Below are 144179 nucleotides of genomic sequence, written 5' to 3' on the forward strand. Positions count from 1 at the left end.
CTGCTGTTGTTATCACTGCTGCTGCTGCTTAGGGATTGTTTTTAGCATTTTCTTGGCTGCATTTCATTTCTTTATTCTTTTGACCATAGCTTGTCTCTGCTATTAAACCTTTGTCACTGCCTTTTGGAGTTCTAACATGGCTGGGTCACTGAAACCTAACCTGAGTCGGAGCCGTGATGTGGTTGGTGTTTTTGTTCTTATACCTCTGCGCTGTGCACAGGATATTAAGCTGGAAAAACAAGCCTGGGATGTAATGAAGGCATCCGAAATTCAGCCAGTAGTAGGCAAGTGGGATTTGACATCCTCTAGCCAGAGCCATTATGCTGTAGGTTTGTACTTTGGAAAATGTACAAAAATGTATGTTATTATACAGGTCTTTAATAACACATATAGGATCTGAGATTCAGTTTTTATCCTGCTAGCTGTCAGACTAATATGTTGCTATGTTGCTAGGCTGAAAGAATAGATTTTTTATTTATTAATCAGCTGATTGTTGTTTTTATTAATCAATAATCAGTTCATCTGCATAATGTCATAAGATATTAATTCAGAATGATGTAAAGAAGAGAAAATCAGCAAACTCCATAAGTTGAGAAGCTCAACCAAGCATTTTTTAAGCTAAAATTTGCATTTTTAAAAACTAACAGTGGCATTTTTAAGCTAAAACTGACACTTTTACTTTATTTTGTATTTTCTTTTGCATCTGTGCATCTTAAATTACTTCAATGTTTAATCAATCATCAGATTAGTGTCTCAAATGTTTCCGTTGATGCACTAATTGTGTAATAAACTAAACATTTAAGCACTAGACCATATATAAGCATCTAACTGCCCACGCAAATGCACTTGATTCATCTGTGATTTACCCTGTGCACATGCATAAACACGTTTGTCCAGTATCTAGTATATTTGTGTGTAAAGTGCGGGGTACCCTTCTGCGTGCAGACGGCCCGTTCCATGTAGCTCGAACCCCATGTGGTGAAGATATCTTCCTGCCACGCTGCACAGGGTTCTGACTGTGCGAAGCCAGAGGCAAGAGAGTGAAGTGTGTCAGCCTGTGCAGCTGATAACAGCGCCTCTGTCACACTCAGGCCAAAGAGTGTTTGCTGGGGAGCCAAAGCGCGTGATGGGTTTGTAACGCAGTACGCAGTGGCATTCAAATAGTGAAATTGTGGTAGGCACCTTTTCCTCATCCCTTGAACTAATGTCATGTCATTTATCTTTTGCCACATGGAGTTAACAGCGATTCCTCCCGAACGTCTTTTCCATCAGAATGTTCTGCCACTTGACGTACACCATGTTTTATCCCACTGGAGTTTTTTTTTTTTACACTTTGTTGACCAAATGTGATTTCCACATTGTAAAGTGTGTGCACAGAATGTTTTATTCAGCTAGCCTTGTTGTTTCTTTACATCTGTGTGACACTCTACCACATTGGCAAGTGCTTCTCTAACTCCTTAGGCCTTCCCGGTGTCTCTTTCATGGGAAGAGGCCCTGACAGAATAAAGAAGAGCTCCTTGAGAGCAGAGTCTCTTATCAGCCTCCAACATCTGGCCAAGGCTGATGGGCTCTTGGAATAGCTCTCCAAATATCATTGAGTTTGAGCTGCATAATGCTTGTTTAACTGCGTCCTTCCTACAATACTAATTCACTCCCTATCATTATGTGTCTTTCACCAGAGGAACTCATGTCTATGATGACTATGATGAATTTGGTTTCTCAGCAGGGTAGAATTGATGTGAGGCAGTGCACTAAATGGTAGGAAAAAGAGAGATTTGAAGGTTGAGTCAAGTCATATGCGAGCAAAGGAACCAAAATATGATGTGACCAGTCCTGATCAGACCGGAAAAAAATAAGAAATTGAAATTTCAAGCTGGTAAGTGTTTAAATCTTTGACACGAAAAGCAATTCCCTCTGACGTGTACACATTTGTTTGCAGGAAATGAGTCTTGCTAAATTGAAGTCATCATCGTTGATTAAAGACGTATGGTCTTGATGCATTGCAACCCATTAGATTAAAGCTCTGAGGTAATCTGCAGCTGATTTAGGAATTTATCCGAAACACCTGGTTCTGTATCTCCAAGCCACTGCATGCCAAGCGTCTGATCACACACGAGGAAGGTTAGAACAGATGTGTCACACAGAGCCCGTTTTGTTCTTGTCTTACAACGGTATGACATGGGCAGGATGGACCAATCAGTTATGTTCATCTTTTCTCTTGATCATGGAATAATTATTTTCTTATCTTTACACAACGCTCTTTGTTTTCTTGTGATCATAAAATAACAATTTCATAACCTAACATAATCTTTTAGATTATAAAAAGGTGATGATTCTTATGTGGTTAACAACTAATCTTTGGTCACTTTGAGATTGCGGCAGGAACTTTACGGTCCGTTGCAGCGGCAGTCTTCTCTAATATCTGCTGATGTTTTATCTAATTTATTTGTTTTCTTTTTTGGCATTTTTCCTAATTTGTTAAGGCCAAATCCCCATGCACCGCAGAACCTGCTGCTGCAACACCCACTGTTCTCCTAGGGAGGGTGTAGACGGCCATGTGCTTCCTCCTATACACATGGAGTCACCAGATGCTTCTTTTTCACCTGACAGCGAGGAGCCTTACCCAGGAGGGTGCAGCACATGCAGAGGTTCAAAGATCTTTTTTTTTTAAGATTATTTTTTGGGGTTTTTTATGGCCTTTACTTGACAGGATAGCTTGGAGACAGGAAAGGAGGGAGAGAGAGGGGTGGACGACTTGCAGCAAAGAGCTGAGCGTCGGTTTCGAACCCGGGCTGGTGCCAAGGACTCAGCCCATATGGGGCGCACACTCTACTGGGTGAGCAAGAGGTTGCCCCCCTCCTGTAGATCTTAATGCAACTCCACCCAGACGCCCCGACCAACCAGCAAGAGTCATCACTGCGGCTACAAGGAATGCTGCCAGTTGGGTTTTATGGAGCTGGAAACATCGGAGCCATGGATTAAAGCTAAACGATGCAGTGGTGGGCAAGTGTTTTCAATCTGCACCACCCGGGTGCCCTGCCTATGTTAAATTTAAGCATTAACATGGGCTTTTTGTTTCCCTTTGGACTCTCAGCACTGATTGAACGAAATGTACTTTTTCTGAATGTAATGGAATCAAAGATTTTAAAGGAAGCATTCTACAGTGCTGCAAGTCTTTTTGAACTAGAAATCACTGTATAGATTTGTGGCACCTGGACAAGACAGATGTATTTTGCACATTGATTACTTGAAAAACATGAGCTCCCAGGATAAATCTGAGAGGTCAAGATGAAACAAAGAATGAGTAAAAAAAATGTCTGTTTATTTTGTACTATAATTCAATGTTTGCTTTACTTATTTTCGAGAAATACTAGATACTTTCACTTTCTTAGGCCACGAAGGATTGTACTGTTTTTTATGTATTTACCTTTATCTGACAGTCACAGTATGGAGAGAGACAGACAGCATGTAATCATTGCAGTTATGTGGTATTGTAACCATTAGGCAACTCCGGGCATGCTCACTCTCACGTTCAAACACACATTCACATTAACTGCAATAATCTTAGGTCAGGTTAGGTCACAATTAGACATTGCTTCATTTTAAAGAGTCACCACCACACCGTTACTTGATTTGCCCACCACCAGAAAGGACTGACCAGTTTACTTTTCAACTATAAAATGTCCCACTCAGTACATACTGTGGTCTCAAACTGATATCCATATTGGCCTTAAACATCCAGTATCAGTCACAAGCCATAAAGGTTGGGAATCACTGTCATTTGGCTGTGGCAAAAATGTCCTTCCACCTGCTGAGAATAGATGATTACACATGTTTTTTTTTGTCGTACAATCACAAGAAAATGCGAGCTTGTTATGTCAAGGGAGCAGCATAATTATCCAGTTATCATGAGCAAATCAAACCTAAAAATAATAACACCCATGACCCCTTGACTCCCATAGAGACAGACTGTTATTTAAATGTTATAGTTTCTACGTTATGGCTCACGTATCCTCAAAGAGGCAAAGATGAAGATGTAATCCTGTTGTGTTAGGAAGAGAAGTCAGGGAGCAAATTAATAATTCTTGCTGGTGAGGCTTGCAGTGCTCAGAGCTATAGCCTGTGAATCATCATCATCATCATCATGAGATAAAAGGCAACATCTTTTCATCTATTTTTCAGTCTTTTTCACGTTGCCTGCTCCAGTAACACTCCTGTGAGTGTTTTCAAATCCAGGAAGACATATCATATAATTATTTGTTTTCATGTAGATCATATCTGTGAATTTCTACACTTGTGACAAAATTGAATTTCTGCAGAGGTTGAGCTTAGATGATAACGCAGCATGGCCAAAATGGTCTAATTGAAAATAATGCAGCACAATCATCACCATTTATAATCAATTATATTGAGGCTTTATCACAAATACTTGCGCTCCCCTTGAAGCAAATAATGTTTTTTTTTTATGATTAGCTCGATTCACACTGAGTACCCACATGCACTGTAAATGGCCAATTAAATTGCTTCTTTAGTATGCTGCCAATGAATTGTTCTATACAACGTTTTAGCAAACCAACATCACAAGGAGGCCTCTTATTATCCACTAAGACAACCATCAGCGTTTCAGATGCAGGTATGATGTGATGAGAGTTTGTGGAAATGGCAGTGAGTAACAGTTTGACACGGTCCTTATGACTTCAGCCATAAGGGTCAGGTGACCCGCATCCTATACAACTTTGACAGGGAGGCGGTGGAGACCAGAGAATCAATGTGATGCCATCCCAGATTCATCCCCAGAGAGCCAGTGAGTCGTCAACAATCCACTTTGACCCCGCTTGGAAAGGAAATCCACCCCTGTGATGGCTAGGTCATTCCATATCATTACTTGATTGGCATGAATGATTAATACCACTCTTTCAAACACATGATCCCAGTTACACTTTATTGACATATATGTGAAACATGATCTTCAACTCATCAGCCTAACCTCTCAGATGGTAAACATTAAGTATTTTTCTGGACTCTTAGACACAACACCATGGATGTATAATAAGAACTGGATACAGTGTTCGAGGTGGAGCCCCGTTCATTTCTATGAGAGTTGCTTAGTGGCACATGAAGCCTTCGTGGAGCCAAAAATTACCCGGATGACCGGCACTACTTCCGCATTGTGGGGCCGAGCAGGCTACTTTTACAGCGGTTTAGTGCTCCACTAACTCGAACAGGGATTAAATGATTTCATTGTGCGACTCTTCTGGACTTTCCAAATGTTATCAGACCAAATGGATCAAATTCTCATAGTGAACTGAGTCATTTTGTGGGGGATTGTGATGCTTAAAAAAAATTATCCACTGATTTACAGACGTCTTTTTTGCCATGTGAGTCTATGTACAAAAGTCTTTTTGGGCCAGAGGGCATCACGTGACGGGCCCGCTATGTTGAATATGCTTCAAAGCCCGGCTCACTTCCTGGGGGCCTGCACAACATGGTTGGATATACATCCCTGTGTTTGACATTGATGCTTGATCAGCTGTGTCACTGTAGCAGAGCCCTCACTACTGGCTCTCACACTTACCAGTCATTCATTTTTTTTTAGGAGCAGGTTGCACATGTTACCGCACACATCTTTAAGTTTAAAACATGACACAGTCTGTCACATGTTAAAGAGAACTCGGTGCATGGCAGTATCAATAGCTGAAGCCTTAGCCATTTGCAATGCAATTAAAAACTCAATTTTCAAAGCGCTGTGCTGAGGGTAATGAATAGGCCAGTAATCCCTTAATTGTTCTCTCTTAGGCAGAATCACAGGAATGATAGATGTTTCATTAGAGACAGAGTAAAACTTAAAGTAAATAAAATAAGAGATATCAGTAAGTTTATAATGGTCAAACCTCCAGAGAAGGCTAAATGTGTTTCCGGCGAGATAAAAGCAAAAACAAAAATTCAATGAGCCAAAACCATTTTTTCAGTCACTTTGAGTCTTTTCATGATCATTTTCAGGACCATAGACAGTTCTATTGGTTCAGTGTTCCCATATCCCTGTGTTTGAGTGTGTGTGTGTGTGTGTGTGTGTGTGTGTGTGTGAGAGGGTTATGTGGTTTTAACTTTTCTTCTAATAATCCCTTCTTTACCTCTCTCTTACTTTAAAAATCTCATTGCTACCCTGGAGATCAACACGGATAGAGTAAGGTTGCAGAATGAATGAAACAAACAAACAAACTTCCCCACTGTTGGAAATAACCGCAGCTCTCCATGTTCGCCTCTCCGCGGTTTCTCGAGATATATGCAGCAGCTGGACGTGGCCAGGCAATTCAGAATCATTGGCCACCTGAGATTGCAGTGTTTCTATTGATTCGGCCAACAGAAGGCTAATATTGACAAGTGCAGCGCGTATTCCAAGCCGTCGTAATGTAGCGGGCTGAGGCTTTTTTAATTTAGCGTCAGATCAAGTTTGACCAACAGTGGCCCGCCGCGACGGGTCCAATCGGAGTTCAGATCAGCTCCCACCTCCCCACCCCCCCCCACCAGCCCACCCCTCCTCTTCCTCTCTCTCTCTCTCCCTCTCTTTCTCTCTCTCTCTCTCTTTCCCCCTCTCTCTCTCTCTCTCTCTCTCTTCCTCTCTTAGTTGCAAAAAAAAATTTCTGCAGCTGGGCTGCACCTCAATGAACCTAATTGGTGCACTGTGAGCGACCATCATCTATCCACTGGATTTCCATCGCGGCCGGCTTCCATCCAGAACATATGAATTTGCTTAGACAGACCCTTTTAAGGAGTTGAACAGATAGGTCGGAGAAAATGGCACAACGCGTGGTTTTGTTTCTACTGTGGCTCTTTGACAGATCATTCGCAGGATTTCCCAATCAGATCAATATCGGTAAGTGTTTTTGCTGTTAAAAAAAAAAAAAAAAAAAGGCTGCAGATTGTGGTTTGTATGGGCAAAGATTGCAATTTCTTATACCGGAGAGATGTGCACGGAGCGCGGAGCTCTGCGCAATGACAGAGGCTAACTTGATTTTATGTATGCTGCGATCTTAAAGCAGCTGATTGTGTTAAACTGTAGATTAAAGCGTCATCTAGTGTTGTCTGTGTCAGTGTAATCATTGGCGAAAAAAATCTAGGTGTTTGATAAGGAGTAGGACGGGAGACGGTCAGTTCCCCCGCACGATCTGAAGAGTTACAGACTGGTCAAAAATGCATGATATTCTTTCAAATACCAATCAGCCTCCTTTCTATTTCAGTCGGACGTAGCCTATAGAGTTCTTCCTCACTGAATGAAATGGTCCACCACTGACACTAGACTGAAAAAGGCACAGATGAGATTGTCTGATCTTGCTTTTCCTCTCTTTAAGGGGGGCTGTTCATGCGTTCCACGGTGCAGGAGCACAGCGCGTTCAGGTTCGCTGTCCAACTCTACAACACCAACCAAAACACCACTGAAAAGCCTTTCCACCTCAACTACAATGTCGACAACCTCGAGTCGTCCAACAGCTTTTCAGTCACCCATGCGTGTAAGTGTGCTTCTATTTCAGTCATGTCCAGATTCTCCCCCACTTCTGTCCACAGCACAGCGAGCAGAATTATTTATGTCCGAATCATCCAGTATGGAGCTTATATAGAGGCCACATCTCAATCCAGGGGAAGCAGTCAAGTCCATCTCACTTCACTCTGGGTCATAAAGTCTCAATGGGAATTTACAAATACAGATTTGTCTAATGCACATATTTATTTCCCCATATTTATCCTACATAATCTCTTGTCTTTCCTGCCTTTCTTTTTTTTTAATAGAAATGGGTATTAATTTTGACAATAACATTTTACGGACAGTAGCTGTGGTTGGACCACCACATTCACACAATGTGTGTCTGTCATGAGTTTTACAGAGGTGATATTTCATAAATACAGGCATTCCACATAAAATAAGTTCCTTTGGCAACATGTTGTATACATGCTGGCCTTGGGAATGCAGCCAATAACAAAGAGCCTGTGTCAAGGACTCAGCGCTGGAGGAGCTCATGTGTTATGGATCAGAATTGGATGTATTTTTTTTTTTTTTACGTGTTTTATAAATTTATTTTTCATCACATAAATGATTCACTATTCGAGAGGAAATTTATCTATATATAGTGTATAGTATATACACCATTTTTTTTTCTTCTCCATGGGTGCTGATATGTGGTTATGGTTATGGTCCATCCCACGGTGCAACTGGTGCAGTGGCTTATCCAACAAATTACCTTTTTTTTCTCCTACACCCCCACTGGCTTCATTTTCTTGAAATCAACAGAAATGTAATGGACAAAAGGGGAAGAAATTGAGTCGAGAATGCCATTTAGTGATGTCATTCTAAGTGATGAGTTTGGCTGAATGGCCGACTTTGGAGACACCAGGATGTTCTGACTGGCGCGGTTGAGTCCCTCTAACCCCATGTGTGGCACGGTCATAATGGCCCCTCAGACTCTCCAGAACATCTCCCCCTGCACCGTCTTCTGACTCCCCCTGTGTTAGGGAGCATCTCCCCCAGCATTGCAGAGTCAGCTCATTAGCACCCAGCCCTCATAGCACCTCACCGTGCTGTCATTGGGTGAAAGGGGGAAAAAATCCATAGCTCCCCATCCAACGCCAACAAATGAGTCGGGCTCAGACCTGCAGGGGAGGTGGGTCTGAGCAGTGAGGGAGATAAAGCAGAGCGTCATATCGCACGCAGCAGAGCTGCAAGTGCCCCAACCAAGGCATCCGTAAGAAACAATAAGCAAATGACAGTGAATAAATAATAGATAGTGCCGTGCAATTTCACGCATGTTGAAGAGGAAGGGAAGCATAGGAGAAAAAAGCTTGATATCAAAATCTAATTAAATTCAGGGGCAGACAGAGCTTTAGTGAGAGGAAGGGGTTCCTGTGGGAGCCGTGGCCCCATTTCTTGTTTCTCGCTGGCACGTCTTAGCATCTCCATCAAGAGCACTGTCTCAGGACTGCCTTCAACTTCAAATACAAGAAAACTATGAGCTTTTAATGATGCAAAGAAACCAATGCTTAAAAGAAATGTATCGCTCAGTGATGCAAAAATAGGAGAGCGATTGTCAAATGTCATTATAATGTTTGGTGAGAGCATCTCTCTTGCTTTTATGTGTGTATTAATAATCTGCTCTGCTTGAAATTTCTCTTTAGTGCTGAATCTTTAGCCTGCTACATTAAACAAGAAGGAGTTTTATACGTAACACGCTAAAAAGCCCTCTTCGTACTGGTAAAATAATCAACACAAATTCCAATCTGATTTGTGTAATGTATGATCTGAGACTTTTTTCAAGGTAGTGCCCTCAGACTGTTGTCAAGCTGAGCTCGCAGACCGCTCATGGCTGAGCTGAGCTCACAACAGTCCATAAGCAGATTGTCTCTACCAATGTAGTTAACAAAATAGAGATGACAGTTATTAGATATCACTTATCTGCTGACTTCCAGGCCTTTGAGGCTTATCCTCTGGTGAGTGAAGACCTCCTGTGTTCTGAGTTTCAGATTTGTCAGCACTGTTGTTTGTTTTGCAAGCTGTCACAATTATTTAGTGGACATTCAAATTTACTTTGTCATCAGTAAACCCGTGTGGGTGATTCAGACCTTTGTCAGCAGTAGCACACATCTATTTTATGATCGGGCAATCTAAAACTAAGATTCAAAAGTAGCGTTTATGCGGGTTTGGGGAGGCAAGCTTCATTGCTTTGATCAAGATGAGTTCTGGCTGCCTAAGGCCTTGCAGAGTGGTCGAAATGACAGAATTTGTTTCGTCTTGTTCGGACTCCTCTTTTTCTTGAAGCTGATGTTCTGCTTTCGTGTGCATTCTCTCTTTACTCTGGGACGGATACTGCCAAAGCCCTTTACTCTGACTCATCATGTAGATCACTCCCCCTCATTTGCTGTACATCCTTTAAAAAGTAATATAATATAGGCAGAGGAACAAGAGGATGTGCATACAGTAATTCAAATTAAACTTGCTGGAGTTTATTTTGCTTTTCAGAAACAAAATGTGTAAATCCCTAGGTGTGATGAAGGCACAGGCTCGTGTCAGAACAGTTTCTTTCAAGTCTGTTTCAAACCATATGCTATTAATTGAATTAGTGGCTGGCAGCAAAACAATGTGTGGCATTAGTAATCCTCAAGGCTTGGCTTTGTACTGCAGAGGCATGGTGTGTGCTTTGGTGACAAGACTGTTGTTGCTTTGAAGTGACATCAGAAATTGTGAAATGTGTAATTACCAGTGCGGGGTCCATAATAGCTATGGAAACCAGGAGTCAGGTGTGCTCACAGAGAAGACGGGAGTAGTTGAAAGCAAAGGGTACCAGTTTGAAGAAAGCAGAGTAGACAACATTAATGTTCCTTACGGTCACGGCTAGCAAACTTAATGACACCGCCATCCTTTCTCTCCTGTGTACCCTTCTTCTTCTTCCTTTACCTGAGGCGAAGAAAACATCAAGCCCCCCCCCATCTCCTCGCCACGCTATTTATTAGATTACTCGCCTTGATTCCTGTTAAAGGAAAATATTGAAATGCTTGGCTTTTGAATCTCATCTCCCTATTCCTCATTCCTCATTCTGTCATTAAGCTAATGGTGTGTGTCCCCTCTGCCAGCCTCTTTACATGTGCTTACCCCTCTTTTATCGAATCCTCCAGGTCCTTAAACCCTGGCAGTAGCAGCTGCTTCTTTGGCTGCACAGTTCAGCCACAGTATTAGCATCAGCTAACTGTAGGCAAATCTGCTTTGCTCCAAGATTGTGGTGAAAAAAACAGATAAACCAACCACCTTTTCCCACGGTAAGAAAGAGGAGGGACAAGAGAGAAAAGCAGAGTGACTGTAAGGTATTATGAATCTTATTGTGAATAGAGAGAAGATGAGGTTAAAGGAATAGTTTGACGAGTTAGATGAGATGATTGATACCACTCTCTTGACTGTATGGTATGTGAAGCTACAGCCAGCAGCAGGTTAGCTTAGCTTTGCTTAGCTTAGCTTAGTATCAAGACTGAAATAAGGGCATTTTTACACTTCCAGTTTTTGTATGGATTAAAGAGATAACACACATGTTAATTTGCAAGCTTCAAAGGTGCTGATAGGCATATTGTGTTGCCTTGTTGCTACCAGGATAGCTGTTTCCCCCTGTTCCCAGTCTTTATGCTAAGCTAACCTAACCGGATGCTGGCTCCAGCTTCACATTTACCATACAGACAATAGAGTGGTATTAATCTTCTCTTCTAAATCTTAGCAAGAAAGTGGACAAGTGTGTTTACCAAAATGTCAAACTGTTCCTTTAAAGGTCCCATGACATGGTGCTCTTTGGATGCTTTTATATAGACCTTAGTGGTCCCCTAATACTGTATCTGAAGTCTCTTTCCCGAAATTCAGCCTTGGTGCAGAATTACAGCCACTAGAGCCAGTCCCACAATGAGCTTTCCTTAGTATGTGCCATTTCGGTGTCTGTAGCTAATGAGGAGGAGAGACGGGGGGCAATGTGGAGAGTGGGGGTGTGGCCTTGACCAACTGCCACTTTGCTTGTGTGAAAGCCATGATGTCTCTCTCTCATGGGTGGGCCAAATTCTCTGGGCGGGCAAAGCAGAGAAAGGGGAGGTAACCTTGCTCCTTATGACCTCATATGAGAAGATTCCAGATCGGCCCATCTGAGCTTTCATTTTCTCAAAGGCAGAGCAGGTTACCCAGGGCTCGGTTTACACCTATCACCATTTCTAGCAACTGGGGGACCATAGGCAGGCTGGGGGAACTCATATTAATGTTAAAAAACCTCATAATGTGAAATGTTCATAACATGGGACCTTTAACACTGCTTCAGGTGAATAGCAGTTGACTTATGTGATGCTAGACGTTCATGCTGCCTTATTGTCAGTGTGAATCAGTTTACCGAAAAATAAATGATGGCACATATTCTGCGTAATGCAAACTGATTATCAGTGGTGATAATGTGTGAGCAATATCAGCATCACAAGGTGTGTGGAGCCCATCAAGACTCTTGGCATTTCATCAAACTCCAGCAGATGGTTGTGTTTGGATGTGAGATGTCAACATCATTCATTAGGATTATCATAACCCCTCAATAACACAGTGCACAAGCTTACTTTTTTGTCTAGACCCAACACATTCCTAGAAACAACTTCTGCACTGACCTTTACGCCCACCTAGAGAGTGCTAGCGCTGCACATGTTGCCCAGAAACACCAACAGTCTCTTTACACCGGCGGCCCACACAATGACAGAGCACATGTGGCAAATGGCATATGTTGTGAAGCACAGACGAAAGGGCCCTTACCAAATCTTCACATGTAATGTTTTGCATAGCTTTTGGGGCTGTTGTTGTTGTTGTTGGTGGCGTGTGAATGGATGGTAAACAAAGCGACAGGCAGGCAGCGAGTTTTTGCAGAGCATGGCCTGACAGATACAGGCTATGGTCGAGAGGAGCTCCTCAGGTGATTGCAGTAGTGCCACACTTCTTGTCCTTGCAGGCTGTAACTCAGCTTGAAAGGTGTGACCAGGGAAACATGGCAGGGGAAGCTGGGTAAAACGGAGTGTTGGGAGGATAGAGACGCAGACCGCAGTAAAAGAAAGCAAGAAGAAAAGGAATTTGATTAAATTATGTTTTAGATGTTGCTTATGTGTATGTGTTGAGTGTGTGTGTGTGCGTGTGCGTGTGCGTGTGCGTGTGCGTGTGTGTGTGTGTGTGTGTGTGTGTGTGTGTGTGTATGTGTGTGTGAGTGAGTGAGAGTTCTCCAGGCTATGGGGGTTGTGTCGGGGCATGCCATCACAGTCCAGCTGTGTAAGAAGCACAGATGGAGGTTTGTTTATGGACGCACAGGCATGTGCATGCGTGTGTGTGCGCACATATGCACAGGGCCACGTGCACAGACACTGTAAGCGTTACATACACATGCTTAGATAGACACATCCCATCCTCCCTCTTCACATTTCTTACTGACTAAATTTCAGAACAGTAAACCAAAGCTCCCGTGACACACTTCATCATTCATCCAAAGTAAAGGTCACGGTAAAAAAAATAATACCACGTGTCTCTTTGTGCAAACACAGTTTTAGTAGATTACCATTTTTGAAATGTATGCAGGCTCAGATTTATGTGAAATGCGAGGAAAAAAACAAGCGTATTTGATAGGCACCATGACTGTGCAAAAATCCTCTGAGAGAAACACGAGCCACCACAGAGTAACGTGATGGTGGGATTTTAGAGGCCAGCAGGCCAGGCGGTCTCGGAGGGCTGTCGAGCTGGCTGGGTCTGGGGCCTCAGTCAGATAAGTGGTACAGTAACAGCCACGGGTGAGGTTAGATGCTTTGGGAATGGCAAGGCCTCTAAGAGAAGAGTGGGCTGTCAACAGAAGGGAGTGACTGACAGCGTGGCTCAGATAAAAAAAAAAAAAAAAAAAAAAGGATGAGGCAGAGAAAGGGTGGAGTTTCTGTCAGATAGAGTCACATGTTTTGATCTGACTCAAGCTTAAAAATGTCTAACAGAGTTATTGTCATTATTATTTCAGGAACATTATGACTAAATAGTCCACATTTCCATAAAACTAATATTACTTGTTACTACAAGTGCTACAGTAATTGCTACTGCATTACAGCAAAACCATTGCATGTCTTGCTGACATTTAATACAGATGAAATACTAACACATAATCCTACATTTTTTTATCATTTTCTTGAAGTCTTGCTGGTTTGACTACAATCACTGGTACTGTTAGTTATGGCCAGATGAGTGTAAAGCTTTTTCATTCAGCAAACACATAAAAGGCTGGGAAAATTCCAAAGGCCAAACATTCAAATGGAACATTATTTTGACCTAATTTTCTGGCCATGAGATGCCCTCTGCTGTATTTTTATTTATGTATTCTAAAGTCAGGCACACAGCTGAAGCTGTAATGAGATTCAGACTAGAAAACAAAGTACACACTCCGAGGCAGATTCCACACAATGAATTTTTAATCAGAATATCAGAAGATCCTCTTAAACCCAACCTGAGGAGGTGTTGCTGTCGGAGTATTATTTGTCTTGGAATCAATGACGCTGGCAGATGTTGTTTGATAAAACAACAGCTTTCCTCCCATCGCTGCTGTGGTGGTGGCTTCAAATCTCCATATATCTTTCACAAACACTGGGCATTTGGCCACTTTAGCAGCTATGGAAAATATAAAAAAAAACAAAAAACAAATCGAGTGTAGGGACAGATTTTCTGATTTGGAAGATCAGTAACTCACATCACAGATTTCCATTGGCACTTTTAAAGATTTCTCTCAGCTTGACAGTTAACATGAACATGATTATGAACGGACCTTCATGGCCCCCTGAAGATATCATCACCCTACAGCCCGCGGCCATTTCAAGCAAACACCCAACATAGAATTACTGTATGTGTTGTATTAACATGATAACTGATGCTTTTTATATAATGCATACTACAGTAGTTCTAATACTGCCAGAAATGATTTACCTGTATCAGTGACGTTACATGATTGCTTTTAAAGCCTTACCATTTAAATAGATTTTGTTGACAATAACATTTCCACAAGTATGAAAACAATTTACGCCACAGCAAAGCAATACAATCCCCGATGTTATAGTTGGTATGATATTAACCAACCAACCAAGAATCGGCTTAAGTATAATTTGTGCACTACTGACGCATATGTGAGCTTAATGGAAAACCAATGAATGCAAGGCGTAGATCACGCCTCCTTTTCGTCACTAGATATGATGCAACATGACAGCCCATCTCTGTTCCGCACATCTGTTTACCACAGTTCAAATAATAGGGTGGTCTCTGAACTATAAGTCAACATTGACAGGCGAAGTCTGTCTTCCCTTATTGAAGATGATATCAGCGCTGCATTGTGATGAACATGAAGAGCTGACCATATAAAAAGCAAACGATAAAGACTATGAGGGACAAGAGGAGACACACCAACAACTCTGTGGTGCGTTAGACACATTCGCTGCAATGCTCTGTGTGAGAAAAAAGGGTTCATGATAAGAAAAAGCCTGCATATGTTGTGCATTTTAAGTCAAATGAACAGGGGGCAAGCTGCCATTGTGAGCTATTCATCTCAGGTGCATCAGGGGTATGTCAGCCAGCAGCTCAGCTCCATGGGCTGCTTTCCATTTTGTTTTCCTCAATGAGCAAAACCTCACAAGGAGAGTGGAATACATCGTTTGTGGCAGAGATTATTTTTCATTTGGAAATGCTATTCACCCTTATGCACCAGTTGAAAAGGCAGGGATGCTGAAGGTAAAGAGAAGAAAGTACGAGCATTTTTTAAAACTTATCTCCTGTGAAGATCTCTCACATTGCAGTCAGCATTTTTTACTCCCACCCCCCTTCTCTTTTATATATATTTAAATGTTCCCACAGCCATTGCAGTCACACTCAGCTAGCTATTGGCCATTCACTTGGCTTCCCTACAATATCCGTAATCATTGAATCAGTAATCCCCTACTTGAGCTGGAATAGCACATCCGCATCGTGCCTCATCGGAAGTTGCTGCATTGGCCTGGCTTCACTGGGTGCAAAAGAAAGAGAGAACTCTGAAGTCCTCCTCAACAAGAGCCGCTGACTGCAATGTCCTATCCAAGGTCAGACAGCTTATTGAAAGAAAACACTTTTGAGCCTTTTATTATTTCTGAAGGGGCCCACAAAGAAAAGCATTAATTGGCACCTATGCGCTGTCTAATCTTGTGAGTCCACTTGGACTGCGTTATCAGCTGTTTATTGTTTGGGTTCCCCTCTGTGTGTGTGGCGGAGCTTGATTTCTGCGCTAAAGACAGTCAAAAATGTCAGGACATCAGGGTGGTGTGGTGATGAATACAAAACATCAACAGGGAGTGTCACAATGTACTCTCCCAACTAGTAAATATTGGATCACAGTGCAACGGGGCTTCCAGCTCCCAGCTCTCCGTCTGCCGACTGAGCAGATTGATCCGCACGTTTCTGGCCTGTTTCAAAAGAGGCAGTCGCTAGCAGAGCCCTGCCAAAGCTGCATGTCTGTGCCGAAACAAGGGCTCCATCATGACTGATTGCTTGTGACAGTTCACAGTCGCCGAGCCACTGGAGCATCATAACCTTGTGAAACTAGTGTATGGGCACTCTAGCATACAGGCTGAAGAAGAGGAGGAAGAAAAGGAAGATATTAGCATATTACTTGCAGTGACACAGAGATGCAAATAAGACATGCCGTGCCATGAATAGCCTGTGTGGTTAATGTGAAACACATCTTATGCAATGAAAGACATAATGCAGACCAACACGTCTGGAAACAGGGAATTTATAGACAATTACTGCAACTGTGATTGCAGTTGCACATTGAAGACCCACGCAATGTCAGAGCACGATCTGTTGACTTGTTGGAATAAACTGCTGAAGCAGAAATATCTTGCAGCAGGCCTGAGGAGCCACTCAAATGACTTTATCTGTGTTGTCACCATAACGAGCGCCAACATATTTCTGATTGTTCACTGATTCACATTGAATGCATAAGTTTAATGAAATCTGCATGAACGCAGTGAAGAGCAGGATGAGAATCAAGTGGCGATGAGTTACATGTGTGGAGTTATTTGGTTGTTGTCCACTACAAAGCACCGAGGTGCTTTGACTGATCTGCTGCTCGGTCATCAAAGGAGTTGGTCGCCATTGCTCTCCGTCAGTTTTTCCAAGATTTAGTTGTGATGCGGCGGTGTGATCTTACTTTACACGCGTCTTACCTCAGGTTCTTCTGTCTTTTGTGCTCACAATCCCCATGAGTGAGAATTAAGTGAACATGATGTGCTCGCTCAACCATAACCCTCCTCTGTTTCTCCCTCCAATGGTTAATTCTAGGAGTGTGCTGTTGTGTGGCTCTTGCCATTTCACACATGGCTACATTAAACCTGTGGGCGTTTTCTCCCAGGCCACTGTCTGTGTTTGTGTGTCCATGCATGACCGTGTGATGAAATATTGAAGTGTTCTATCATCGGCCATTGGATTGCCGCCAGAGCGATTGCTGTCCCTTAATTTTATTTTTCCTGCAATTCTTTTTCTCGGTGGCATGGCGTGCAGATCAGGAAGGCAAACCTCATCTGGACCCATGACAGAGCTAATCCATCGCAGCTGCCGAATGAAAAGGCAGTTTGGAGTGAATCCATTCCAAAGGCCTCAATGGGAAGCTTCTCTCAGATGCCGGTGCCCTTTGCAGCCCTGACAGTGCTAGAACATGATGAAAAAGGACTTGGGAGGGTTCAGTGGCTTAGCTATGTTCTTGATAGAAGGGAATAGTGGAGGAGAGAGGCACAGTCAGGGGCGTAGCACAAAATTCTGGGCCCTGTAGAAAGGCATTCTCTATGGGCCCCTCCCCGCATCCGCAGCTATTCATTCTAGCATCTTTTTGGGCCCTCCACACATGAGGGCCCTAGGTACTCAGTCCCCTTTTTCCCCCACGGTCCGACACCCCTGGGCAGAGTGCTGGAGATGGAGAGATGAAGTGACCAGCCGCTGTGTTTGCGTGTGCCTGTGTGTGATGTGAACTGGATTGTAAGTGCATAGCACAGTAGCTCTTCTTTCATCTCTCCACCAACCTGTCAGGTCATACAGTGAGCTGAAGCAAGCTGAATATCCAGAATATGTATCTATACAGTGTAGACCTTTGTAGATGATCTGTACACATTCAATAGCAGACCCAAAATGATGTCCAGTTTGAAATGAACTAACCATTAAGGAACGCTCATTGTGTGTGAACGGTGGAAGCGAAATAGCATGCAAAGGAGTGCAGAGAAGTCTCACCAGTTCTCTTGCTTTCTTTGTGCAATGTATTTGTCCTCCTACCCATTGCCATGCTGCTGCTGCTGTACCAAGTCCCATCCCTGAGCTGTAAGGGGATAGACTTTGGGTCTTTTATGCATAAAGAAGCTTAAGTTTGGAAATTGCTCTCGAGTGGCCAAAGTTTGTAAAAAGTCAGTGAACACACTCCCAATTTCAGGGGTTTGTCTCAGAGAAAAGCTGTTTAGCCCTAGGATGCCCCCTGTAACTGAATGAAATATTTAGGTGTAGAAATTGTGCAGCAGCCATGTTATTTTCACAATCCACCAAAGGATGGGATAAGCACAAAATGCAGATACAATCTTAAAAACTTGTATAACACAATCTTAAAGTGTCAGCGTACCCCCTTACTTACCACTAGTGGTATCGAGCCTCCACCTACCTCCACTCCAATACGATGTAGGTAAATGCATTCAGACAGTCATATAGGTTTAAAAGGAAATGGGATTAGTCAGTTTCATTTGGAAGAGGGAATGAAGTTGAACAGTAAAAGTACAATCCAAACTGTTTGTTGTAAAGATCCACCACACGTTACAGCCTAACTTCCTGGTTCAACTGTATCTCCCTGTACTTGCACACTCAGGTTTTTCTGTGTAATAATGGATTATTAGTGTCATTACGGGGGCACTTTCGGTTTTAACTCCAAAGAAAGTTGTAGCTAACCTTGCACAACTGTTAGCTTGTTACCTCTCTGTATGATCGTCTGACTGTTGTGCTTGTTGCCCCTTTAGATGTATTTTTAACAGAGATCTTAGCAATTACTTTAGTGAGTTTAATGCTATTATATCCAATAGAACCAATGGCCCAGAGTTACGAAAAATATAACCTCAACTGTGATAAGCCATAGTTTCCTCTTAACCATTTTTATTGAGACTTTTCTTTTTGGGCTGAAAGAAGTTTGAGTTAAGAAAGTTAAAGTGAGGCCTGTGGATTATCCTGAGTAATCAACACATTGATATGATTAGCCTATAGTGTGACCAATAAATGGAAAATCATTATTTATAGCAACTTCATCACTCTAACTTTGAAGGTAATTCAAACATTGCAGCACAGTGATCATATCAGACAAGATATCCAACAGGCACCAAATTAGACAGAATTTATTTTTTTGTGGCGTTAGTTCCCAGCACATATCCAGACAATGGAAGGTCCACTGAGAATCCATCTTTTCATCTAATATGAGAAAACCCCTTGCTCTTTTCTCTTCAAGTGACTATATGAAATGGCTCTAAAGTGAAGCCCCTTGCTGAGAATCTTTATTGGTTTTTGTGGGGAAATTTGCTTTAGAAATGTAAAGTGAGTAAGGCATATTCAAGGGTTTATATGCCAGGGCCTTGGCATATATAGGATTTCAGCTCACTCACTGTCATAGCGCTCTGTTTTCCATCTCTCTCTCTCTCTCTCTCTCTCTCTCTCTCTCTCTCTCTCTCTCTCTCTCTCTCTCTCTCTCTCTATGTACTACCTCCAGCATTATCGTTCAGGGACTGAGCACCATCTCTCAGCAAGGGCACTAATATGATGAAAGGTGGTGCTGGCTTCTCCATACTTAACCAGACCTGGATTGAGGTTGAGAAGGAGAGAGAATTATTTAGGTGATGTCTTCAAGGTTAAACATCTGGTCCCATCTCCCGTCCTCATTGACTTATTATGAAAGGCAAAGAGCTGGGAAAGACTGGTCCTGGGGAGGTGCTGTTATAAAACACTGCCCTTAATCAAGCTTCACAATGCAAATCTGTCAATGGCTCGGCTTGCTTTGTTTCATCAGCATAGAATATGAAATGTGACATGTAATTTGATTAGTGACACCAGGGGCAAAGGCTTAGTTTACATGCGCAGGAATTGGACCTTGTGAGAGTGGCAGATAGTCATCGCCTCTTGGTGCCCCTGTGCGACACATTCTTGGCTTTGCTTGTGCATATAAGCCGTACACGAGACACGCAGATCAGAATTCTCCCTAAAGGACAGAAACAACCAGTCAGTAAGCATTAAACTCAGACGGTTTGCACTCTCACTGGAATATAGACATTTCTAGATTCCTTGTGCCCTATCTTGCAGATTAGGAAAAGAGAAAATGACAAACAGAAACTAGTTTAGCAAGTAACACTGAAGATTAGATAGAATTGATGTAGGGCAGGAAAATCCAGCGACACTTGACAGTGATTGAAAAATATATGTGGCTGCCAGACATCCACAAAGTTTACTCTGCTTGTTTTTTTCTCATCCAAATAAGAACAGGAACCAGAGAGGTTTTCAGCTGACAGGCTTGTCCCTGCTGTGTACAATTAGATTCAAAACAAGTCATTCGGGTGTGGCGCTCTATACCTGAAATATCACCACGGAGCGCATCTCTGCTGTAGTCAAGTCAAATCATTTAAAGGCATCTTCTTAAACTATTCCTTTAATCTCTTTGATATGGCTGAGTCTGTTCTCCTCGTGTCCTAATTTGTTGTGAAGGCAGTGCACTTCTTACAGCAACAGTTTGAATGTTTGCTGTGTTGGTCCGACATGTTGAACTCTCTCTCATGCCTCCCTCCCTTTTCGCAGCCTTCCCAGGCTATTTGCCTCCTCTATCTCATCTCGCTCCCAGCACGGAGATGCCGATTAGACCGTGTGTGTTGGGACGCGTCAACGCGCCTTTGCTGGCTGTCCGTCCTCATGAAGTCGTTGCGGCAATCCACACCCCTCTTCATCTGCGATCCCCATGTTCCTCCTTGCTCCATTCTCTTTCCTTCCCTTCCTCCATATTCATCTGTGAACAGCACGCTTTTGGTCCGCAGTACTGATTGGGAGGATTAGTGGTGTGTGAGGGACTTTGTCACCAGCTTTCTTGGAAATCCAATTACAGAATATCATAAGCCTTACATGTTTCATACTCTGCTGAATCCTTCTTAAAATGCACACAGACACACTCAAAGGGTCAGTGTTTAGCAGCTGTCCTTGCTGCGTACGGTAGTGAAATTTTCCTGAAGGTGAGAGGAGTGATCATCTTTGAAAGGATAAGACAAGTCCTGTCGCACTCCTCTCGCCTCTGCATTGCAGCAAATGGTGGACTGCAAGAGCCTGTCGGAGAAAGGGATTGTTATTTGCTCAATGTGATGGGCCAGGGAGCACGGAGCATGGCTCTCGAAGTGAAGCGAGGGCCAAGGGTTTAGGTCTGTTATCTGCTCGCATAGATAGTCCCTAATTACATGTGTCAAGGAAATGACATGAGTGCAAAGTGAGATGCCTGAATGTATCTGTTGAGTCCTAGTTATTCAGCAAACTGTCCAAGATAACGCCGTTATCTGAACTTTTGAAAATGGCCAACGCATTGAACACTTGAACAGCATTGAAACAGACCGACACAGCGACGTGTGGGTCTGTTTGACCTGCAGAGTGCTCTCAGCCCTGTGTGTTGCTCTGTGTTCAAACAAAAGCACGATGGTAAGACCTTGAACGGGGAAAATATCTGTCAGAAGGAGATGGAGTTGAGAGTCATTGACTCCCTTGGGGATTGCACACTGTCCACAAGTACAGGACTATATCATCGAGGTGGCAGGTGAAGAGTAGAGGAAGGAAGGGCTGCGGAGAAAAACAAGAGAGGAAAGGGAATAGTTGATGAACTCCAGTGATGGGGAAGTACGTGCTTGTGGGCCACATCTGACCTCAGTGACTCTGGTCTCCGGATCAGATTCTCATCTTCAGGGCACTACATACATACATACATACATACATATATACATAGTAATTTGCAGCAGTGAAACCTTCAATGTGTCATATTAATGATAAAACAAAGGTTTTGAAAGCAGACCAGGGATAACCCTATGAATTTCTATCTATGAATACAGAAACAAAATATGTGCCTTTAAAGGGGCTGTACTTGACATTCAAAACATTAATATAGCAGCAAACAACTATTTGCTATGTAAAGATATAGTGGAGTAATGGCACCCTGAGGAGAGAATGAAGTCACACTCCCTCTGTGTCTGTTGTAACCTCAGTTTATAACATCTTAGTTCTGATGGTTAGTTAGTTAGTTAGTTAGTTAGTTAGTTAAAAAGACTTTAATTAATAGTGGGGTAGGAACAATCAATCGCAAATTGTCCCTTCAATCGTACATTTGCGATCCGATCGCCAATTGGCACAGGCCTAATTAAAACACTATAGCTAGAGTAGATACCAGTAGATAGTAGATCTCTTCATTAATCCTTCATTTCAGTACAGTCTTTACCTGCCACAGAGTCCTAGTTTTATTAGCAATTCTATTTTAGCCATAATATTAGGTCACTTAAAATTGTTTACAACATTTTGTTTAATTGGAATATTGGGTCAATTTTAAAAGCAGACATTTGTAGTTATATAAGTAGCATTAGTAATCTCCCCTTGGCTTACTTTGGCAAAGATTTGACAGACAGAATCATATCACATAATTCAGATGTGATTCCTCAACTTTTAATTTGGTCTTTCTTGCTAACAGAGCAGAGGTCCACTCACATCTCATTAGGTGTGACTGCGGTTGCAGATTGTATATGAGCCTTCCAGACACAGCATGGTATGGGATAAGGTTTTTTTCTTCCTATGAATGCCTTCTAGGCTAAATTCTTGAAGCTTCAAAGATAATGTAAATTACTGTATACTAACCAGAGTTTGAATTTTATGCTTACACACAAATTTCCATAATGTCCTTCTCAGTTGGATACACCACTCTGCATCAAGCTTAGAGGAAATTTTAATTTTATACATTTTCACACGAATGGAAAAAGGATAGTTGACTAGCCATACAGCTAACTATACGGACATGTTTTCTTGCGTATCAGTTTTACACAAACCAAAGTAAATAGTCCGTAAATAGGTTTAATTCAAGCTTAATCACTGTGCCATGCTAATAAATGCCTAACCCATGCAGTTTTGCTATATAATAACATGTCTATTAGCTTGTTTTCAGAAATGACTCCTGTCATATTTTAAAGTTTTCTGCTCTGTAGTGAGCTTTATGTGTTATACTAAAAATGTGAGCAGCAGGGGTGTCAAAAAACGTGTTTCAATATTAAAACATTTCCATATATTTTTAGAAAAATAAGCTTGTGTTATTTCTCACGTTACATGTTGGAATAAGATCATGTTTCTTCTAATAGTTGATCTGTTCTCCATGTATCCAGGCAGTGGAGAAACAGAACATATGTATATGCTTTTCCCTTGTGTAGAGCCAGCCAGTGTTACAGGCAGCCATTCAGCCCCCTCTTTCATAGAGACACACTAATTTGAGCCATTAACGTTACTGGCCAGTAACCTTTTTTTGTGACTTTCACTAATGTATCTAGCAGAGAAGGAAATGTCACACTGCAGTTGTATTTACTAGAGAGATATTTAGTAAAACGTACACATCCATTTTCTGTTATTAAATCTATGCATGCTCTATTGCGCCTTTCCATTGCTACAGAATATTTATATGAATGTATTCAGTTACCAATTTTTTTCTTTTAAATAATAGATAGAAAATATGATAAGAGGAAAATTGACCACAGCAGCAGAGGAAGTTCTAAGCCTGACCCCAGTACGTGGAGATGCTTATCTCTTGGTGGGGGAGCTCCAGGCTAACCAGCCCAAGTGACCGAGCATCCCCAGGCCAGGCTCCTTATCCACCTATCATCCATCATCACGCAAACACACAAGTACATGCATGAAGAGACACATACACAGATGCACGTCTGACCTCACCAGTGATACGCTTGTACTTTGCGTCTTTCAAACCCAAACAGCAGATGAGGTCGTTAGCAGCAGGGATTCCCAAACTGGCAGGGTATTGAACATGAATATTTTGTTTACATCCTTGTTTACTTGCTTTACATCCTTGTTTACTTGCTAACAGTCTTCTTCCCTGCATTTTGCTTGCGTGCATTGCTGTGTTTCTCAGCCCACTACTGCCACCAGTAATCAGTGTGAAACCTTTGGCAGGACTGTGTACTCGGGATGCACATGTGTGTGCAAGTGCATCTACAGAAAAACATGTCCATAGCGTTACTAGTGGACAAAACTAGGGACTTTTTTTTGCAAATTTGATGAAAGTGGGCTGTCAATGAGGAAAACATTTTGTGTCATGGCCTACAACAGTTAGGACTGGCTGATAGTGGTTAAGTGGCTTAGTGGTTAAGTAGCTGACCATGAACCGCACATTCCCCATCCGCAGGGGACATTTGAAGAGCTCTCTACTTCCTGTCATACTACCACTACCTAATAAAGGCATAAATTGCCTTATTAAATTAAAAGTAATATCACAATATTAATAAGAATGTTTTCCAATATCAATATCGCAATATAGCCAAAAATCATAAACAGAATTATCAATTTGGTGTATTGCAATGACCTATGTTCCATTGTTATTTTGTTCATGTACAGTTTGCATCGAAACAGATTTTTTTGTTAAACAATACCATCGTGATTCCACTGAACATCAATTAACAATAATATGAGAATATACAGTAAATTTGAATTTATTGAAAGTTTAGCCCCTTGAGATGTAGCATCTCATTTTCAAGGGGGGTCCTAGGGAGTAGCCCTGCCCTAATGTAAACCACTGGATACATTTTCTGTACGTAGCAAATGTGTGTTTTGTTTGCAGTCTTTCCATTTCCATTTAACTAGCAGGTAATTCCAAAGATTATTGGGGCTTTTCCCTTTATTTTGAAAGTGGACAGACATGAAAGGGGGAGAGAGATGGGGGATTAACACAGCAGCAAAGGGCAGCAGGTCGGATTCAAACCCTGCGCCGCTGCAGGACTCAGCCAACATGGGGCGAATGCTTTTACTGGGTGAGCTAGAGGTCGTCAGCCCCCCCAGTAGGTAATTTAAAGTGTAAATAAATGCTGGATGTTGATGGAGCGGGACAAGTAACAGCTTCCTTTTAACGTTTCACGGCACCATTGCAGTTGAGTCGTTCTTGAATCTAGGTCTGCCATTTGAGTTAACAATTTGAAGCACTTCACATCTCTATATGACAAGAGCTGATGCAATCCCCCAGGGCACTTACGAGCTATCTCCCAGTGACAGCATCCCTTCTTCAGAGCAGGACAGGCTGGTCCTGATGTAGGCTGGTAAAAACTGGAAGCAGGGAGGGAGGGAGCTCGAGGTATAGGGAGGGGGAGACTAGAAAGATGAGCTACAAGGACCAGGGGGAGAAGGAAACTGAGACACAGGCAGGGAATGGAGGACATGTGGCTGAGTGGAGAAACAGAGCCAAAGAGAAAGAATGTGGATTTTGCGGGGAAAAAACAACATACAATCATCGTTGACATTTACTGTTCCCAGCCCCCTTCCCAAGGCTGTGCGAATCTCTGGCTCATGGGGCCCTTAAAAGAGCATGGGAGTCCAAAAACTTTGAGTGCATGAAAAGTTTTTTTTATTTTTTATTTTTTTTTATAAATTAGCCCAGTGTGCCTGCAGCATACCACATATCCCTCTGAACTAGCATTCCAGGCCAGCCATCTCAAGTGATGCATCAGAAATGTAACATCCCCGTAGCACTGCCGAGTGTCCTGATTATAGAAGGGAATGAGGGCGGCACACTGTGTGTTTGACCAGTGAACTGGAGATGGGCTGCATGGTTCCCTGCAGCAGGAAGGGGGAGAATGAGAAGGTGGAGGCACGGGTTTAGCTGCAGAGGAAGAAAAAAAAAAGGGAAAATGAGATTGGAGAAGGAAAAGAGAAGGAGCAGATGAGAGAGAATTATCTTTGTGTTGTTTACCACTCAGTTGCTCATGCAAGCTCCTCTAATGGCTCTGTTTACATGCACATGACTGTCTGAGGACTTGGGAGTAAATTAGCATTATTGAAATTCAAGGTGAGGCTCACAGAATCATTGAATTATATTAACTGATGTGTTATTTCTTTAGAGTTGGAGACAGGTCAGGCCGCCTTATTTCCACCTACATGACGACATTCCATTTGTATTTAATAACTGAGTGGGATGAGGCCAAGGAATTTCTCAACGGCAGCTCTCTCTCCAGACTGTACCGTGCACTTTTTATTTTTTAACCAAAGTCTAACACCAATCTCTGCTCCACCGATGGAGTGGGGCGATATTATGGGGGAAACAATGTGAGAGAGCAAAGAGAGAGGCACTCAGGTGGAGAGAGATACTGCCACGCTTGAAGAGGATAGATGCTTTGGGGATGACCAGATGGCTGAGGCAAAAGACAGGCAACAAAAGGAAAGGTCAAATAGAGTGGTGAGGATAGAGGAGGTGGAGAGAGACAGTGAGGAAAGAATGGGGGGTGATCAGTACTGCATGGACAGACGTCTCTAGGAGAGTGTAGGAATACATACATATACAGAGTTTGGCTCTTTTGGGCTGCGAAGAGGGTAATCCAGAACTTTCCATACAGTGGGTGGAACCTTTCAAAAACCGTTTATGGTCTAAATTTGGCTCTTAAGAATCACAAATAATAGTAAACTCAACATGTAACGGTTCGGAAATGAAGGTGAAACTAGTCCTTGTGTTTAAACTATAAACATTTTTTCTTTTATTTAACGTATTAAGCTGAAAGCTTGGTGCAGTCGACTTTCCTTCTAACTGCAAAGAAACTTTAAATTCCTCAGTTCGACTTGGTCAATATGTTTCCTACTGATTGCTTTTTTGTTTGCTATTTCCTAGTAAAAAACCTCCCAGTGTATATGGTGTGCTCATTTGCTCTGCTATCTTGTTATTCACCCTTGACTGACAGAATTAGAGTTTATTGAAATTTAAAAGGGTAAGAAATTTACATATGCTGGAAATTAGCGGGGTAGCAAATTGGTGCAGCTTGTGACAAAAAATGTAGATTAATTAGAAAGTTGCAATGTGATGCAGAAAAATATGTGATGTAAAAGGAATTCCAAAACAACTCACTACTTCCTCACAGGTGATCCCGACTGTTGGTGATAAGAGCCAACGCTTCTTTTGTTTTTATCCACCACTGGGTGAAACAGCAAATTGTTTTCCACTATTTTCTCACAGCATTTTTGAAAAAGATTTGGGTTGTAGCCCGCTAGAGGAAGGGTCACTTTTACTGATGTGGGGATGCATTTGTTAATGATCCACAACGCTAGCTCTACCTGAAAGTTCCTGGAGCTCATGCTACAGTATATAAACACATTATGAACCCACAAAGCCTCTACATGTGGTGTGGCTTGTTATTGGACATGTGCCAGAAGTGATTAAGAGTGAGAAAACAAGAGGCTTCTGCACAGCACAGCTTTTGGCTCTCCACTGACAATAAATTACGCTGCTTCCATTGATTGTATGTAGTGAAACACTTACTGTGGTTGGGACTATTTACAGCAATGCATGTGGCTGTGAATGCAAGTCATGTAGCTACACTATATGGAGAAGGTGGAGGTGCAGATGGAAAATGGTTTTATTGTGAGGAAAGTCGTGTGGAGGATGCCTTGTGTCTAAGGGGCAGAGTTGGAGGATGTTGGCAGATCTGGTGCAGTGAGACTGGCCCCCAAAACACAACAGGTCATTCTTTGTCTAAAACATCCTTGTAAACCCTGACCGCCATGGGAGAACATACCCAGAGCTCAGATCACTGTTGATGGCATAGCTCATGGGATCCCTGCAACACGCAGAGCTTTCCACCACAATAAGGTGGCGACCCTGAAAAGGATGCCGCATAAAGACACTGTGTATCTACCAGGGGCAAGAGGGAGGTTACAGGGAGCGAGATGAGGGTGGGTGTGGACATATCTGTTACTGAAGCTTGGGCTTGCTTAAAGCTCAACCTAATAAGCAGAGGACAGCTGAGCAGAAAGAAAGAGGCTGCCAGATCTGGTCCCCTAGGAGAGGTTCTGTGTCAGTACTGGCCCAAATTAAGAGAGAGTGCAGAGAAAACTGGGCTTCGACGAGGGCTGCAGCTCCTACTGGCTCCCATTCAGTGTGGGAGATTGCACCACTCACCCTGCAGCACTTACCCACAATACCGCTGTCCATCTGTTGATTCACTTATCAAGAAGCAGTGTTGTGTGTGTGTGTGTGTGTGTGTGTGTGTGTGTGTGTGTGTGTGTGTGTGTGTGTGTGTGTGTGTGTGTGTGTGTGTGTGTGTGTGTGTGTGTGTGTGTGTGTGTGTGTGTGTGTGTGAGTGTGAGTGTGTGGTTTGTTTGTATGCATGTTTGTCTGCATCCATGCCTGTGTGGACTTACCTCTCTGTGTGCATGTCTGTGTGTGTGTGTGTGTGTGTGTGTGTGTGTGTGTGTGTGTGTGTGTGTGTGTGTGTGTGTGTCTCTGTGTGTGTGTTGCTGAGAATGGATGCTTATACCTTGGGAGAGGTGTCTGTACCAGGACAGATAGGGAGGGAATAGAATTAAAAAGGATGAGGCAAATCCCACCAGTGACTAGATCTCTCATTCACACAGCAATTGTGCTTTAAGAGCCAAATATGTGAGCACTGTCATGTTGTCCTCTTAATGGTCTGAAAGGTTTGCACATGCTGGAGCACCGTTCTTCACAAAGACAGACACATTTTTACGGGCAGAAAAAGAAGAAAAAAAATGAAATGGTTGCTTTGTGTGCGTACGGTTGTGATCTCATCTTGATGATCTTGATTAGGATGAAGGCACAAAATACACGAGACAGAAAGTCACGTTTGGTGATGAATTGTTTCCAGTTCAGCATCAATAACCTCGGAGAATGCTAAGAACTCCTTTTTTAGAGTAGTATTTGAACAAGACCGTTTAAGCTACAGTATGTCTGGTGTATCCCACCAATTGAATGACTACCCGACAGCAAATTGGAAACAAATATTCAACATAGCCATGACATAAGATTGGATAGTGCCTTCCCTCCTGTCATCCACCATTTGTATTGGAGTGTTTACGGGTGTTAAGAATGCTTGATTACCCAGCGGGAGTACTTGAGAGTCAATCAGAATAAGTGAGCAGCCATTCATGATAGGTTGGGAAAGCAAAACACACCTGTAGCTCTGAATGTTAGTTTACACATTAATGGCTTCTGACTGAATGGAAGTCGCTCCTGACTGACAATTTTCGCTGTCCCACTAGAGCGCATGATGAATACACAAACAAATGGAAAGGCTTTTTGCTTCTCAAGAAATGTCATCAGATGCACAACGCTGATAGAAGAAGAAGAAAAAAAATTAATGCTTGTATTACTGAGATGTTCATTCCCCGAAGTGGTTGTTTCAGATTTGTTCAAGGGAAAAAAATTCAAATGATGGTGTAACTGTTTATTTTCTTTCACCTTTAGTTGCCTTAGATAGTAATTTCACTGAACAGAGTCTAGTTTTTGTGCAGCTTGTCAAAGGGTTGTTTTCCTTCATCAAAAGTGGGGTCAATCTTGTATTGAAATGGGATATCTGTGTGTATACCTCGTAACTATGTAAAGATACTAAATGCGTAGCTGTTACTGACATTGTGGCATCAACAAACCCAAATGTTGTGGGTTTAAGGTCATTGAAAGGGAAACTGCATTCACTCTTCACTGGAGGCAGAACGAGTTGTCTTTTTCAGCTCTGTCGTAGGAAGAAACAGAAGTGGAGGCAGGCAGCAGTGGCGCTCACAGCTGCTGCGAGTGCTGCAGTGAGTTGTTCACTCTGGCTGAGGGAGCAGAGCGATAACTGGTGGGAGCTACTGGTGCGAGCTAGAGACCTTCGGCGAATGGCGTGACGTTTCTATCCTTTGGCTGCCACTCACACACCAAAACAAACCCCCCCAACATGCACCTCTTGCGTTCCACTAATACTCTTGTTGTGCATTGTGAATTAACATGTTTTTCTCTTATTCAGGTTATCCATATGCAGATAATTAATGTTGGTACCAGGTATAAACTGGATTATTTATTGTAATCATTAGGGAGGGGTATCATTTAGGACTGCAACAAAAATTACTTTCACTGTTGATTACTCCACCTTTTATTTTCTCAATTAAATGGGCACTTCCACAATGTAGAGGGACTCGAAATAGACGGATCAAAATAAGGATGGTCTAATTCAAAGCAGCTACCGCTAAGTACCGCTAATGACAATCACAATTGGCAGCATTTTGATTTAAATCAGGAACTATGATCAAAGGATAATAGTGGAGCAGAAAAAATAAAAATACAAATGGATTAATCGTCAAATAAAATTTAAATTTAAATACATCACCTTGGGCTGTGGGTAATCATTGCGTTCATATTTCAATAATCAAAATAATTGTTGAATAAATAAATATATATATATATATATATATATATATTGTTATTATATATGTGTATTATTATTATTCATATTTGTACATGATAGTACTGTAAATGCTATTTGTAACAACCCAATCAATCCATAACTGCCTGAAGTGACGAGGCGCACATTTGTAGATGTGTATACACATATTTTGCTGAATAATGTCTTAACACTCGTGTCCTCTTGCCCTCTGCTGTCCCTGCAGTTTGCTCCCAGTTCTCCCGCGGAGTGTACGCCATCTTCGGATTCTACGACAAGAAGTCCATGAACACCTTGACCTCGTTCTGCGGCGCCCTGCACACCTCCTTTGTCACACCCAGTTACCCCACCGATAATGAGGTGCAGTTTGTCATCCAGATGCGCCCCGCCCTCCGGGGTGCTGTCCTCAGCCTGCTCTCTCACTACAAGTGGCAGAAGTTTGTCTACCTCTACGACACTGACCGAGGTAGGTGACAGCGTGGGCCTTAAGTTAGGACTTAAAGCTGGAATTACAGTTTGGAGGAACCACAGGAAATGTTCAGAATAGCAGCTGCACGCCGGGGTTAGCTGAGGATAGATTTACCCTGTAATACTTCATAAAAGCCCTGTAAATGCTTGAACTGTTAACACTGCACTATTTTATACAGTAGTTTGGTGTTATGTTAATGTGAATTTATATTCACTAGCAGCTCGTAACACTTGTAATAACACATTACGCTTTCACGAAAGGGTGTATCTTATGAGTTATAACCTTTGGATTCTTCTAACAGTTGGCTGGTTGGTGTCAGTTGATCTTCTGTTTAATCATGTTGTTGATATTGGCTCGTCTTTCATCTGAAATGAGGTATGTCACAGCTGCTACTGAAATGTTTTCTGCAGAAATCCGAGTCTCTGCCTGGCCTGCCTGTGGGGTCTGCTTATTGTGTTGCGTCAATGAGGGGTTTTTGTGTAGTTCCCAGATTGCATTGCCTCGTTGACAATAGACGCTGGTTTAATGCAGTGGGGCGCCGTGTGTATGACGACCTGTCAACATTGCGGAGTGTTCATTTCTGGGTGTTCTAATGTCAAACGAGAACATGAGCTCATTATCTCTCAATAGAATAACGATCCCCTCCTCCTACAGGAACCTCAATTTGTTCAAACAGCACCTGAGCAGGAGGGATGGATATGTTCAGGATATGACAGACAAAGACACAATATGGCTTCCTCTTTGTGAGGGTGCCAAAAAGGGTGGCTATATTTCTACTGCACTGTACATAGCAGTCTGGAGTTGCTATGTTTATTTGCTCATTATAGAAATGTCCAGACATGGTTCAAGTAATCGGTTTTCTCTGCAGCGTGCTATCTGTTCTCTGTATGGTTCTTTTTTCTGGCCCAGACTCACGCCCCCTCCTCTTTGTGTCTTGCTTTAAGGCAGAATATGAAGTGTGCTTTAGCGCAGAGTCCTCTGTCTTTGGGTCTCCACGCCTGTAGGGTCCAGAGCTGAGGGCCTTAATCCTCCACACAGCCTGCAGATAATATGTGGTTAATTAGGGTCACTCTGACTGGAACACTCATTGGATCTTCCCTACGGATGCGAGCAACCCACACGTCCTTCATCACAACCAATACTGCCCAGCTACCGGTCCCCATCCCTCCGCTTCTCTTCTTCTGTCTGGAAAGTGAGACTGTCGGGGGCAGAGTTGGATACATAGCGGAGGTGGAGAAAATAAGCTGAAATACCAATACAGAAGAGGTGTTAGAGAGAGAGAGAGAGTGATGACGAGTAGACATATACTTTAAAAAGAAGTGAGAGGGACAGAGGGCAAAAGAGGGAGGGAAAGTGAGAAGGAGGAGGAAACAAAACACCTATTCAATCCAGCAATTAAGCCAACAGCAGGCGCATGTGATTTACAGCCTGTTACCTGTGTACAGACAATTCCCTGCGTACTGTACAGTACATCCCCGTGCTGAAGCCCATGCCAAGACACTTTTACCTCTCTCCTCACTGCCAGTGGTGTAAGACGATCCCTAATTAGTGGGAGGACATTGGCCCCAGGAGGGGATTAAAGTCGTTTATTGATGCACTTCATCCAGCACTTTGGGGGCTTTGACACTTGGCTCATCAAGCAGACAGATGTGTCAGAGAGCTTCTACCTCTGCTTATCAGGTAGTGCAGCTCCCCAGGCAATATGGACACTGACTGCTGGCTAAACCAGGAGGAATGACAAGGGAAACTAGTCTTCAAGGGTGTATGTTTTTTTACCCTCTGGCTCTGAGGCAAAAGGAAGATTGATGGACAACTTTCATTGTCTGTATTATTTTGAGTACTTTATTTGCTTTAGAAGTCCCCAACTTTTTTTTGTCTGACACACCTATTGTTGTAGGACACCGACCCTGTCAGATGAACTCAGGTACCCCTTCATTGAACCTACCCGTCACATGCCAAATGTGTGCATTAAAGTGTATGGAAAGTAACACCACATACATTACTTTGAGCTAATTATTTCAGTGTTTTATCCATTAATTAGAGCTAATAACTTCAACTATTTTTCTATTACCTTTAGCTAAAAAATATAAACTGTTTATTCCTTACTTTTGGCTAAAAACATTTCCAATGTTTATCCATTACTTTCAGCTAATTATTTCAACTATTTATCCATTACTTTTAGCTAATTATTTCAACTATTTATCCATTACTTTTAGCAAATATTTCTTAACTTCTCTGCTTGCTTGCTAAGTAGTTTTCATGCACTCTCAACATGTAAGGTGTTATTACTGACTATGTTGGTAGGTGCAGTAAGCTAATAGTAGCTGGTAAGTTACTGGTTATTGTGACATTTACTGAAATGTTCTGAAGATCAGCATCAATTCATAATTCCTTTTGGGATTTTTACTTTACAGAAATATATGTATAGGTTATTTATAATCATCTCATATTTGTTCAATTTTTTAGGTACTCCCCAATCTTTCCATGTACCCTCTTATGGCTAAAACTCAACTCTTTGTTCACTCTCAGTCACCAAATTGGGAGTCAATAAAAGAATATTGTCTTCAAATCCATTATGTTATTGATCTTCGGTGATCTTATTGTTATCATCATGTTGAGAAAAGTCGCTAAGTGATCTCTGACCTTAAATGTAAATAATCTTTACACAAGTGAAAAAAAAGAACAAAAGCATATAACAAAACATCCCCAAGAGCAGCTGGTTCTGACAGATTTCTTATTTTAAATTAACAAATAAACCCACGTGACATATGAACCTCTGCTCATGATGTGCGACTCAAAGCACCTGTTGCTTTGTATTATTTTCTTGAGTGGCTTTTTGCCTTTTAATTTGTGTTTGATAAAAGCATTGATCATCCACAATACTGAAAGAAACTGAAATTATTCTCCCAACTCTCCTATTAGGGAGGGAAAGCAGTGCATTAACTAGCTGAGTTCCACCAAGAGGTTTTTTTCAGTCAATAGAAAAGATTAATTACAGCCACACTATTCATTTGGCTCTTATATTGGGCTGGCACAAATGCTTTTAGGTCTTAGTGTAGTGCTTTCAGTCAGAGAGCGATGGTCCATGTGCTTCAGGCTCAGATGTATTGGAGGGAAATGAAGGTACAATTTTACCCTAAATGCTAATATGAGAAAGCTGTATGAAAGCAGACGTTATAATAAAGGAACTGAACTGGAAGCAAATGAAGCTTCCCGTGGCACTGATATACCAGCTTGATTGGCTACTCTTCTTTTATCTGATGTAAAATATTGTCAAGGTACTGTGTGTGTGTGTGTGTGTGTGTGTGTGTGTTAATACATGTGTGAGTAGAGAGAGATGAAAGGTCCAAACAGATATCACCACTCGTTCTTTTGAATCACTCCCAAACATCACATATGGCTCACCAGGAAAAACTGACAATCCCCGCAACCCTCCTTCAACCAAATCTTCTGTTTTCCCCAATCCTTAGCTCTCCAAGAGTGAATATTGCTTTTTCTGTCCATTCAGTTTGCATCAGCAGACAAATTTCCCCTTAAAAACCTCAAGCTGTATAGGGTGAAGGTAGATGGACCTTGCCCTTTCTGTTCTGCCGGTCAGGTATGGGAAGATAATTGCCAGGTCTGTGCAGCAGAGACAGATGATTACAGGCTTTATTGTCTCTCCCAGGCACAATCAACCCTGATTCAGCAATCTCACCTCTACTTGATTTATGAGTCACTCTCTCTCCCCCCTCTCTTCCTCACACCCCTCTGTAGTGCGTCCTTATGCTTTTAGCTTTCTCATGTCCCTTCGGTGTCTAACTTACCTTTGAGCTATCTGTGACTGTAGTGCAGAAGTCACAACCTTTCCTTCCTTTAAATTCTGCACAGTGGTCAAGAAAAGACAAATTATAAAACACAAACCACAAGTGTGCAATGTGCAGTTTACAATTACAATAGTGGCAGATGTAACGCTCAAAATGTGTGCTAATTTTAAAACAGTTCAGACAAAGGTAGAAAAAAGCATGCTGACATCCAGCTGACTTCTTAATGTTTCCAGCCAACTTTAAAATGAGAACCCTGTGAAAAGGGGTCATAAATAGGCACATGATGCATTATATTGTGCTAAATCACTGAGGCTAAAGCTCACATGTCCCAGTGTAGAGTTAGTTAGAAGGAAAACCAGACTACTATTTTGTTCTTCCACCCTGTTTAGCTGCTTAACTTACATACTTCTTGTTCATGTTTTCAAACAGTATGTAACCATTTAGCCAATATAACGGTAGAGGTAATGTTTCTGGATTGTAAACTTCCCCAGATCCAATCGCGGCATTATACCATATGTCATTTAAATCTGTATAGCAGACTGTTGCTATGGATAACAGACCTTTGCTACGTATAGGCCTAGCAGACCGGTGACAATCGTTCTCTCACCGCCTAGCTAATTGCTGCCGCTCGGCACTGGGTGCTACCCGGGTTGAGCTTCCGTGGGAGATCGGGGCTCACATGTAGCTCATATCGCTGATCACAAAGGGAGAGAGAGGGTGGAGGAAACGAAGAGCACTAACAGCGTTAACGGCTACAGTGCATTACTTATTTAGAAATGCTAATAAAGGACACAAGCGTCCAAACGCTTTACGTGCCTAGTATGGCTCTAAATTTAAAGCTTGACAAGCCAGCTGCCTGCTGTGATTGGTCCATCAGTGGATGGGGGAGGGGTTTAGCAAAAGGTCAATTTAATGCCTGCCCTTCAATCATTGCTGCTGTTTCACTGCTGCTGCTCCATCAGTGTCTACATCGCTCCCCTGCCTCTCTGCATTACTTTTATTTTGTCAGTCTAGTGAAAACCCAGTTCACCTTGAACCAAGCAGCAGGACAAAAAAAATCAAACATTGTGAATGAAGATGCAAACTGATGGAGTCCTCTGACTGTGGGAAAACACTTATATTTTCCACTGACATTTAGTGAATACCGATGTGCAGAGCGCCATGCCAGTGATATTTTGTGGTAAGACCTAGAGCTGCCACCTCTTTATATCCATGATGGCGTTGTGAGACACAGGATTTTAGCCCGTCTCACAATATCCATCGCCACACCAAGGCGTTGGTGACATATGAGTAATGATGCCGGGTCTCATGTCGTCCCGTTCCATCATTCCCTCTATGATCAATATTCTGGATGTGATATAGTTAGGAGGAAAGTGATCCAACACATAAATGCTGCACTGAAAGCGCAGAGCCATTTACTTTTATCATTTAACTGCTGACAGTTGAAATAGTGTTCGATGTCATAGTCTCATTACAGCACCAGGAAGTCAAATGTTCTTTGAACAAAAAACCTGCCAGGTGGAAGCTGTATTCCAGCATTTTGTCCAAAATATCTCCAGGGCATTTCTTTCATTTACTACAAGACCCCAACTGCTGCGGAGCCAACTCAGCAAACTTATCTGCAACAATAAGGTGCATGGTCAGTATTGATCATTAGAGGTTTTATTATTATTTATTTTTTATTTATTTATTTAAGGACAATGCACATTTAATGAACATGTACAGCAGTACACGTAAAAGTGCCAGATTATAGCCCAAAGGCTAATTTCCATCTGTAGTCCCATTTGGCAGATATAAATTACAATAACACGACACAAGATAAACACTATTAACATCTGCTATCTAAAACAGGATAAAACAGGATGAAAAAAACAAAACCCAATTGAAATAAATTATTAATAAATGTTAAAACAGAGGCTCAACATACATATGTTTCACTAAACTAATACGGTACGACATACGAGTAGGGGTGACCCATACGTGGTTAGTTTTAAGACAAAATATATACAGTAATAACATTTGTTATATGAAACAAGGAAAAACAAAACAAAAAAAAAAAAAAAGCAAACAAGACAATTTATTAGTAAGTGTTAAGATGAAGACGCAATTCACCAGCACACTCCCTGGGCTAATACGGTACAACATGCAGTCAAAGGTGATTGCACGTTTGGTTAGCTCTGAGCCACTCCTTTACCTGGCTCTTAAAGGTGGCCAAAGTGGGACATTCCCTTATAGTTGGGGGTAGTGTGTTCCACAATGCACTACCTTTAATAGATAGTGCATTATGGCTAAAAGAAGTTTTTCTAAAAGGAAGCTCACAGTCCCTGTTTACAACAGCTCTAGTAATCCGAGTCTGTCTGTATTTAATAAATTCTTGCAATGGCGGTGGTGCCAAGCCATGCAGTACTTTATAAACTAAGCATATTGAGGAAAATTTACAAAAATTTAAAAAAGTTAGCAAGTCATATTTCTCTAAGATTTTGCAATGATGGTAAGAAAAAGGTTTTTTATCTAGAGTTTTGAGTGCCTTTTTGTGCAAAAGCTCAGCTGGTTTTAGGATAGTAGAACCCGACATAGACCAGCTGGTGATGCAATAATTTAGATGTGAAAATATCATTGAGTGCAAGAACATCAGAGCTGCCGTATCTGACAGAGATCCTCTAATTTGCTTAAAATTACAAAGACTGAATTTAATTCTGTTGGAAATAATTTTAACATGATTTTTGAAAGAAAGTTTGGAATCTATAAGCACGCCCAATTATTTAAACTCATTAACAACTTCCAACTCCTCTGTACCCAAAAACACCCCGGATTGAGAAGGCGTAATGGTAGAAGGCTGCTTCGACAAATATAAACAAACAGTTTTTTAGCATTTAAAATAAGACATGATCTATTGAGCCACGTTTTTATATGTGTAAGAGCTGTTGAGAGCACACGTGCTGCCTCCTCAGGATTTGTTTCTTCAGTAAAAATTACAGCGTCATCGGCGTAAAGCTGAACATCAACATTTAAACAATATTCAGGTAAATCATTTATATATAATGAAAATAAAATAAGCCCCAGTATGGACCCTTGAGGGTCCCCCACTGGACAACCCATGTAGACAGAACTAATCCCGTCCACCACAGTGCATTGCTCTCTGTGAGACAGGTACGAAAGAAACCACTTGATAGCTTGAGCCGAAAAGTCAAAACGGGACAATTTAGATAGCAGCACACTGTGATTGACGGTATCGAAAGCTCTTTTTAATTCTAAAAACACTGCACCAACACATCCATTTTTTCCATAAATAAAGCCAATGCAGTCTTGGTTGAATGGCGTGGCCGAAACCCAAACTGCATGGGATGTAAAGATGTTTGGCTGTTTCTAAGAAATTTAATGAGTTGTTTAACAACCCATTTTTCAATTATTTTAGAGATTATAGGTAAAATACTAATTGGTCTATAGTTATTTATGTCAGATTTATCCCCAGCTTTAAATACTGGGGTTACTGAGGCCAATTTCCACGCTTTAGGGACAATTGAGTTTTTTATAGATAAATTAACCAGGTACGTAATTGGAGGCGCTAAAGCGTCCTTATTTGATTTTATCAAGCTAGTATCAAACCCATAAATATCCTCGGCTTTAGAATTGTTCAAAGCCATAATGATATCAATAACTTCTAATTCTGTTATTTCTTGGATGTGAAATTTTGACTGATTATTGTCAGATAGAGTAGCAACCTGCTGATCAGAACCTTCAAATGTGAAATTTTTCACTAAATCTTCTATTGATTTAATAAAGAAAAAATTAAGCTCTTGTGCCAGAACTACTGGGTTGCTCACCAGCTGATTGTTGTTTAATTCCAAGCCTTTATTTTCTCGCTTGGGTTGTTTCCCTGTCAATTTATTAATGTTGTGCCATATTTTTTTACTGTTACCTCTAGCGTTTTCTATAATTTGAATAAAAAAGTTTGCTTTGGCCTTCCGTAATTCAGACGTTACTTTATTTCTAGCTCCTGTAAAATTAAATCTGTCTATATTAAGGCCAGACTTAATAGACTTTCTGAGTAACTGATCCCTGTGCTTCATTAGCTTTAAACAGGCAGAGTTAAGCCAGGGGAGAGAGTTGTGCTTCTTTCTCCCATGGCTCCCCCTCCTGGAGAAAGAAAGGATAACCTCTTTAACTTTTGCGAGAAATAAGTCACTACTAGCATCAGCATCCCTGCAATTCATGAGGCCAGTCCAGTTAATATCGTTCAAAGCTCTACCCACCTATTCTAGTTGATCCTTGGGAATTGTCATATTAGTCGTACAGTTTGTTGAAGTATGACATATATTTTCTAGACGTTTAATCTTTCTAGAAAAAAAAATTGTATTATGGTCTGAGAGACCTGTTAATAAATTATGGGTGTTTGTGATTCTTTCCGGTTTATTGGTGAAAATTAAATCAATTCGAGAGTGAGAACGATGTGTAATTCTAGTAGGTTGTTCTATTAATTGAGTAAGGTTAAAATAATCTGTTAAATGCTTGAGGTTTTGTATGTCTTTTTTATTATCCCAATTAACGTTAAAATCCCCAAAAAGGAGGATTTCTTTTTTATGATTACATAACGTAAGGAGAGCTTTGAGCTGGTCATAAAAATCCAGACTAGCAGTAGGTTTGCAATAGATGCAGATAACTGTCAGCAACATCTCCCTCGAGAGGGAGATGTTACTGGGCCATTTAATCTTATTACATTTCAAGTCATTCTTAACATACATGAGAACCCCCCCACCCCTACCCTGACCCCTATCTTTCCTAAAAGTTGTGTACTCTGGTAGTGACACAGCAGCCTCAGGTGAGGAGTTGGTAAGCCACGTTTCAGATAAACCCATAAAATCGATATTAGAATTACATAACAAATGTTCAATCTGTTCACGTTTTGGCACCAAGCTGCGAACATTTAAATGACCCCCAAACATCCCCCCTTTTTATATACTGGATCCCAAATAGTCCTAGCCTGATTAAGTGTCCTAAATAATTTAAATAATTTGTGTTTTCTGGGTTACGAATCTTACATGTGGTATTGTGAGGGAACTGTTCTTTTGTACCGGGCGTTTTGGTGGTGACCTCCTGCTGCAGCGCTGGTTCCCGGTCCATATCCGCCGGATGACCCGCTAACCAACCAGTCCCAGCCGTACACAGTGTCCCCCCGTCGGCTTGGACCGAAGGTAGCGCCGATGGCAGCTAGGCACAGCCCAGCTGTTGCAATGTTAGCAACAAGTGGTGGATAGAGGTGTTCCATAGGCTCCTGCTGTTGCAAAGCTGGTTCTCGGCTCTGTACAGTTGCGTGGGCCGCCCACATCCAGTTAGAGGTGAACAGGTTCCGCGTCTCTACACCTGTAGTTGTTGCTGCATTATTTGTAACCACAAAGGGAACAGCTTATTATAAAACATGCAAATATGTGCAAATTCTGACCTACTAGATAGTCTCCAAAGTGTATGCTGGCATTAATACAGTATTTATTGGTGTCACTTTTTGGTCACATTTATTTTTAAAGGTCTTTAAAACGTTGATATTGAAATAAAATGTTGTATGTAATTATAGAGAAATAAAAAACATCTCATAAGCATGTCTTTACGGTGTTACTGGTTGAACTACACCACATATACTGTATATACAATGTTACTTGCTACTTAATTATCACTCAGCTGTCTCCCAGACAACAGTCTGAACCTAAACCTAAATCAAACAAGCCAGTTTGGGTTTCTCACATTGGAAGCAATGACAACAAACTAATTGAAAATATTTTTTCTTCTATAAACAAAATACAATTCTCTACAATCCAATTCACTTGTTTTACCGTCAAATATATTGTTGCAGTGGTTAAAGTTCTTTTGTTTGAAATGTGCTCCAAAGCAACTCAACGCCAACTCGAAATCATCAATCAAGTAATCAAGTTCAAAAATCAAGACACAAATTCAGGTAAGATCCCCAGCCCAAGCACCTACAGAGTGTAGAGTAAGAGACTGATCAACTTGGATACAAGTTTAAATAAATAGGTAGCCAATTTTAATAGTGGCAGGCAGGTTTCCCTCAACACTGCAACCTTTTTACACTGAATGTTTTTATGCCTCCACACCGGCGAAAGCCGTGGCCGGAGGCATTATGTTTTCGGGTCCCATTCTCTCCCACTCGGGTCCCCGTCCCATTCTCGTGAATGTGAAATCTCAGAAACGTCTTGAGGGAATGCCTTCAAATTTGGCACGTCCAGATTTGTTCGTCAACGGTCATGTTCACTGTGACCCCACAAAATGCGTTTTGGGCTATTACTCAAGAATACCTACGCTAATTATGACAACATTTCACACAAATGTCTACTAGGATAAAATGATGAAGTGATGACATTTTATATCCAAAAGGTCAAAGGTCAACTTCACTGTGACATCATAATGTTCTGCAAAACTGCTTTTCTGGCCATTATTCAAGGCCATAACTCAGGAACAGAAGGGGAGACATTTGGTCTGACACTGAATTGGTGACACTAACCTTGAAACTGGTAATTTTATAGGTCTTCTGTGCTCGCGGGTTGAAGATGTGTGTGAAGCAACCACGTTTTTTTGCAAAAATAAAATGCACTTAATACATTTTATTAAATTGCTTCAAAGTCTTCACTACATACTCTGGACAGACATGAATGTAATATGCAACTTAGAATACTAGACTAGAATTACTGCCTTGCGGTTGTAGGAGAGCGGTAATTCTAGTTTTAAATGATCCATCAATGTCACATTTAAAAACAAATTAGTACACATTCTAACCATTTTAATACAAGAGACAAATGGTTTGCAGTCAGCTACTTTTTTGGAAATTTACAGTATTCATTTTAGGATCATTTTTAAGTTCCTATTGTGTACTGAGGGTCAGAAGGTCTTAACTGCATGTGACGAAAATGACTGAGTGGAAGCAGTGTGTCACTGACAGAGGACAAACACACACTGCTGACATGCTGCTTGTGTGATGTGGCTTTGTGTGGCATTCAAGTCACATCTGGTAACAATGTAGTCAATGTATCAAACAGTAGAATTTAGCTTTTCAGCATGCTCAGAGCATACAGTTTACTATATCGCTATGTAAGGTTAATGTGCAACTAATATAAATAACTCATTAAACCACTGAACCACTCCCACCCAGAACTAAAAGGTCTTAATATTGTATTTCCTTTTCGTTTCATGAGCGTTTAAAGGGCCAAATTTCCCTCCTTAGATTGTTATTTCAATTTATAATAATAATAATCTATTAGTTAAACCATTTCAATAGCAGCGCTAATGGCATGCATCTTGTCTAGACAGAGTTGTAATTTTCAGCAAGTGTTTTTGTTCAATAAACAGTGCAGTCCAGATTGAAGTCTCTGTTAAATAAGTATACAGACAGTATACAGAGTTTGTACATGTCCTTGAATTTTAAGTTTTAAGCAAATTTCTTAAATCATATGGAAGTGGATGATAATTCTGCCTGTGTAATGGCTGCTAATGTCAGCGGATGAGTAATTATTATGATATAATTATTTGCAAGCATGCTAAAAAAAAAAAAAAAAAAAAGAAAAAATAACTATCTGATTGATTATGTTCTGATTGCATCAATCAAGACCACTTGGCTTTGAATTAAACCCCCATAACTCACCACAGACCCTGTGGATCAGCTGTTAGACAGGCAGACAAGATAACTCCAGCCTGGCCCAATTGGCAGAGTGAAGTGCCAACAGGGCCAAAAGGCTTGTGGATGGGAGGATTGGATGGCCGCACATAGTTAGCCTCATTTCTTCTATTTCCTGCCAAGCTACTGTAGATAGCAAGATAGAAGGACAGATATGGGGGGGCTGAGGGGCAATCAGTCAGATACACTGTAACTAAAGCGAACCTTGCTCCCTATTCTTCAGCAATCCCTCTAATTGGCTATCCAGAGACAGTTGCCTTTGTTCCCTAAAAGAGCCAAATAATGAATGCCTCCCGCTGCTCTCCTGGATGCCTTTGATGGCAAACCAAATCAAGTCTGTCCTTTAATTTGATTGGAGTCGTTTGGCATTGCTCTTACCGTTGTAAACAACATAACAAATCAAGGAATGTCCAAGTTCCAGTGATTAAACATGTGAAGACAGGCATGAAATGGCTATCCCTTTCTTCTTCTACAGTGCATAACCAGTTAAGAAGGTGTGGTTTTAATGTGCATTGTCATTACTGCGCAGATGTCTGGCAAAACAAAATCATATTTTCCTGTGTTATCCCACAAACCGTCAGCTGCTTTTCACCCTTTCAATTTGTAAAACAAGTCATTTTTATGCCATTCGGACACATTTCACACAAATAATGTTTGGTGAAGTGCAATATTGTCACCCACAATTGTTGATTTATAGTCTCTGCTCACAATGTGAGATAATGAGTGTGACACTGCAACCATGTCTATATCATAGACCACAGCTTGTTTCCTTGGGTTTGTGGTCTCATGACAGCCACTATAATGGCACATCAGCTGCACCCAGCTGAAACTTTACACATGCACACACACACACACACACACACACACACACACACACACATACACGCCTCTTGTGCTTTAGTGGCCCTCTCCTTCACGCCGGCTTCATAACAACTAAATTATACATGCATAAGGAGAATAAATCAGCTTGGACACGCTGACAAGAAAGGGCACATCAGAGAAGGCATAAAATGCACAAGAAAAATAATATTAAAGAAACATGGATGAAGCTATGCATCATGGCATTTTCTCGCTCTTTTTATTTTGCACACATAAACTGGTATTACTATCCAAATATACGGATAGTCCAACCTGCGCTAGCAACTTGAGTAATTCAGTAGCCCCTTGAAAAAACTACAAGTCAAGCACCTGTGCCTTTAAAAGAAGTGACATGAAAGCCATCGTCTGTCACAATAAGCACACAATAAATCTCTATGCTCTCTCAGTGTCCTCTTTTAACTGAACCTGGAATAAAGCCATTTTACCACCTACCCACTGCTAGCTTCAGCAGCCATGAAATTACTGCTGGGAGCTTCTTCTTTTTTTTCATTATAACAAAATGTCCTGGCCTTTGCTTTATGCTGCCATAGTGGATGTTGATTGCTTTGATGTTACACTGTGTCACAGGGCCAATTTGTTTGTAGAAACAACACATGAAATATACATGTCATTTTAAAGAGTAAACACAAGGGTAAAATAACATTCGGACTTGTTTTCATTAAAGTTAAGCCTCTCTTTTTTTGTCATTTTCCCTTCAGTTTCAGCTGATCAGCCACAGCTGCCCAGAGAGTTTTGTGCAGCCCTTGATCAATCCATTCAGACGCACACATACACACACGATTGTATGTGTGTGTTAGCTGTCCATTCGTGTATATTTGCTGATACGTCTCACGTCTGTGAGAGAGAGACCAGGGTACAAAGACTGACAGGCAGAGATGGAGAAGCTCTGAAAAGTCTGTGGGTGGATTTTTACAGTGGAAAAAGCGCAACACTCCTCCCTCCTGCGTGTATGCACTTCTAAAGATACAGACAGCATGCTGCTTATGTTTGATTTGACATGCGCTGTCTTTTTGATTAGGACTACACTTGGCAGTGAAACTGTTTTTGGTTATATGCCTACTATAAACACCACATCAAAGCCTTGGCTACACAGTTTTGGGCTACTTTGTCATTCGTGCCATGGCGATTGCTACGTTTCTACCACGGAGGTAAAGCTTCCTTCTCCCGTGGGCAGTGAGAAGTGGAGGAGCTTATACTAGCTGCGGCTATACCGTTTCTTTCCTCCTCTGAATTACATAAGTTGAATGGACCTGCTTTTGAGTCTGTCTTCCTCTTTTAATTGCCAGTAGTTAAACACTTTCCTCAAAGGCACCTCAATTACCATGTCTTTACAGCTGCTTAGAGATTCTCATCTCATTCTTCATCAAATCACTGATTGCCTGTTTGTTGCTTCTGTGTGGTTTGCTGGAGAAGTCAAGAGCACGGGTCATATAATCCCAGCAAACCATTTTCCACAATTTTCTCTAAATTGTGGGCCTATGCCAGATGACTAATGAGAGGAAATATAAAGCCGTCTTTCTCTCCCAGCCCAAGATTTTGATCTCCACTGCACAAACACTGCAGGGATCCTCAGAGCCCTGTGAGCATACTTCGCCCAGAGGCAAACACTCACCCGGCCCTAAATACTGTAAGTATTTATTTTGGCGTCCTCAAAAGACAGTGGAGAGAAAGCAACTCTGGGAATATGTATAAATTAGAACACACATATAGATGTAGTTAATGAGTGAGAGAGTGAGAGTTTGACAGCTGGAGCATTTTAAGTAGACATTTTTAGCGTGCTCACGGCACATGGGGGGTGAAGGAAGCGGTTGTTTTATGAACCCCCCGACATTTTCCAAGTTCCAAGACCACTGAGTTTGCTTGGATTTACAGTATTGAAACATGTTTCATCCAGTTTAATCCAAGATTCTTGCGAATTTTGCCAGTGTCAGGGAAGATGAATTCTGACCTGATGTCATATTCCATATTATAAACTATTAACATGATAGAACACAATAAAAGGTTTATTTTTATCCAAGTTTGCAGTCTAACTAACATCACAGCACTATCATCACTGTAATGAAAAAACATCTAACATTATTTCTGGGACACAAGTAAATAACATAATATATACATGACTTTCGCATAGTTAACTGACAATATACTATTCATACTATTAATTTAAATGTACATGGACATCAATTTAAAGGGATATGCCACCGTTTGTTGAAATAGGGGTTATCACGGTCTCCCCTAGCTGTAGATTGGTGGGCCAACGCATTTTTTGTGCATACATTGTTTTAGTCCGGTGCAACACTGGCAGCGCCGCCGCTAGTTAGCTTAGCGTAGTGAATGGAATAATATATTGCCGGTTAGCATGTTGTGAGTAAAAGTGAGCCAACAAAAGACAAAAAAACAATCTAATTACTTGCACTGAGACAAAAAATGCGTTGGCCCACCTATCTACAGCCAGGGTAGACCGTGATAAGCCCTATTTCAACAAACGGTGGCGTATTCCTTTAACAAATATAAATATGTTATTTACTTACACCCATCATCTTATATTTTACAGAGTAATATAAGTACAAACACATCAGAAATGTAATCTTTAAAAAACATTGTCTCTTTCTGCAGTGTTATCTGTCATATTAATATTTTCAAACCTTCCTATATTGGACTCTAGCCATAAAGAAGGTGTAGATTAAACATTGTTTTGAGATATTTGTCTATAGAGATTTCTGCCTTCACCCTATACAGTGGAGGTGAATTACATTTTACATTTCTTCAAGTTTCAGAGACGGAGATAAAAAAACCTTGGCTCAGTACCACTAGGTGATTTATTTACAGTACATGTATTAAAAATGCTGTATATTAATATGTTTTTTTTGTACTTTGGTGAACTGACCCTTTAAAGAAATATTTTATATACTGTAGCAACATATGGCAGCAAGGAAATTGCTGTGGTATCTGTAAAGTTCACTTTCTGTCTTTCTCTGCAGGTGTTCGGTCCTAAACAAGCCAAACCCCACAATTATGAGTGGAAGCCATTATCTTGGGTGTTTCAATTCAGTTGTTTCTGATGCCCTCTGAGACCCTGCACGGTGCTCAGCAGGGCGTTTCGCCCAGCCAAAGACCCTCATTTACCAGAGGATTGGCAAGTTAGAGGGGAGAGAAGCAACATTTACTGTTGGCTCAGTGACCACTGCCTCTTTTTCATGCGTGTGCTTTAGATTTTGATCCTTCAGAAATGAGTTCAGATCGGGGGGTTTTTGTGCCCTTCATTTCTCAGTTTTGGCTATGGTTAGCTGGTGCAGTCAATTGCTGGTGGTTCCCTTTACTTATTGTGCAATGTAGTGTAGTTTGTGGTAATTTATTACATTTCATTATTTGATTAGATTAGTAGACTAGATTTTGGATTGATGGATTAGTGTAATACCAACGATGACACAGTGTGATGATGCAGTGTAATGTAAGCAAGTGTTATAGTTGTGGCTCTGAAGCTGACAATCAGTTGTGGCTCATGCCAAGCTGGATGCTGGGAGAATTTTGCAATATGGTTTCTCTGATTTGCCTAGTTAGCCCGGATCAGCTGTGAGATATGAGAGGGGGGTTGTGAGTGAGTGAGAGAGAGAGAGATGAGGCCTGTGACACTCTGCACCATACCCTAATGAGAGGCAGGGAACCAAAGGAGCTGGGCAATGAGATTAGATACAACTCAATTCAATTACAGCTGAGCCGCCACGGGTGACGCTTCAAAACTCATCCTGTTAAGATCCGGTTCACAGACGAAGAAGAGGACTGCAGCTCTCACTCAGCTGCTGTATGCTACACTGCCACAACATCTAATTCGCAACAGCTCTGATTTATAAGCACACGGGACGTCATTAGGCTCCGTCGGGATTTGCTAGCAGACTCTGCAATGTTCTGATATAGATTTAAAGGGAAATGCAGAAATAATTGAGTTTTCACCCATCGCAGCTGTTTATACACTGCTCCACAAAATACAGAGCTGTTTCAAGTATGTGTTTGAGATTAAAGAGAAACTCAATATGACCCGCGTTTTAGCTTTAACACTCCTCATATTCAAAAAAAGGAACTCAGACCCGGACACAAATCCCCCCCCACTGGCCTGCCCTCGCTGTTACCCCACAACCACTGGCACTCCCACTCTCTATACTTTCTTTCTGCTAATATTAACTCTGCCTCCTATTCACTTCAATGAAGCATGTAAAGACTGAGGCTGGAATTATGCTTCTGGGAAGATACATGTAAACATCTAGAACGCAGAAAAAGGGGTTATGGGTAACGGTTACAACACATACATGCTATACTCATAGTCTGCACAAGTATGAAAAGTCCTTATTTTCTTGTGCAATATATACACCACCAGACTATAAACTGCAGCATTGCTCTCATGCATCATTTGCAGTCTGTGAGGATGGAGAATGTTGACTTGTACTTCAGGAGTATGGAGGACAAAGCAATGTCATCAATTTCTCACAAAATAGTTTGGGCCTACAGGGCAGCATTACTTGGTTTTTCTCTAGAAAAAGGCAAGAGAATCAATTGACGGTATAATTACGTAACTGTACTTTTAACTTACTTACTCAAACAAGTGGATTAAGTTTCTCTATAAACATTATGCAACCCACTGCTGTCACCTGTGGCAGTACAGTACATATGTCACAATAAGTCAGAGTATTTGGTAACTACTCAGTAACTACTAGATACAAATATACACATTGTGCTGTGTTACACTGTCAGTATGTGTCGGTGTTTACAGTACATAATGTAACTGCCGTCAGCAAGCATTACAGCATGTTAAAACTCTCCCTGTCTCAATGGCATGATTAGCTCTGAGGAGCATGATCAGCAAAAGCCGCGGCATGCTGCTGCGACTTTAGTACAGCAGGGGATTTATAGCTGGTGATAAGGAAATCTTGTTGTTGTCTTCCATAATTTATGGCGTTGACTGTATTACATTTTTAGATGCCACACAGCTGTGGGGCTCCTAAAGGCGAAGGGGTGAAAGGGATTTATAGCTTTTCTCCATGTTAGAAATAAATATTACCAGCATATACATTCATGAGGGTTCTCCAATGCAATTTAGGAGGTTGACTCCATTGATTGGCTGAAGCTGAAATGGACTCTGGCCCGAGAAAGGTGACTGGCAGCTGTACATTTATGCAGAGAAGCATGGAATAACAAAATTACGTTTTATTTTTTACTTGCTGGTGGAGATGAAAACTGAGCTGTCAATCTTGTTGCTGATGCCAGATTAAGTTTCGCTCAAAGGATTTTGTTCATTTTCGATTTTCGATCACTAAACATAAAGTTTTCTGCTGACTGTGGAAAAACAGGAGCAAAAGTAATCCATTTCTGGACAGACTATTTACCACCACCAGATTCCATCTCTTAATTTCCATACAAATGTAGAACTAGGCAGGCATGGAATCTTCTCTGAATCTTAAATGAATCCAATTGTTCCAACACAGTTCAGGGTTTGCTGGAGGCAGGAGGAGATGAGAGGCGCACAAATCAGCAATTTCAAAATAAAAGCCCTCTGTGATTCTAATCTGATTGACAGGACATTGTTTCCTTCGTTCACATAAGAGTTAGCATAATTCATGTTTTTCTTCTTCTACCTCAGATCTCGGAAATGAAAAATGAAAATTCCCAGATTGTATTTAGACACAAGAGATACTCAAATGTATGAACCCCAAATCCCTCAAGCGTTCCCCTGTGAACATTCGCATTTTCTTTTGCCATTTCAAATCTTCTGAGACATGAGTTATTGTGTATTTCAAGCAGCACAGGAATCAAAGATTGCACTAATACTTGCAGCCCTGAAACAAATGTCCACCCTATTATTTAACCCATATGCAAGGCATGTCATACACCCAACGTGATTACCGTGTGTTAAAATGGTTCGTTGGCATTTGTACCTTTACCAGCCGTATTCTCGACAGTTTCCAAACCAACAGAGAGCATTTTGACCCAGTTAATCTGCATGACATCTCTTAATGTGAGAGGTTTTTATTGCTGGGACGACAGCCATGCTATCCAGCTGGCTTGTGGTTGGTGAGGTTGTGAGCACATGCCTGAGGAACATGAATAATGCATCCGTGTTATTCAAACCTTCATTCTGTAACTTTTGCTTTAGGTAGGGGAGATGTGAGGAGGTATGCTACATGAGAGACTGCCGCTGCTGTGCTCATGTAAAAATGATGACGCTTCAGAAAAGCTTCAGATCTTCTCTTCGCTCTTGGATTCCTTTCTTTTTCTTCGGAAAGTGTGGCTTTTGTCCAGTGTAAAAAAAATAGTACATTTGGCGATGTTATGCCTTTATACTACACTGCCTTCATATTCTTATTGAACATAGTGTGTCACGTCACATGTACAAGCGTTGCTACTTTTAACACCTCCGTGACCCTGAAGCCATAAAGGGACTATAAGTGTGCCTCTAAATGCCCTTAACATATCATCTGAACACAGTGTTGTGCTACAGGTTACATTCATGGACTATAAGCTGAACTCCTTGGAGATTTGACCTGATAACTGGGTTACAAGATAACCTTGGGGTCTGGTAGGCTGATGTCTGCCGGCAATAGGCCATTGCTCCATTGTACAGAAGCTGACACACTGTGCGTCGGTTTCCGCTGCTTGCTGTGTCGCTCGCCAAAAGATCACTCGGTGGAGATGTTGCCGCGTGCTGCAGAGGCGGCGTCACCCCGGGAGTGCAGAACCACGCGGCGCAGCAGTCTCAGAGCATTTACCAGTCAAGAAAAAGAAGGCTGCTTGACCATTCAAATGGAATGGAAGAGAAGGGAAATGCAAAAGCAGTGAAATGAAGAGAATCACAAAGTGGTTTTCATGTTATACAGTAGCTGTTGTGTCTTCGGTCTCTGTGCTGGCTTTGTTGGCTGTCTGCAGCCGGTTCATAGAGATAAGGCTGTAAGGAGAAATGGCTCCCAGTAAAAAAATATATGACGTTTTCTGAGCACACTGCTGTTCAGGCTAGTGTGTCCGACAATTTGCATAACACCCAATCACATTTGATATTAAATATATAAATAAATAAATCGTCATATAAGATCTGTATATGTCTGAATGTGTGCCAGAATTTGCTGTTGCTGCAAGTTTTATTTTCTCCTGTTTCTGTATCAGTTAACCATACGGACAATGAAAAATTAATAGAGAGATGGGAAAGAAGCTTATTTTACATACAGTTTGCAATTGCATTGTCCATGGCTCAATGAAATACCAGCAGTGTGCTTGGTTTTCATTAATAAGCTTCATGTTCATTCTCGCCCGTTGTACATTGGAAAAGAGTTGAGCAATTTTTTGGTCCATCTTGTGCTATGTGCAATCTATCCCCCCAGAAATAGGACTACACTATTCTTTTTGTGGTATGTGATTTGACCACAGTGTTTCTGAGCACTCTGTTAAATGAAAATATTTCACGTGTGAATTAATCATTAGAAGGGCTCATTCTCCATTCTTCTGGTAGCATAATGATCTCTCTTTCTACCACTGGCCTGGATGAATCTTTCATCGTCTTTATTTTTAAATGAGTTGGCACAATCCTCCAAGGAGACATAGGCTGCGATGTGTTTCACCAGGCTGTCAAAGTTAACATGGGGCTGAGCTAAGTGCCGTAATTTAATTGATGCCAAGCGCAATAACATCACCCGCTGATCTTTTAATAATATGGAGATACGATTCCTGTCCTTTCACTTCATTATGATATTGCCTTCTCAATATGCAAATGTAAATTCACAATCGCTTCCACACGGGAAAAAAAAGTCTAGACTCTAGACAATATTTTAGGGGGCTTGCAGACTTTGGAATGCTACTTTAGATTGTAATGAGATGGCCCTTTAACCTTTGGTTTTGAGCAAAAACCTCTCTGGAATAAATTAGCAGTCTCTTAGCTCTTGCATAACTGTTGCTGCTGTGTGCCGGTCTCTTTTGTGTCTAATTCTCTGGGTCTCTCTCTCTCTCTCTCTCTCTCTCTCTCTCTCTCTCTCTAGGTTTCTCTATACTGCAGGCCATCATGGAGGCAGCAGTAGCTAACAACTGGCAGGTGACCGCCCGCTCTGTTAGCGGCACAACCGATGCAGCAGAGTTCAAGCGCATCATTGAGGAGATGGACAGGAGGCAGGAGAAGCGCTTTGTGATTGACTGTGAGGTGGACAGGATCAACACCATATTGGAACAGGTGAGCCTTGTACTCACTGCACATGTGCTAACGCCTGTAGATTATATAACCAAACACCTACGCTGTCCATCTAGCCCTTTTGTTGCCTCCTGCTTTTGTCACATAATTACCAAGTAAGTTTAATGTAGCCTACAAGGTGACAAATATTAAAGGGCAACTCCACCAATTTTACATGTCATTTTAGTAGTCATGGTAATCTGGAGATGGACTGGGAGACTATAAATTGATAACAAGAGGCACAACAAGTATGTGGAGCATGAAAGACATGGCCGCTTTACTATGCAAGGAGGATCTAATAAAAAATGGTATTGATTTGCATTATGGGAAATGTAGGATCCACATTTTTGGAGCTTGATCCATACTTCCCTTTTAAAGCTGATCTAATCATTATTTTTTTTTCTATAAACAACGGATCAAATGACTATGAGTATTGTGAAAGGTGTCGCTCCCAGTGAAAAAACCCACAGAGAATCATCACCCAACTATCACCCAGTTTCCCTCAGCTCTGTGGATTTAGCACCAGCGGCTTAACTGTTTTGGTTCACTCTCACTGCTCTCATTAGCTTCATTTTTGGCCACAGAAGGCAGCTGTTAAAAACGAAGCTCTAAAGGTGCCCAGCACCAATTAGCACACTGACAAAGTTAGTGACTAGCTGGTGAACATAGCGGAGCTTTTAGCAACTTAAGAGCCACGTTATTCCTTCAGGAGTTGGTGGAGACTAAACACAGCTAAAAGAAGGGTAAATATTGGAATCATGTTGCCCCAGGGCTACCCAATTCCACTTTTTGCAGATCAACTTTTTAAGGTGATACTATGTCAATGTTTTCCCCACAAGAGGCCAAAAAAATCAGTCCATGCGTGTTTAAATTTTTGTCATGTGAGTGAGTGGGAGTCCAATTCTAAACTGCTGGAGTGGCCCTTTAATTTGTGGAATCGTTGAATCTATGATCTCTTGCACGTTTTTGTACCACTGGCTTGTTTTTTATGCGAGTTTTTACAAGTAGCTGATATCTAATTTGGTTGAGTTTGTGTAACCTCATTAAGGCTTAACAGTGTGTTAAAATGAATGTGAGACACAGGCAGTAATCCTGCCTGTTTGAGGACCTCAGTTTGGTGTTGTTTGGTTGCTAAGTATGAGGCTGGTGTGTTGAAGCTGCCTGAGAGCCTGAGGTTGAGAGGTCCGAACGTGAGCAGCCATTTGAACAGACCACTGGATGATGCATCCCTTTTAATCCTCTTTTAACAACCCCAAACCTCCTTTCCTCTATCACGTCCATTGCCTGGGGAGGAAATGAAAGGTCCACCAGTCATTGTAGTAGGGGAAACACAATTACCATGAATGGATGAGTGGCTATTATGCCATGCATCTACTCTGTTCGGCTGGCCCGCTCCACCCTGCACTCCTCTGCCTGCTGCTGCCTGCTTATAAGGCAATCAGCTCCAGAATTGGATTCTGCTGGTTAACATTCATTTAGATGTTGGCTTCACTCTGCCTCACAATATCCCCTCAACAAATGTTAGTTTCACTTTATGAATCTAATTTGATCCCAGAGTCATAGTTTAAAGCAGAATGGCTTTTAGTTTGCGGTGTCTAATTTAATTCTAATGCTGCAAATTTCCTCCTTTATTTAGGGACTATACTGAAATTTATTTCCTTTTTGTGTTTAGAATATGCATCAGTTTTTGAGAAAAGCTTTAATATTCATTACAAATCACATGTGAGGCACATTTATGGTTGCATCTTTAATTGCCCCCCCTCTTGCAAACAATAATAAGCACACAGGGCAATAATCTGTTTGATGTTTTACTGTTTCTGTCTTTTTTCACCATTAATGAATTATTTCTTTTTCTTCTAGAGGGAGCTCTTTCCCTTCCTCCAGCTCCAACTATCACCATCATACATGTTTCTGTCCAAACTTTGTTTTAGTGCAAGGGAAAGGGGAAAATAAAGCTTTTACAACAGCTAACCTTCAAAGCAGCAGTGTGCTCAATTTTGCCCCTTTTCAGTGACAACCTCAGTGTGGAATTTTTAAAAAAAAAGTTGTTGGAGCTAATTGAAATAATCTGGCAAGCGCTGCCAATATGGATGAGTCACAGGCATTCAGGGAACCTCTCCAGCCACCCCCTATTGGGCCACACCATTATAGATTGAAACAGGGATGGACTCTCCCATGAGGGCAATCACACCAAAAATGGCACCCACTGTCAGCTATGTGGAAACCTGCTGCTTCTACCTGCTGCTGCAGTTCTGTTAACAGATGATTGATGGATAGAGTTTCATCTCTGGGCAGGAGTGAGAGTTTGAGCAGAACCTGTGTGCCGAGGCCAGTGTCTGCGTGTCGCAATGTCAACCTGTCGCTTCAATCTGCCAAGGTCACACTGCTGTTGAGAGAGGATTATGAGGCAGGACAGATTCAGCCAGCTGATTGCTGGAGGAAATGGGAATCAGATCAGTGGCTTAGTTTTATGATTTCATTTGGAGTAATCCCACACAGAATGTCTTTATACCAGGCAATAAAGTTCATGGAGTGTAGAGCTATCTTGAATAGGCAAGAGTCGAGCTTCCACAATTTGGTACAATTGCGCACAAAGAAAACCCTCCTTGCTGCTTCTCATTAGCACCACCTTTGATCTAGGCTGCTAATGCTTTGGTCCTGCTGGGCCTTTGTTGCTCTACTACACTAGTTCACTGCACCGTTAGAGTTTTTCATAAATATTTCAAGGAACATTCAGCGCTAGTATATTTACTCAAGTACAATTTGCTTTTTACTCACCAACAGTTATTGACTGTGACTAAAGGCAGGGCTCCCGCAACTGTTCTGAATTCTACTTTCAACTGTCCCGGACTTAACAACCAATGTCCCTAAATTGAAGTCCTTGTTTTGATATGAGTTAAATTAAGCACATTTTAATTAGCTAAGTAGGCCAATTTTGATAATTTAGGCATGCTTTGAAGTGGGTGGGGCTCAGCTGTCACGTCCGTTGATGCAACATTTGAATTCAAAGCTGTTTGCTTATTTTGCCCTATCTGTCAATTAAATGTGACCAAACCACACCCACACCGTCCTGATGAAGCAGATTCTTTTCAATATTGAACTATTAATGAATAATTACTTTAACTTTGATTGTTTGTTATATATTCATGAATTTAATGATGTAGATAAAAACTTTTAATCGAAAACAATTTCACTAACTAAGTTTTCAGGGGTTTTAAGAAGCTAAAAGCAGCAAATATTTAGCATTTTTGTTTAGATTCAAGACTGGAAATTGCTGCCTTTTTTGTCGACCTATCAATTAATTGAGTAATTGTCTCAGCTCCAATTACAACCTGTCCTTAGGTGTGGGGCAGCAATTCCTTCAAATCATCATACACACACAAAAACACTGGATGTTCCTCCTTGTCAGTCGTAAGCACACTCAGCTGAATGTTAATTTTATTAGCTTCATTTATCACTTGACATGATGTCAAAACACGGTAAGGAAAGTATTTGCATACTGCTGCATCAGGCACAGTTTGGTTTGCTTGTATAAGACCAGAGTGAGTCTCCCAACATATTTGTTTTGGGATGCTGAGGAGAATGCTACACCTGAGCTATTATCATGTTATGCTGTAACAACCACTCAGGATTTATCGCCCATAGGGCCTTTCCATCAATACACTGCACTGCAGATAAATTAACCCAATGGCAATCCTTTCCTTACGACAAAAACGGGAGAGCCTCTGCCAGCTCTGCTCGCTGAATCATATCCAACGATGGATGTGTTTTATTGAACCATCTAGGTTTATGATATGAGATGCTGAGAAAACTGTGTGTGGCAGTATAGAGAACTAGAACTATGATTGAATATAAGATAATCATCTTTGTATTACTAGCACTTGTTGTAATGATGATTTTCCAGAGTGAGTATGTGCATGCCAGTCTCTCGAGTGCCTGCATGTGTGTTTGACTGTACATATGCTCATGCCTAATCTGATCCATCTATGAGATTGCACATATAGCATCAGATCTGCCTTCATGCTTCTTCCTGGGCCTCTTCCCTCCAGGGATTTCAGCGCTGGAGTCTGCTCAGAGGCAACAACCTGCTCATCACTAGTGTAAAGAGAGGCATGCGGGGGAAAAAGGGAAAAAAAGAATGGCGTCTGGGACAGGCCCAGGGCATGCAAGCTGTTCAAAGACAGGCAGGCAGTGAGCGCTCTGCCAGCCACAAAGCTGCATTTTCATGCAGGAATAAAAACGCACAATAAGTGAAAAGAATTCACAGAAAGAGAGTTGTTAGGACAACATTCTGCCGCCTGCAGAGGCATGAAGGGTGGCCACATTACCTCGGCATGGAGAATTGGAGATCCTCCATATCCCACTTTCTGCTCTTGAATGAAGAACTGGGAGAAAATTTGTTACGTGAAATCTTTGCGTTATCCTCCTAAGCCCCTCCCCCCACAAAGGAGAATGAATGTGTGCGCATGAGCAGTGATTGACACGCAGTTAGACCCCTCCCCCACCCTCCCCGGCCATGATTGGTGCATCTGAACAGGGAGCTGTGGATTTGCAAAAATCCACAGCAAGTTAGTTTTATACTGTAAGTCTACTGCACCTTTAATCAGTGTAGTGGATGACAGTGAAAAAAGGGAGCTATATTAACGTTCAAGTAGGAGATGACATTTGTATGCTCATGTAACATATTGGCAAACACACATGCAACTACAGGTACAAACTGAAATTAAATCTGAATATACTTTATGTACTATGGCACTCTCTAATTTCCCTAAAGTTACAACACAAAATTTGCCACACAAAACCTTCACAGGCATTAAAACCTCATAGATGACGTTGACTCTGTTTTCTGGTAACACTTCCTAGCATGTCTCTCAATTTGTTCTAAAAAACATAGAGGAGAGAGGCAAGAAAGTGAGCTAATGTCGCCACTCATATGACGGGTGCTCCTGATGTCAACATCATCTTATTGTCCACAGGCTACTGAGAGGAGGGGCTGAAACATTGCTCAAAGTAAATCCGGGGGATACGTAGTGCTTTCAAATCCCTGGCACCAACCTTGGCTGTTGAGGGCCATTTACTTCCTGCGATTATAGAATTAAATGGGATTAAAATGTTATCATTAAACAGAATGTGACCTGCAGACTTCACAACTGGAAGAGAGGCTAAGGCCGTTGTGCTGTGACTCTGACAATTTGCACGTGTAGTTACAACTGTATCAAGAACACAATCCCCTAATAATACAGTCTGTAAAGCAGAGACATCATTTTTTCCTTTCCTTATCAAGAAAAATGACCCTGATAATTTTCAGCGAAAACAGGGTAGGACATCTTGCTGTTTTGGAGCCAAGGATTCCTTCCTCTTAAGGTATCAAGTCTTACATTGTTCTGGTATAGCAGAGCAATGATAGATATATCCTCTGAATATGAGTCAGGTGTTTCTAAAATTTTATGCATTTGGAGGGACGCCAACACTATATGCCCCTGCTATCTTCAGGGGCATATATCCCGACTGCCAAGAAAAGCTTCTCAGCCTCAGCCATTACTGGCTGCTAATTAGAGAGTGCTCCACCAAGAGCACTTCTACCAAGAGTCTTGAAGTGAAACCGGGGACTGCAGAAGAGGGAAGTCCTTTTGTATCAAAGCATATAGCTCAGATGCCCCATCCTGTGTGAAGTGGAACACTTTGGTATCTCTGCAGCCACTAAATTATATGTAACAGTATCTGCAGCCTGTTATTAACTATTGTGAATAATGTAAATATGATTTAAAACATTATTTAGGCTTTGAGCCAGAAACATAAAATGTGCTGTTACTACAACCTCAGCCCTGCATTCAGTTATCCCCCAGAAAATCAAGGCTGGATCAATGCTGTTAGCGGGCTTTTCATTTTTTTAACCTGTATCAACATTTATTTTGTGAGTTAAAACAAAGATGGTTTATAACTCACTGACAGCTAAACTTTATATATTCCAATTCTGTCCACAAGACTTTTCTTTTACAAACTATCTCTGTCCACACTATAATGCACAAACGACAAACACTGGCCGGGCCAGTAGGTGGCGATGAAGGCTACATAAACGATACATCAAACAACAGAGAAGAAAATTCTGATTGTGTAGTGAGCTTTTTCTTTTTTTTGCTGGATTTAACAAATCAGACAATAATAGCTAACTATTTCTCTATTTCTTCATATTTGATAGCTATTTCTTTAACATCTTTCTGGTCCCTCTACAGGTTGTCTCATTGGAACTATAACTTGCGTCGGGTAGCGCGAGTTGTAGTTCCAATGAGACAACCTTTAGGGCTAAAGCCCCGTTTACACGAAGGGAAGACCCAGATATTTTCCTGCGGTTTGGCCTCTCATTTACATGAAAACCCCGTTTTCATCACAGAAAACGATTATTTCTAAAAACTCCGGCCAAAGTCGTTTGCAAGTTTGCATGTAAACTGAGACAAACGGAGGTTTAGGCAGCCGAGAGAGAGAAAGAGGACGCGATTGGTTGCTGTTGTTGCTATTGTTTGGATTCTGATTGGCTAACGTGGGCTTGAGCTTCTCATTACACTGCCACCTACAGGTCTGGCGTGCTCTTGACTGCATTGACGGCATATATACACGGGTATATATAAACGAACACTTCTGAAAACCGAGAGGTGGAAATGTCCGTTTAGGAAAATAGCCGGCCACGTGTAAACGTAGCATAAAGGTTACACAATGTTGCCTTAATATGATCTGTGCACTACATTCTTAGGCTGATTATTACAAACAACTAATGCAATTTAGTAATGAATATGGTTTTTATCAAAATATGAAAGAAAGTATGCCTAGTGACCACTAAAAAGTTTAATTAAAACTAAATCTGGGGACACAGAATGGGAGGAGCAGAATTTATTTAAGACCACAGTTGTGTTTAGTGTTGAAAATACTCTTGATGAAGGTCCAGAGGGACCGAAATGTTAGTTTTCTTTAATAAATTGTGATGCTATAGCAAGAGCAGAGTGCAGATTTTCCTTTTTTCAGAGTTGGTTAATTGCAAAAAATAATCAACCAATTATTAGAAAGAGCCATCATACACAGCCCTAATGGTAATAGCATTCAGTATCAGTTTGGTTTGGAGTCTGGTCTTCTTAGCTCAGTAAGAGACTAAAAGTAATTGCATAATTTTCATGCAGGGATAATCTTTTATGTGCCTCAGTAAATGGTGTGATATTTACAAACTCTGGGGAACCTATCATTTTGAGTCTGCTTGTTCCTGTGTTGTGGCAAACTCTGCAGTGAAAAAGGTCAAACTTGGGGGGGGAAATGGTCTGGCGTTTATTGAGAATGTATAGCTGTAGTTTTACATTCAGGGCTCTCTGTCTGGCGGGGCAGAGGCACGCACAGTCTGGATGAGGGTGAAGCCAAGGTCATCCTGGTTGTCTGTCCCCATCAGGATTTAAAGAAAACTCCAGTCTGTAAAATACGCGCTCCCCCTTCAGCAGAAGAACAAAAGGTGATGGAGCCAGTTAGTGGATCGATGTGCAAGAGGGTATACTGTAAGAAAAAGAGGAATGGCATTATTGAAGGGGTAGTGCACTAAACACATTTCTTCTCGTCAGTGTCACTGGGAAACAGAATAATTGGTTAGTAGCCTTGTTTTTGTGCATGTGTGACCTATGTGAAATGTCTTGTGTATCACTTGGAGCCGGTCAGGTTGGTAACAGCCAGTTTAATCAGCCTCTGCCTTCATTTACAATGGAAGAAAACAGTGTGTGAATGCTCATCTCAAAGGACCAACAAGTCAAAGGAAAGACGGCACATGTAGGTGCTAGTTAGCATACAGAAAATATTTTTTGAGTGGTAAAATGTGAATAAAACGGCTGGTAACTAAAAACAACCATTGCCAAATTAATTTCAGACAATTATTATATCTGACCAAACAAACTGGGTCAACTTTCAAGTTCTTTTCAAGTAGTTAACGCTATATTGTCCACAAGCATCCCAGACCTCATTCGAAATCCTCCATTGCTGTGAGGAATTTCCCATAATGTTGTGCTACAACTACTCGAAGCAGGTACACATTTTAACACTAGATGGCTTATTTAATTTAGTAGAATTTAACCTGAACCCATTCAACTATGTTACACATGTAGCCTATTGTATGTGCTAGCCAAGCAGGCTACATCAACACCTCCTGATGAGTCCCCACTGCCCCGCAAAATAACATCGCTGTTCAGGAATGGCAATCTCCCCGATACCGACCATCAAAACACAATAACTCCTCGTCCTCTTTTTCCCCCTACCACTATTATTATCGTTGACTCCATCATACAGGGAATAAGCGATTTTTTTAATGCAGTCACACACTGCGTTCCCGGAGCCAGGGTTGCAGACATTCTGATTAAACTTGTGGATCTGATACCCTCACTCCCGACCTCCATCAAACGTAGTGTGATCCATTGCAGAGTTAATGATACCTGCTTTCATGAAAGTGAACTTAGAAAACGGGATTTTAACCTTCTTATCGATGCGTTGAAGAGCACTGGAAAGTGTGTTTTTATTTCTGGTCCACTTCCGGCTGTTGGTCGCGGAGCGGGACGTTTTAGCCAACTCCTCAACCTTAGCACTTGGCTTCAGTCAGGTTTTATTTGTTGTGGGAATGCCGTTCTCTTTTTAGCAGAGATGGAATTCACCCCAATAAACGGGGCAGCCAAATGTTCTGTGGTAATCTTCAGCACCGGCTCCAGACTCAGATTTGACTGACTGTTTACATCTTGTGCACACAAGCACATGCCCCAGTCACACCCCTTGTCAGTACACGATCTGTGCTGCCTGCACGATCCGATATGCTCATGTGCATAAATACGTAGTAGAAAACGTTACGGTTTCCCTACACTATTTGTAGTAATATTTGACGGTCAAACTGGCAGCATATTTTTGTACCAAATAAACACCGGGGCGACCACCACCGGACAAATCATTAATATTTTTGTTTTTGACACTTTAAAGACCCTCAAAATAAAACCTGAAAATAACCATTAAAATATATAACAGCTGTTACATCAGTTCACTGCTTTTCCCAGTGTTTAGTTTGAGTTAACGTTATTTTAGACTGAATCAAGCTGTCAGCTAGTGTTTAGCCGAATTAGCTGTTGCTAAACTAACGTAGCTTCCCGGTGGAGGCTAACGGCAGACCGCTATAACTACGACCGGAAGTGTGGAATAGATCGTGCAGTGTTCTATATCCTCATAAAACAAGATTATCATGTGCGCATGCGTGAAAATCTTGCGCTTGTCGGATCGTGCAGGCAGCACAGATTGCGTACCCACACCCATCTTTCTCTACAGCATACGTTACGCTTGAGAGCTCCCCCTGCAGACCCTCCTTGTCAGTTACTGCCTACTCTCCCTTGTCACCTTCTATAAACTCCCACCTCATGAGCTGCTCCGATCATCACAGAGCTTGTCTAATGTTAGAGCATGACTCAATTAAGAACAAACCTTACACATCCTCAGTCCAGCAGGGAAATCAAATTTTATAACCCCACCTCCATTATCATTCCCACAAGAATTACAAACATCCGAGGACATCATCACGCCCCTGGCCGCAGACGAGGAATCAACTATGGTAATCTCCGTTGCCTTGACTGTTCAAATGATCAAATAGGATCAGCGCGGGCTGTGGATACAATCCCTATCAAATTTGCATTGTTGAATGTGCAAACACTTTCGAACAAAACACTCATTTTAAATGACTTCTTTCTATCACGTGATCTAGACTTTTCATTTGTCACAGAAACTTGGCTGCATGTTGGTGATCTAAGCCCTTTCACTGATTTTTCCCCTGGTGATTGTGACTTTTTTAGTTCTCCCAGATCCACTGGCAGGGGTGGGGGTTTAGCGACAATCTTCAAAAATCGCTATAAATGCCGTCAATTGCCAGTTGATAAGTACACTAGTTTTGAGGTGAAAGCATTTAAGGTTGATTTTTCCTGCTCACTGATTTGTGCAGTGGTGTATAGACCCTACAATAAGGACTTTCTCAGTGAATTTTAGGAGTTTCTATCCTTGATTGTGCCCAACTCGGATACGATTTTAATCTTTTGTGATTTTAATATCCATGTATGTTGTCCATCAAAGCCTTTATTTAGCCAGTTTCTACCTTGTGGACTCATTCAATCTGATTCAGTCTGTACCTGGTCCCACACACTAACATGGTCATACACTGGATCTTGTTTTATCATTAGGTTTTCCTGTTTTAAATATTGAGCTGGATGTTGCTAGTCTATCTGACCATAAACTTGTGATTTTTAATGCATGACTTTCTAATCCATTACCTAAACCTTGCTTGCCAGATTGCTACATCCAAGCACTGAACCCATCCACTGCTAGGCAATTTTCTGATGCTTTCATAGCTTGTCTTTTTGCTAGCCCTACAGAGATAACGGTCTACAGATGAGCTAGTTACTTGGTTTAATACCACTGTCACAGATGTTCTTGATATTGTTGCCCCCTTTTAAACTGAAGCGACTCAAAGTCAATGCCCAACCTTGGCTTAACAGTAAGACTCGTGCCCTTAGACAAAAGTGTAAAAAAGCAGAGAGGAAATGGAAAAAAGATAAACTGCAAGTGTCCTATGAGATACTGAGAGATCACCAGGTATCCTACCACGCCTTGTCAAAGATATCATAGCTAAAAATGCACATAGCCCTAAAATTATGTCTAGTCCAATAAATACTGCACTAAACCACGTTATTGCTCTACCTGATGCTACATTTGAAATCACACAATTTATGAGCTTTTTTATCAACAAGGTTGACACGTTGATAAGGTTATCAGATCTTGTATTTCACCTACTGATCAAGACCCTTCTGAATCAATCCTATGACCTGCTTCTCTGAAGTGTTTTGTGCCTGTGGCCCTGTCAGCATTGATGGATATTGTATCACACATGAAACCTACCTATTCATCTTCAGATATTGCCTCTTCTCGTCTTTTGAAAGAGGTATTTGATACTATTGGTCCCAGCCTCTTGTTTGTAATAAATAGCTCTCTTATGAATAGCACAGTCCCATCTAGCTTTAAACATGCTGTGGTTCAGCCTCTAATTAAAAAACCCAACCTTGACCCTACGGATTGTAACAGCTTTAGGCCTATTTCTAAATTATTGTTCATGTCAAATATTTTGGAGAAGGTTGTTCTTGCTCAGCTCTCTTCATTTTTAAGTAAAAATAATGTCTCTGAATTTTCATTCTGGTTTCAGAGTACACAGAGTAAGAGAAAGTGCTAAATGATTTGTTGCTGTTCGGTGATGGAGGAAATTGTGCTATTTTACTCTTGCTGGACCTTACTGCTGCATTTGACACTGTTGATCATGCCATCTTGCTGGATCGCCTTCAGCATAGGGTAGGGATCCAGGCCATTGCTGAACCTTTTCCATTGAAATTGGAAATATCTCCTCCTCCTCAACAGCGATTACATGCGGTGTACCTCAAGGTTTGATTTTAGGGCCAATTTTATTCTCTTTGTACATGCTCCCATTCGGCTCCATTCTTCACAAACATAACATATCTTATCACTGTTATACTGATGACACACAGCTGTACCTGCCTCTAAAAACAGGTGATACCAACTCTTTAAAGTCCCTTTTTCTCTGCCTGAAAGACATTAAGTGCTGGATGGCTAACAACTTTCTCCAATTTAATGAGAGTAAGACGGAAGTCATGTTGTTTGGCCCCCCAAATTCAGTTGACAAACTCTTGAAAAATTTGGGGACTTTAGCCTCAAGTGTATGCCCTTTTGCCAGAAATCTAGGTTAAAATTTGACGAACAAATTAGTTCTGTTGTCAAATGTAGCTTTTTTCATCTCAGGACTATTACTAAACTAAAATCCTTCCTCTGTCGTAAGGACTTGGAGATTGTTGTTCATACTCTTATTTTGTCTCGTATTGACTACTGCAATTCCTTGTATTCTGGGATTTGCCAATCATCTTTATCACGCCTGCATCTTGTCCAGAATGCGGCTGCTAGATTGTTGATTGGTACCAGAAGGAGGGATCATATCTCCCCAATTTTGGCTTCTCCTCACTGGTTACCGGTCGCCTTGATTTTAAGGTAATGTTACTTGTTTATAAGGCATTAAATGGATTGGCCCCTTTATATATTGCTGATCTTCTTACCCTGCATCACTCCTCCAGGAACATAAGATCGTCTAATCAGTTCCTTTTAGCTATTCCACAGTCTCTGATGAAAAAAAAAAGGGTGATCGTGCCTTCTTTGTTGTAGCCCCGAGATTCTGGAACAAACTTCCCATTCATATTAGGTCCTCCTCTACTGCCGAGATCTTTAAATCTCATCTTAAAACACATTTTTATTCTTTGGCATATGATTTAGTTTAGGGACATTTGTGTAGAAGTGTGTTGTTTGTATGATGTCCATTGTGTCTATATTTGTATTGTCTTCCTTTGTTTTTATAACATAATATAGCTTTTTACAGCTCTTTGTTCAGCCTAGGTTGGTTTTAAATGTGCTCTATAAATGCATTGACTTGACTTGACTTGACTTGACTCTAAAGACGACTAACAGCAACAGAAATCAATTCAAGGCGATTGGGAGGCAAAAAATAAAGGCTGATGACAATCCAAGGTGTGGAGTCTGTGCAGAGTCTATGCTATCTATTTTAAGCTGAAGATGATTAGCAAAACCAAAGAAGAAAAGTTAGTGAATAGATTAACATGTTATTAAATTTTATTTGTTCATACTTGATAGCTATTTATTTAACATCTTTCTGGTACCCAAGTTGCATTAGCGAAACCAAAATGTGACTCATGTGTGGACTACGATATGGGTTTCTAGATACACATGAATAAGAAAAAAATATTTGAAGTTGACTTTAAGTTTAATAGCCAAGTAATTAAAATATTCATCAGTGGCACAGTTAAAGATTTAGTGTGTAAAATTTTTGTATTAATGAATGTCTATTACATTCAAGCCATTGCCAAATGAGTTGTTACGAAGCTAATAAAGACTATCAGCTCCACAAAACTCTCTCTGTATATCTCAGTATGGCTATGCTCAGAAGATTGTGTTGTCCGGTGACTTTCCTGCGCAGAAACTCGAGTGAAGATAATTACCTCTTCTGAAAAGTCCATCAAGTTTTTTTAATCCTCCATGTCCTCCTTGGCTACTAGTAACTGCCTAAACTGGCATAAAGACAGAAGGTGCAGGGAAACAGCTAGCTTAGCTCTGTCCAAAGTGAAACAAAATTAAAAAAAACACATACCAACACCTCTAAACCTTAACACTTTGTAACTCATGTGTTTACTCCATGCTAAACTAAGCTAAGTGAGTCAGAATTTCAGCTCGTACACTGTCTTATCACGTCTTATCAATTGCAATCTGGCAGTCAGACTAAATTTTATGTTTGCTTCAATGAATATACTGTATTCATACATATTTAAGTATAAATTAATGTCTTACAAAGAAAAATAAACTTTAACCTTATTAAACCACCTTAGTTGTTGGTAGTTGTATTTTTGAACTATGAACAGAACTAGCTGTTCCACCCTGTTTCCAGTCTGTATGCTAGGCTAAGCTAATCAGGTCTGGACTCCAGCTCCTGTAGACATGAGATTAGCAGTGTTCACAAGTGAGCTAGAATTTATTTTCTTATCTGAGTAAATATAGTTTCCGAAAAATAGTGTGTTATTGCTCATATAATATTGGATTCAAAAGAAAATACAAGAGAATCATATATTATCAACACCATTAAAAGATTGCTATCACCATTTGCAGTATGGTAGGGATTTAGGAACAGGGCAATCAGCAGTGCATCACAACAAGTTACAATGAAATCAGTCCGTCTCAACTGGAATCTTGCCTTGCCGTCTGCCCTAATTAAAGAGGCTGGGGGGAGAGGTTGGCATGATCTGGCCGGAGGTTCTGTGTATCTTTGTGTCTCGCTGTACCTTATCCCAAGGTTGCTGCTTGTAGCTGTTGCCAGGCTGGCTGTGAGCTGTGGGCAGCAGGCGGGGAGGTGAGGCCTTTCTCTGCCCAGCTCCAGGGCAGGTGTGAGGAGGCTTAACAGCCCGAGTCAAGGTTAGCACACGGTGAAGGAGTGTGGAGCTGTGGGCTTTGTCCAAGAAAATGCAGCAGAGCTAAAAGGCTGAAAGTTAGACTTACAATTACAGTGCAACAATCCAACTAGCTCTGACATCACTGCAGTGGAAGTGTTTCTTTATGTGGATCTGTCTGTCATTTTCTCATTAGATGCAGATTGATGGATTCTAAAAGCCAACTCCTGCTATTTCTGCATTATAATCAGCTCATTTCCTCTTTGTTTCTGTTTCACTTTCTTGGTTTGCTCCCCCGTGTCTGATATCCTGCAGTGTTGGAGGTTTAAAGTCTTAATGATGGGGAGGCTGTCATAAAACGCTGACCCATCCAAGCAGCTTGATGGCGTAAGTGAAAGGCTTTGTGTGTTTGTGCTCTCTCGTGCGCCGTTTTTAGTGAAAAACACCACCAGCGTCTGTTCCCTTTTCACAGACAACCTTCCGTTTCCCACAAAAGAGGAAGAGAAGTGGTTTATTTTATTCGGGAGGAGGTTCAATCCAAGCAAGGATGATTGTTTGGTGCTACTGTATACTAGTCTACCCAGGTCAGTTTAAGTTCACCCTAGCTAAATTAAAAGCTGTAATTGCAGTTGAAAGGAGTGAAACTGAAAACGTCCTTCAAAGCTTTTTTTTTCTTTTTTGCAGCCACGTTTGCTTTTCCTCATTCGGTGGGAATGTCGTAAACGATCCACAGTAACAAATATCCAACATCCTCAGCCTAACACGCACACACAAAAGCAGATGATAAACTGACAGTTTGTTTTTGTGACAGAGCCAGAACGTGCAAACATGCTGATTTTGCTGTAAACTTGTGTTGCTGTGTTTGTAGAACGCAGATGAAAACCGAGACATGGTTGACAGGTTTCTGCATGGCAGCCACTCAGAAGTCCATCCACAGCACACTGCAAACTCATAAATAACAAACCTCAGGAGGCCCAGTCCAACACACACTGTCCAGCATGTAATGCTCAAAAAAGCCAGGGCAATTTAGAGTCCCGCTATAGGCTATATCTGTAGGCCAAGAACAAAAGGAAGAAGAGAATAAAAGGCAGCATATGGTTGGTTCTACAGTGATGGAATGGCTTAGAACACCACTTACTATTTTCAGACAGGCTGTGTGGGTTGAAACATGCTGTTAGGCTCCAAAGGTGTGATATTTTCAAAGCAGAGCGAGATCTACATCTTTCTGTCTCACCGTAAATTCCTCTGAAATGTTTTTTCCTGTTTCTACCTTCTGTCCAGCAGTTGCTGAGGACTCATCTCTCTTCACCGTGAATGACTTCAAAGTGAGCAGAAGATTTAAGGGTGTTCCACATTGTTTCTGTTTTTCTCTCATTATCAGCTCCCCCTTAATGAACACTTCCTCTTACCGCTCCATCTCTCGTGTTATTCCGCAGTCGACTTTGCTTTGTTTCAACTTCAGCGGCATCCTGTGTGCTCGCTGCATTTACAGAGATTGTCGTGGTCACTTATACAAGACGTGGCTCTTAGCTCTCATCTCATGGGTGGTTTACTGTATCGATGTTTTTCTCCCATAGGTTGTGACTCTGGGGAAGAACAGCCGTGGTTACCACTACATTCTGGCCAATCTTGTGAGTAATAACCGAGCCGCTCCCCTGGGAGAGAGTGAAACCTTCTTTTTGCTGCATGTGATAGGACTTAGTCTCAGCCATGAGCACACATGTGCATGCACAATAAATGGATTATAGGCTTTTGCATGAAATCAGAAGAAAAAACAGACTTGTATACATTTTGCTTTTTCTCTCTACTGTATATGCAGGGCTTGTCATGTTTGTTGCTCATGTCTAATCAATCACAATCTGGCAGTCAGACTAGATTTCATATTTACTTAAATCAATATATTTATATTTAAGTACCAATGTCCTGAGCAATGAAAAAACAGCATTTAACCTTTTTTTAACCATCTTTGGAGGGCAGCCATCTTTTCCTCCTACTCTGGGAAGGGGAAATGTTCATTTAGCCTTGATATTAGCATAAGAGTTTTAAAGTGGAGGCCGGCCCTGATCTCACTTGCTGATCCCCTGCTGCTGTCTCCCGCACTTTAAAAGATGTGATTATGCAGCAGTCAAACACATGTCCTTGCACGCCATGACACAATGACGCACTTAAAAAAGAGCAATTTGACCATAAAAAGAAATCACTCTGTGTCACAGCTCTAGGGTGAAGAAGGGAATGCAAAGGCAGCTGCAGCACTAAAACTAGAGGTTTATGAAATGAATAAAAAAAACAAATTATTATTTTTTTTACATTACATACAAGCCAGGGTGTTTACATTCCGTCTTTAACGTGAACTGACACTAACTCTTGATTATCTACTGGCAGGTTGTTTCAATGAATTCAGGTTGCACCACAATGCGTGATAAGAAACATTTGCCTCGGTGTAATGGCAATGTTGCTTTCTCATACAGCACAGGGTTCATAATACAGTGCATGCTGCCAGAATAGCTGCTAATATTTCATGGTGTTTCACCTGAGGTAATATAAAAAAGGAAAAATATGTGACATGGATCCTCTCATCCCCTGTTTCCCTTTTGTCTCATCTCAGGGATTTACTAACGTGAGCTTGGACAAAGTCTTCGCCGGTGGAGCCAACATTTCAGGGTTTCAGATAGTCAACCCTGAGAACCCGATTGTGCAGCAGTTTATGCAGCGCTGGGAGCGGCTAGATGAAAGAGAATTCCCAGAAGCCCGAAACACTCCTCTGAAGGTACTTTGCGTGCAAGGCCTTTCATTGTGCATGCAGAATACAACGATCATCCCTTCTGAAGTGCTCCCGGTGCTATTAGTTCTTCTGCTGCTCTCATCCTCTGTCTGCCTTTGTCATTCTCTTTTCCTCCCACCCCTCGCTTCCTCCTCTTTGCTTTGCAACCCTCCCAGCAATCAATATATTGATAGGCGGTGCAAGGCAAGGTTATATTGCAGATTCAATTTACATCTAATTAAACAATGATCAAGGAAGAAATGGATTTTGAATGGCATTTAAATAGATTTTGTCATGGTGCAGTGGTCAACAAACAAGTAGCTCACCCCTCAGTGGTGAAAAGGTCAGGCGAAGTTGGAGGGGAAGTGCGTGGGAGATAAAATCACGCATTAATGCTCAATTTACTTCCCGACTCTGCGCTAAAAGTTTTGAAAGAGGTCCTGACTGTCAGACATGTCTTGGCTTTTCTAATCAAATCTGTCTAATCAAGCTATTTTTACCACCACACCCACACTGACCCGACCGGGGGGCACTGACATGCATGGGCTGAAAGCGACACATTGACTGCCCCAATTTTCAGTGGGATTCATTTTATGGCAAACAAAAATGTATGCAATCAGATTGATTTGAAACGACAGTATATTCGTACAGAAGTTCTACCTATAGTGATTTTAAACTATTTGAAAACATATTACACAGTCTTTGCATGGTAAAAAGTCCTGTAAAGGCTTTACTACAAAAACGGTATTCTTATCTCATTTTCTGCCTCTCAACATGTGTTACTTTCTCACAGTGTGCGCTGTTTTCTTTCTGATTTTGTACAGTACACTTCAGCTCTGACCCATGATGCCATTCTGGTGATAGCAGAGGCCTTCAGGTACCTGCGGCGCCAACGTGTGGACGTCTCTCGACGGGGCAGCGCTGGAGACTGCCTAGCCAATCCCGCTGTACCTTGGAGCCAAGGCATCGACATTGAGAGAGCTCTCAAAACGGTAGGGGGCAGAGAGAAGAGAGAGAGAGAGAGAGAGAGAGAGAGAGAGAGAGTGGCAAGCTGATCACCAAAGAAAAGGCTAGAAGAAGTGAAGCAGAGATAGGGAGTGAGAGTGTGATAAAGATGGAAAGTGACAGAGAGAAGGGAAGAGAATGCAGAGCTGTTCTCCTCCCTTTGCCCCCAGATATCTCTGCACAGAGCTCACTCAAATCCAGGCCCTCATTACCATAAAACTACATCTTTTATTAAAGCGTATCCAGTTCATCATTTGATTAACAGACTGAGCGCACTCCAGTTGCTCCATGGACACGAGCACCTTAATACCAGCTATATATGCAAAGTGATGGCTATTACACATTACCCTGTCTGTCTGTCTGTCCCTTCTGTCTGTCTGTCTGTCTGTCGTGGCAGGTCCAAGTGAATGGTATGACTGGGAACATCCAGTTTGACAACTACGGCCGCAGAACCAACTACACCATAGATGTTTATGAGATGAAAACAGGTGGGCCGAGTAAGGTAAGCCGGAGCGGTGACCTCTCCAACTCTCAACTGTCTGATCCAGAGGTAATCAAAAATCTGTTAGTAAAAAACAGCTGGCTCACATCAAGGATTGGTTCATTGCTTGTCAAAATTGTGGAATTTAGCCAACATGTAATTTGAAATGCTTTATTGATCGGCTGTACTGAAGAACTAAACTCAGTGAATGTTGGCCACATGTTTAGGCGTGCCAAAACTTTGCCCTAAACAATTTTGAGAGAACCGATCGAGCATGATTGTGTGAAAGTAGAAACAAATAAATAAAAAAACCTCAAAAAAGTCAAACAAGCCTCTACATCCATTTATTAAAGTACTAAGGGCTTTTTGCAGTCATGTGGGTCCCGCAGGGCTGACAGGACAGTGCAGAGTAATGTGAATTGCCTTTCTCTACCTCTGTTAGGTAGCAGCACTGATGAGCTATCCCGAGCATCACAAGCCACACAAATCACACACAGATTACCTACGATCTGATAGCTAAAACAGCCCTATCAAAAGAGTGATATAAGACTCTGCTGTGTGATAGCGCAGATAATGATTTCCTGAGAGTAAATACCATTCAGATAACCAATTACTGTAAAGGGGATCCAAAAATTCCTCTGGCTCCTCTTCAAAATGGTAATTCCCAGTGGTACATTCACATTATAACTGGTACCATATAATGACCTCTGGTTTTATTTCATAACCTCACCAAGTTCCAAACGGCGGCTGTGAATTTCTCGTTAGCTGGATAAGTGTGGGCTCAGTCTGATATGATGTGTGATTATGCCGCCTGCCTCCCAGTCCTCTAAAGCCCACACTTCAGTTAGCATCACACAGCCCTAACAGCCAAACAGAGAGGATGGAGAGAGAGTGGGAGAAAGGAGGTCAGGGGGGGTGGGGGGAGTGAGGGAGCGAGGGAAGATGAGACAAGTGGGGCAGCAGTTTGTCAGGACCTGGAGCCCTAGTCACCCCACTGACAGTTAGAGGATGAAGGTTCTTAGCTGTGACTGTCACGAGTGATGTATGGGCTGATATCTGTCTCAGCTGCTCAGGGTGAGATCAGGACTTTGCCTTTGGAGCAGCACTCTATGACACAGCTCCCCCACAGTCTCGCCCCCCGAGCAGCACTTCTCAAACATCACTGTCGGACATAAGCGAGGGAATAAACATTTAGAGCTTTCTCCAGTCGGGCAATAACTCAATCCATAACTGTAACCACAGTTTGGAGCTGAAGTTTGAGACGTCTGCTGCTTTCTAGCGCCTCCACTTGGTGTTCAAATACTCTGCACTGTTGTACACCTGTCTTTCCCAAACATTTAAAGATCTGAGGCAAAAAAAAAAAAAAAAAAAAAAGAAAAAAGAATGTCGACCAGATGTGACGGGGGAGAAACCTAGCCAGCAACAGTTAGACTATTGGCAGCAACATATGCAATACGTTTCATCTTGAGCCAGAGCAGCCATTACTTCAGATGGGCAAACAAACACTTGACATTGGTTTGACTTAAGCATCTGTACAGCAGAATACAGAGAAACTGCATTGGCAGGACTGTGCAGAACAAAAAACTGTGGAGCCACTGGAATATTATGCTAAATTATTAAACGTGTATGCAGTTCACAGGCCTGAATATCAATTATTTACCATAAAACCTGGGAAGCTGAAAAATGGGGGTACGGGGGGGGGGGGGGGGGGGGGGGGGGGGGGGGTGAAGTTGTCTTCTGTATGCTCATGCAGTTCAGTTTCTGCTCATTTGGTTGTTTCAGTGAATGTAGATAATAAAAAAAACAATCTTCATAATATCTTTGATCATGACACTTACTGCATGATGAATGTAGAAAAATCAATTCTGTTTATTCCATGTTTAGATTGCTGGGCCACTTCTGCTGCTTTAGCATTCTGCTCATTCGCTGCTATTTTGGTCGAACTTTAGGGCAGAGGCAGCAGGCCTCTCGGGAAATGCAGTGTTGTTTTAATGAGCCCTGCATCATGGCAGTTCCCAGTAAACACCCTGAACTGTCCCTGCTATATGCTCGACATACGTAATGTCAGTGTGTTGGAATGCATCACTAACCACTGTTTTCTCTTTGCAGATTGGGTACTGGAACGAGTACGCACGATTTGTAAATATTATGGACCCGCAGGTCTCCAACGACTCCTCAGTGGAAAACCGAACGATTGTGGTCACTACTATTATGGTACACTTTCCATGCAGTTTTAAATGTTTCACATATTCTGCCACTCAAGGTCATGGTGTTGATTCCAGTGAGTGATACATTCTGTCCTGGGCGGGTAGAACCACATCTTTTTTGTGTTGCTTTCCATCCACTCACTACATGTTGAAACAGTCAGTCCGAAATGGGGAGTGTTTCAACTGTATCCGTGTGGGTGTCAAAGCATTTTGATTTTCCATACTTCAGTGGCCTGTCGTAGCAGTGACATCACAATAATGGTATCAATGATAATGGTTAACTCCATCAATTACAAAAAGCATACAAACGCATACGTAAGTAGACCTGTCTGTCCTCATCAAGTAAATGTTCAATGACACTTGGGATAGACTGGCCGAAGAATGACTAAAGGATGATACTGCAATGGTTTCTCAAGCTGGGCAAAGCAAAATAAACAGTATTGGAGGAGGGATAAGCAGGTGGGGTATTTTTCCTTGTTATCACCTCTCCAATCTATTTTGTATTGCTCCTACGTGTGTTCTGTGTTGAAGTATAACTTCCAGTCAGTGATTTAGGAGGAATAATTTTCTGGGAATTTCCCCAGACCAAAGTATTATAAACAAACAAAATATCTTAGATTTTTTTTTTTTTTCAACTGTATTTACTCAAGTAAATGTTTCAGGCTTATTGGATAGCTTCCATTGTGAATGTATTTGCTGACTGTATAATGGCATTGTAATTACCTTCTGCAGTACCTCAGTCGCTGCAAACGTTTTATATGAAAAAGAATAAGGCTCGCTGGTATTAATGCACACTTAGTTTTCATCTGTATTCCAAGGCATAAGCTGGCGTTACTCTATAGCAAGAGGAAACATTTAACATCTCTAGATGAGAAATACAGTCTGGAAGTAAACGTGTTAACTCGAGGGGAACACTCAATGGATCCAAGGTGAGGGGATACGTTCAGCACAGAACAAACAAATCATTGCTCTCCTACTTGCACTCTAATTGTGTGTGGCTGCAATGACAATGCCTGCTCTCCTGAGCAGTCATATTGTTTGATAATGAAGATGTGCTCAGTAAGAGAACAGACGAGCTGCACCAGCCTTTTGAAAAGGAGAGGAAAACTAGCACGCTCCTGCTCTCCTGATGTAATTATTTTATTTATGGAGTATTTCTTTGCATTTTTTCTGAATAGCAAAACAACGGCTCTTTTTTCTTTGGAATGAAACAGCCTTTAACTGCACATTGGTGCAATGTGCTTGAATATGTTGAGATACTATGGGCACTGTCTGATCCCTCTCCTGTCACTGGCATTTACTTATGAAACCCATCCCCATTCCCATCCCCACCCACCTCTGAGCTGACCCACACTTAGCCTACCAATGACTCCCAGCCCTTTAAAACTCATTCTGGCCTTGTGTCTTCTCCTACGACAAATGACAAACTTCCTTCCCTCCACCCTATTCCCACAGAGTTGCACCATTGGGCTCAAAATGGGTTGGGTGCATTGGGCTTGGTGTCTGCTGGCTGCCACGGCTTTATGAAAGCAGTGTGACCACAGGATCATGCTGCTGTTGTCAGAGTATAGTTGTGCATTAGCGGGGCATCATCTGTATATGCATGAATGCATGGATGTGGTTATAGCAGCTTATAATATTTTGAATCTCTCTGTGAGTGAGTGAGTGAGTGAGTGAGTGTGTGTGTGTGTGTGTGTGTGTGTGTGTGTGTGTGTGTGTGTGCATGTGCGTGTGCGTGCGCGCACGGGCACATGTGAGTGCATGTATGCATATTTCTGTAAAAGTGAATGTGTGCTTAGGGCATGGGAGTGAATAAACCAGCGTGTGTTTGAATCAACAGGAAGCTCCTTATGTGATGTACAAGAAAAATTATATGCATCTGGATGGGAATGACAGATATGAAGGCTACTGCGTCGATTTAGCATCTGAGATTGCCAAACATGTTGGAATTAAGTACAAACTGTCTATAGTAATGGATGGGAAGTACGGAGCCCGAGACCCCGAGACCAAGACGTGGAACGGGATGGTGGGTGAACTGGTCTATGGGGTGAGTACTGGGAGCCTCGATTTCGCTGATTACATGACAGTTTGCAAGGAACTTCAACATGAGAGGAGATCTCATTTTTCTGTCTTAAGGTTATCACCAACCCGTTGTGAACTCAGTTCAAAGTCTAATGCTGTCTCAGGAAGCTCAGCTGTAAGAGAATTTATCAAATGCAGCCTCTAGCATTGGGGGAGTTGGTGATCATCTTGAGACGGAGAAAATGAAATCATTTCTCAGTGCTGTTCATTGCAATTAATCCTTCTTGCTTAGCCTAGAAAGCTCTCTCTCTCTCTCTTACAGTCGCGAACGGAGGTAGGTACATGAAAACAATGAGTCCATATGGCAAACACACTGTAATCGCTTTGATGAATGAAAGATTGTATGCCTTTGAAGTGATTGTGTAATTATGTTCAATGTTTGATGTGTGTGATGACTGTACCACATTGTAAATTCACAGCAGAGAAAATCTGCTACAGAATCAACAGCTAAATGGTGGTTTGCAGTTTGAAACAACAAGATCCATATGTGTTATGCTCCGTAAAGGTTGAACCTCTCACATTAGGGGAGGGTCACGCCGTGTTTTACATCTGACAGAGTGCTCGGGCTCTCACACAACACCTCAGGCATTCCAAAAATCCCCCCCCCATCCTTTTCTCGCCTTTCTCCGAGGCCACAGTAGTTGAACAGGGGCCAAATACAAAATGCATGAGGGTTAGGCTTCCTCATCTGTTCAATTTCCCAACCATCAGCCTGAGAGATTGCTTGGTTTGATGTGCTATCGCCACCAAATTATCTTTTAAATGGGGGGAAAGTCCACTCCCTGCAGATGGAGGGTTAAAAAAATAAATAAATCCCACTCAAGTCGCTGTCAACTCTTTCCAGGCCTGTAATCTTAAAGCAGGTGGGCCGGGACTAATAGTTTTGTACATTCTGACCTTTTGACCAGTAAATTAATTTGATTTTAGTTGTCTTTTAAAGGTTAGGCCTGCGGCTGCTCTTTATTGCTTTGTTTCCCTCAACATTGATTGAGAGCTGCTTACACCTGCACGAGGATTAAATGGTTATAGCCCCTTCACAGTGTTGTGTTGACAGGGTAAAGAAAACAGCCATGTTTATTGGGTCTATTGGTGCTGCTCCTGGTTTGACCTTGTAAGAAACGTTTTCTGACTCACGCTGCTTCAATCCAATGTTTTCTCAATTTCAACAAAAGACAATACAGCACAATACCAAGAATTGTCCTCCTTTGAAGAGGAGCAGTTATTTAATTAATCACATACACGCTTTCCAATGTGATTAATTATTTTCTTCTGCTTTTACAAAGAAACCCATTGTGATTCCTAAAAAGGCAGCACCACCTCCGTGGAATTTTTTTTGATAATGTGATTGAAGCAGCAGAGCAAAGGAGGGAGATAAAGAGAAACAGCTTGGAAAAAAAATTTAAATAAATAAAGTTAATGCCAGAATAAGCAGTGTTTGGGATATCCAGCCTATTGAATGGCATGTGATGTTTACACAGCCAGGGCTTGCTGATTTGTTTTGTATACAGTAACCCCTCTTCTGCACATCCTGCTGTTTAAATTAAGACATCTGACAACTCACTACTTCTTAAATATGCAATTTCAATGTGAACCATTCCATTATTGAAGCAGCTAGTCTCATAGCAAGATGTAGTATAAAATGGCACGTTATATTGCACATTTGAAAAGTTTTCCTCCTCAGGTCGTGATTAAGGAAGCATTTGGTCAAACATGACTCAAACATCCATCTGCCTCGTGGATTTCTTTCCAAGCTGTCTCTCTGAATGTCTCGCAGGGCCCTCGTGAACTTTTTTTCCTCTTAACTCTGAATGGACCAAAATGTCAGTAAAGAAATCTGATTAACTTTACAGTTTGAATTTCTGATATATTACATCCCAGGTCATAACCCTCTGCAAATGCTACTCTGCTTTTTCTGTGTGTGTGTGTGTGTGTGTGTGTGTGTGTGTGTGTTTTTTTTCTTTTTCCAGCCTGTGTCTCAGCTGGTTCTTATATTTGTGTGTAAAATGTGTAATAACAACATTGTTTTCTTTTTCTTCTCCAGCTCCAGTCATTCATAACACATACATAAAAATGACCCGTTTCTGTATGCAGTTCCTGACTAATGCTTGCTGTGCATGTCCCTGTTTCCAGAGAGCAGATATAGCAGTTGCACCTCTTACCATTACTCTGGTTCGAGAGGAGGTGATAGACTTTTCCAAGCCCTTTATGAGTTTGGGCATCTCCATTATGATAAAGAAGCCGCAAAAGTCCAAGCCTGGCGTTTTCTCCTTCCTGGACCCGCTGGCCTATGAGATCTGGATGTGTATAGTGTTTGCCTATATTGGGGTGAGCGTGGTCCTGTTCCTGGTCAGTCGGTTCAGTCCTTATGAGTGGAACCTGGATGAACAGGACGAGACCAAAGACCCCCAGACGCCCCCCGATCCTCCCAACGACTTTGGCATCTTCAATTCCCTCTGGTTCTCACTGGGCGCCTTCATGCAGCAGGGCTGTGACATCTCCCCCAGGTGGGTCAGCTTCAGTAGACACAAGGAGCAGACACCAGAGAACAACAGAAACAAATACTACTTTAATTTTGAACTGCAAGTGATGAGATGCGTTCTTAATAGGAACACAGGGTCACTTCAGCATCTTCCTTTCCGGTCCTCTTCCTTCAGGTGTTCATTATTTGAAGCTAAACCTATTTCACATTTATTGCAGCTACGATATGTATAATTGAGTTTGTATGCTGAAATCATCATCATCATCACCAAAATGGTTTCATCAATACTTTCTTTAGGCTATGAAATGAACTTTGACCCTGGTTGCTTAACAGCCAATTACAGACTTGGATTTAAGTACATTTTAAACAGCGTGTGCTAGTTTCCTTTGGAAATGTGCTGTTTTAGAGTGCTGATGCAGCACCCGGTTGATTTACAAGGAAATTGTGATTACCGGTGCAATTAGGTACATTAAACACAACTGTTCTTCAACTGCATCTTAGCAGGTTGATTGGTATTACATTCTTTGTTTCCTTGTCATCAACCCCCTCGCAGGTCTCTGTCGGGCCGCATCGTTGGTGGTGTGTGGTGGTTCTTCACCCTCATCATCATCTCCTCCTACACAGCCAACCTGGCTGCCTTCTTGACAGTGGAGAGGATGGTCTCTCCTATAGAAAGTGCCGAAGATTTAGCCAAGCAGACAGAGATAGCATATGGCACTCTGGACTCAGGCTCCACAAAGGAGTTTTTTAGGGTGAGTAGTTTCATAAAACTGTTTTTTTTCCACACACAGCACCTTACGAATCTGCCAGTGGCTCCTTTGCTTTCAGATTAAATGTCCAAAACATTGCAAAGGCCTAAACATTTTGCACTCAGGCTTTTTGACGACTTTGTGTAATGTCCTTGATAATCTCCTCCTCGCAGCTTTTCCATTTTGTACTTTTAGCACAGCACTTTTGACCCACACAAGATTGCTCCAAATGAGGCATGTTGACAGAGAAGCAGTTCTTGAACTCTTATGACATGAACGTGAAATTTATGCGGCAGAACTGCAGTGTGCAACCTTGAGGCACTGGGGCTGTCAGCAGAAAGTGTGATAACAACGTGGAAGACTCAGAGGTGATAAAAAACAGGAGGCTAATCAAAGCACCCACCATCAGGCTCAAACTCAGAAGGGTCAGCTCATGAAATATAATTAGCTAGCTGGCCAAGGCTGGCAAATTGGACCTGATGAAGAAGAGCCCTGTAGGTCACACAGAGCAGTCTGAAAGACAGTTCAGATGGAATAAGCAATATGTCCGTCGGCATGAGGGACTGGCCTGGCAATTAAGTCATAAATTAAGTAAAATCTGAAGCGAAAGTATATTAGTCTCTGGAAGGAAACCACATGCTCACTACGCAGGAGTTAAACTCCGCTGCATATCATTAAGGTGATCAACCTTCCGCTCTAAAATCCGCCGATGTCTTTTAGTTTACGGAGCAGCTGCGTCAGCTATCCAATCCTCTGCATTTGCAGATTAATAAATTGAAAAAGAATTAATGAAACAGCACTCTCTGTCTGTGATGACGAAAAGGCAATATGACAGTCTTTTATCCTACGCTACCCTCATTACTCATCAGCAGGAGAGAAACAATTCATATGTTTCACAGCTGCAGCCTGTTGGCAGAAAGAGCGATTCATTTGTTTTACCCCTGGGTTATATTGCTCAGAACAACGAAATGCAAAATGAAAATCATGTTTTTTTTTCTCACACAAAGACGGACAAGATAGCATCTGCAGAGTTTCATATTTTAAAAGAGGTTTGTTTCTGAGGTGCTGGTTATGAAAGGCTGTTTACTGTGAAGATAATAACATGGCACATGACATACATGACAGCAGTCTATTCTCCATACAGCACCTCACAAAGCCTGTCATCACTCTTCCTTTCATCAGGTGTATATACAATATATGTCTTTGTCACAGACATGATGGGTGCCAATTACAGATTAGGTTTCCAGCCTGACAATGGAGCCACGGCGGGTCTGCTGGTAGAACAATCCGAGAGGTGGTCGGGGAGTAGCAGTTTCCCTGTGTTCTGTATAATGAGTGTCCTAGTTCCATCCCCAAGTCTTCAAATAGAAATTGACATGTGTGAACCGCTACTCCAAGGGACTTTTAATTAAAGCTGCAGAGGACTGACAAGCAAAGAAACACACTAATAAATATGAAGTAAAGTTCTGTTTCAGATCTGTTTTTCAGGAAATACATCCGGGCTTAATTAGACCCATACGGCATCAGCCAGCTGGAAATTTTAAATCAAGTCCAATGTTTCAAACAAGACATATGTCATCCCTGAACCCCCCCCCCGGCCTTTCATTTTTTGACGATTTCACCTGGTTTATTTTGTAAAAGTGCCTGTCAAGTAGAACAAACACAGTAATATTTGTAAAGTATATCGTTTTATTCTGCTTCCTTTCTAAGCAGAAAGCAAAAAAAACAAAAAAAACGAGATGCAATAACAGGAACATGGCTTGTCATAATGAGCTGTAAAACCTTCTAACTCTCATTTGGATGGTTCATGTTTTCAAATCAGTTAAATTATCTCATCGTCTTCTGTGGTTTTAAGAGCCTTTGTTCTTTTAGCTCCTGAAAAATGACAGTTTGGATATACGGCTCATTACCTAACAGCGACAATATTCACATTGTGCCGCGTGTGTGTTCGTTTCGGTGGTGGGAATGAGGAGAAGCTGCAGAGGAATGTTCAAAGAACGAGGTGTTAGAGTAGAAGCCTCCGATTCTGCTGCTCACAACCAACTAGGACAGCTGGGAGCCCGTTGATGTGCCCATTGGAAGCCTGAATGGCTCTAGGCGCTTGGCAGCGCGGCTCTACTCGCACTTGGCTCTTCTTTCCACGACTGCCCTGCCTGTTTGGGCACCCTCTTCCCCTCTGAGTCCAGCCTGTCTCTCGCTTTACCTTGACACAATGCGAGATATAGCTTGGAGCTTTTCTGCTGCTCTTCCTCAACATAGCAGCTGTCATGCGCCGCTGCACCACTGTGATTTGTTTCATCATTTTAATTCCTGTCATGGTTCTTTTCATGCAGTCAGTTGGATATTTGTGTTTTGGATGATTAGAAAATTATGAGTTGTACCAGCGAGGCCACGTTTATCCTCTTGATGAGGTTTTATACCATCAAAAGGCTTGGCTCGGTTACATTTTTTGAATTGTACATTGAAGGAGAAGCTGGATGGTAATAATGGCTGAGATGATAAAATGGGCTGATGTGGCTGTTTAATTACGTGTAAAGACCGGGGTGAGACCATCAAAGACAACCACACTGCTGTCCCATCATGCACCTCATTTAACAGCGTAACAATGAAAGAATGATAATTGTGCAGAGAAATGAGACCGCAGCATTGTTTTCTGTTCCCCTCAAAAAAGATTATACATCAACCCAAAGCCTCAACGGCAAACATCGTACATCTTGCTGATCTGCAGGTGTGGTGAAGAAAGGAACAACAGCTTGAGTGCAGTCGCCAATGCATTTTACTAAGCATGAAAATCAATTTCACGTCTCAGCTGTTGGCACATACACTATAGCTTCTGCGTGGTCCAACACAATGTTTAATAAGTAGGGTTTTTTTATGCAGAGCAGAACTGCATTAGGCCAGGGTGGCACAAAGAGGACCTGGAAAGGAGATTTACACAAGAAATCCTAAGGTTGCCCTGCAATCATATGCAGCACATTGTAGCCCAACTCCCCGAGCTCTTGTCACTTTGTGTTTGAATACAGCGCTGAGTGAAGGGGAGGCTCCTATAAAGATTAGAGCCTGTTTGCATAAAAGAGAAAGCTGACAACAGTGATGATAGACTAGTGCGAGATAGGCGTAACCTCTGAGGGAATGCGCTGTCCTCAGAGGGCCTTGTCGAACTTTAGATGAGCAGCAACAGCAGGCGCGAGAGGAGCTATTTGAGTCCAGCAACAAGCATCAAAGACGGGCAATTGGTATTCAGGGCGTAACATGTGGCACTTCAGTGACAGAGTACACCCACAGAGCCTCAACTTTCATTTCTGCATACTTGAGATACAGGTAGTCCTGGCATACAGGATATTGGGGCGAAGTGGTGATGTCCACGAACAAAGCAGAGGTAAAGTAGAAGGAAATGTAGTGGTGGATGTTTGGAGATGGCATTTAGATACACAATCGGTGTAACGTATGTGGGAGAGGCCATAATGAAAGCAGCCTGCGACGCGAAAGGAAGAATAAAAAACTGCTGCAGTTCGAAGGGTAGTGGACGGAGGTCAGGAATTGCTGCATAACTGAGAATCAATACAGATTAAGTGGTTATTTGGATTGGAGAGGGCAAGTGCTTTGACTTTGGACGTTAATCACTTGTCCCTTCTCAGACATTTTAATGACATTTTTGGTGATTTCTAGAAAAACAAAACCTCTAGTCTTTAGGTTTACTAATGATCTTTCAGAAAGTACAGGAAAGCAAATCTCTCTTGACTTTTTTTCTTTTCCTTCTGTCCATTTCATTGAAGACTTGAGAGGCTTTACTTTTTCTGGCCAATAAGCATTTCATCTCTAGACTGGGAAGAGATGCCCAAGGGGTAGCCTTTCTTAGTGTAAGAGAGTAATACTTGTATCCTTTAATGCAGGCAAATAGCCTGTGGGCCAAATCTGGCCCTCCAACCAAAATATTTGAGTTGACCATAAAGGGTTTGCATCAAAACCTTTAACTGTAATGTAAATACAAGACTGGTATAAACCTCAATCAACGTAACCTTGTAATAAGAATGAATAATATAAGTAGATTATAAATTATATAATCCACTTCTTGTACTGTCCATGATACAAGTACCTTTGACTTCAAACAAAGTTTTAATTCCATGGCTAAATCTTTAGCAAATCGGGTGAATCTTCACTCTCATAGTGCAACACAGAACAAAGGTTAGCATTTGAGCCATTTATTAACATTTAAGTATAAGCTGTTTTTTAAACAAAAAAAGCTCTAAAAACTGATGTTACCTGTCGGTGGACAGGTAACATCAGCTAGCAGCTAATTTTGTGGTGACAAAATTAGCTGCTAGCTGATGAACACAATGCAGCATTTAGGAGTTTAAGAGCCAGATATTACCTCAGGAGTTAGTAAAACAGAGCTAAAAGAGAGTGAATATTAGATTCACCAGGTGGCAAGAAACTCAACTCCATATCTGCTGGATGTGTAAATGGGCAGTAAAAGTTTGACATATAAACTTCAAAGTTGACGCTTGAGTTTTACTGCTTGTTTCTGCTGACCCCAGGTATTGCAGGTTTAAAGGTATAATATGCAGTATTTTCTTAAAAAAACAACAAATGTAGTCCCTCTCAATCATGACCCATTAGAAGTGTGTGGTGGTGTCTGTATCTGCAGAGACTCTGCCCTCTGCCTGAATTTTCTCTTTTCTTCTTATTTGTTTGTGTGCGGGACATTTGCGAGCATCAACAAAGAGCCTTTGGGCCCCACGTGGGTGTGTAACCCCCAGCTAATAACAGCGTGCAGGTTGTAGAGTCTGTTCAAATTCCCAGGTACTGCCGCTTAGTCACGCGCCCATGGCCTCTCATACTGACGCACAAGTTTAACCCACACACACACACACACACACAGGCAGGATAAAGCTTAGATTGAAATATAACCTAAAATATGACAGACCTGCGCCTCCACCGCTCTTGTAGACTACGTTGCCCCCCCCCCATTGCAAAAAGCTAGAAATAACTGCCTATGTTGGCCAATGCTTGTATGTCATTGCTGTCCTTCCTGCTCTAAGGAAACCTTCATTTGTATGTGCATGCATTACTGTGCCTGAGTGCCCGTGTGTTCATATCTGCATGTGATTTGGATGTGGTGATTCGAAAGACTTCTCCCCAGAAGAATAATAAGCACCCACCAGTTTTCCTCTGGTATCCCACTGACCTAGTCTTGCTAAAGGCAAGTCATGTTCTCTTGATTCCTCATCTTTGGTCACCAGGCTGGAATAACAGACCTGAGTTTTGCAAGGCAGCAGGAAGCAGATTTGCTGGTGAACACCTACACAGATGATGTAACTGTGTAGCCTAGGTAGGAGCATTGGCTGAGATTGACTATTTACGTACTTCATTATGAAAAGAGCAACATTATGATTGCTTTAGTATAATTTGAGGACATTTAAAGCAGGAGGATTGTGCCGTTTGCCAATTACCCAAGATGGACTTGTGTTTCTTTTCGCTTTATACAATAGCTATCAAATGTAACCCCTCCCTGTTAATTGTCTGGAAGCTCAGTTAGAATACAGCAGTGTCTTCTAACAGGGCCATTATATGGTGTGAAGGAGAGCCACATGTACGTATAAAGCTGTATTAATGGCAGCCTATAATTGCTCAACAAATTGTCTTTTCATTGATGATGGACTTTTGCAGTCATTATTCCCAAATTGAATTTTAAATGATCACCATAGACCGGATTGTGAATGATTACATTTAGAAAAAGACATGCAAGAATAGATTTTTTGATGCATTATGTGTGTGTGTGTGTGTGTGTGTGTGTGTGTGTGTGTGTGTGTGTGTGTGTTTGTGAGTATGCACGTTTGTGTGCCAGCAATAATCAAATATCTCTGTTTCCCTCCTAGGCTTTCTCACTGTATCTTGTTTTCCTCCTCTATTAGAATCTGCTTTAAGCATCTCACTGGTGACTTTAGTGGAATCGGCCTATTTAAGTTTTGGTCTCACTTCTTCCCCGCTCTGATATTGATGAATTGACTTCATAAAGCACTGAGGCAGCACACTCTGTCGTCAGTAATCAATGCCCAGATCCATTACTTTCTCTTTATTTGAGGAGGCGTCTGGAGCCGAGCCACTGCCGAGCAGATGAGCCCCGGGTCTTTGGGGAAATTGTCTTCTAAACTAGTGTCCTTTCCATGATGTCTGACACATGCAACTTGAACGCATTTAACAAGATTTTCAACAAAAACATCACATCTAACTGTGACTCCCTCCCCAGCCGTTGCATTAAAATAAAATGGCCATCACCCCAAACTTTAAAGCTTTTTCATCTGAGCTGAGGACATTCATCATGCCGACTTTTTAATTTGTGTTATGTTGCTGTCTCATCTCATCCTCACCCTTGGACTGATGCTCTATGTCAGATGCCTGCAAACAAATTATATATGATAACATAAAGCCAGTAAAGCACTTTCGTTAGGTCAAGGTTAATGCTTTTGTTTATTAATAGAAATGCATTAGAGATGGATATGCTCTTGTTAGGGGGGCTTTTACCAACTGAGGACAGCGAGTCTGTGTACTGATCAGTATGTCTGGATTGTCTCCATTTATCCATGTGCAGTTATCTAACTGTACTGTACCTTATTTTCAACATTCAATAATAGAGTTTTATACAATACATGATCTTTACTGTTTTTTTTTTTAAGCATTCCTAGTTGACTGAATGGCCTGTTAATTGTAACAACTAACAATGAATGACATTATCGATTAAGTTGTGGATTATTTTTTCAGTCAAGTATAAAATGTCAGACATAGTGAACAATTAACATTAGAATCTTCCAGAGGCCAAGTTGACAATTTCAAGCCGCTTCTTTTGTCCAAAAACATTTGAGAAGCTTGAAGCAGCAAATGTTTGCGGCGTTATTAAAAAGTGGCATCATCAGGTCAAATTTTTATTTTGTCAAGTACTTTGGTTTATTAACAAACACCTACAAAACTAATGTCATTCTTAAATGACGGAACTGGTACATTATAACTGCTAGCATCAGCATGTTAGCATTGACTTTGTGAGCATGCTAGCATGCTGATGTTAGCTCCAAGCACCGGAGCAGCTAGTGTGGCTGTAGACACTCGAAAATATTTTTCTGTCAATCAACTAATGAATTCATTGACTAATCATTTCACATTTTATTATGGCTAAACTCATGACTTGTGGCCCTGTGAGGTTAAAAGAAAAACGCCCTCGGGAAACATCTCTGACAGATGCTGGTATATCAACAGCTTGTCCATATTAAATACACAAATCCTTTGGTTGACAGTAGATCTTTTGATTCAGCCAGTTCTTGAAAGGCATCCAACCCCCTCTGTCTCTCTCTCTGGCCTTTACTAAAAGAAAGTATCTTTTTTATGTGGGATCCAGTCTGCAGTAAACACAGTGCCACTCGGGAACTGGCTCATCGCTGCTTGGACCAGGATCTGTTCAAAGTGTGAAATGCCTATGCCAAAATAAATCCAGCGGCATTGAATAATTTAATTGATGCTTATTATAGATAGCGCTCAACTCCCACAGATTTTACAGGCTCGCTAAGCCTGACCCCAGGCGCTGGGAAAAGGCTCATCTGTGTCACTTTGTGATGAGTTGCCTTGTGTCTGCGTAACCCGCTTTCTTGTCCGCTTCTCTTACTTCTTATGCACATTGCCTCTGAGTCACAGTTGAGAGATGTTACATTAAGGACAGTGTTGTTGAAATGAATGACTGTAATAAGTTCTACAAGTTAAATTAAAACTATAAACCAAGGCTCAAATTCGCCAAGACTTTTGCAAGTTTCCATATAAATCATCATTATACACACTTCACTGACACAAACGTTTAATTATTGACGATAGTGTTGCATAACCAAGTCCACAAATGCCAGTATTTCTACTAAAACCCAATTTGCATGACATTATACTATACAGGTGATGTGTGGTCCTCATTCCCACTCGGTGAATGTGAGCCTTAAGCTGCAACATAGTATTTGAAGAGTACATCGAGAAATGGATTTAGAAAATTTTTGTACTTCATGATCTTGTAAAAGTCCACCAGCTATATTTTCTGGAAGTATTTAAAGATATCGTTGCCACTTTTCCAAGATGTCTATAAATACTTCATGATGCCAGTTTAAAACAAAGTGATCATTAAGCACAAAAATCCTACAAATTCCATTAAAAGCCTATGATTTTATTTTTTTTAATTTTTCTAAACTACTTCTCTTTTCCTTTTTCTTCTCTGCACAGCGATCCAAAATAGCAGTATATGAGAAGATGTGGTCATACATGAAATCCGCTGAACCCTCAGTGTTTGTTAAGACCACACCCGATGGCGTAGCCCGGGTACGAAAGTCAAAGGGCAAGTTCGCCTTTCTCCTCGAGTCCACCATGAACGAGTACATCGAGCAGCGGAAGCCCTGCGACACCATGAAAGTGGGCGGGAACCTCGACTCGAAAGGATACGGTGTGGCGACGCCCAAAGGCTCAGCATTAAGGTGGGTGGAATAATATAACAATATCCTCCATGTTGTTATAGTATTCCACCTACCCTGATGTCCCCCTGTTGTCATTCTCTTCTCTTCCCCTTCTTGTTTTGTTGTGGACACAGAGGTAACGGTAGTATGCCTTTCAATGCACTTGGATACAAAGGTTAAACGATAAGAAATGTTTTTTTTTATATATATATATATATATATATATATATATATATATATATATATATATATATATACTATGTGATAAGAGTTGCTAATTTCTAGTCAAAGAATCAAATCCCGATGATAATTCTAAAGCTAACAATCATTTCATATGTATGTCTCTTTTACCGTTGCTTTTCTCTCTCCTTCGATCTCTCCTTCTGTCCCGTGTGCTGTCCTACCTGACTGTTGTGTTGTAACTTTTAATTTAACAGTTCAATGGTTTTTCAATTTAGCCTTTAAAAGCTGCGCTGTCACTTGTGACGAATGTTAATTGCATGATGTTTGTTGTTGTTACTTTTCTTCTCAATGACGAGTGTCCCCATCCCGCACACTTCAGTTCTAAACTACGTAACCCTTCATGCCACCTTTTCCAAGATTTAACACTGTCTTTACCTTATATTAGCCTTTCTTATCTCTCCATATTCCTTAAATTCTTAAACAATTTGTCCTTTCCTAGACCATTCTGATTAACAGATTCTGTGCATAAGCCCCTGCTTTGATAGTGGTAGTCTCACTACCATTACATTTTGATGCTTAGTACAATTATTACTTTGCATTAGATTTCTCACGGACCTGTGCATTTTCTTACAAGTTATGTTTTATCGTTTCAAGAAATGCTGTTAACCTGGCAGTTTTAAAACTGAATGAGCAAGGCCTCTTGGACAAATTGAAAAACAAATGGTGGTACGACAAGGGAGAGTGCGGCAGCGGGGGAGGTGACTCCAAGGTCAGCCTCGATGTCACCACAATCGGGTACCATAGTGCAGAGTAATCGGCAAGGCTGTTATAACAACCCAACCATAACCAAACCAACTGTCCGCCCCAACCAACCTGCTGCTGCCCCACGGCAGATTACCAAATTAACTGCTAGTCTGACCAGACGCTTTCACAACTCAGATCAAACTAAGGAGCCTTTTCTTAGCTGACAGAACAATAATATCTGCGGTTATTGAGACTGTGATGTTCACAGAATAAGAATTATAGGAGATAGGAGTTTTCTTCAAAGTTACTGGATATTCTCAAAAAGGGTGACTATGAGGTGAATGTGGCTGCCCTGCAGCTGTGAAAGGTTGAGCTTTGTTTATTCACCCTTTCACATGTGTAGGGCAGATCACCTAGTTGCAGATATTGGGACTTTGTCTAGGTAGCTTTGAGAGTTTGAGTAAAACACAGTTGAGGAAGTCACGCACATGTAATTCAAGAAGAGCTCGGCCTTTAAGTTTGCAAGTGATAGAATATTTGACATTGGAAAAGTTTGCTAATCCTCTAAAACACATGGTTTCGCAGTACGTCACCGCACAGCTGCTTCACATCCATGACACTGGCCCAGAACCCATGAGCTTTAAAGCCAACGTGATCAATTCTACTCCAAACCTCAAAATGGCTGCACAGCTGAGGCTGACAGGAAAGCAAGGGGAACAGCGGCGTCTTGAGGGGACTAAGCATTGCAGGCAAACGTGAGAATTCTAATTAAACAAAAGACCTAAGATTTCTTTTAATGAGTCATCTGATAAATCACCTGTGGTTTGATTTTCAGCACATGCAATTCCAAACCCCAACTCATGAATAACCCAGCTGTGACCATTTTGACTATCAGATTTCTCCCTCTTCTTCTGTGGTTAAATGATGCATGTTTGTTTCCATTGTGGAAGCTACAGTAATGGTGCAAAGTGTGAAACTTCAATCAACCATGACAATTTAGTATAATGTTACTTAGATTATGTGCCACGAGGTTACAGATAATATATATATATATATATATATATATATATATATATATATATATATATATATATATATATATATATACACCTATAAAGCCATTGGTTAGATTACAAACTTGATGAAGTCCCGTGGACTGCAGATTATGTCATTACGATTAATGTCATTTGTCATGGATTGGCCAAAACCACAATGAACAGTTAAGCTGCAGCCAGACTTATTTTTTTAATAGCATGACCACAAGAGGCTGCATGAGGCATAGATCAAATAATGTCAACAAAATGCCTGTGGTTCATTTCTGAAAAGGGATTTTTTAATGTCACCTTTTTTCAATGTTTGCATTGCTAACATTGTTATGTTCTGTGGTCACTGAGATCAGGAGGCCTCCCTGTGCTACTGATGCTCAGGAGCCATTTGAGAGGCATCTGTTTCTTGTGCTGTCATCGATCTTTTATCATGCACAGGTATGTACCGTACTGTCTGTTTCCTGGCTCCCTAGGACTCAGTGGAAAGGCCTGATTAGGTGGAATAAAGTGGCCTTAAGCGATTTGATCCAGACAGTGCATCGCTTGGCCCCGTCCCACTCACAGCTCCGTGTTCCAACAGACATGAGGAGATGCACATAATCATGAAGACCCTCACACACACAGTTAATACAGCTCTTTCTTGCCCTCAGGCACAACACAGTGCAGCCTAGATTGAGTTTCAGACACAGAGCATGTTGCAGGGTAATTGCATTGTTAATCAATGTCTTTCCGATTCAAGACAATGCTCTGGTCTTTACAGTCCGTTTCTCCAGATTGGCTATGAGGGATTTACAGTGATGTAATCTTCTCTCGGTGCATTATGCATTGCTTTAGTCCCCTTGGGGGACATTGTTCCCAGGGAGTAGTCAGGTCACTCATTTATCATTGCATTTTTCTTTGCTTTTCACTTTTACACAGAGAGATTGACCTGAACCCCAAATGTTTCACTTTTATATGATGACTACAATATGTGATCTTTATCCAACTTCACAAATGTTTTTTTTTTCTTAAAGTAATTTAAGACAATAGAACATTATGATAATTTATGATTACATAGAGTAGTTTGACGTCCGATGGACATCAAACGTCAAGAAACAGCTGTGTCAGACATTAGATTATGCAGCTACAGGCAAATATGAGAGGAATTATTCCACTGATACTTTCGAGCTTAGTCCTGCAGCTCTGTGCAGTTTGGTTGGGACACACTCATCTGACACTAATCTGGTGTAATTGGGAGATAAGGTTTCTTGGCGATATGTCGGCATAGAACACCTAAGAATTAATTAAGCTTTCACTTTTGGCCATCATTGCTTGGATATGAAATTGGTTGTAGCACTTGTACTAATATAATTGATTGTTGTCATGCTGGTGACAGTAACATTAGCCATTGCAGGATTCAGCTTATATTATGGAAATGGAAAGGTAGTGTGCATCACTTAGATTGTTCTGTTTGTTAAGACAAAGCTCCTGTTGGACTGATCTTGTTAAATGCTGTTCAGAAAGCCCCTCTGATCCATTTCCTGCCCCCAAACCAATGTACCCCCGGTGCTTTTGGATATTCATAGACTTGCAGATTGTACTTACAGTACCTGCTCGTCGCCCTGTTAACAGCGTCTGCCGATTACTCAAAGCGATATGGGTAGGTCCTGGCTTTAGACTAGGGGTTATAAAGGTAATAGGTAGAATGCCTGCTTTTTGTGATGTTGACAGCCAGGAGCCCTGCTTTATCGCTTTGTAAAGTATGTAGTAGTTTAAAAGTTGAATAACATAAAATAACATAATATAATGTTATTTATGTTATTTCCCACGTGAAGAACTCCTGTAAACCTTGCAGTATTGAAACTCAGTGAACAAGGCATCTTAGACAAGCTGAAAAACAAATGGTGGTACGATAAGGGTGAATGTGGAACCAAGGACTCTGGAAGTAAGGTCAGTCGCTGCAGGTCTTTTGTACTGATTCCAAATTGCATTTTGACGTACTGTTCATATGCAAGACAAGACTTCTCTGACATCTATAGTATACATTTTGTTTATTTGCTACACATAATTTTGATTTTTTTTAGTATTTGAGTTTTTCTGCCACAAACTGTAACACAGTTTTAACACTGTGGCTTTAACACAAGGCACTGCTTCCCCAAATTCATTTTTTTCTGTCATTGCCATAGAAATGAGCCATTTTTTGCAATATAAAATGAACTCTTTTTTGTGAAAACTGTAATGATAATAGTGCGGGGAAAGTGCTTTTCAGATACACTATTTCAATTGAATCACAGCAGTTAATAGTTGTTGATAAAATGCTATTTTTGCTCATTTTCACTCTTGACATTCATGATACTTTGACCATTATGCTGCTGTTCCTATTTACCAAACTGTTAATGAAAATTTGATTTATTTGTGTTGTTACTAGTTTGCATCGAAATGTGTCTATTAGATTCTTTGGCCTCCTGTGGTGTGATGAACAAGCATAGCCTCTTATTGTGATGAGTTACTCAAATTCAACTTCTCTAAGCGGCGAGAGCACTGTAGGGTGTCCTCGAAATCTTGTGGCTGCTTGGAGTTGAAGTTAGAGGCTCTGTTTGTACATTACAAGAAGTTGGAGAATGTAATAAACCCACTATTTAACCCTCTGAGATACAGTCAGAACCTCAGATTATAGGTTAGGGTTGCTAGATAGCTTTACGATATCTCCACGCTCATAGGGTTAAACTGCAAATAGTAAAACTGTAATGAACAAATTTTTAATGAATATGTTTGGCAGGTAAGCAGCAGCAAAATGGTTTGATCTTTAATGAGGTTTTTTTTTTTAACTTTAATGGAGCTATCATTCATCTATTATGAAATTGACTGTACTGTATGACAATGTTGCCATGAGAGTTATACGTACATGTCGCCAAGAGGATTAAAAAAAAAAAGGATAGGGATTTTCAGAGCTGTCGACCTATGCGATACTGACCAGCTTCCTTACATGGTCAAGAGCAGAAGCCATTTTACATACATGTAGCGTAGGGAAGGGGAAGCTCTACATTCACCAGCAGATAGAGCATTAAGAGTTGGCTTCTTGCTCCTTATAGTGGAGAATGGTTTGACTATGGCAGTCTAAAGTTCCTTTCAACTTTGTGACCTCCATAGGAAAATCAGTTCAGTCGAAATTCTAGCCGTAGCCCCTCATTACATCTTCAATTTTTGGTTGTTTGTAGCTGTTAGTCTCCATAATCTGCCATTTGTAGCACAAGTAAGATAGAGTATGATGATGTACAAGAGCAGTTTAAGTCCAGGCTATGTGAGGCTCAGTTTGAAGGATACAGGCTGTATTTTGTTCTGCTGCTCGTGCTCCACTGCAAATCTCTTAACTATGTTATTCACTTTCCCCCAGGACAAGACAAGTGCTCTCAGCCTAAGCAATGTGGCTGGTGTCTTCTATATTCTGGTTGGAGGGCTGGGGCTGGCCATGATGGTGGCTCTGATAGAGTTCTGTTATAAATCACGGCAAGAAACCAAACGGCTGAAATTGGCCAAGAATGCCCAGAATTTTAAGCCGGCTCCCCCGACCAACACCCAGAACTTTGCCACATACAGAGAAGGCTACAACGTATACGGAACCGAGAGCGTAAAGATCTAGAGGTACGTCGTTTCTGCTTACTGTCCGCACTGTCCCCGGGGCAGAGTGGGACATGAATCATTTAGCTTGCTGTCGTATAAGTGAGAGTGAATAATTCATTTGTATGTGTTACTGTGTGGCTGCTGCTTGTAAAATTGTTTACGGTTGTCATTTTGGCGAGAACAGAACACACTTGCCCAATCAAATACAAAACTTTGAGATATTTTTTATGCCTTGTAACAAATAGCAGCATGGATAATGCCTCGGGCAACATGAGAGTACACACGATGTTAGCAAGTTACCAGATACACAACCTCATGTTGTGTGCAGTATCATAGAACTGCTGTATAGAGTTATTGTGCATAAGAATTGTAGAGAAAAGAAATGTGTTTTATTCTGTGATTGTAATCTGATCTTTAAGGGTCAGTTGCCCCAAATTAATGGAACTAGTTAAGTTTAGGCAAAAAAAGTACTTAGTTAGGGTTAGTAAAACATCAGGGATTGGCATAAAATGAGTCATGTAAAACGACTAATAGGAGGATGTAACGTGACGTCATTGCGTCACGGACTAAAACTCAGTTAACTTCAAATTGACATTTGAATTGAACATTTTGAAAAACATTGAAAAACATTGAAATTTTGGTTTCACAAGAGACCCTAACACCCTATTTTCTGAGTGAAAGTCATGTGTTTGTTTGACCCATCCACCACCCTAACCATCCTCCTTACGTGCAACTGGCGCTCTTATACTTTTTCTCCGACTGCCTTGTTTGCTCTAGCGATAATTACTACAACCACCAGAGGTCGCCACCTAACAGAAAAAGTAATTATGGGTCGTTATGAGCTGCTTGCATAATCAACTCATATGGGCGTTTTCTGTGTGCGGACGGGCTGCTCTATTGGTGTTTAGCCATGAAGATATGTTTGCTTTTACTTGCACAAGATATTTCAGCCTCCATCTCAATACAATATAGGTAAATGGAATTGTATTTGTTTTGTTCACAGCATTAAAAAAGCTGTAAACACAACATTTACATATTATTACTTTATAAAGTTTATATGGCGAAGGTGTTTGCAAATAGTTTAGACTTACAGCAGACACGGACAGCAATAGGACAGGATCATTCCGATATTCAGTCTGTTTCGGTGTCAACTTCTGAGGAAAATATCTGGCTCTTTAGCTGCACAACCTAGTTCACCAGCTAGTCGCTTATTTTATTTATTTTATTTTTTTATGTCATTTTGTGCTGGACAGGTAGTGTTCAGTCATTTTTTAGAGCTCGAACACGGCGCTGAAAGCAACTATCTGCTGAATCTGACGAGGAGAGCAGTGGGAGCAAATCAAAACTTTAAAGCTTCAAGACAGCCAATCAAAACAATGATCTAAAAGAGGCTAAAAAACTAAAAGAGTTTGACACTGAGTGACCTCAGTCACATTACATTGTTTTATTTATTTGCACATTGTTAATATAAAACTGTTGATGAGCGCAGCTTTATAAAGTTCAACAGCAGCATTTCTACAGTGTCCCTGTTACTCTGTAAAATCCACAGAACACACTTAACAGCTTTCCTAGGAACTTTACTTTTCCGGGGAAACTTAGTAGGTAGTTCCACTGAAAGCTCATTTTCACTTTAATAGCACTAGAAGTAAGTGGGAATTAAACAAATATCTCTGTACAGCAGTTTTACAGCATTGAACTAAACAAAGGGGACCTTGAGAAGTGCATTGTTAAGTAAATTGTTAGTTTTGTGTTTGATTGAATTGATCGCATGTGTGTTCTGTTGTTTCTCGTTAAACACCAAGTTTGACATGTCTGTTTACAGAAGTACAGCTGTACAACAGAACAACGTAATTTAAACGCCGTGAAAACTTATTGGGATTATTTATACGAGAGACTTCTGTGTTTGTGTTTTTTTGTCTCTGCTCTTCTCACTGGATTCAAGTGGGCAGGTCTCGGCTGGAAAAAGAAAAGGCTGAATAGACAAAACTTTATGACAGCTGGTGGGTTGTTCACTTATGTTGCCGCTGTCAATCAAATCAAATCAAACCACACCCACCCAGTCCTGATGAACGCAATAGGCTGAGTTTTTCTGTGTTAAAATAAAATGTATAATTTTCTGGAACTTTCTGTTGGTGTTATTTAGAAAAAAAACACAAAATTGGAAATCAAGTTTTCAGGGGCTTTAAAAAATAAAAGCAATAGAGTTTTAAAATATTTTTTTTCAAGCTGGATGAAAAGTAGTCCTTCAACTAATTTTTTAAATGCATGTTTAAGTTGAAATCTTGAATACACAGATTTCCTTTGATTTTTATTTTTTAAGTTGACATTTTCAATTTAACAGTCACATATTTTCAACCAACATGAGTTGTATGTAGTAGTAAGCTTTTTCCTGCCAATCATTATACACCTCAACTCTTTGCATTTTCTTGTGCTCTGTATGTTGACACAGGTTTAGGAAACATTTCCATTGTCCCTTACAACTGTGACTGAACATCTATGAAAGGACAGGATCACGGGGATTGAGCTCCAAGCCAAATCCTCTCGGGCGGACACGGCACGATTATCTGCAATGACGACACGACTGGACTGGTCACGGGAAGAGCCGATGCCGCTCCCTTCTCTTAGTGCCTTATGGAACTCTGAGTCCAATCAATGCAACTCATTCACAATGATATTGCTTTTAGCTTGAAACTCATACAAAACAGAAGAATGGTGCAGTGATTGAAATATATATATATATAATACATTTTACATGTTACAATGAATGAGAGAACTAAAGCCATCCTTTGCAACCCTAAGCACACTTTGAAGTGCCAGAAAGACGACGAATCTCATATGACAAGTCTAATTGGTTTCTTGTAATCAATATGATCAGATTACTCTTCATCCTTCTGCTGCCAGATTTTCACTGGTTACATGTGTTCAAATCATTTTATTAGATCTATTCAGTGCACTGTTAGACACTGGTTATTAGACAATAGCTTTTATACTGCTGTAAGTCACTTATAGTGGCATTGTACTTGTTTTAAAAGTCAGATTGATCTCACTGGAGCGAAATGCCATTCAGCCCAAAACAATTCCGAGTGTGTTGTTTGTACTCTAAACTCTGGTGCTGCTGCCACTGTCTTCTGAACGTTTGTTGGGACTCATGAAGATGAGAAGATGATCTGGTTTGGCTTTTACGCACTACAGAACCAGGTCATAATTCGCACTTCCAATACTGCCAAGAGTGTGTTTTGTATGACAAAGAGTGTGTAAAGCAAAGTATTCATGCTTGAGTCAAAAAAGAAAAAAGAAATCTGTTTGTGATCCACAGTTTGTAAAATATCAAAGGAGCACTGACTCGCTCCAAACAGTCTTTCCCTGAAGTCTAGAGTCATTCGAGTCTCCTGTACGTGAAAGTAAAACCAAACTAAAAGGGTGATTCAATTGTAGATTAACTGCAATCCAATTAAAGGATAACAGTAATGGCTTTTAAACTGTAGTATTTTGGATTACTTTACCATTTTCTTTAACAATTGCACATTTTACAATGAGCTGTGGTTTGCTTTCAATTTGATTTGACTTTAATGAGCATTACAGTGTTTGGTGACTTCACTAGTAAATGAAAATGAAAAATATATGAATACAACGGAAAATAGATTTATACAAGGTTATGCCAGGGAGACCCCTGAAGCTTAGCACATTTCCGTATTGCTGTAATCATTTCCTTTCTTTCAAAAAGACTGTGATTCCGTAGGATTTAGGAAGACAAGTTATCTAATCACCTAAAACTATGGGCAGATAGTTTTATATAAAAAAAAAGAAACTTATAATGTGAAGAGAAATGGAGAACAAATTGAGAAAGATGTGTACATTTAGATAAAGGAGAATTATTTATATTACATGATGAAAGATTGGTTTCCCTTTTTTACCTTTAGGACATTGCATGTGAAATCAGTGATGCTTGACGAGCTCTGCTACTCAAACCGAAACCTTAGGTTTACGCTAGAAATCCAGCCCAGGTTATTCTTTTGTAAATCAGTCTTTTTTTTTTTCTTTCTTTTTTTGTACACCTCACCTTCTGCAACAAAAAAAGCAAAAGGCATAGTAGTGGGTACAAAAGAGCAAGAGATGCATGCATAATTTGCTGAACCTCATTAGTGAGGCGCTATACAGAGACTTTTAATACATTTTGTAAATAAAATGTACAGAAAGAGCCGTGTGTCTTTTAATGTTAATGTCATTTCACAACACTATTTGAACCTGTCTTTGCTGACTAAAAACACTGTGGATGACTTTGTGGCCTGAGGGGGCTGCAGGATCTCGGCCCCGCTTATACACACTGCATACTTTAACCCCAGTATGGCGGAGTATCAGTAGCCGCCTGCAGACAAATACACAAAGAGGAGTTTTTCCTGTAATATGTCCAATATTTTAGTTAGTCAGTGGAAGTGTGTGAGCATTTTTTGGATCAATAGTAAGCACCATCTGCTTCACTCTCGCTCCCCTGCCTTGCATCCCCTGATTGAGGGCTCCATTGACAGCTTCATCTGGCATGTGATCTTTCTCTTTCTCTCTCTCTCTCTCTCTCTCTCTCTCTCTCTCTCTCATATATATATATATATATATATATATATATATATATATATATATATATATATATATATATATATATATATATATAAGATGTGACACTATAAATAATGTATTATTGCAACCACCAACTGCTTACAAAACATACTGCACACGTATGCTGTGTCGCTTATAATTCCAGCACAAGTTGTAAGCTTTGAAAAAGGGAGCAGACATTTTTACCAGGATTTACTTAAATAAAATGTACGTAAATACAGCAAAAGGGGATAGTTAATTATGTAAACCCTGCTTATTCCCACAGTGTAAATTCTCTCATATACAGTCAATCGGCATAATGGCCAATACATTGCCCAGAAAGTCTGTGTCATTTTACTGGTCTCTGGGTCTGCATTGTGTGGGAAAAAATGAATTCCTCCTTCCAGAGATCCAGCCTGCCACAGCTCAAATAACAAATCCAACAAACATGGCAAAAGACCAGTGATTTATTTTTTTCCCCCTTCATTTTTGGAAGCAGACACTATGATTCAGAATTTATTCACTGCACCAGTCCTGTGGAACACACTCGGGCTGTATGAAATGCTACTGTATGATCCAAACAACCCATTTCTGACAAAGCATGAAAGGATATTGCTTTTTTTGTTCTACCTTTGCTTCACTGCCTCTCCTTTTGTGTATTTTTTTTCTTTGTCATGCCTGGACTGCTTTCAAACAGGAACAAGACAACGTGGGAGAGTGGTGTGCGAAAGATGGCACTGCACTGCAGTACATGATGCTCATGAGACTGTTCTCTGGAATTAGTTTACTCACCTATCAAAGAGGGCGACACAGTGGCAATGGTTGTTCTGCAAGAATAGGAGAAAAACAAGAGGCAACAAGCCATTAGGATGAGGCCTTTCATTAAAAAAATGACACAAGGAGAGGAACTGTTGATCTAATCACAGGAGCAGGAGAGCACACTTCCATCCACCAGAGGACAACTAATCATTCCCCGCCGCATCGAAGCACACTTTTTGCATCTGTCGAACTGTGCGCCTATAGGCCGGTTTCTCATGCTTGCTGTCTCTTCGGGCCTGTGGATGTGAAAGCTAATCTGATCTAACATGGGCTCTGTCACTAAGGGGAGGCTGGTTATATGTGTGTGTGTGTGTGTGTGTGTGTGTGTGTGTGTGTGTGTGTGTGTGTGTGTGTGTGTGTGTGTGTGTGTGTGTGTGTGTGTGTGCGTGCATGAGAGAAGAAGACAAAGAGTGCATGTGAGAGAGAGAAAAAAGAAAGAGACAGAGAGAGAGAGAGAAAAAAAACTCAAATAGCTGAAGGAGGACATGTCATGGGGTGGATACTTCGATTACCGCCACAGTAAAAAAAAAAAAAAAAAAAAAAAAAAAGCTTTCTGGTTCACCGGTTCCCTCACTTTGCAGCGTACTGCAGTCTTTCACCCTCCCTCTCTCTCTCTCTTTTTCTCTCTCTCTCTCTTTCTCTCTCTCTCTCCAAGGACACAACGAATAAATCAGATTCCAACTCAGTTGTTCCATTTTCCTCTTTTCTCCACTTAAGCTCTTCAGCTATCTTGAAGTGCATCTGAAGAGACCTGCTCTTGACGTTCAAGTTCAGTTGACATTGATCAGCTTCCTAAACATTCAACTCTATTGTATAAAGTGATAGTTTAAAGGCAACTTAAATGACAGGAGTCTGTTTCTGTCTGTCTATCTGTCAGTCTGTCCTTCGATTTTCTCGACCGACTTCACACCTGGTGGGTGTACTGCTGAGGACCCAAGAAACTGCAGTGACGAGTGCAAGCTCTTGAAATCTATAGGACATTTTCATTAGTAGTGCGTTATCTACGCACTGTGTATTGTATTGAGAGGTGACCCCTTTTTAACTGGTACACCATAGAATGGCATGCTGGGTACAGCTCACTCTCCGTCGCTCGCTACAGTGCATTAAAGAACAGATGGTAAAAGAGAGACAGGAGAGACCGGAGATGTTACGTCGTAGCAACCTCAAACATTTCAAACATCAGCTTTCGTAGTAACGCTTTTGGTCCCGGCCTTGTCCTAAATAGCTAGCAGTAATCAAAAGGTGCGTATATGCTAGCATTGACTGTGTCCTCTCAGCAGGCGTATTACTCAGGACCCAGTGTCTAAGAGTGAAGTTGTTTGGATGAGCGGTTCTCGAGAAAGCTGCAGGCAGCAATACCCGAGGCCAAGCAATCTGCCCATTCCAAACAGGCACGCTTTGAACAGGCACTGCACTAGTTTTCATAAATATAGCATTTTGTGGTTACAAAAGCAGTTATGGCGTTTATAGCCATTTAATCTGTTTTCTGTAGTTCCCTCATTGGTTATTTTGAACATTTCCAAACTCTGTTTTGCCTTTCGAAGCACATTTTAATGACTGCAAAGACAACAGAGATGTAGAGAGATGACATATGGAGTTCATATGTGAAGCCTTTAGGGCATGACTGAAGCAATGAGAAAAACACATATTAGCACACAAACACCATTAGCATGCTGCACTGAAGAAGAAATAACAATATACATGAACCAGGCCCACGACGCATTCTTTAACATTATTACATAACACATGTACATTTACCATTATTTTAAAAAAAAACATTTCAGGGCATTTTTTGCATGTCTCCCATTTATACAAAACCCCACTTCTCCAGACGGTGACTAATGCAGGTGTGACTCAGAAACCGTGCAGATTGCAAGAGGAGATCCTGTTACTGTTTGACTGAACCTGAATGGGCAAGACTCATGATTCGACTTTGAGCACAGCGTGATCGCTGGCTGTGGACGTGCCAGATCCAGCACTTACAACATGAAGCTGTCCCTGCAGGAGTTTGGTGCACCACAGATTCAGGGTCTAGAGTTAATATAGAATGAATGCTGCAATACACAAAACACAAACAGTCAGCTGCAGTCCTGACACCAAAACCCAGGAGAGGTCAGATGAGAATGCCAAGGGTCGCTCAAGCTGAGAGGCAGACCAAGTGGCAGCTGAGGGCAGCGTGTGCAACGAATCCTGCATTTTGCTGCTACACGCTGATAGAACAGTAAACATGTGTACACTCGAACATTACTCGTGATTGAACTATTGTTCTGCAGGTGGATCATTTGTCAGATGCACTAGAGGAAGTTCAGATTCTTTAAGTAAAAGTCACACTGTAGAAACACCACACTTTATAAGTAAAAGTCCTGCAGTGTAAATGCAACTTAAAGCGGCTATATGTAACTTTCAGGTTGTGTTGATTCTAGCGGTTGCTTTGGACAAAAGCGGTAGTGTTTTTACCACACCTGCTGTTGTAAAGATCTTTCCTTTACAGTGCTGTATTGCCCACCGTATTACCGAGTTAGCATTATGGGGAGGTCATATAGTTGCGATGAATGTTTTTGCTCAGACAGAAAATCTAAAAATGACCATAAGAGAATACGTTACAGATGTATCCTTGCATTTCAAGTGTTGCATATGTAGCGGAGGATAAGCCCCACTATGTAGGGGTGTTATTAGTATAGTTCCGCTCTGGACGACTAGAAGAGTACAATATCTGGATCTGTACATCCCAACACAATTGGCCCCAGTACCTAATTCAGTAAGTATGTTGTCACCTATCTGGCTGATCTCCCTGATCAATGTGGGGCAATGAAAGTATGGTAGGATGGGCTTCAGGACTCTCTAACACGGTGACCACCTGAAGTGTGATGTGCTCCTAAACCGACCTTAAGGTCTGCTCAATCTTCCCCACTATATCCTATACCTAGCTAGATAGGTGGGATGCCCCTACTCTAGAGCAATAGAAACTCAATATCATTTGAGTAACAACTGAGTAGATATCTCAACAAATTATTTATTGATTGACCCTTTAAAATGTTGTAAATCAAACCTAGTCCAATAACATTTGACCAGTTTCAACTCTGCTATTGCAGGAGTGACTCCCAAAAAATAAATAAATTACATAAAACAAAATAAGGTTCAATGTGACAGGAAAATAAAAAATACTTAAAAAAAAACTCTCACTGTAGACAATCCCTAACCGTTTTTAACAGATATTCCACAGAGAAAAATAAACACCAGCTTGCAGTCAACAAAAACCAAAGCACAGTCTCAGTAAGTGATTGACAGTTTAACAGAGCATGCTAATTATCCTTAAATGTTCAGCAATCAATACGTTCAACCAGAATCACTTTGCTGTCCATTTCCGAAGGTTCTAAAATGCAAACATTTTTTGATTGTGCCTATGCCTGAGGGCCAATTCGTGGTGGGTTTTGAATCATTTACAATCCTGTAATTGTTTCCATCTGTTAAAAGCCCGACCAAGGTTGACTCACATCATCGACCGTTGTCCTTCACTTTCACTTTCCGTTTTAGCTTTTAGTTGTTCTTCGTTTAATTTCCTTCTTTTCTGTGATGGCCCTGTCCCAGTATCAGCCATAACTACAACAGATAACTTCTAAAATAACATTAAACTACAATTAGACCTATATAAAGAAATCTCCTGCTACCTTTTACATGGCTCAGCTGGCTGGATACGCTAACACAGGCTTTTCCGGTGTTACACAGAAATCTGTGATCCATCAGAATGTGTGACTGTAGCGCCATCTACCTCCCACAAATCATTTGCGCAAAAAATCTGACCCGGGCAGACACCTTACTAAAAACTATATAAAAATAGTGTTTTTTTCACTGTTAGTCGTGTATGCTGTTACAGGTCATTTCAGATCATTGTAAGAAAATTGACAGAGCTTCAGAAACATTTAGGGATGCAACGAATCCAGGATTCGGCCAAATATTAGGCTTTGTGACGAGGTTCAGTGTCTGCCGAACCTTCGAATTTTTTTCCACCAAACCGAACCCTACACTTGCACTACGCGCGCTATGCTGGTCGACATAATGGCGACAAAATGGAACTCATGAGCAGAAAAAAAGTGTTGTTTGGCAGTACTTTCAGTCAAAAGAAGGCAATTCAAGTCGAGCTACATGTTCAATTTGCAATGCCAATTTGTCTCGTGGTGGCAAGGACCCTAAACAATACACAACATCGCCGCTGTTAAAACATTTGCGTATGAAACATACAAGCTGTGCATGAAGGAATCTACAGACAGCCGCCAAAATGCAGCAACTTCAGGTACAGCAAAGGAGCGAAAGTCACAGCTAAAAACATGATGGGATGGGAGTAGGATTTGGTATTTGGTATACGGTTTTGGATTCGGCAGAATCTTAACCAGTGGATTCGGTATTCTACCGAACCCCAAAAATCTGGATTTTGTGCATCCCTGGACACATTAAAAAGTTACACATAGTCACTAGAAGAATGTAAGTGTTATCAGGAACATGTTCCATAAGTATAACAAGTAAAAGTACTCAATGAAGAAATTACCCCCTGTGACTGTTATAAAGCTCGACAGTAACAGTTTCCGGGGGCAACCAGATTGAGTCAATTGGCAACTGTTACGTGGCCTCTGGTTGCCCCCTTTGGCAACCACCTGTTCAATATTTTGTTGTATTTAATATATACAGTGGGGGAAATAAGTATTTGACCCCTTGCTGATTTTGCAGGTTTGCCCACTTACAAAGAATGCAAAAATCTACAATTTTAATCATATGTACATTCTAACAGTGAAAGACAGAATCCCAAAGAAAATTCCAGAAAATCACATCATATGAATTTATTAAAATTGATAACCATCTGATGAGGAAAAACAAATATTTGACCCCCTGGCCTCAACTCAACTCGTCGTGTTTGGAGGGCAAAGAACACCGAGTACAACCCAAAGAACAACATCCCCACCGTCAAGCATGGTGGTGGCAACATCATGCTTTGGGGGTGCTTTTCAGCCAAGGGGACGGGACAACTCCATCGTATTGAGGGGAGGATGGACGGGGCCATGTATCGTGGAATTCTGGACCGACATCTCCTTCCCTCAGTGAGAGAGCTGAAGATGGGTCGAGGATGGGTGTTTCAGCACGACAACGACCCTAAGCACACCGCCAAAGCAACAAAAGAGTGGCTGAAGAAGAAGCACATCAAGGTTCTGGAGTGGCCTAGCCAGTCTCCAGACCTGAATCGATTGAAAATCTTTGGAGGGAGCTTAAAATTCGAGTTGCCAGGCGACAACCTCGGAACCTGAATGATTTGGAGGCTGTCTGCAGGGAGAGGTGGGCCAACATCCCTGCCGAAATGTGCACAAACCTTGTCACCAACTATAAAAACCGTTTGACATCTGTGCTGGCCAATAATGGCTTTTCTACAAAATATTAACATGCTGTTTGTCCAGGGGGTCAAATACTTGTTTTTCCTCATCAGATGGTTATCAATTTTAATAAATTCATATGATGTGATTTTCTGGAATTTTCTTTGGGATTCTGTCTTTCACTGTTAGAATGTACATATGATTAAAATTGTAGATTTTTGCATTCTTTGTAAGTGGGCAAACCTGCAAAATCAGCAAGGGGTCAAATACTTATTTCCCCCACTGTAAAAACAAATCAAAACTTACAAAACTGAAAAATCTTATTTCAAAAGAAATCAATATTTTATTTGGTTGTTTCCATAAAGTTTAAACGCTATGTTCGTGCGCAACACAACATTTCAGCTGTTGTACGACCGCTTTCTACACATGCGTGGTTTGCCGTGAAAAGATACAGGCAAGATGATTTTCTGTTGTATTCGGAAAAACTTTTATGCATCAATTTACAGTGGAAATACTTCTATTTAGCCTATGTGAAGAAGAAAAACACAGATGACAATTCATAATATATCACTTTAAAAAGTTAACGTTGAGCCCTGATATATATTATATCATTAGATTATTATTACTCATGCATTAATGTAAAATCTGCATTTTACTGTTGTAGTTGGTTGAGGTGGTTATGGTTTAACTGTTGTATTTACTGACTATTTCCGTTATGCATTAATCTGCTTATTATTTTCTCCATTAATCGATTGTTTGGTTTGTAAAAAGAGAAATGCTATATGCCAATTATCGAGAGCCCAAAAGGACACCTTCACGATGTTTGCTTTGTCCAAACAACACTCCAAACCGCAACATTATTAAAAAATGTCTAAAAAGTATTGAAATAATTAATCATAGCAAATCATCACATTTGAGAAGCTGGGACCATGATCATCCAAATAGTTGGCAATTAATTTTCTGTCAATGAACTAATTGATTAAAGGACTAATTGTTTCAAATTGGATATACGGCTATAAGTCTTGGATGTTTTGCTTGCAAAAGTCTTAATTTGTAACGTAAAATATGTCAGATAAATATAGTGCGGTAAAAAGTACAATATTTCCCTCTGAGATGTAGTGGATTCAAAGTAGAAAGTGACATGAAAAGGAAAGACTCAGCTAAAGTACAAGTACCACAAATGTGTACTTACAGTACTTGAGTAAATGTACTTTACATTCTTCCACTGGTTAGACGGACACTTCATCCAGGGATAAGGTCACACATCACAAAGGATGTTCGATCCAATTTCAGGAATGTAGCAGTTGATTAAAGAAAAAGTCCCCTTTCAGAGACTCTGGCTCCATAACATATTGAGTTGTTTTCAATTCCCCTCCTGCTTCAGTGATACCCCGGGTCATCATTTTTTACATTTCTCTCATTTCCCTCCCAAAAAAAAAAAAATTGAAAGTTGTGCTCCTGGAGGCTTTATATAAAATGTTGAACCTTTTGCTCAAAAGACAAAATATCTTGCGGCTGCATTACATTATTGATTGTTGAGGCTCTATGGAGAAATTGGTATGTCTTTTTCTGCAGCGATGATTTCTCTCAGTATTAGCACTGTTGCAAAATGCTGTGTGTCGGAAGCCTTTGCTTTTTGATTCTGAGGTACAAACAGGAAAACCTGATGGTTAAACATGGTCTGAGAAAAGGCCATCGAGGATGTGCTGCCTCTTAACATTAACCTAAAAAATCAAAACAACACTGGTAACACCAGTTAAGATGTCTTCTAGAGCAGAGATCTTCAACAGGGGGTCCAGGTTCCCTATGGGGTCCTCAGAGTAACTGCAGGGGAGCCACCAAATTATTGTTAATTTTTGGAAAGTAAAAAAAAACAAAAAATAAGAGATTGATGATTTGCTTACTTGCCCATGGTCACTAAGGTATAGCCATCGACACATATCGCTTATAGCTTAGAATTGTATGCACTAAAAAGGTATGCATAAAGGCTTTAGGCCGCCCTTCACGTTATTGTAGGCCCGGTTTAATACGCAACTTAATTTGATACAATATATGTAGTAGGGGGTCCCTGCTCCGTCTCTCTTTCAGTTAAGGGGTCCTTGTCTTGACCCCTACTAGACCTACTAGAGCTTTCAGACACATCTTTGGTTTTTGTACATATTAAACCAATGAGATATAACCTATTAAATAGTGAGCTTTAGAGATGCTGGTAGGCAGATTTTGCAACTGTTGGACCGATCCAGGCTAGCTGTTTCCTTCCCGTTTACAGTTTATATGCTAAGCTAAGCTAACCCGCTGTGGTATCAGTGTTGTCATCGAATTCTCTGCCATTAAGCAAATATGTGTATTTCCCCAAATGTTGAACTATATCTTTAAACAGTTAAAACATACTTTCAGGTGGGTTCCTCTTTAAAATTGATTCCAATGGTTTCCAGATCTTAACCAAAAGAGCACATTTGGGATGAGATGAAAAAAAGATGTTCACAACATGGATGAAAAATCTGCAGGTACTGCATAACAGCTGCAAGTCAGTTGGGACCAACATCTCTGTGGAGCATCTCTGGCATCTTGCTGAATCAATGCTTTGATGATTTCAGCAGTTCTGGAAGTAAAAAAGACAGTATAAGTTATGAGCAAAATGTAAGCGAGCTACTGAGTATGTTACACTGATTTATGGCAGCTTTGATTGTTCTTTTTCTACTTTCACTAAACGTGGAGGACAGAGGACAGTACTGAAGGGACTTGGATCAGAAAGAAATGAACAAAAAGTAGCGGGGGTTGAAGTCCTGCAGAGCTTCATTAATACGCCCCATTAGAAGTGACAAGTACCTCAGTGTGACTTCACATCTGGACATTGCACTGCTCGTTATAGCTCAGGGCAGCGGGCTTTTATACAGTAATAGATTTGGCATACAGCTGACTGCAAAAATATCCCCTTTGAAATAAAATGAATGTTGACCCAAATATATTGCACAGTTCAGTCATACATTTATGTAGTGAAGAGATCGCAGTCATCAGCTGCCCTAACGCTGCGAGTTGTTTTATTTCTCACAAAAGGAAATTGCTTCGGTAAGTGTTTGTATAGGTTGTGCTGGTCACTGGTCTTCAGCTTTGGCTTTTACAGTTTGTAATCCAAACATCATAACAGATTCCCTATGCTGTTATAATTGCTCTCCACAATAACAAAAGGGAATATGAGTCAGCTGTGGTCCATCCCTCCAGAAACCACTGATTGGCTTTTGATGAAAGTTCAATTGTATGTTGTTACTCAACTGCAGCATTTCCTAAATGGCAAATTGTCCGGAGGAGTGCGGTGGGAGGGAGGGGGGGCGCTAAACTGTGGGGATTGATGTGTTTTCAGATTCTAAATAAACAGTTGAGCCCATAGAAAGGTCACTAGATCATTTGTTGACTCATCCGTGAGTCATATGAAATAATGTCTAAGACTTATCTGGGGCATGTTTCCCAAAAGCGTCTTGAAAGCCCTTTGAGATAGAACACGATTGTTAGGGTGAATAATTCACAACATTTAAGAACATATTTAGTCACTCCAAGGTTGATTTTCTCCTGTTTTCACCTTCAATAAGCCAGGTTTAGCCAATCGAGTGATATTACACATGGCAACAGCTACTTCATGGCAGTGTAACCTTCACCATGCACTCTTGGATGAAGTCTCAGAAAATAAGAACACATTTTCTTATAAATGGATGCTAACAAATTCACAGGTGCTGACGCTAGTGCATATGTAGCCTATACATATACTGTATGATATATAATATTTATAGAAATTGACTAGCCTACCCTGTGAAAGCAAGTAGTTTAATAATCTACATGATTCGAAACTAGATCAGCTGTGGGTTTTCTCTGTGAATTTGATGGCACTAGCCCAGATAGATAGAGCCTTTCGACAGTAGATCTAGGCTAGTCTCTCTCTGGTCCGGTGGCACACATTAAAGCTTCAGTGCTTAACTTTTTTTACATTAATGAACCTCCGTTGCATTCAAGCCATTGCCAAATGAGTTGATGCAAAGCTAATTAAGACTATCAGCTCCACAAAGCTTTTCACTGTATTACTGTGCCGTGGTAAAGATAATTACCTCTTCTGAAGAGTCCATCATGTTTTCTAATCCTCCTTGGCTACTAGCAACTGCATGAAGGAGGGGTGGGGTGGTGTGCGATCACGGAAGGCTTGTATCATGTGGACGCGCCAACAGTTTTGTTGTAATTACTCAGAATTCCTCATGGGGGAGACAAAACTATGCACTGTACCTTTAATTTGCCATAATGGGCACGGTTCATATAAGAGTGGTTCTTCTCAAATGCGGGGCCTGCACCTCAAACTCAACAACATCAACTTTCGGTTGAGTTTTGTGTTGCAACCCCTTGCTGAAATAACAGGCAGACCTCTCTTAAATGGGCAGTGCATTAGATGAATGTGAACTCTTTTTATGTGATAATTTGCATTTTCTTGCCGTTTATTCGTGGCACTCTCTATATTAAAAACACAGGGGAAAACCGTTAGCTTGGCTCTCAGAAGTTCAAAAATAACACTTCTAAGTCTCAAATAAATATGTTGTATCTCATTTGTTTGGGGGCTTGTTAGGGGTGCACGTATTTTGAACTTTAGACAGAGCAGAACAGCTTGTAAGTAGAACACTAGTAAGTGGCTTGGCTAAGCTAAGCTAGCTTCGTATTCAGTGTACAGACACTCTTCTCATCTAGGTCTTAGCAATAAAGCACAGACTCCATTAATCACACACTTAGACTTACTGTAGTTAGTATAGACTCTTCTCTTCAGCATTCGAGTTGTGCCACTCCGTTAGAAGTTCAGTGTGTCAAAAGCAAAAGGTTCTGTCAGTACCTGACAGTGCATGAAGTCCCATCATTGTTTTACAATACCAGGCTTCCCACTACAACTCCTGCGACAAAGTTGAACGAGGTACAGGCAGAGACATTACTCAAATAACAAGGATGAGCAGAGTCAGAGAAGTAATTTCATTCATTCGCTGAAGCATCAGAAGAGAATGCCAGAATGTGTCTGTGAATGAGTGTGGTAGAGGTAGAGGAAAGGATGTGGTAATACTCTGCTTGGTTGATGTCTCTATTCATAATTGACAGCAGTTGCAAGATAATAGCAGTGCTTTTTAAATTTGACAAGACCTTGAGCAAATAAATAAGATGTACCATCTGAAGGTGAGGATGTAAAAAACAAAACCTGCATGAGGCAAACAGAAAGGGATGTGCCCAGCTCATTACTGTCGGAAAAAAAGCGCGCGTACGGTAGATGAGCGACGCAGTCAGTGTCTTTGAACAGGAAGTGATGTTCCTGTCACAGCCGCTCCTCTAGAACCTAATTAGAGCTCTGAAGGCAGAGCGGCTCTTTCTTGTCATTCAGGTAAGTAGTGTGGATGTACCTCAACACACCTTTGAGCAATCATCAAAGGTTCAATCAAAGCTTTAGTTTAAATTGCTTTTCTACGCTCCCTTTTAATGACACACGCTAGGTTACCGTGAATGAGATGCAAAGTGCAAATGCCATCCGTGCTTTGTGTTTTGCATACAAAACAGTCGCTAATGAATCTCATTGTGCTGGCAATGAGATTCATTAAAACACATTAAAAAAGGATCTATTACAAAGAACTTTGACATGTATGTGTTTTAAAAGTCTGTTTTTAATGGCTTTGCAAGGATGCCGGTAGTCTTTTAATGAGATATTTTAGCCTCTGCAGGAATGTTGCTTAATGTTAAAATGCATTTGGTTTTGAACAGAAAATTAATGAGGTGCTCTTTTATTCTCACATTTTTAGCAAGTGAAAGGTGCTAAGTGGCTCTTAACCTACATAGAAGCTTCACAGTTGCATATCTCAAAAGAGCCATAAGGTCAGGGCAACAGTGTTTGCCAGGAAATGTGTACAACTTGACTTTCTCTCAGCCTCAGAATTGGTTCCGTCTGTACAGTTCATGTTACTGACCCAGGACACAGAACACTATGTTTTTCTATAAAATGTATACATCCAGATGTTTGTGTATTCCTATGTTGTGAAGAGGACCGACTGGAATCAAATAAACAAAATAAATGAAATCCAGTCTTGCTGTATGGTGGCCTCAGCCCCACATTCCATCCATTGCCCTGGACAGTATCATTTCACCTCATCCTTGTTGGAAACACTGCCTCTTCTAAATTCAGAGGAATTGCTGTTTCAAGTGGAGTCATCAGCATATTTTCCAATTCACTGTCATTTCCTTCATTGACCGTAACAGCAAAAACACTTCATCTGCTCTGCTGCTTTGCCGCTTGACGGCCGCTATTCAACAGGGACGAGCTGAATAGAAACGCAGAGCCTGCAAGAAGGCCTCGTCCAATCACGGGGCGCCGACAGGCGTACCAGCACCGAGAATGAGAGAGCCGGAGCAGCGGGACAGATACTGTTGTTCAGAAATTGCATTACAGAAATATGTGATATAACAATAGGAATAGGTCTGGCTGATGTATTCTCTCTAAATGTCAGAGTCATTCTTGGTTACCTCATGCAAAGTATAAAAGTGAGAGTTTTGAAGAAATGAGGATTTAGCTGGTACATAGGGTAAAAAAGCCTGCATAGCGACCACTCTTGCTAGGCTTACATAGTGTGGACTGAGAGTTACAATCTTTTTCCTTAATACAAAATATTCCATGCACTCAGAAGGTAATGGAGAGAGAAAAAATACTTCAAAGAAAGAATCCTTTAGGAAAAATGTTTTACAATGCCAAATTTATGGGATTTTTCAATTGTCTGCGCTTAACACCCATGTCTCATATAGAAGGCTATATTTGATCCATCTCCCACAGCAATAGCTCAATTTAATAGAACAGTAACGGGATACTAGCCTAGAACACTGTTCAATTTGATTACGCAGTTCATGGGGACTGCAGACTTTGATAAAGGATTGATTTATTTTTCAGGGAGCTTGAAATAATAATCCTCTGCTAAACCTTCATGGCCTCCAGGCTCAAACTTTTAATAACGTTATGAGAGAGATGAGAATAGTGCATCACTCCACGCCTGGTGCAACTTTGCTCAGCCGTCCTGTACAATAGGCTCTTCCCGTAGCTCTTGGTGCCTCTGCATGATGGGTTGTTTGTTTTTGTTTGTTGGTAGGCGTCTAAGACATCCAGGAATTTGCCCTTGGGTTTATCTTAAAAGTCATATGTGCACTTAAATAACCTGTGCCATGGATCATAGTGGTGTACAGTGTTTGCAAAGACAGTAGTTCTTTGTAAAGACTACACAAGCCCTATTATAGTTTTGGAGCTTGTTATTAAAAACCAGAAGAGAACATAGAGGTTATAGGCTTCACTGGCTGCAACCAAATGCAAAATTAAGAAAGCTGGGATGAAGGCACATAAGGGAGATTGTGATATAAACAGGCTGAAAGTGCCTTGAATTGCCACTGGGGGCTCATAAAAACTGAATGTAGACTGCGCTTTGTGTGAATTATTTAAATCTGCAGAGTAAAGACCATACAGATGCTGCATTTTAAATGGGTACGTGTGGACATGAACATCATTGCTGACATGACAAGCAACTACAGAAATGATTAGTAGAAACCCAGTCAAGGTTTGGTGATGTATGTAAACATAGTACTATATTTTCTACTAAAAAGCATATTATATTTTAGTAGGCTACTATATTTTTGGAGGACTACTACTTATTATTATTATTATTATTATTATTATTATTATTATTATTATTATTATATATTAACATGCTGTTTGGATATGCTTCACACCAATTTACACCGAGTCATTTAAAGAAATGAAATCAAAACTGAATGAACTCATTGTAAACCATCATATGTAACTAAACAATGAGCTGAGATGTGCTAATGCTCAGTAGAGGAGAACTGCAGAGTTGGGCGATAATTCTCTGTGGGTTCGTCATTAGCGACCCCTTTGTCGTTATCCATTGTTCATTGTTCATACAAAAATATTGATTATAGCCACTTCACGGAAATGAACTCATATAGGATGTCAATGCAAAAGGCATCATGCTGATGTTTCCATCAAACCAGTACTAAGCTATGAGATACTGTATGCCCATACTACCTCCCACACATCATATCATTAGGTCGGGATGAGATAGGTGTCTGGCCTTATACCCGCTATCATCAGACCAAGATGTTATTATTTCACCAGCCGGCGCCCGTCTCCCACGACCACAAAAGCTCATTACGATTGATAACTGATAGCATCGCTTAATCATGACTGGACAAAGGCCATGACCATCCAAACAAGTCCCCCGATTGAATTAATGGTATTCATTAAGCCCCATTGAGAGCCTTTACCGATGCTGCGACCTTATCCTGCCACTTCATCTTCTTGGGGATTGACTGAGGCAAAATGCAAGATCAGGGAGGGAAAGCAGGTGGGGGAAAGACAGGATGAGAGAGAGATTGAGATTAGGGGGAAGATGAGAGGATGAGTCCCCAGAGAAGGGGGAAAGAGAAGAGTGTAAAGAATGAAAGGTGTTCATTTCACTGCTGGTAGATTGACACGTTCCCATTGGGGGAATGGTTACAGAAATTGTCCCAGAGCAGATTACCATTAGCTTTAAGAGCATGCCTGGACTAATGGCCCTCCAGTGCCACATTTCATCAAAATTCTCCTGAAACATATGTGAAAAACATTACAGAGAGGGAGGGAGTCACCTCTTCCTCATTAAAAAGAGTAACCTGAGGCGTAATATCTGCTCAGAGACCCCAGACCTTGAGTTAGAGGACATAATTTAGCTGCAGCTTTAAAATCAGCACTAGCATGAACGTACCTGCCTGTACAATAAGAATCATTTACAGCCGCGCCCCGACTGCTTGCTAACATGCTGCTGTGCTCTTGGACTCCCCCGAGCAACCCTGAACCAGCAGCTCAGGAATACACAATGATTCTGACCCCAGAGGTCCATGCAGAGAAGCGATGTTGTGTAGTTAAGGTAGCATTGCACATTGTTCATACCATTGGGAGGGCATGTTGTTAGGTTGGGGTTGACTGCACTCTTCTTCTCCTGATGGCTCTCTGGCTTAGGACAGACGCAAGGCGAGGTCTTTTTACGCATGTGCTCTGTGATCCCAGGAAATAGACCTTTTGAGGGCTCAAGGGGAAGGAAAAAAAAGAAAGATATGTAATACTTTGATAATTTACTCCCAGAAGCATCAGCAACTGTGATACTGTAGACAAAATTTAAATATTTCTAAAAGCATCCGGCCGAAATGACGGACATCCGGCAGAATTTCCCTTGAGCAATCCTGGAAGTGAAACGTTGTCGATATAGACTATGAAATAGATAACATTGCTGCATCCTCATTGATGACCTAGTGAGTGTCATAACATTGGTGACATTTACGGAAAAGTTCCTTAGGACTTTAATCAGACATGACAGGATGAAATGATTGTTCCGGATTAAAGTGGCGGTCAAAACAAAGCTCTGTGGTTGGGAGAAATGTTCTCTATATTTGTTGCTATTGAAGACATTCTTAAACTATTCCTAAATGACTTATGTTTTTAGTGAGCTAAGCAACTTGCAAAGACGTCTGAGAGACCCTGACACGACTTGATGCAAAACTGCAGAGAAACAGTGGAAAATATAATGCTGCTATGCACCAACGATGGAAACGCTGTATGGCTAATAGCTACAGTAGCTACTTGTATCGTCAGCCAAACCAAAGAAAAACGGAAAATGGAATGGAAGCTACAAAGACAAAGGCCCAGTATCGCCCCCCCCTCCCCCAAATAAATTAATGATTGAAGTTGAGACCGACATTTGTGGAGGTTGTTAACATGACAACCTCCACAAATGTCTCCACTAGATAAGTTTTGTATCTGACAGGATGAAGAGGATTGCATTTAAAACATTGATGGCTCTCCGTAATAGAGATAGCAGTAAAACAGAAGGCAGCATGGCTAGTGATGATTTATGCAATCAGCCTCATTAATAGTCCAGCTCTAAACGTGGAGATATGGGTCATGTCTTCTTTAAATTAGTGCAGTATGTCAGGTGAGTGCAGCCCTGCTTACAGTAAAAAACCACCTGAACAATCGACAAACACACAAACTTGCTACCATCACCAGTCACTGCAGAGATACACGTGTCTCACAAGCGAGGTTAAATTGAAGACATCTGTACTTGCGTTGGTGCATAATATGTGCACGCTGTGTCTTTTACAATGGATAAACTGGGTTAATCAAATGAGTGCGAAGCACTTTGCACCACACATTTGAGGATATCTTGCTGCTGTATGGCGCCCTCTGTTAAAACAGTGTCACCCCACTTCTGGCTTTGTTTAAACAGTCATTCTTTGAAGTGAATACATTCCTTTTTTATTATGCACTTGATGTACAGAACTTCACACATGAGAACAGACAGGGAGCATGTGTGTGACAAATAAGCACAAGTCTGTTCAATTGCAAAGTGTGTGTGTGTGTGTGTGTGTGTGTGTGTGTGTGTGTGTGTGTGTGTGTGTGTGTGTGTGTAGTACATACAATTTAGGCTGACACTTAAATTTTAGATTTAAGGTTCGGGGACAAATTGCCCAACTGCTGTACACTATAGTCATTTATCATTGTCAGCAGTCAGGTTTGTGCACAAATAGCACTCCCCCCGCATGAAACATATTGTTGACTAATGCATGTGTGGTATACACACCATTTCTTTCATTTAGTCACAGCTCAGGCTGTAATTACACAGAGGGATAGCTATCAGAGTAGCACTCTCATTGTGTAAAGCTTTAGTGGGTCGTCTGCAGTGAGACAGAAAGGGAGAAAGAGAGAGAGGGAGGGAGGGACAGTCCTGTATAAACCTTTCAGGGTATCAGATTTGCAAGCAGCAGCGGGGAGCACACAGGGTAAAATGAAAACATGCATGAGTACTATGGAAAAAAATTCTAAATGTGTTTGTAATCATCGACTGAGTGGTCAAAATGCTTGTCATTAATAAACAAACATGCTTGGAAAAACTGCAGTCATCTGTGGGTGAAATTTTGTGGCATTTTATAGCTTAATCTCTTTTTCGTGCACATGAAAGTTAATGTGTGATCCTACCGTTTCTCAAGAGGCTCTGAAGTTCACGGGTCAAGCGACTTTATTTTTGCCCTTCTCCTTTTCTTCTCTCTCCTTTTTCACCCTCCTCTACAGTGACTGGGTAAGACAGCCGCAAATCATCTGTGAGCCTATTAATTAGTCCAATCACTGGCAAACAGGCCTGCGTTATCACTGCAGCACGACAGTCTTTCAGAGCTGAAATTAAACCATGCACACTACTGTTTCAGTGCCAAGGGGGGGTAGAGATTTAGCTCCACTGGCACCGCGCATGGATAAATCACCACCACTAAGCAGCCTGTAGCGCTGCCATGGCAAAAGAAAGGAGAGGGCAAATATAATGTGCCGCTGTTTATGACAAAAAGAACATTATATATGATGACAAACTAATGATGAGCACTTTGGTTCAAAGAGAAAACCGCTCTGCTGCTTCAAAAGGAGGGAATGTCTGTCAGAATAAAAGTGGATAGAAAAAAGAAAAAACGACTGAAAAACGAGTAACTGAGAGAGAGAGAGCGAGAGATGCCAAAAAGATCTTCGGCAAACCAAGGTCTCTTTTTATTGAAGGAGAGAGATGAATAGCAAAAGATGTCAGAATTAAGTGACAGAGAGGATGAAGGACAGGGAACGGGGAAAAGGCAGCGATTGGAAGTGTGCGCATCGATGTGTGTGTGATCGGCATGCCAGTGTATCTGTGTCTATGTGTGCAGCTGTGTGCATGCCCAAATGTTTCTAGCCCAGACTTCAGGTTGTGGGAGTATCATGAAACTGTGTTTCCCAGCTTAGGCCCTGTTTACTCCCCTTAAAATGCAGATGTTGGTAATAAATCCTGCATTTGCTCATTTATTTGGGGGGACTGCACCTTGCTTTATTAAACCCATCTATCACTCAGGAGTCCTGAATCAATGAGATGCAGAGGAAAGCAGTGTCAGCACAGAGGCACGCATGGAGAATACCAGCAGCCTGTAAGTCAGAGCAGAGAGGAGCATTGAAGCAGGAATAGATCAAAGCATCTGTCGCACAATGTGAATGTGTGGTGACAGAGGTCAGTTTCACGTGGGCATTACTAAAAAACATACTAATGCCAATCACTTTAGTGTAGATAAGAATTGTAGTTTAAATACTGCAAACGCTGTAAAAAAAAAATAAAAAAAATAATACAGTATCAGGTGCAGTATGTAAATAAAGACCTAAATGCAGCGAGGTAATTCATTACACTCAATCTGCATTTAGTATTCAGATATGCAGTGTTATCCCGTATGGGGCTCATCTAGGGGAACCAGGGGTGAACTGCTTCAAACCGAGCCCATCTGGAGACTCCCTCCCTGGGATTCACTCTCCTGTGGTAGAGAGGGCCACATCAACCTCTTTTCCACAGCTGCCACATCCATCGCCCAGCCTGCCAGGCACTTGTTAAATAAGTCTGTCTCAGCCTGCGGACCTGAGCAAAAGGAATATGGAAGAGATCTGGCTCAGCAGAGGGAGATGAGAGAGTGTGGAGAGTAGAAAGTTGGAGAGCAAAGTGAGAGTGGTGGGTGGTGGGGAGGGAAATATGGTTACAGTCTGCAGCAAGAGAGGCAAGAGAATGGCTTGCTATGCAAAGGGACATCAAAGGCTCAAGATTGGTTTGCACTTTTTTAGTGCTGCTGCTACTCGGCTAACGGAGCGACACGGACTCCTCTCCTATCGGAAGAAGACTACCTGAGGGTAGGGCAGGGTGTTTTTCAAAGATGTTAATAAAGCCTCCCTCTATCATTCATCCTGAGCTGGGAGTGAGATGTCTGTCGCTATAGTTAACGTTCAGAGTATGGACAGAAGCAAACAGGTGCACACTTTCACCAGAACTAGAAACGTAAGACTTGACACTCAAGTCAGACTTAAATATGCATTTATTAGTTAATTCGATTTTTTTTTAGCCACTTGAGGGCAGCTGCCCAACACGCACAATATGTTCACATTGACAAACACGTCCTCATACCTAAACGAAAGAATAGGTTGATTTTCAATGACTCCCAAAACAACATTTATAACCATTCTATTTGCTGCCTCTCGGTGTTAACGTAACAGGAGCAGTTTTAAACACGTAGTTAACGTTGGAACTAGTTAAGATTAAAAAACAAAAAATAAGTTAGGGTTTGTAAAACATTAGGGCTTAAAATGAGTCAGGTAAAACTGAACTAAAATGTGACATGACGTCACAAACGTTTTGTCACAGACTATGGTCCGTATAACTTGGTTAATTTCCAAAAGTGACAGTTGACTTATGGTTCCACACAGGACACGGTTACCTGAGTGAAAGTCCTGTGTTTGTTGGACCCATCCACCACCCCAACCTAGCTCCTTCTATGAAATACCTTGTCACCTAGCTTCCTCATCCCTCATTCCTTGCATAATCGACCTATTCAGTCGTTTTCTCGAAAAAGACCATCTAAAATTTTCATATTAACAGAAATCTTTAAGTGATGAATGTGTTTCATATCCAGTGTTGGGGAGTAACGGAATACATGTAACGCCGTTACGTATTCAGAATACAAATTATGAGTAACTGTATTCCGTTACAGTTACAATTTAAATAGTTGGTATTTAGAATACAGTTACATTGTTGAAATCAATGGATTACCTGACGATACTTCTCTGTTTCACGAGTTTATTCACTCTGAATAAAAGGCAACTCTATCGCATTTTCCAGAAGCCCCGATATGAAATCGAATAAATTAGCTCCGTGATCAGTCACAATGGAGTCGGAACCGGCACGACAGAGCCAGGGCAGCAATAAGTTTCTATCTTGGAAATTCAAACAGCATTTCACATTAAAGAAAGAACAGGGAGAACGAAATATAAATGTGCAGTGCAGCCTCTGCTTGCCAGAAACCAACCTCCTTTCAGCTCCAAATTACTCCACCTCCAACCTGAAGAAGCCTCTTAGAGTAAGTTTTTTTTTAATTAGCCAAGGGTAGTCGTCTGCTGTAGATTTACTGGTCACCTTGCTATTTTAACATTGACGTGGGACTTTCCATTCTCCTATACGTATACATGCTGATTTACTAGCTCCAGAGCCGTTTAAAGACTGACTAGCCCCGTTTGACATGCTAGCTAACGTTAGCTAAAATTAGCTCGTGGTAGCTTAGACCGCGGTTAGATTTTTGTAGTATGCAGTTCGGGACTACCAATACAATAATCTATCTGCTTGTTCAGGTACACATTCAGCTAGTTGGAATAAAAAGAACACACCATTATAGGCCTGTTTGTTAAGCTGGATGTGATAGCCGCATTCCTACACCTATAAAACGCAATTCAATGTAGAAGTAATCCTGAAGTAATCCAAGTATTCAGAATACATTACTCAGATTGAGTAACGTAACGGAATACGTTATAAATTACATTTGTGGGCATGTATTCTGTATTCTGTAACGAAATACGTTTTGAAAGTATCCTTCCCAACACTGTTCATATCCAGCAGACACAGAGCAACATCAATTTGGAGTCATGTGTCTGGTCACACTTCACACTATTCACACTTTTTTAAATCTCTGTTTTGGTCTAAACGCTCCACTATGTTTACCAGCTACTCGCTCCCTTTGTCTGATTGATGCTGGGCAGGTAGCGTACAGTTGGTTTATCATTTCAAGCAGCTGCTCAAAACAATTAACCAACTGTATGCTACACTGCCCAGTAAAAGGAAGGGGAAAGTGGAGAGCAGGATGTGCATAACCACATCACTTTCTCATTTTACCATAGGCCTTCTATTGCTTTAAAAGGACTTGGTGTCAGTTATGTAAAAACACTCTTGACACAGATTTGAAGGGAAAATGTTCAAATGCCGTGTCATTTTAATGGGCCGCATTCAGACCTGAAACACTTACATCATGACTTGCAATTTGCCTATGAAGATCTCTTTCCTCAAAAGATTTAAAAACAACTCTGGCACCTACACACACACACACACACACACACACACACGATACAAAATATGATACGAAACATGCATGTACTATCAGTTAAAGAATATGCTGCATTGAACTACCAACATGTATATAGTAAGAATCCCACCACTTTCATGAGCTAGAACAATACAATTCTGCATCATTAATAATAATCTAATAATAAAATACTCTGTACTGCATAAAGCATATTTTTACTTTTGATAGTTAAGCACATTTGCTGCTGACAGTGTGCTTCAAATAGAATATGAATGTAGGACTTTTACTTAAATTCAGCCTTTTGATGCTGTGGTACTGTTACTTAAAAGAAAAGGTCTGAATGCTTCATCCAGCAGTGCACACACCAGTCAGGTGTAAAAGGCAGCAAACTGTGGAGAAAACTTGGTACAGTAGGAGGCGTCAGCAGACCAGTGCATCGTTATCTATCAGCGCTAACGGGAAAACTCTTGGGCACGTTGCAACAGCCACACACACCGGGGCAGTCTGGGAGGCCTTGTCTGTGTTTATCGAAGGGTCAAGGCCCTCATGAGATGAGCTCACTGGAAGGTCAGTGGACACATCAATCCCATTACTCTCATATAACCATCAATAACTGCCCTAATTCAAGTCTATTGCTGGCAAGTCAGGCAATTACAACAGCCTAATTGCAGGTAATGTCAGTGAAAGCCCAAAGTCAAACAGAGACATGCAACAAACTAAATACTGAATGCTGTCGGGAAGCTACATGACAGCTTACAACATGTTTCCTAATGGCTTTGTACAAGCATTTGGTAAATATTCAAACAAACAAGCCACTGTTATCTTATACTTCCCACGTTAAACACTTATTTAGTCATGTTCCGACACATTCAAGAATGGCCCAGCGAGCGATGCAGTCAAGTGCCTAAAACAAACATTTTGAGAACAGAGACTTCTATTGGGCAGGATAGTCTTAAGGTGCCATGACGCTCATGCATAAATCATGCAATCATCATCAATGCGTATTCAGAGAGGCTGTATCGTTCTGCGTCTCTATGGGAGATTAGAGGGAGCCCGGACTGTGACAAAACCCAACTGATTGTAATGAGCTTTTTTGTGGCTTCCTGCGCTGACAAAACAAGCCTAAATTAATCATGATACAGCCCTCCTACTGCGGCAAGGAAGCCTAAAGCTTCCATCGGCACTCCCTGTTGTAAATTGAACTCTGCGACTGAAATTTTCTATGACGCAAAGTGAATTAGGCTCCAAAACGCTTTAATTTAAGTCATTCACAGAAAATGGGTGAAAGATTATGTTTTCAATAATTGGCTTGCCTTTATGAAACATGACTCAAATGGTCGCAGTTTGTGTGTTGCACCATCTGCAGTGAAAGGAGTAAGATAAGTGAGAGTGATGAGGGAATAAACAGAAGCAGAAACACACTCTGAAACCTACAGCTGGCGTCACAGGAAGAAAAACCTAAGTTTGTGTGTGTGCATGCACTGAAATGTACAGGCACAGTTTTTAAATTTTTTTGATTCTTTTCACATCTTTATTAGCATGCATTTACTTTCCATCTCCTTCTGTCAACTTAAGCTCCATCTATTAGTTAACTTAGCTAAATGGAAATAACCGGGAAATTCCACCAAAGTAAATCTCCCTTCTCAGGTAGAACTTATCTGTTTGTCACTTTGAATACTATGCTTGATGTATTGAATGAATTCACTGTTTGTTAGTCCTGTCCACCTTAGTTGCTGTTGCTCTGCTGTTCTTACAAGACACATAGATGCAGAGTACAGTGGTGATGATGGTGGTAGATGTACCGCACAAAATTCTCAGTATTTTTTTTAAACAATGGCTCCTTGATTTCAGACAGAGGTAGACAAAAGCAGGCTTCTCATTTCTAACCGGCAACTGTCGATTCTGCCGGTTGATACGATAAGTGCTGCTGCTGACACATTTTATAAGCCGTATGGCTAGAAATGTTATTAAGCGTTAAAGGTTAGCTCCATGAGTTGGGTGAAAACACTGTCTGGCGTTCTAATGTTTCTAAAGTATCACTCTTACTACAGATCCCATGCACACTGCTTCAACATGTGGAGAAATACAAAGACTGACAGACCTGCCCTGCCTAAATATATGGTTGCTAAGCTATGACTGGACAAGCATTGTTCGGAGGAGGGATAAAGTCGAATGGTCAAAGATTTTGATTTGAAGCCAGTTTTGCCCAGCTGTGCGACCACAGAACCTCATCCAAAATAAGCGCTGACTTCCTTTCAGGCTGCCAATAATAGCATTAAAATGGAAAACAACTGAAAACCCTTGACTGTATTTTAATTGCACTATTAAATCACTTCCTAATTGTACCGCAGGCAGTGAGAACTGATAGTCCAAAATTAAAAAGCTGGCAGCAGCGACTTTAAATTTGTAAAAAAAAAAAAAAAAAAAAAAAAAATGTTTTATTTCTGTCGGATCATTATCAGATAGGCCTAGGTAATGACATTACCTTATCAGCTTATCCACCAGCTGAAGGTGTCCTCCTGGTCAGGGATGATGACACCGTGGGGGTTATGATTTGACAGGAAGCCGAGGACACGACTCATCAGACTCTTTAGTCACACTGAGAAGAGGCGCTCACATCCTCTATGTCTAACTGATACCTGCTTCATGATTCCATTACCTGGAGTGCCAGAGGGCCGGTGGGACAGGAGCCATGCATCCATACAGGAAGCCAAGACGCAAGTGAAGGCGAGGGCAAGATGAAGGCAGGTGCTCGGTGGACAAGTGAAACATGAATATATCAAAAGGACTTGAATGTCTCCTTCCCTGGCAAACAGATTGCCTTGGTTGGGTGGATTGCTTTCCAGCCATGTGCCTGGAGGATATACTGGTTCTTCTCATTTTAAGGCTCATCTTCCCATTTTTGCATGTTCAACATTTTGTGGTAATAGGGAAACTGGGTCAAACTAGCACTCTCACATTCTAGTCACATAATTTCAATGGAGGGAGAACTTTTGAGCATTTGCTTTGTACTCTGGGGTGCAGGAAAGAAGAAAGCAAGTTTTAATTCAGCGAGTGAACTGTGTGGACTGTTGTTTTCCAGCAGGATATGGAAGGAGTTAGTGTTTGACCACTTACACAACCGCGGTATGGGAATTGAAGAAGGGGAAAATAGTTGTAAGGATTACTTCTGCCCCAAGACCCATTGCCTCGAGGACAGGTTATCTAATCCAAAATCTCCCAATTGCAACAAAACTTTGTGCTGTGTTCAACACAGAACAAAAATAAGAAAAATATACACATCCTGTGGGTTCAATATAAGAACAGGGATGCCCCAAAGTAATTTACCCAGAATGACCCACACTGTAGCACATGAATAATGTACAAAGGCCATAAAATGGCAAAAAAAGAGAACTTAATGGTTTTACCTCCCCTTATACAAACTATCCCAAGAGATGTCACATTACAAAAAATAACATGGAAACTGCTGCTACCAAAGCAATATAAGCCATATTAATCTTGCTGACTGCAGTAAATATGACTCCCATCTCAGCATACATTTTAAGTGGTACTGAAAGGCACCGAACTGTAGACTATACAGGCTGAAGTGACTTTGCCAAGGAAACCGTTAACCGTGTTTATCAATGCAGATTTGTCGTTTAAAGAAGGCTTTAACAAAGATTTCCCAGGCAGGGGGAGAGGCGTGAGGAGAACGAGTGGATGTGTAAGAGACGGAGTAGGAGTGAGAATGAAAGAGGATAGGGGGGGAAGTAGAGGAGGGAGACAGTGAAAACGTGGGCGCGAGGACTGAGCCATTCTAACCGGGTGAAGACAAATAGGCAGCTATTTGGACGGCATCCAGACACCTGGAGCTGTTATCAGGTTGCGGTGAGTGCGGCTTTCAGAGGGTTGTGAATGGGAAGCCGGAGCTCAGCACTAACGGGCATTTCAAGGCTCTTTACCTCTGATGATGGTGGCTTTTTAAAGCAGGTCAAGCTGACAGGGCAGCAGCCGGGACCCCTGTGCCCCGCTCCGCTTCCACAAAGTCTGACAGAAGGAGGGGACGAATGGACTTCGTAACCGCTAGGGCAGCTCCTGGAGCCGCATTACACACACACACACACACACACACACACACACACACACCAGGGAACAGAACAGTGTGTTCCAGCCAGTAATACATCTGCAAACATGCAATTCAAGAATTCTTTTTTTGGTGTGTAAAGAATCATTCTGGTGGCACTAAAGAAGAAGCACATCAAAACAGTTGATATGGCAAAGCACCAAAAGTAAAAGTACTCATTATTCAGAATCACCCATTTTCAGTTTTATTTAGTTTAGTTTTATAATTTAATTATTATAATACTCACAATTAGTCTTGACCTTTGCATGACCACTAAGGACAAAATAATTGGCAAAACTGGAGAAAACAATATGAAGTCTTTGGACCAACAGTGATTACAGCTAAAAAGGGCCAGACACAGTGAAAGCCTGGCAGTCATTCATCTTTAGCTGGTGTTCTGGCTGAGCGGAGCTGGAAGAAAAAGCAGAAGGAGGAAGAGGAGAAGGAGGAGGTTTTTTTTTTCACCACTGAACATTAGTCCTTGCTTCTGTCAGTCAGTGCTGATCCAGCCTTTTTGTTTCCTAGCCTATTCCTCTACTATTCCCTCTGAAATGCTAATATGGCAACTTAGTGCGCCAGCGTCAGCCTTTTCCCCAGCCTTCGCCGCACATCTTTCTATCTCCTGGATGTGTCCCTCTGATTCTCCTCTTCTGCACAAAAGAAGACTTTAGTTCCGTCTCATTTAAAATATCTTAACTTAGGAGAAGGTCAGTGGTCATGTACATTTTGCATCCTCCAAGAGATGCATTTTTTTTTTTTTAAACAGCCATGTACTTTTAAACAATCGTCCTAGTCAACTTTCCCCAACGCAGTGACCTTTCTTTTTGCCATTCTGAACAGAACCATTTTCAGGCACCTTTATGCTCTTTGCGTGTGAATGAAAGCTTTGATTTCATCTGTTTCCAGGGGGGGGCTCACCAGAATATCAGAGAGACTAGTGCTTTCACAGCATTAACACATGGTGCCGAGTTCTTCCCAATGCAGATGCACGCAGTCTTTCACATCCTCCTGACAGACAAATCAAACTGTTTAATTCATCCCAGCTAAATTCATGTAATGACAAATTAAAAAGTTAAACAGTCTTAGTCAAAAACCAAAATGCATAAGGAGGGGTGTAATCAAAGAATCGGATGGCGCCGCTGCTGTATCTAAACCTCAGATCTGACTCGTGGAAGAACTCTCAAAATGACACTTCACATTATGATTACAGTGTGCCACGTCTGCACTCTATCGGATCTGCTCTTTGGTTGGCTGAGTCCTTTCCCAGTATCTATTCTAATAAGTGGCAGAGTTAATCGAGAGCATAGACCAACACAGCTTCCCCCTGGGAGCAGCCAGGCAGTGCTGCTGACTGCGGCGCTGACAGCCAGAGAGCATTAAGCACAGGGGTACTGCCGCCCAGTGCAGGCGCTCAGTGAACCATGACGGTGTCATTTCTTTTAATAGGGCTTCTTTCTTTCTCTCTCCCTCTCTTTCACTCTCTCATAATCTGTTTCCTCCTCTCTTCTACTCCTTTTTCTTCTGCTATAGTTTCGCACTACCCTTCCTTAGACACATCCTCATTCCTAGCCCTTGCTTCCTTTCTTTCTTTAATCCCGGCCTGCGTCTTGCCTGTTTAGAATGCAAGCAGGGGATGCAGTTGTTGCCGAGAACCCCAACGGCGTGTGGGGAACTCTAATTGGTTTGCTTAACCTTCAGAGCACAATGAGCAGGCTGTAATGAAGGCTCATGATTCATGGCCAGGTAATAAAACTGAAGAGGGCCGTTTACTCAACACACACACACACACACACACACACACATACCTTAAGACGCTCTGAGTAACACGCAGCTGCATATGGGATTTAACACAACATCAGGAGTGTGTTGTCAGACAAGCGTATGGTCCCTAATAAAGCCTTAAGCTATTCTACTGAGAGACTATTGAAAAGCATTCCTTCTTGGCAAGTGATTTTCATCAAAAACATGCAACATGGCAACCAGGTGCGGGTAATTTGAAAACTGGATGCCAGAAGGGAAAATTATCAGGGGTGTGTGACAGTTGATGACATAATGTAAAAGATTTCAGGGTCAGCGGCTCTACATGTGACAGACCAAAGCTACACAGGTTGCTCACAGGTTGTGGACAGACAGCACACTTTTTCCATATGTTCAGTAAAGTTCTTGTCTCACGGCTGAATTTAATGCAGTATGTTCAACAAAGGCCTTTTAGAGGGGACATTTAGATCTTGCACCCTGATAAGACACAATATACAAGAGAGCTGAAGGAAACTTGTTAGTACCACAGGGCAAAGCTTCCCAGAAATCTGAATTAGCTGTGTGTGTGTGTGTGTGTGTGTGTGTGTGTGTGTGTGTGTGTGTGTGTGTGTGTGTGTGTGTGTGTCTGTGTGTCGGTTTGTGTGTGTGTGTTGTGCATGTTTGATGAGGTTTTTTAATGAACTGGCGGACTCCTGGTGGATATTGCTGTGTCAGGGTATAGTCTGCCTTTTAAGGGCCTCTGAATAAGTTATGATATTTGGAGAGATAATGAGATGGAGGGAAGGAGATTGAGGGTATGAAGGAGCTGAGATCATCAGCAGAAAAGTCTTTACACAAGCTGACAGTTGGAGGTTTGAGGTGCTTTTCAATGTCAAACGGAGATATTAAGAGCAAAAAACTTGGCAAGAATCTTTGAAAGTCACTATAGGGAATTCATTGACGTCTTCTTGTTAACATGTCCTTTACCTTCTCCATCTAATGTGAACATATTTACATCATTACAACGGAGAACTTGCAAAGACTGCATGACACACCAAAACCCACTTGCATGAGCTAATGACAATTTACAAGGCAGTCTGACTGCGATGCTTCCACCTGAGGATTGAGGCTACATTTTAAATTGACTCCCCTTTCAGCCTGTGGTGCCACAGACACACTGCAAATCAGAGGAGCCCTGATGCTCTGATGCACAGATGCGCTGTGTCATATAGTTGCAATGAATAATGGGCATTGTAGTGTAACAGGCTTTTAGCGCTTGGCTGCATTAAATCTTGATAGTTTGAAAACGACATTATTGGGAACCTCAGGCTTCATGTATCACTGCACCTGTAATAAATCCGAAACAAAGGTTTACTTATTGGATTGTTAATTTAGCTGGTAATACATCCTGTGGTGCCTACAGTCATCTATAAATAACCACTGCCTTTGCTAGGTCAGATTTAATAGACTACCCGTTTCCAACAGTCAATGCCAGCTAAGAAGAATGTAGAAGTAGCCTTACCTACAGAGTGTGGGGTAGTAGTTTTTCGAAAACACAAAGGGACACAAAGGTGGGATTTATGCCGTATTTTATTATTGGGTTTTGAGTGGCTATTATTTGGTTTTACAACTGAAAAGACCTCAAGGGTGCAGAATAACTGGTTGGTTTGGAAAATGTACATGTGGTTAACTCCCCCACCTCTGACAAAGAGAAACCTGCACAGCCGCATCACAAAGCTTTTCTATGGGAACCCTTCGGGTCTCCCACGGAGTGAATGAAATGGATGAGACAGACCCAAACGGTGTTAAGTGGTTCTGTACTTCCTATTTTGAACTTCAACTACAAAAGTCAAAGGAAGTTGTAGCTGATCAGTTCTTATAGCCTGATAAACGTGAGGGCTGGAGTGGAAAAACAGCCCCCGGCAGACATGCTTGTTGATCATTCTGTCCACTCCCTCCACAATGATGACATGTATTTCATCATTTAAACAAAGAGAGGACCTGATGATACTAAAGTCAAAGGTTATTTTGGGACCTTTTTGCACTTTCATGACAACATAAGTCATGACAGTATGCCATATTATATCCAGGCCTTGAACTTGCCTCTGTGTTGGAGATTTTCTTGTCTTAGAAGAGGTATTTAATTGATTGAGTCAATGGGATGACTTCACAATGACTAAAAACCTGTTAATAAAGGTTAATTTCCCATGTCATATTTACCAATGGCTTTATTTGTAGGCCTTTAACCTCTCACTGGGCCACAATGCCTGATAGCATGCATCTTGCTTCTGCACAGGATTTATTACTGACTGTAAATCATCCATCCACTGGCTGTTTGTTGACTCCATTCTTGTCCACCAAATTTCTTCTCAGACACTGCAGAGTTTCTTAGCCATACATACAACATGGGTGGGGCCTCGCATTTTGTGAGGCCAGTGGTTTTTAATTGTAACCTGGTGCTTTTGAAATAACTGGGATCTTTCCACAAAAACAACATTCTGGTGTGGTCAGTCTAGAACTTTGGTCCAGACTGCAATATCTCAACAACTATTCAATGGATTGCCACAGAATTTTGTACAGACACTAAAACAGTGTATAATATAAGCCCTCGACAGAAGCATTTCTACATAGAAAATACAATTTCACATATTGACACTCGTCATTCGCACTCATTGAGAACCTGTTAATATATTATATGAGTAAACTCACGGGATATCTTTCCCAGGCAAAGCAAGTGACAAAAACACTTGGAGGTGAAACACAGGCTCTCTACAAGATCTTTGACTAGGAAAAGCCACCCCAGGTGAGCCAGGTTCGCAGACCTGAGAGTGCTGCGTGTAGTTTACTGCCACCACATTTCATGATGTCTGGGTATCAGAGTACACATTCTTCAAACAGGTGTCTCTTGATGCCTTTTAAAGTCACTAAGGTGTGAAGGTGCCTGCGGCAGCATTAATGCCGCTCTTTGTGTTGGGAGTGTTTGTCAGACAGAGAGTCGAAATGCCTGAGAATTCACACTTTAAAATGATTAGTTCATTCCAGGTGATTGAACCTGTGCCACTTCTGCCTGGGCAATTTGATATGTTGCTCTCATGGTGTGCTGCAAACAACTTCTTTGTAAGTTGTTTTCTTTCTCTCTGGTGAACACAACTGCAATTACTTTCAGTGCTTGGCCTTTTCCCACCTCCCATTCACATTTTTTAGCCTGTCCATTTAGCTGTTCGGAGGAAGGAGGGGATCATATTGTTTGACTACAGCCATTTCCCGGTGAGAGCGCTGGAGTCATTCATCTTGTAGAACACAGGTGAACTCACCCCATGAGGAAAAAAAATACGAACACTGACCCGAGCAGACGGATATTTTTCTTCCCAGCAAAGACTGTGCTGGGAAGTTGAGATTAAGAGGGATGTTGAGGGAGACAAGGGGGGAAAAAACGTGTCAAAGTGCATGGTTGAAAGTATATAAAATGGACTGAGGTGACTGGGTCCTGGAATGGAAATGGAAAATCTGGCATATGAGAGGCATATGTTAGATTATCATGGCATGATATTGTTGAGTTGAATCAAGGAGGTGACACTGCAAAATATCCTTCCTTTTCCAAACCAGGAGAAAATATAAGCAAGTAAAACACAAATGACAGAGATAAATAAACAAAGAGAGCAGCACAGAGAGAGAGGCTGAAGGGTAGATTACCTCTGGGTTCACCTTAGGTGTGCCTCCTGATCGTGCTGTTGGTCTGGCTTAGAGGTTTTGATATGGGTAGTGACTGTTTATTGAAGCTGGCACAGGTTGGCCACCTCACATGAGCCTCAGAAATAGCAGAGTGGAAAACATCCAGGGTACAGGGAGGCCGTAAACCATCATCCTGGCACATATAAAGGCTCATATAAACATGCATCTCACTCATATTTCACTGCTTTATTGGACTCAGCTTCATACCGTAGCACACCCAAGATATACAAGTATCTGCAAGACGATAGTCTAAATTATCTCTCTATCACTGGGTTACTAAGCAATTTGATGCCTAAAAACCCAAAATGTAAACATTCCTCCGATGATGGAGCTGGCAGCAAAGCATGATAAATCTGAGTAGGGATAATGGCTCCAAACATTCTGATTCATATCTTAGGAATGATTTCCGTGACATACTTTTTTACTGTCATTTTCTAAATTTAAACACAATAGAAAGAGCCAGAATAATGTTTTATTAAATCTGCTAAATGTAAGGTCAAAAACCATTGAGGTGTCCTCTCTCTGTTGTTTCATGAATGTATAGTAGCCTACACAATATAGTTATAGAATTAAAAGCTATAAAAGCTCTTTATCGAGATGAACTGTAGATGAGACAATTTGTTGTTTGTATGTATGTGTGTGTGTGTGTGTGTGTGTGTGTGTGTGTGTGTGTGTATATATGTGTGTATATGTATGTCTATATATATGTATGTATATATATATATATATATATAAATATATATACAGTATTTCACAAAAGTGAGTACACCCCTCACATTTTAGTAAATATTTCATTATACCTTTTAAACACTGAAGAAATGACACTTTGCTACAATGTAAAGTATTAAGTTTACAGCTTGTATAACTGTGTAAATGTGCAGTCCCCTCAAAATAACTCAACATACAGCCATTAATGTCTAAACCGCTGGCAACAAAAGTCAGTACACCCCTATGTTAAATTCCCATAGAGGCAGGCAGATTTTTATTTTTAAAGGCCAGTTATTTCATGGATCCAGGATACTATGCATCCTGATAAAGTTCCCTTGGCCTTTGGAATTAAAATAGCCCCACATCATCACATACCCTTCACCATACCTAGAGATTGGCATGGTTTTATGTCAGTTAGCTTAATAGCTAGTTTGATTTGCATTGAGAGATGATTTTATGGAAAGTACCCCATGCCAATCTCTAGACGTTCTCACTGCCTAGACGTTCTCACTGCCCAGACGCCATCAGTCCCCACCCAGGTCTCGGTCATGGTACAAAAATAAATATATATTAGAGATGGCCCGATACCATTTTTTGCTTCCCGATACCGATTCCGATACTTGAATTTGCGTATCGGCCGATACCAAGCACCGATCCGATACCAGTGTGTCATATGTTTTATTATGTTTACTAACTGTATACTACTATCCCTGTATGGATGTGATATTATTTCTATCTTTGTTGTCTGTCTGGCTCAGGTTAAACTCTTTGTGAAACATGAACAAACACAAACAATGAATGCCACAGAACTTTCTTTTATTAGTCACTTATAATGGAAAAAGAACATAAATAAACTACTTTAACGTAGATTTTCTTTAGGGCTTTATTACGCGGTATCGGATCGGTGCATAAACTCCAGTACTTCCCGGTACCGATATCAGCGTTTTAGGCAGTATCGGATCCGATACCGATACTGGTATCGGTATCGGAATATAAACATTATATTATATATGTACATTAACATGAACACTAAATCAACCATACAAAACTAAATCCCAGATAACATAAATGCACACCCAAAACATTAACAGAACAGTATTAAAACACACTTCAACTAGGACAGAAACCATTCAACAGTTCAAATGACCCCACCCTCCCATACAGAAACTTAACATCCTTAGTTAGTTTACAGTGAATACTTACACTATAATTATTAACTCTATTAGCTAAGCATTATTAATGGACTTTTAATACCTAAAAACATGTTAACACTAATTACTTAACATCCATGATGTAGTTGATCAATGGCATGGTTGTTCTCCTCTGGGTTCCCTCAGCTCTTCAGTCCGTGTCATGTGAGTGTTCTGTATGTCACTCAGGTCTTCTGCTTTTCATTAATAAATACAATTACAGAACCGTGTCTCTGTGATGGTGCTGTTACAGACAAGGTTACTCACAGAGGAGTATTGCTGAGCTTGAGGCAAGGCAAAAAAAATTACAGCATGTACAGCAAAACATCACTGTTTAATAAATTGCCTTAAACAGTAAAAACTTGGCACAGGAGAAATGCTTTTAGGGACAGGAAATTTGATGAAAATGTGCACCAACTTCAAGTACTAAAAGAAAGTTGAAGTGTTAAACGTATGCAATTACTGTACACTTTAAACAAATGATTTATGTGAAAGGAGAACCAGACTCTGCAGTTCCACTCAACCCTGCACAGGGTTTTAACATCTTTCAGCTCATTGTTTTGGTATTAAGGCCTGAAACTTTACGGTTTGTATTCAGTCTCATTGCTCTCATCGTCGCTTCAACACTACTGCCAGACAAAGCTGGTTAAACACAGAGGAGAATTTAGCCGCTAAAGAGACAAACATTTCCCTCAGGAAGTTTGTGGGGGCCAAAACAGAGCTGAAAGGTGGACAAAAACATGACTCCAAATGAATGATCATGTTACTCCGTGATGGCTGGATAGGCAGTTCGCTAACACTTTTCCTATATTGCCTTAAAAGTAATAATATGTAAGTGTTCTACCATTATTCTACTTTATGGACAATTCTACAATACTTGTACTTTTCTTGAGTAAATACATTTTTATTTTAAAAGAATATTTTCAGTTCATACAAATATAATGCATTGTAATATTAATCCTATATATCTATACTGTAATTATGTAGCAGTCTTACTATTTACTTTTTTATTTGCTTTATTTTACTTTTTTATATTAATACAAAAATACAGGATTTTCACTTCACACTTTGATATTATTACTTCAACAGTTATTGAATGGCCCATGTGGTTAAGCTGCACACCATGTAAGCGTTTCTGGCTTAGGTTCTGTGTTGCATGTCATGCTCCTCTCTCCCACCCTGCGTTTCCTGCCTGTATCTACAATGTCCCTATTCAATTAAAGCAAAAAGGCCCCCAAATGTAATATTAAAACAAAAACAATTATTGAATAAGTGCAACCTTAAAATGGTATTGTTTACTGATCTCTCCCTGAACAGGGTTGCCTTGAGAAAACACAAAAAAACAACCCTTTGCATGCTAAAAAGGCCAATAAACTGAAAGCAATTCTATGTGGAATAAGAAAATCAATTAAGTTCACCTAAAGTGTTTCTATACTGAGTTCCACACAACGGTCAGCAAATAGATGGAAGCAGAGAGATGACGTGAGGGCAAAAAAGCAGCACAGTGCAAAAAGAAAGGCAGAGAGAGAGAGATAAGGACTCTTAAGACAGACATCCACAATGAGAATGAATTAATCATTGTCTGGGGAAATGGGAGACATTGTCCAATTTACAGGAGATTTATAGGTAGGAAATCAAATGCCACAGCGTATCCATTAGCCAAGGTTACAACTCCGCAATACAATGTGTAGAGACAATGACTCCTGAGAATGTAATGTAAGGGGTGGAGACAGAGAGGTCTAAAACAATTTCATGTAATATGTGGCGGTATTATTCTATTAGCTATGAATCATTTTAGCTCCTATGTGATTCCTTATGATGGCAATTGAAAGTCGATTTTAATTTGTGCTCTTTTATCAATGGGTATAGGAGACAGGAGAAATTACCAGACAGCGCCTCTTTAGTTGAGACCGAGCAGCAACAAGCAACAGCTTGTTGAAGTCATGAGCCTCAGCCCACCGCTCAACTCTCCATGGTAAAATATAAGAGTGCCTATTCCTCCTGCAAAAACTCTCTCATCTGGCAGGGAAAGCCTCTAAATCTTGTTATAAGCTCAGAGAGGATAGAGGGCACACCATTTATGAACGCTGCATTGAAGCCCGGGGGATGTTATAAGAATTAGTCCTGCTTTTTTCGATGCCAGAAAAACAATCATGATAACAAAACTGGTATTAATTGTCACAGGGTTTAAAGTTGTGTTGTCAGAAACAAAGCAGCAGATACAGAGGAGCGACTCAAACAGGGGCATTGTTTTGAGTTTGACCTCCTCGTTCCACAAAAATGACAAATTATTAGTGAATAAGTGAATAGCCTAAAGATCATATACAGTATATATACTAACCTAAAACCATCTTCGAAAATGGGTTGAAATCATAGGAGATGCATGTGCCTAACTATTTCAGTGCTGAATTATCTGCTTCTCAAAGTCATTGTGCCTGCTGCTTGGATGAAAAGCGTGGCAAACGTGCTTAGGCTGAGCCCTCAGTCACAGGCCCTATGAGGGTTACTCTGAATGTCTTTCTCTCTACGATTTTACTATGTTATATTCTAACAATGGAGAAATGACTCATTGAGGATGCTCAATATGTGATCAACAGTCCACAGAGAAGCTATATAAAGATACACGTAGAGAATTTAAAAAAATGTTTTTTAAATGCCATTATTCACCCAATATGAAGCTGTATTAAGTTCAAGTTCATCAGGACACTGTTGTGCAGTGTTATTGATTTGATTTATGGCTTGGCAATGCTGCCCTTCAGTGGCAGCGGACTAGAATCACTTTTTTTCTGCAGATGAGTTGAAGGAATGAAACTTATTGCGCTGAGGAGAAACATGCTGTGATGCAGTGCCAGTAGGAGCAGAATCAGTAATATGAAATGCAGTAATACATTCTCACCTTCTTTTCGTAATCAACTTCGTGCTGACAACATTTCACAGTGATGAAATATCCATATGCTTAGCCCAAAAAGTCATTCTTCTCCATTATTTCCTTCCACAATATCAAGTGAAAACCAGCGATTACTCAGTGTCTGGCAGGGTGAGCTTATATCATGAAAGAGTGTACCTCTCTGTAGGTCAAGTGCACTGAAATGTCAGGTTTTGTCCCAAAGAAATAAAGACAGATGTTTTGTGGCACTTGCCTGAAAACTAATCTAAGCTGGTGATCCATCAAGCCCCCAAGTTTCAGCCCCGCTCGGTGCGCTGGTTGGTTTCATCATCTCGAGGCTCAAGGACGGACTGATCCACAGGCTACCACTGGTTCTTTGCTTCAGACATCAAAGTCTCTCCATCTGAAAAGAACACAATTAAGGTCGGCTTTGGATGTTGAAAACGTACAAACCGCATGTGCCACATTCAATCTTCTTAAAGCATTGTCCTCAGCTGGCTTTTTGGTAACATAAATGTCAAATTATTCCCCAAGTTTAGTGAGTGACACGTGTTTAGAGTATTTGATGGTGTTGTACACAGAGTGGTGCTGACCTCACTGTGACATGGACTCTCTTCCAGGCCCGCTATCATACTGTTCAGCCTGACAGGGTCCAGATGCATTCACATGTAATTGCATAATGTGTAGTCTGTTCAAGAATATAATTTGCAATGCTTTACCACTCTTTGATGATTTGATGAAATCATCAACCGCTCGGCCTTTTTTCAATAACAACGCTGGACATTATTTACCAGGTTTCTGAATCAATTCTTCACATAGGACCACCACTCCATGTGTCACCGCCCATGTGCCACCCACATAACAAAACAAAGTGCCAAACAATGTACACCCATGAAAAACAGCATACAGCCCAAAACATAAAACACATAAAACCCATGCATAAACAACGCATTGCATCAGTGACCACCTCTTCCCATTCACAGTACACAACAGAAAATTAATCACCAAACGTGTTTTCTTGTCTCAAAGTGCTGAGTAATTATCACGCAACCCAAACAGATGCAAAGGGGGGAATATTCTCACGCCATCATATCATCATCATTGTCTCACAGGCGCTGCAGCTGTTCACTTTGTCCATTAGGTGTCGCTCAACTACTTCACCTGGTGCATCCAGATCCAGCCCCCCCCAACCAACCTCTTCCAACCTCTGGCCCGGATAATCTGGGTTCGTAATTTGTCCTCGGCCAATCACAGAAGAGGTGGGCGGGACTCCATTGTTACTACAGATACTCGGAGAAGTTTGAGCCGACCTGCTGCAGCTGCACCTATGAGCCTCCGCGTTAATGAATAGCCGCGGCCCGCGCGAGACAAAACGAGCCGATTATGCCGAGATAAAGAGCATCTGACTCGCGCTCTGTCTGATAATGGCACGCGATGGTTCATCCGCGGAGGTCTTCCCGGACAAAGTGATGCCCAGAGCAGCTCCCTGCACGTGCGGCAAGAAGTGCAGGAGTCGGAGCAGCAGCGTCCTCTTCCTGGGATTATTCCTGCTGTCGCTGTCTCTACACGCTGTCACCCTCGTCTGCTACCTGGACCTGCGGTCCGAAGTCAAAAGGGAAATTATCCACCAGAAGCGGGATACAATGTTGACACTCGCGGGGAGTGACCTGGCTGACCCGGCGACGGTGCTCTCGCCCGGACTCCCGCGACTGGACTCCGGCAGCAGCCGCGGCGCAGAGGGTCACGAGGTAAAAAAACAACATACAAATAAAAACAACCAAAAAAAACAAAAACAAAAAACAAAAATGAAGAGCCACAGCAGCTCATTCATGGCGACATTGTCCTCATTCCTCACACGGAGGCTGTTCGTGTTCATTCACCTCCGTTCAGTCCTCCTGTTCCCGTATCACGGTGTCAGGTTTTGCGTCTGTGCTCTGTTATGGCATGTTTCTGGGCAACTTATTTTACAGTAGCCTAGTCACGAAGTTTTTGCCAGCTCTGTTTCCAGACAAATATGTTTTTGAACCAGCGCTCCCGTGTGCGTGATCCAGCCACTTGGACAAAGATGCGCAAAGGTATTAGCTTTAAAAGTCTTGTCACCTGGCCAAAAACTGAATGACTGTTCAGGTAAACGGATCCAGGGAAGTCATATATCAAGGAAGCTAGAGAGAGGTAATAGTGCAAATGTTGTCATCATAAATCAGGAAACTAAAAAAAATCCCACAGTTAACTCATTTACTTCAGAAAATGCTTTATTTTTTTTCTTAATCAAACCACATTTAGGCCAATTTGTCTTGTTTCCAGAGCTCCCCCGTGAACAGACCGAGGTTGATGCTCAAAACTTAGGCAGCCTGCCCAGCTGGATTCACAGAGAGAGGGTCAGTCGGTGTGCTGGAGCAGGTGGACGGAAAATGAACGGGATCACTAGCAGGTGCAAAGCCCAAGGGCTGATGTAAATTCATCAGGACTTAGATGGGCCAGTTGGTACTTGGAGCTGAGCCAGCCTCGTCCCACATGTGTTTTCTTTTCTGCCAGTGGGCTGATATGTTCATTGTGTTGTCTGTGGCTTTAGCAACAGCTCCCCCCAATCACCACCACACACTCCCTAATTTCATCAGTACAAAGTCACTGCCAGTTGTGTAACTTTTTTTTTTTTTGCAGTGAAAATGATCCTCTGTGTGGGGGGCTTTGGCTGGACTTTAGTTGTGCAGAACTGTCAATGTGATAAGTCACCCAGAGGATGGAGTCATTCATGAGCAGATTATAGAGACCAATTGCTGTTATTGGTGGGTTTTTTTTTTGCTCTGTAGCATTTTCCTCTCCACAAGTGGAAAGCTCAGCCAGTCAGTGTGTCCTTTTTGCTAAGCTTATTTTAGTTTGGTTTTCCCGGGTTAAAGCCGAGTGAGATGGGCCTGGTATTCAACCCAGATGGTGACGCTTCATGAGGTGAAAGACTGTGGCCCAGCTGTAAATATTTAACAGCGCTGTGATGCTGTCCTTGCCAGATGTCTGCATTAAACAACTCTGATTACACATCCCACAGTTTACATAGTTGGAGAAACAGGAGCATGTGGCATTTGGACGCAGCGGCCGCACTTGTTAGCTTTTCAGGAATTTCCTTTGAAGAATCTCTTCTGTAGAACAAAAAAATGTTTATTGGATTTTTCACACAAGTCTTCATCAAAGGCACTTGAGCACAGACAAGTGTAACCGAACATTTAAAGTCTTAAGAAAAACAAAGCAAAAACAACCAGGTATGGGAACAAACATACACACAACATATAGACTACATACTTAGCAGACATGAAGCGCATTATGGTTTGTCATCATGTAGCCTAGTACCAGTGAATCAGTGTGTAACCTCAGTGCAGATGGACTTAGTCCGCTTTGTGGGCAAGTTGTATTTAAAAAAAGATAAGTGGCGTGGCTACATGTAATAACAGCTTTGCACACCAAATTTAGTGCATGCAACTCTGCTGGTCAGCGTCGAACATCAATCATTTGGCAGAATCCTTTTGTTTAGAAGCTTCTCGAGTCAGGCAGAATGAAAAGAGAACTATTGCTCGGTTGAGATTGCGGTATTAAGGAGGATAAGATTCTTTTAACTTGGAAAAGAAATTGGAAAATGACACTGACGTAAGTTTTAAGATGTATAGTGAAATAAATTAAAACCGTCCTGTTTGTATTCTGGCAGCAAATCTAGTTTTTGTCACATTTTGATCGCATTTTAAATTGAACCCATTTTTGGCGTGACTTCAGCGACCACTCGTCACTTGTTTTAAAGTCTTTCACCGAAAAAAAAAAGTCAAGTAGACCTAATGAAGGCATTTTGTACTGAAAATGTGCAACAACTGATCTGAAGAAAGTGATCATGGCTGTGACTCCCAGATAAGGATCTGGGCTATATACAGTACCAGTCAAAAGTTTGGACACGCTTTCCCTTTTTAAGTGAATGAAAACGTTTCAAACTTTTGACTGGTACTGTAAGTGTCCGTGATCACTTTTCAGAATCTGTATGTGAACAGACAAGGGACTGCTTGTAACTGTAACAAAGAAAATAAGGCAGAACAGCAAATGCTATCAAACCAAATTTGTAACAATACAACACAATCTGAGCCTTTCTGTATCTGTCAGGATGTCTATAACATTTTATTTGACCTCTTTCCTCAGATGTACAGAAATAGAAACAATATTGTTGAAAGCTTTATAGATCTTAAGAGATTTTCCTAGCAAATATACTCTGTAACAGGAACATATCAAATAAAAGCAGGAAAAGGAACAATGGAAATATTTGGTTAATATTGTTAGGGAGAAATGCACTCATTTCTGGCATGCACTTAAAAATAAAGTACCACTTAACATCTCACACTCTTTCAGATTTGACTTGTTGCTTCTTAATGAGAGCAGATGATCAGGTCATTTATGATCTGGGCCCAGGGAGTGAACAAACAGTCTTCCCCTCAACAGTCACAGTTGGGATGCCCTTGAGCAAGGCAGTAAACTCCAGCTGTCCAGCAGATCTGCGCAGTTCCCAACAGTAAAAAGGTGTGTGTGTGTGTGTGTGTGTGTGTGTGTGTGTGTGTGTGTGTGTGTGTGTGTGTGTGTGTGTGTGTGTGTGTGTGTGTGTGTGTGTGTGTGTGTGTGTGTGTGTGTGTGTGTGTGTGTGTGTGTGTGTGTGTGTGTAAGCACAAGTGTGACTCAGGGCATAACCACAAAGGAGCAAGTGTCACTTACAGCCACCCTGACCCTCATTCACCTGACCTCGGTAAGGACGTGTCATAAAAGTCAACCCGTGGAACATTTAACAATGTTAGCTCTGATTGCGTTTTATTCTTCAGCCTAACATTTTTTCTTATAACCATTATATGAAATAATTTTCTCCTCTGATGTATGCCTTCAAAGTCTCACAGAGAACAGATGCTGAAACATCTGGAGTCTAGTTAACGGCTATTAAAAAAAGTCAGTTTGATGGGACACAAAGTCCTCAGCAGCATGGGGGTGGGCTGTCACCCACATCTACTTTAATTGTGACCAGTGCATGATTAGTTAAAACAGCAGTATCGTATGTACAGATGGAGCGAGCCTCCATATAGGGAATTAATCAGCGTGGACACAAGTGTCATAAAAGCACATGGCAGAGGAGGTCGAAACATCAGAGATATGAGGCTGCAAACTTTTCCATACAAGGCTGAATTGTCTTGACAGACAGATGGCGTAGACGCCCAGTAAAGATTAAGTCCCGAGTCACAAACCTCTACCAAAATAATAAATTCTCAAAGCATTCACGGCATTCAGCAAGAAGTCCCTTTGCCAGCAGTGTTGCAACAATCTCAAATGTGATTGGCTGCTGACAGGCAACATTTCCCTTAGGTTGAGCTCCACAGCGTTTTTAGATGATAATCTATGGATGCTGTTATTAAATTACCCAAGTTATGGTTTAAAACACATGGCCTTCCAGAGAGCAGTGTCAGGTATTGGCTGAGGTAAAGACACTTCTTTCTGTACGATATTTAAGAAGAAAACCTTGCTGTTCTAAAGCAGTGTGCATGCCATTAAAGTTAGTAATGCCTGTACAGCTGTGATGAGCATCCAGTCTGCATCTGGCACCCACAGCCACCAGCCCCGAGTTTCACCTCCTCAACTTTGTTACTTCACATTCTCAACCGCAATTTAGTGACACATTTTCGCTGCTAGTCTGAGAGGCAGAGGCGTCGCTGCGACCAGAATGCCAGAAAAAAAAAAAAAAAAAATTGAGCCGTACAGTAGACCTTTTTTTTTTTTTTTTTTTTTTTTTTTTTTCATAAACAGCTTGAAAAGTTATGAATGTCGGGGAATTTCTGTGGTATATGTGCAGAAATAATGGGTAGAGAGATAAAAGTTGTTGTAATAGTAAGTGTTAATGGGGCAAAAAAAAAGTCTTGTGATCACTAAATCGCACATCCCCGGGGTGACTGAATTTTAGTCATATCCTCACGAAGCAACAGGGAATCGCGTCCTTTGCGCGCAACAGCACCTTCCCCCCCCCCCCCACGCTTTGAAGATTTGAAAGCCCTCTAATTAATAGCATTTTTTCCCTTGCTGCTAAAAAAGATTGGTTTACTCAATAGTTGGCACTTGGCATACATACCAACACGTTGTCATCCTGATTTACTGTAACTCTTCGTGCCTTTGAAGGCTATGAAGGCTGTAAATGTTGTAATGAAGTGAAATGAAGCAAACAAGGGCGCAAAACCATTTCTCATAGTTGTATAATGGAACAACTTTTTTTTTTTTTAATCACTTTGTTCCCTTCATCTGCTACAACAGACACACCAGTTTTGGTAGTAGCCTAGCAGATTGCTTGTTTGTTTTTTTGTCGTTCTACTGGAGCTTAATCCCGGGCCAGAAATTGGCTGTTGAACCATGTTTGGCTGTCAGAACAGACGAAAGAGTAATGCCATATGCCTGAACATACACTCAGGATCCTTTTGAGAGGTAAAAGCCCCCTATATGCCAACAGCTGGAGAGGAGATGTGGAGACACCTGCGCACCAAATGAACAGCAAACGTCGCTGCTCGCGGGAACATCTGGAGGTATGTGTGCCGATAAACCATTCCAACACATACTCCTCCATCAGGCTGGAATTCCCGTGCTTATAAGGTCAGACATGGTTGGCAGCTGGTCAGGGATGTAGACTTTAACTACTTTGAGCTCGCCCAACACAGCCAGCGGGGGTGTTTGACATGATACAGCTCATCCCTCACCACAGGAGAGGGTTCCCACATCTGAGATGAGGTATAGAAGACATTCGAAACATAACTTTTCTTGTCTGTCTTCTTATGGGCTTTCAGTGGCTCTGCTGGGAAACCACACAAAGAGGCACTGGGAGTTCACGCTGCTTTCCAGAGAGGGAGATTTTCTCGCCGTCGGGGTTTAACAACTATGTTTACTTGAGCGTCACAGCTGGAAACACGGAGTATGTCATCTTGTACCCAACTGGGGTAGGCCCCTATGGAAAACGAGAGGTCGAAGTGTCTGTCAGTAAGCTTGTCTGATTCATTCCCAGCAGTAAGAATAAATGATACATCATTATTTATTATGTTTTGATCCATGCTAAGGGGCTGCATGTGTCACTGCTTTTGGAGATGTTAAGTTATCCAACCTCTAAGCAGATGTCCAGCACAAAATACAAGTTGTCTGGTCATCTGACCTCAGCCATTGAGAGCCTCGATGCTCACGCTCTTAACATTATTTAGGCTGACGCTCCAAAAGTGCGTCCGAAAGGAATCTCGTACATTGCGCGACTCGACCAAAAGAAGGCTTTGGGTGGTCTTGTTGTGTTTCCAATGCCGAGATTCTTTGTCTGAAGACTCTGGGAGTCTGGGAATCCTCCAAAGATGTGATCACAAACTGGCTGTTCTAACAAAAAGCGACATTAAAACAAACTGCGTTTTTAAACTCGGAATCCTTAGCACAAAACATTTTTTTGTTGTCGGAGCCGGTCATGTCTCGAGCGTGCTACAGTCAGGTCAGCACGTCCTACAGGGTTCATGTGAATGTAGGTCGACCAGAACTGGTCACATAAGAACACAGGCTTGCGGTTTGTCCCGCCACTCACTCGCCCATGGGAACACCCCACCACTGTAGCATAGCTTTTTCCTGTTTTTAGGGATGAGCTCAGACCAGCTACATCAGATCCTTTCTTTCTTTTTTTAGTTTATTCATGCTACCTCTGAATAGGGCTGGGACTAGGTGCCATATGAATGGGTATTGCTCTCAGATTAACCACAATTCATGTCCTCCTTTTGTATAAAAAGGTGAATTTTAGAGCAGCCGTGTCCAGGTGACTGTCTCAAACGGCAGAAACACAGACAAAAGTGACTTGGGTTACAGGATGGGTTACAGCCCCAATGGGACAGACAATGACTTGGCCACAAATGAATTCGCTGGCTGACAGTGTCTCGCATCTTTTTCAAATGCCCCAAGTTGTCTCTGTGCAAACATTATACCTCAAGAATAGAAAAGGCCACTTGTAACATAGGTTTCGCTCTCAAGAAACTTGTATCACTCATTCCTTTTGTTTGCTTCACGGAATTAATATAAGGTGGTCTTGGCTGGTGTTCATATTCTGAGGAGAGTCTCAGTGTATAAAGCAAGTGACCCTCTTAAATCTTCCATACTTTAATTATTAATATTATTATTATTATTTATTTATTTATTTTTTCAACAGGAGAAGTTACTGCACAGAAATGGCGAATTCCATGCCACAGAGGATAACAGGGGCATTACTCAGCGAGCGAAAAGAAGTCCCGGCAAGCAGCCAGAAACAGGTATGTTTGTTTGGATTTATCATCATTTCCTAATGCGGTGTCTTTTGCCCTTACACATTGACACAGCAGCTGTCTCCCACTTCACCTTTCTGTATTTGTCAGGCTCAAACTCCAAATTCAGTACCCTTAATGACAAAGAGTAAGCCCAAACCATTGCCCTCTGGTGCACCTGCATCAGTCTATTTTCTGGATATGAACTTGACAAAGGCCTTGTCATCTGTTGAGCAATCGTTTCTGTAACTCTTGTTTGTTCGGTACAGTGTTGGTGGGCTCAAAGCTCTTACATTTTCTGAACAGTTTGTTAATGGTTTCTCGCTTTTTGTGGAATTGATTTTTTTTACTGCTCTGTGCTTACTTAACAAAGCAGCTCCTCCACATAATGTTGCAGAGTTTATAGAGCAAGAGATTAAATGGAATGGGATTGATTATTACTTGGATAGCAAACAAGGACAACAATGGGTTTGGGAGGGTTTCACCAATTTAAAACAGACAGCGAAGCCCGCGTTGATTTCCCCTGTCTCGAAATAATATCGGGTCCTCCGGAATATCTTTTTAAAACTGTTATCGGTCAGGTCTGAACCAAAAGAAAATAAGACCAAAAAACCAAATCACTTTGTAGTACATGCAGTCATTTTAAGGAACCAGTTTATCATCTGAGATGTTGATGGCTTTCATGAATTCCACTGAATTGATTTATTGTAATTAATAGCTCCGCAGAAAACCATATGGCCAATATGTCTGAATTAGCTTTTGTAGTTTTTTTTTTTTTTGTTTAGAATGTGCACTATGCAAATAAAAATAAAAAATGCGGAGCCTTTTGAAGTTTCACGTCTGAGTGCAACAAGTGCAGCATGATCACAAGGCATTCCAATGTCTGTGGCGTGACACTGAATACTTGGGGGGAAGTTTAGTGATTGTGTTTAAATTACAAGAAAAAACTCACCTTTGAGACTTTCTACATAAATCAGTAAAGTCCCGAGCCTCTAAACACTAATCATTCCCAGGACTCTCCTCTGCTCCCAGCGCACAGACAATGGCTTTTGTAATCCCAGCCTTAGATGTGTGTGTGTGTGTGTGTGTGTGTGTGTGTGTGTGTGTGTGTGTGTGTGCGCGTCTCCTGTGTTTGCACGTGTGTGTGTGTGTGTGTGTGTGTGTGTGTGTGTGTGTGTGTGTGTGTGTGTGTGTGTCCTGTGTTTGCACGTGTATGGGCGCTCCTAACGGGCACCAGATTCCAGATAGGGCTGCTCGTTAAGAGAAATCTATGCGGATGCATCCAGTCATTTAGCCAGAGGAGAAACACTGGCCATATGTTTGAGGGGGACTCAAACTGTGAGGTTTTAAGGTTAAATGGCCTTTGTAGTTGTAATGACATGGTAAACACAAGAGCAGCGAGACGGCTTTTTGAAAAGGATTCTTCAGCTGCACACAGAGCACACACACACACACGCACACATATGCACGCTAAGTGCATTTTGTCTTTCAAGCGCTGACATTGATGCCTCACCAGCATCCACGCGCGCACACACACATACACATGGTTGTAACGGGGAGACACACACATGGACACACACTTTCATCTGCATTCTCCATCTGGGCTTAATTCAAAGAAAAGGATTTTGGCAGGATAAAGTATCTCTCTAATGATCTTCTCCAGTTCCACTGCCTGTGAATGCTTAAGGCACTTGTTCATACAGAGGAGGTGAAACCACACTTACAAATTACTACACTAGAAGATACCACAGACTGACATACCTCCACTCCAGTGCCCAGTGCCGAACATCTGAATCTGTTATTTTAGCCCGTTTTAGGATACCTACACGGAATGAGCTGGATACTGGAGATGTTACCCGAGATGATAATTGTTCGGGAGACTATTTCGAGATTAATTGCACTGTTTTTGTTTCTTACAGAATCGACTGGAAGGGAGAGAAGGAAAGAGAAGAAAAAAGGTAATGCATAACTCAGCCTACGTTTCAGTGATCCTGGTCATTGATCAGACAGCTACCTGCTGCCTGCTATTAGAAGTGTCCAAAATCCAATAACCGTGTCGGCTTAAAGTGATTCAATATTTGATTCCGTCTGCCGGGCACATTATTGCTGCATCTTGCCTTTTTTTTTTTTTTTTATATCAGTCTGTACAGCATCTGTACAAGTATCGCCCTTCGAAGCAAATTTCGGGCTTTATAAATAAATGTAAAACTTGACAGTCAAAAGATTAACCTGCTGAGTTTTTTTTAATTTTCAAACCATTTTGCTTTCTCTCTTTACAGGGAAAAAAAGGTCTGTGCCGGGCCCCCCTGGTCCCCCGGGCCCACAGGGGCCACCGGGCATCCCTGGAATCCCCGGTATTCCAGGAAGCAACGCTGTGGGGCCCGCAGGACCCCCTGGACCTCCCGGGCCACAGGGACCTCCGGGCACTCAAGGTCCAGCAGGTATTAAAACTTGAAATCGAAATGACGCGATGGCGCGCTGAGGTAGCCAAGACCTCCAGCCGGAGGACTGGGAAACTGGAAAGAGATTTGTTCTTAGATTACAGTATTTTCCCGCACGGAGACAAGTTCCCACACTAGAAGGGGGCTCAAGTTGTCAAAATCGATGAACTCATTGGCTTCACTGTGAGAGTTTCTGATGCGGGGATGTCAAACACCGTGTGGGAGAGCAGTGATCGTTCTTTAAACTATGTCGGTGTTTGTTTTTGTCTTAATCATCGTGGTCGTCTTTGTTCCCCAGCAGTGTGGAAGGCCAGAAATTTATCGTGTGTCTATATCTCTTTCTCTCTCTTCTTGTTGCAGGGGTTCTCGATAAGACGAAAACAAAAGAATTCCAGGTAGAGTATGTCAGCTGTTGAAATAAAATGTTACCCCACACACACGATCCCTGATGAAACGGCTGTTCTCTGGTTATGCCGCGTGTCCAGATTAGTCACTAGAGATCTTGTTATTTTGCTTTTCAGCCTGCAGTGGTTCATCTGCAAGGGCAGGAGACAACCATCCAAGTGAGAGAAGGTGGGTCTTCTGTCTGTCCCCTGTTGTAGTCAGCGTCCTTTGTTAAAGGCCTGGCTCTGCAACCACTCAACTATACACAGACTTTACACCCGAATAAATAGAAGATTTCATGGTTTATTGGGCTAGATGTTGCTACCAATATTCACTATAAGATTATAACCCTAAAGTGATCCTATAACTATTACAGCTTTAGTACAGTACATAGGCTTATGTTATAAGTCAGACCCGTGTTAAGTCGGGTCAAGAGCAGAAGCCTCTCATGCTAGCAGACTTAGTTTGTCCTGCATCACTTTGTCAGTCTAAACGGAGCGTATACGCATTAGCAGGTTTGTAATTTCCGTCCGTACTGAGCTCTGGTTGGAGTTAAACACTGCCACGAGCTGTTTATGTTGACTGTTTGCCTCTTGTTTGTTTGTTGCGACCTGTTTAGATCTGTCTGAAGGCATCCTTCGGAACTGGAAGATGGTGTCCATCCATCACCGCGTGTTTAAAATGCACTCTCGCTCCGGAGAGCTGGAGGTGCTGCTGGACGGTGTCTACTTCATATATAGTCAGGTAGAAGTGAGTACGGTCCTTGACGTAACTCTTATAATTTACAGCTTAGAGTCAAAAGAACTGGCAGTTGCTCTGTAGCTAAGCTTAAAAAAAAAAATAAAAAAACCTGCTCGCTCTGCTTTTCCATAAATGTTTGAGTTATATTATGAGACTTATTTCTTTTCCCCTCTCCCTGTGGCTAAATGTGAACAGCTATAACTCAAAGCCTTGTTTGCTGCTCTGATATTCCAGCTCTTCCAGCTTCAAATAAGCTCTTAAATATCACGTGTATTTTTTTTTTGACTACCCCTCTCAGTCTCCTGTGAATTTGTATGTCTCCGCCAGGTGTACTACCTCAACTTCACCGACATTGCCAGCTACGAGGTGATGGTGGACTCCAACCCGTTCCTCCGCTGCACCTGCAGCATCGAGACGGGCCAGCGCAAGTTCAACACCTGCTACACGGCCGGGGTGAGCCTGCTCCGCGCCGGCCAGAGGATCTCCATACGCATAGTGTATGAGGACACGCTCATCAGCATGACCAACCACACCACCTTCCTGGGAAGTGTCAGACTTGGAGAGGCTCCATCTGCTGGGCAGAACTGATAATTACACAACCACCAGCCCTCTACATGAAACGCCCCGCCCCCCCACCACCGTCTCGCACCTGTTTAGAGGAAACTCAAATTAAATTGGGGAAGCTGCTAGGTGACTTTTGTTCACTTTCACAGTTGTGTATTAAGAAAAAGACGATATAGACTGTTACGCTTCCCCCTCACATTGATTCTGTGCAAAGAGATCAGCCTTGATGAGCCTCATCAAACAAACGTTTCTATTTATAGTCACCATTTTGTGTCAACACAGACGGCATCTCTCTTTATAACAAGGAAGGACACTGCGCTGACATATACTTTAATATTTACATATTTTTAAGTGCTGTTGAATGATAATCTTGTATCTCCAAAAACACCAGCTATGTTTTATCTGCAGTTTGTATACTTGGTCATTTTAATTAGTTTAATTATATTAACAGTTATAAGTAAGTGGTTTAATGAGGGGTTTAAAGCTCCATACGCCCCAGGGTTATACAAATAATAATAAAAAAAAAGTTCATATACATGTTAATAGCAAGTATAAAGGTATCTATGCAAAGCTGAGAATAATCTATTAAAACTGGAGTTATAAGGTATTCACAGAGCAACAGCACTATATATTTTGCACACATTTGCACTACAGCATCCCTGCAGAATATCAGTGATATGTTTTGTTTCAGTGCTATTGTTTAGTTGCCGTATGAATGAATCCATGTGGAAAAATGATAGTT

At 41.3% G+C, this 144179-nt stretch overlaps 2 protein-coding genes and 1 long non-coding RNA gene across 5 annotated transcripts in view; 2 read left to right on the forward strand and 1 right to left on the reverse strand.

The window, feature by feature from the left end:
* The first annotated feature begins 6686 nt into the window (after positions 1 to 6686).
* Positions 6687 to 95096, forward strand: LOC114563227 (glutamate receptor 3). 2 transcript variants are annotated; one of them, XM_028590073.1, is made up of 16 exons: positions 6687 to 6874; positions 7350 to 7508; positions 30236 to 30475; positions 50854 to 51041; positions 66664 to 66717; positions 67692 to 67853; positions 68672 to 68839; positions 69250 to 69354; positions 71443 to 71547; positions 73381 to 73587; positions 75753 to 76126; positions 76655 to 76853; positions 85098 to 85345; positions 86162 to 86276; positions 90671 to 90918; positions 93347 to 95096. In XM_028590073.1, the coding sequence occupies exons 1-15, from the start codon at positions 6796 to 6798 to the stop codon at positions 90914 to 90916; spliced, it is 2649 nt and encodes an 882-aa protein (XP_028445874.1). In that variant the 5' UTR covers positions 6687 to 6795; the 3' UTR covers positions 90917 to 90918; positions 93347 to 95096. The 2 variants fall into 2 exon arrangements, with proteins under 2 accessions (XP_028445874.1, XP_028445875.1); XM_028590074.1 differs by lacking the exon at positions 86162 to 86276 and adding an exon at positions 89112 to 89226.
* Positions 95097 to 103483: 8387 nt separating this feature from the next.
* LOC114563228 (uncharacterized) lies at positions 103484 to 112913 on the reverse strand. Its single transcript, XR_003693597.1, has 3 exons — positions 112735 to 112913; positions 110653 to 110788; positions 103484 to 104265 (listed from the first exon to the last, which is right to left on the reverse strand). It is a non-coding gene; the product is annotated as an uncharacterized LOC114563228 (long non-coding RNA).
* Positions 112914 to 132213: 19300 nt separating this feature from the next.
* eda (ectodysplasin A) overlaps positions 132214 to 144179 on the forward strand; it is a 12061-nt gene continuing 95 nt past the window's right edge. Inside the window, exons 1-8 of one of the 2 annotated variants that reach the window (XM_028589673.1) lie at positions 132214 to 132755; positions 139217 to 139316; positions 141227 to 141265; positions 141587 to 141748; positions 142109 to 142143; positions 142270 to 142321; positions 142752 to 142882; positions 143201 to 144179. The exon at positions 143201 to 144179 is cut by the window's right edge and continues 95 nt beyond it. In XM_028589673.1, coding sequence (XP_028445474.1) covers positions 132432 to 132755; positions 139217 to 139316; positions 141227 to 141265; positions 141587 to 141748; positions 142109 to 142143; positions 142270 to 142321; positions 142752 to 142882; positions 143201 to 143461 — 1104 coding nt within the window. In that variant the 5' untranslated portion in view covers positions 132214 to 132431 and the 3' untranslated portion in view covers positions 143462 to 144179. The remainder of the gene's footprint in view (positions 132756 to 139216; positions 139317 to 141226; positions 141266 to 141586; positions 141749 to 142108; positions 142144 to 142269; positions 142322 to 142751; positions 142883 to 143200) is intronic. The other variant, XM_028589674.1, reaches the window with a different exon arrangement.

The sequence above is a fragment of the Perca flavescens genome, chromosome 10 (assembly GCF_004354835.1).
Source record: "Perca flavescens isolate YP-PL-M2 chromosome 10, PFLA_1.0, whole genome shotgun sequence".
Lineage (NCBI taxonomy): Eukaryota > Metazoa > Chordata > Actinopteri > Perciformes > Percidae > Perca > Perca flavescens.

Excerpts from the sequence above, each read along its gene's own strand:
- LOC114563227 (XM_028590073.1), top strand. The coding sequence starts at position 6,796 with ATGGCACAACGCGTGGTTTTGTTTCTACTGTGGCTCTTTGACAGATCA. Across the intron at positions 69,355-71,442 it reads AAACAGGTGGGCCGAGTAAG|ATTGGGTACTGGAACGAGTA; the intron begins GTAAGCCGGAGC and ends TTCTCTTTGCAG. Across the intron at positions 76,127-76,654 it reads GGCTGTGACATCTCCCCCAG|GTCTCTGTCGGGCCGCATCG; the intron begins GTGGGTCAGCTT and ends ACCCCCTCGCAG.